We start from the raw sequence: 121,896 nt of genomic DNA on the forward strand, positions 1-121,896 counted from the left end.
GAGGAGACCCTTGACCATGCCCCAACCCACCCACCCCCGCTTCCCAAGCAGCATAATGCGCCCAGAGCTCCCAGGTCTGCCTTCAGCCATACACCTGGGCCCTGCCTGTGGGTGACTGTGGGGGACACAAGAGAATGGACAACAACAACACTCACTCGGGTGAAACACCCGAGCAAGCGTGTCACTCCCAAACGGCATGTGTGCACAGCACCTGAGTGTGCAGAGACCAACCGCCCTGCCTGTGCCGGACGACAGAACTCATCACACAGACGTCAGGGTCTGTCTGTTCCCTACACGGCGGCCCTTCTCCCAGATGGAGATGGTTCCCAGGTTGCCATAACCATGAGTACCCCTGGGGAGGTCAACCCCCTCCTGCAGGAAGTTGTCCAGGGTAGATCTTTGGGGTTTGAGATCTCATCTTCCTCTCTGGACTTGGAACTCCTCTTTGTCTCCCGGCAGCTCTGGGGACCTACGGCTTTTCCAGGGCCCAGCCCAGCCCTCATCTTCCGAGACGCAGCCTGGGAGGGTCAGAGGGCCCCCTGTGGCCACCCAGTCCCTCAGTGACCACAGCACAGCGTTCCTCTCACCGTGTTTATTGGTCCCAAGGGCAGCCCGTCTGCCAGGGGAGGCCAAGCGGGCTCATATCTTGCGGCTTCCAAAGACAGGGCGGTTCACATGCTCTGGGGAGGCCAGGAAGGCCTGGAGCTTGGGCCGGGTGCTGAGGCGGGCCACGTAGGCCGAGAGCAGGGGGAAGGAGTCCAGGCAGCCGGGGACCAGGACCTGGTGACTCAGCAGCAGGTCCAGCAGGTTGTAGTCTGCGAAGGAGATCTGCAGGACAGGGGGTGGGAGGGGGTTTGAATGGGGTCAAGACAGAGGGGGGCTACTGGGGCCAGAACTCTGGCTACTCCAGTGAACCAGTCATGGCCCTGCTCTGGTCTCGGTTTGCCCTTCTGAGAAATGGACCTACAATGGGCTGGACCCAGCACTCACCTGGTCGCCCACAATGAAGGCCTGGCCCCCTTGGCTCTGGGACAGCAGGGTCTCAAAAGGCTTCAGGTGTCCCGGCAGCTCCAAAACATACTGGGTCTTGTCTGCCTGTTGTGAAAGGGAGCGATGCCTGTGGCGGCCCGTGGCATGTCTGGCCCGGGCGGCCTCCCAGCCCCGGCCCTTAGTGCAAGCCCGGCCTGCTCACATGGCCGTGATGGATAATGTGGCTGCAGTGCCTGCGGAGGTCCTCCACACCGTCATTCACCATGTCCACCAGCGCTGCCTCTCGCTGGTCTTTGCCATAGAGCCCTGGATCAGCGGCCAGGCAGAGGGTCAGGTTCTGTCCAGGCTGATACCCCGCTGCTCCCCTCTCCCCCAGAAGCCTGCAGGCCTCAGGGCTGCAAAACCAGGTCCCCTGCGTTGGAGGGTCCTCTTTGCCCAACTCTGCTGCTCCCATCTCCACGAGCCCAAGGAACATACCCAGCAGAAGCCCACGCTTGTCTTTGAGACCACACCCTGGGTCCCTGGGAGTCGGAAATTCCCTGCCCACATCGCCCCAAGCCCTTCTTCCAGGTTGTCCCCCTGCAAGTGTGGGCCAAGCCTCTGATCATGCTTCCCTAGGCCAGAGGAGTGGCCGTTTGCGGGCCCTGGACGGAACTCGGCTCTGAAGACTGGTGTGTCCCTCTGAGTGCAGGAGAGCGTGGAGCGGGAGACGGGGAAGCGGGCCGCGGCTGGAGGCCTCTGTCCTCTCACCCTGGGGCTGCAGAAGTTAGGGTGGGCCTGGGCCTGGCTGATCCCACTGCTCTTCTGGCCTCCTGGGACACCCCCCCCCTTCCCCACCAAGATAGCCAATGAAGAGGCAGCCACCACCCTAAGCCACATTCCCGCCACCCTTGAAACAGGCCACAGGCCTGCTCACTGTGTGCATGGGTTTTCCAGATTCAGGTGAGGCCAGAGCAGGAAGAAATGGGCAGGCGGTCTACTCTGAAGCTCCTGGGCACACCCACAGTGGCTCTAGCCTACAGCAGCACGCACGTGGCGGCTGTTGACTGCCTCTGAGCTGTCATCCAGGAAACAGGCACAGTGAACCCATGTGGACTGGCTGGAGGGTAGCCAGACCTGTATGGCCCCTTCCCCGGGGGGACCGGCAGCCCCAGCCCTATAACCCAGAACCCTCCTAACCCAGGCCCTGCCCCTTCCTCTAGGGCCATGTGGCCTGCCCTCCAGCCACAGGACCGGTGGCAGCAACTCAGGCCCCAGGACATCTTGGCGCGACCCTTCAGGTGCTTTTCTGGACGGGGCTGCCTTCGACCTCAGGACTCACCAAAGGAGCGGCCCAGGTGTCGCAGGATGGCATTGGACTGGTACAGAGTGAGGTCTCCATCCTGGAATTTGGGGAGCTGCCCGTACAGCTGGGAGGGGGAAGGGCTCAGTGAGGGACGCTGAGCTCAGCTGCGCCGCACCCTCGTGCTACCCGGTAAAGGCCCCACCGCTGCCGCAGCACAGTCACTCACACAGGAGGCCTTGAGTGGGCCCTGCAACCAGGACTCCTTGGTCACCACCTCTTCCTTCCAGCTCTGGCCCTGGTCGGCCAGCAGCATGCGCATGGCCTCGCAGCGCCCTGGGGGAGGGGAGGATGGGGTGTGGGGATGGGCAGAGACCCCAGCCTCACAGCGCTCTGGGGAAGTCGGGAGTATGGGAACTGGACTCGGGGACAGGACAAACTCTAGCTTCCGAGCCTGCTGCGGAGCAGATGGACCGTGGAGAAAGGGTGGAGCCCCCCGCGTGTCTTGCGGGGGGCGGGGGACAGGACAGGGAGGCAGCCCCAGCCCACAGCGCCCCAGGAAGGGACCAGAGACGGATAGAGCGCACCGCCCTTGGCCCCAGAGAGGATGAGGCCCGGCCCGAGATCCCGGCCCCGCCCCCCGGGGGGTCCCGCCTCCGCCTCCGCCTCCGCCTCGGGCTGTTCAGACTGGGAGTCCTGCTGGGGCCCCTGTCTGTGCCCTTCGCCCTCCTCAAGGAACAGGGGCCGCACCTCGGGCCGGGAAGTAGACGATGGTGTAGGGCGGCACTAGGAGAGACACAGACAGGACGATGAAGGGGGACCCCCGCAGGCAGGCAGTCTGGGGGTCGGACTGCTAGGATAGGGGGTGGCTCAGCCGGCCCCTCCCGCCACCCGGTCCAGACCGTACTCACTGACGGCGGCGGAGTGCAAGTGCGGCAGGAAGTGGGGAGGACCCGCAGGCCTCATATTTAAGGTCCTGCTCCACCCCGCGCCCCACCCCAGGAATCCGCCAAGTCACCGAGCGGACTTTGATCTCGGTCGGGGCGAGGTGTGGGTGTGGTGAAGCAGGGCCGGAGGAGCCCACCTGCCCTCTGCAGGGGTGCACCCTGCCTGATGCGCAGTGGCTTTACAAGAGGCACCCACACTTAGCAGCACCCAGTCGCTACACCTGCTCACCGCCCCCGAACACACAGCATCCTCAGGGCCCCCAGAGGGCCGGGACTGAGCACCCCAGCACCAGCACACAGTAGGTGCTCCATAAATGCTTTTTGCTTGAATGGATGCTATTTCAATAAACACCCATTTCCGCATCCTCTCTCCTTGATAATAATAGCAAACCCTTAGGGACTGAGGGCTGCCTTGAGAACTTTACACATATTACAACCCTAAGACCTGGTCCTGTTCAGATCCCATTTTACAGAGGGTGGAACTGAAGCACAGAGCGACTTTCCCAAGGTCACACAGCTAGTAAACAGGTCTGGTTGGCTTCAGGGGCCTCACTTTTAACCCTCATTCTTTCTTCTGCAAGGCCTTGTAGTCTCCAAACCGTTTTTGGACTGAGTCGAAGTACTCTGTACTCTTCAAACACAGACCGAGCCTGGGGATACGGCGGATGGAAAGACAGACAGACTGGAATGAGCAGGACCTCCTGGACCTGGCAGGGCTGCGTCCTTCCAGGCAGAGCCCGTTCCCGTCTCCCTGCGGGCCCCTCTGCACCCACAGCCCTGTTCTCCTGGCTGCCCCTTCCTGGTACTGGGGCGGGGGGCAGGGGGCGGTCCTCCTTAGGAACTGGGACCTGACTGAGCCTGGCCCCTCTCAGCCTGGTTTTCCCGTCAGAGCCACGAGGAAAGAGGAAGGTGTCCAGGTGTAGAAGTATCCACCGCAGTCAAGGGAAAACACTAAACGCAGTTTATCAGGAACACTTCTTAGCCTCATTGGAGCCCACAGCTGCCTGGGGCTGGGAGGGGATGGGGGAGGTGGCCCAGGAGCCGGGATCTATCCCTGACTCACAGCTGGAGTAACATCTGCCCAGCACTTAGCAGCTTACAAAGAGCTTTTGTATAAATGGTTTCATGTCATCTCCATCACACCCTGAGAGGGAGGGAGGAAGGGAGGGAGTCCTGTTCCCATTATGCAGAAGAGGACCCCAAGGTTCAGAAAGTTTCCGCCACCTGCTCTGGCCTGGAGCACACACGCGCTCCTTTTGTGCACAAGCGTCACAGACCTGGGAGCGTGGGAGACACCCTACCATCCAGCAGGCCAGCCTCCTGCCAGCTCACACACCCTCCAGCCATCATGCTTGGGTCCCCTGGAGAAGCTGTCCCCCAGGCTGGCTTGACCCTCTGCTGTGGTGTTTCAGTGGCTGCTTTTACCCATAGCCCTCTGGCTCCACCGGCCCAGCCTGTGGTCTAGCTCTGTGGCCACCCTACGGCCTCCTCCTCTGGGGCCCAGAAGCACAGCTTGAGAAGCCAAATGGGGCAGGCACCTCCCTGTGTCCATCCCCCACCTCCAGTCCATGTGTATATCAGCACCTGTCTTTGGTGGGTTTTAAACTATATATAAGTGCTTTATTGCTACATAAAATTCACCCTTATAAAGGGTACATTCTGTGGTTTTTAGTATATTCAGTGCTGTACAATCATCACCACTAATTTCAGAACGTTTCCATCACCCCGAAAAGAAACCCTGTACCCATTAGCCATCACTCCTCATCCCTACTCCCCCATCCCTTGACAACCACTAACCTATTTTGTCACTATGGATTTGCCTCTTCTGGATATTTCATGTAAATGGAATCATACACTATGTGGCCTTTCGTGTCTGGCTGCTTTCACTTAGTAGAGTGTCTGCAAGCTTCATCTGTGTTGTAGCACGTGTCAGTACCTCATTCGTTTTTATGGCCAAATAATATTCCATCGGTTGGATATACACATTTTTCTTACCCATTTAAACATTGATGAACATTTGAATTGTTTCATTTTTTGACTATGAGTAACACTGCTATATACATTTGCGTACAAATTTTTGTGTGAACTGATGTTTTCAATTCCCTTGGGTAGATACCGAGGACTGAAGTTGCTGAGTCACATGGTAACTCATTTTGAGGAACTGCCAAACTCTTTTCCAAAGTGGCTGCACCATTTTATAAACCCAACAGCAGCATATGAAGGTTCCAACTTCTCCCCATCCTCACCAATTGTCATTGTCTGTCTTTTTTCACTTTAGCTATCCTAGTGAGCGTGAAGTGGTGTCTCAGTATGGATCTGTGTATGGTGCTTACCAGGTGCCAAGCCTGGGTTTGGCTTGTAGGGAACGGAGTAGAGAAGGAGACATCGTTTGCCATCAGAGGAATCACAGCTCAGCTCAGAGCAGGAGGAGATAAATAGACACATCTTTTTTTATTTTATTTTATTTATTTTAGAAATTCTTATTGGGCTTTGTTTTTATTTTTATTTTATTTTATTTTATTTTCATTATTATTTTTTGCAGTATGTGGGCCTCTCACTGTTGTGGCCTCTCCCGTTGCGGAGCACAGGCTCCGGACGCACAGGCTCAGCGGCCATGGCTCACGGGCCCAGCCGCTCCGCGGCATGTGGGATCTTCCCGGACCAGGGCACAAACCCGTGTCCCCTGCATCGGCAGGCGGACTCTCAACCACTGCACCACCAGGGAAGCCCTGTTTTTATTTTTATTTATTTGGCTGTGCTGTGCAGCATGTGGGATCTTAGTTTCCCGACCAGGGATCAAACCCGAGCCCCCTGCAGAGGGGAAGCGCAGAGTCTTAACCACTGGACCGCCAGGGAAGTCCCCACTTCCTGGGTGGATAGGTGAATAAAGAAAAAGTCTTTATTCACACATTAATTAGTGTGTCTCAGCAATGAGTGGGCTGGACATCATGAGAGACACTGAAATAGATAAGATATGGTCTCCACCCTAATGGACTCTTTGAATGAAGACTATGAAGACCTACACCAGCAGTCCATCCACCCAGCCATCTATCCACCTCCACCTATCTATCTGTCCATCCATACACCCATCTACCCGATCATTCAGCCATCCAACAACCAAACATTAGACCAGCAGTCCATCAAAACATCCACCTCTCGGGACTTCCCTGGTGGCGCAGTGGTTAAGCCTGCCAGTGCAGGGGACACAAGTTTGAGCCCTGGTCCGGGAAGATCCCACATGCCGCAGAGCAACTAAGCCCGTGCGCCGCAACTACTGAGCCTGCGCTCTAGAGCCCGCAAGCCACAACTGTTGAAGCCCACGTGCCACAACTACTGAAGCCCACATGCCTAGAGCCCATGCTCTGCAGCAAGAGAAGCCACTGCAAGAAGCCCGCACACTGCAACAAAGACTAGCCCCCGCTCACTGCAACTAGAGAAAGCCCGTGCGCAGCAATGAAGACTCAACGCAGCCATAAATAAATAAAAAAAATTTTTTTTAATGAACAAAAGGCATCCACCTCTCCATTTACTCACCTACTACTCATTTACCTACCGAATCATCCTCGACTTGTCTATCCATCCATCTTTTCATTCACCCGCCTATCCATCCAGCCAACTGTCCATCTGTCTATGCAACCGTTTAACCACTAGCCCATCACATCACCTACCTATCCTTCCATCCAGTCATCAACCCACCTGTCCATCCATTCATCCATCCGTCCATCCATCCATCTGTCCATCTGTCCATCCAGCTACTCAATCATCCATCCTTCCAAGCACCAACCATTTAAACACCAATCCGTCAAGTCATCCTCCCACCCATCCAACCACCCACCTATCCACCCAACCATCCATCCATTCATTTGTCCACCACTGATCCACCTGGTCATCCTGGACACTGGAGCTGGACACGAAGGCTTTGCTCCTTCACTGAAAATACTTCTACCCACTATACCCTGACCAGTTATAGTCCCCACTCCTTTGGCTTATACTTTGGGACACACATTTCTCAACACTTCCCACCTTCTTAGATGGTTATTTAGACGTGGAATCTTTCATCACATGTGACATCCACCATTTTTTGAACGCTTCTTATGTGCTGGGAACCTGCTAGGCCTTTTATCATTTAATTTTCACAAAGGCACCATGAGACAGATACTAGGTCCACCTCCACTTTCCAGATAAGGAAACTAAGGCTCAGAGAGGTGAAATACCTTGCCTAGGGTCACACAGCAAATGCATGGGGGAACCCAGGCCTGCAGGCCCTTTCTATGACCTTGCAGAAAACAGGAGCATTCATGTCTCTGAGGGATGTTTGTGGTGCTTCCGGGGATGCAGTGCACTCCTGGCCTCGGGGAGGAGATGTGACCCGGGGTGCAGAGGGGCTGCAGGATGCTGAAGCTGAGCCTCCAGATGATCAACGTGAATGGTCACAATGAGTCTTTCCCACCCCCGACCACCGGCCGGCGTCCACTCGCCTCTCAACCCTGGCCTTTCCTTAGGCCCTCAGACCTGCCCAGGGCTTTGTGGAGGATGTTCCCTCTGCCCGCATGGCCACCCCTTCTTCACGTGGTCACTCCCTTCATCCCCCTGACCTTGGCTCACAGGTCACTGCCTCAGCCCCCGGTCACCGCAGGGTCCCCACGCTCCTCCTCTGACTGCCTGTCGGGCCCTCCCCTGCCCTTGCTCCTCCACAGCCAGTCTGAGGCAGGGACTGGTTCCCAGCACCCGGGAAGGCACACAGCAGGGGCTTCACCAACATTTGCTGAAGACAGTCTCTGAAGTTTCCTCCAGCCTCTTGCCACCATCACCCTTTCCAGGGACTACCACCCCTGCCTCCCTCCTGAGGGCCTCCACCCACAGACCCTGCTGGATGCCGGCGCCCGGAACACTCCACGTTCACAGCTGATCCCTGCCGGGGATGCTGGCACTTGCCCAGGGCCAAGTTAAACATTGGTGAGCGATGCCTAGAAGGCCGCCCCATCCCCCCTTCTCCCCCAGGAAGCCTTCCTGATGCCTGGGTCTGTGCCCCCAAGCACTTGGAGGCTGTCTCTTGGTCCTTTTCTGAATTAGATGTGCCTGAGAGCAGGGCCTTCAGGGCAGACTGGGTCGTTCATGTGGCCCCAGCAGCCGGCCCGGGGCTGGATCCCGGCAGACCTCAGATGTTTGCAAAAGAAATACGTGAATGGATGGCCGTGAGTGGCCGAAAGAGGCCAGAGCCACCAGCTCAGGTGGCAGGTGGGATCTGGTTCCCTTGGACAAAGGTTGATGCGGGGGGCAGGTGAATAAATCATGAGGGGCCTGGAGCAGGGCCGGGGCAGGACGACTGACCTCATTCGGGGAGGTGAGGGGCAGGCAGCTGTGCGGTAAGTGGGCTGGGGCATAACAAGGGGGCACAAGAGGCCACTGCGGGCTGCCTGGCCTACGAGGTCGGCAGAAGCTAAGTGGGAGGTGCTGGCAGGAGGTGGGGAGGTGCAGAGGTACCCCGGGGCTCTGGGTGGGGAGAAGGGGGGAGGTCTGGGGCAGGGCTTGGGAGGGGTGGTCTTTCCAGAATCCAGGAGCCATCCTGGGAAGGGGGATGGTGGGGAGAACAGGACGGGCAAGGATGGACAGACAGAAAGACAGACCAGTGTGAGAAATTGTCTCACTCAACAGAGGGAGGGAAGTGACAGAGAAATGGGGCATGAGTGGGCAGAGAGACCCACAGAGACACAGCTGGACAGATTGTCAGCAGAGGGCAGGGGGTGGAGAGGGGAGGGCAAGTGAGACGGACAAAGAGAGACACCCACGGAGCAGAGGGGGCAGAGCGGGGCAGAGAACAACACAGAATCAGGGGTGGAAGAGGATGTGGGGAGACGCAGAGCCCATGAACCAGAGAGGCCGGTGTGATGCGGAGGGGCCCGGGGGGCGCAGTCTGTGGCCAGCATGAGGGCGGCAGCTCAGGGGAAGGCTAGGATTTCAGGGAGGGGCTGTGTGAGGGGCCTGGGGAGCTAGGAAAGACAGGAGCCTTGGAGGACCTGGGGGCCATCAGCCCGCGGAGCGAGGAACAGGGAGAAGAGTAGCAAGGGCCCTGTGGGGACCACGTCCACAGCTGCCCACTAAGCTGTCCTTCTGCAGGACCCTGGAGAGTGGAGTGGGGCAGTGCCCCGCAGCCGGCAGGAGGTGCCAAGCCCTTGTCTCCATGGCCTTTCCCCAGGGCCCGGCAGATGGCAGCCTCCCCACGGGGGACCCCAGCCCCTCCGAGGGCACTCCAGGGCCTAGCCGGGCCCCTGCCAGCCCAGCAGCCACCAGACGGCGGGCTCTCCTCCAGGAGCTGGAGACCCAGGTGCAGGCCGCCTATGGGCAGGTAAAGGGGGCCGGGCTATGGGGCCGTCCTCAACAGGGGGCCCATGAGGGAACAGTGGGGATGCCACACCCCAACCGGGGTCCGCTGGACCAACCCAGGGCTGAGCCCAGGGAGGGGACCTCGGACGTGCACAGTGACGGAGGGGTCAGCAGTCACTCAGCTGCCCAGAAGGGAGGCTGGCATCCCTCCCCCACCTCTGCCTTCACTGAGGCCCGCTTCCAGCCCACAGAGCCCAAAGTCAGCTGCCCTCGGCTCCTTGCCCAAGTACAAGGGGCAGGGGGCAGGTCCAGGCAGGTGTGCCGAGGGCAGGCTGGCTGGGTGGATGCTCTGAGGTGAGAGCAAGGGTCCGGCAGGGAGGGCCAGGGGCTTCCTGGGTCTGCTGTTCTGGGGAGAGATGACCCAGCCCGCTCTAGCACAGAAGCCACCTGGTTTCCTCCTCCCAGGTCCGGGCCCTGCTTCTGAAGACATTAAATCCCTCCTGATTAGAAGAGGTTAGGGGTGGTGGTGGAGGGAGAGGGTCCTGGAGAGGAGGCGTCTGGAAGACCCTGAGGAGTGAGCATGGGGAGGCTGTGCCTTCCAGGGGGGCCTAATGCCCCGAGTGGCCCCCCACACCAGCAGGGATGCTCAGAGATAATCCCAGATTAGGACCCAAACCCCTGTGCTCAGGGCTCCCCACCTGCCCACCCATGCCCGATCTCCCCCACAAAACCCTAGGAAAATCCCCTGCAGTGCTCCCAGACTCTCACTGGGAGCGGCTGGGGGCTGGTGGGAGCCCACAGCATCTGCTGAGGCCCAGCCCTGGGCTACCCCCGGGACTCCAGGCCTGGCATGGTTCAAGGGCCCATGGGAAACTGTGCCAAGCGGCCCCGACACCGGGGGCCTAAGGTAGGAGGGTCAAGGGGGAAAGCCAAGGCCAGGAGGCTGGCTGGACCCTGAAAGGCTCTGGTGGGGGGTGGGGCAGAGCCCTGTGTGAGGCTGAGCTGGGGTTACAGCGCAGCTGGGGCATAGAGGGCTGGGTTCCCACCACCCTAGCCTGAGATTTTCCCTGGCAGCCCCCAGACTCTGGCCCATCCTGGTCTTGGCTCCTGCAGGCCACTGGGCCTCCCCTGCCAAAGCTCGTCAGGCCCCGCAGCTGCCCACTCAACTGTCCCATCCCTGCTGCTACCCTTGCCGTCTGCTCGTCAGTCCTGGCCTGGGAGACTCAGCACACGAGCCCAGGGTCTCACCCTGCTATCGGCTCTCTGAGTGACCGTGGCCAAGTCTCTTGCCTTTTCTGGGCCTCGGTTTGCCCAACTGAACAGTGAGGGGGTGGACCCTTCCAGCCTAGAGTGTTGCTGACGGTGAGGGTCCACTGTTCTGTGCTGGGTTCTAACGACGGGAGAGGCTGGTGAGGGAGGGGGGAGAGGGGTCACTGTCCCAGCTCATGGCCGGCTCTGCTGCAGGACTGCTGGCAGTGGCCTGGCTCCCCGCCAAGGGGGTCCCGCCATGGCCTGGGCCCCAGCTCGGAGGAGCAGGGGAGCCCTGGGCCGGGTGTTCAGGGCCGCTACTCCGTGCTCAGTAGCCTGGTGGGGTCTGCCTGTGTCTTCCTGCGGCCCAGCATCGCCGCCACCCAGCTCGTATGTACGGTTACCACCTGCCTGCCGCCTGTGCCCATCTTCTCCTTGAGCGGAGGGAGAAGATTGAGTGGGGATCTCAGAGCAAAGCACACAGATCCAGGGGTGTAAGGGGCAGACAGGAGTGGAGAAACAGACATGGGATCAAACACAGGGGAGACCCAGGGAAACATGCCAGGAAAGAAAGAAGAGGAGGCAGAGAGCAATCCAGAGAAATGGCAGAGACAGCCACCAAGACGATGGTCAGGGAGGGGACAGGGCTCCCAGGAGAGGGACAGAGAGAACAAGAGAGACGTATGCTGACACTGAGGCCCCCATGGCCAAGCCCAGGGTTCTGGCCAACTCCAGATCCATCTCTGGCTAATGGAGCTCCGGCCCTAGAGGAGGGTGGGCACAGGGGACAGGGAAGAGGGGCCAGGTGCCCAGGCCCATCAACAGGAATGGTGGGAGGAATGGGTCGGAGCAGCGTCACTGCTGGCCCTGTGGCTGCATGTTGTAGGGGGCCCCAAAGGACAAGAAGGGAGGGATGCAGGTGCCTGGGGGGTCCAGGGAATTCTTAACCCCTCTGTGTCCCCTCAGGACCGGGAGCTGCGGCCAGAGGAGATTGAAGGTAAAGGGTTGGGGAAAGAACTAGAGTTTCCGGAGTGCGGGGCATTGGGTGGGGGTCTGAGCAGGCTCCAGGAGGAGCAAGAAGGCCGCGGGGGATCCGTGCGAGAATATGGGGACAAGACTGAGCAGGGAGGGGTTGAGAGAACCCCCAGCTGTCAGTTCCCTGGTCCCACTTGCCAGGTGGGTCACAGTCCCCTTTTTTTATTTGTTCATTCAGCGGACACTTCCTGGGTGCCCACTGTGTGCCTGGCCCAGTGCTGAGCACTGGGAAACGTGGCAAACTGGACAGATACGGCCTGTGTCCTCTGGAGTCAGACGTCAATAAGTCAGCTACAAGTACAAATGTTGCTAAGTGCTCTCACGGAAGTGAACAAATGGGCCAGAGGGGACTGAACTGAGAGGGAAGACCTCCTTGAGTAGGTGACTTAAGGACCAAAGAGGAGGGGAGTGTTCCAGAATGTGAGCTCCATGAGGTCGAGGATTTGTTTCTCCCTCTCCCTTCCTTCCTTCCTCTTTCCTTCCTTACTTCCTTTCTTTTTCATTCTTTTCTTTCGCTTTCTTTCTTTCTTTCTTCTTTCCTTCCTTCCTTCCTCCTTTCTTTCTTTCTTTCTTTCTTTCTTTCTTTCTTTCTTTCCTTTTTCTTTCCTTCTTTCTTTTTCTTTCTTCATTGCCATATTCCCAGTACCTAGAGCACAGCTTGGCACATAGCAGATGTTCCTTAAATATTTGCAGAATGAATTAAAGGAATAGCATGTACAAAGGCCCTGAGGCAGCAAAGAGAAATGGGTCTTTAGAAAGAGGAAATGATTGGACCAAGGGGAGAAGGTCCAATCCAGGATGGGGTCCAGGGGGACGTGGGGGAAGGACTGACTCTTCCCTGCCTGGCAGAGCTGCAGGCCGCCTTCCAGGAGTTTGACCGAGACCGGGACGGCTATATCGGCTGCCAGGAGCTGGGAGCCTGCATGCGGACACTGGGCTACATGCCCACGGAGATGGAGCTCATCGAGATTTCACAGCAAATCAGTATGTGCCTGAGACCTGCCCCACCCCCAGTTCTCCAGAGGCCATGCCCATGGCCAGGGCAGCTGGGCAGCCCAGGGAACAGAGGTGTCTACACAGGTTGGCCCCCAGAGCTCAGGACCTTGGTCATTCTCAAGGCAAGCTCTCTGCCTCCAGAGAATCTCACCATCCCCTAGGATGTGGGTGAGTCAAGGACCATCATGCCCACTTTCAGGATGAGGGCAGAACTCTTATTATCCCCATGAGGAGAAGGAAGTCAGTTCTTAGGGAAGCGTGGGTGCTTAGCAAAGGAAGTGGATGGAGCCAAGATCTGAATGCGGGCAGCCTACCCAGAACCCAGCTCTTTCTCTATGCTTCATTCCCAACAGAGGGAAAACAGGATTAAATAAGAATAGAAAGCCAAGGAAAATCAGTGTGTAGAAATTCTCCACACTGAGGCTCTGAAAGGTTAAGTGACTTGCTTAAGGTCACAAAGTTAGATCATTGGAGCCAGGACTTGAGCCCAACTGAACTCTTCAGAAAAATTAAGAAAAGCCCTCAGGAGACACAGATGACCCCGCCTGTGAGACCCAGAGGGAGGGAAAGGCCCATTTAGTGGGGCAGAGGAGAGGGACACAGGCCAGAAGGGGAGGACAAAAGGCAGAGGACGCCAGGGCTGGGCAGGGGTCTCTGATGGTCCCAGGTCTCTGATGGGCGTGGCCCCCAGGTGGCGGGAAGGTGGACTTTGACGACTTTGTGGAGCTGATGGGCCCCAAGGTGCTGGCGGAGACTGCGGACATGATTGGCGTCCGGGAGCTGCGGGACGCCTTCCGGGAGGTGGGGTCACCGGGGCTGGAGGGAGCGGGGCCTGCTTGTCTGCTGTGAGTGAGGGGCTGCGCGAATGAACGGTTTGGTCTGTGACCTGATGCCGCAACCAACGCCGCCACAGTTCGACACCAACGGGGACGGCTGCATCAGCTTGGGTGAACTCCGGGCGGCCCTGAAGGCCCTGCTGGGAGAGCGGCTCAGCCAACGGGAGGTGGACGAGATCCTCCATGACATTGACCTCAACGGGGACGGCCTGATCGACTTTGAAGGTACCGTCCACCGCTCACCAAGCTCAGCACCGCTCGCCCTGGGAGGGTTTTAACGGAGGAAGAGCCTTAATCCGTGTGTGCCAGGCGCTGTGCTAAGCATGCCTATGTCCTCTCTTAGGTAATCATCACAGAAACCCAGGAGGAAGGAACTCTTATTATCCCCATAAGCAGGAAAAGAAAGTCGGTTCTTAGGGAAGCGTGAGTGCTTAGCGAAAGAAGTGGATGGAGCCAAGATCTGAATGCGGGCAGCCTACCCAGAACCCAGCTCTTTCTCTATGCTTCGTTCCCAACAGAGGGAAAACAGGATTAAATAAGAATAGGAAGCCAAGGAAAATCAGTGTGTAGAAATTCTCCAAGTTAGGCCCCAAAGTGTTCCTGGCTTCCTAGCAGCCAAAGCAAAGAGGAAAATAGGTTCAGTTACAAGATTTGGTTTTTCTCCCTGTAAGACGAAGCCCCTCTTCCTGGCCTATTCCCTACCAGATTCAGGGGACTCCCTTGCACGCCCTGCCTTGACCACACCCCCTCCCACCTCAAGGCCAGTATATTAGCCTCACTCCTGGGGAGTCCAGAAAACATTGGCTTTGTCCTGGCAGAGTTTGTGCGAATGATGTCTCGCTGAGCCTGTACAGAAGCTGGAGGCAACAGACAGGACTTGGCACCAGAGCCACTGCCTGCCAGTGTGTTCCCGGAGCCCCCCGCCTCCAGCTGGGACCCTCATCCTCTTCTCCCTGCCCCCGCCTGTGTGCAATGCCCTTGCCTACCCTCACCTCCACCCCCACTCGTCCACCAAGCCCCCTTGCCCGTCTCTGTTTCTCTGACAATAAAGCATCTTTGAGCAGCTTTCACCACTCGTTCACCCTGCAGGTATTTAGCCCCCAAAAGTGAAGTTCCCTCGACTGTGAACTTTGGGTGGGTAGGGGCCCTCCCCGGATCCTGCACCCAGCTCAGAGCAAGTGTTGGGAAACGTCCCCAGATGAGTAAACCCAACCTGCTTCTCCCAGAGCTGGGTGCGCGGTGGCCCCTCATCCTGTGAAGGGCTCCTGCCAGACCCAGGATGACATGGGAGGAGCACGTGCCTGAGGGCTTTTCCCAAGCTCCATCCCATTTCCTCCTAGAGGGGTGCTGCTCGGTGCTCCCTCTGAGAAAGAACTTGCTGGTCGGCTGGGAGGGGTGAGTGAGCTGACAGGCCTCTTCAGGACACACCTCAGCTATGGGGCTGATGCCTCCCTCTTCCCGGGAGCCCCCAGCCACTGACCGAGCACATAGGTGGTCTCCGCTCCGAGCTCCCCTCCAGGTTAGCCGAGGTGTGGTCAGGTCAGCCTCGAATCAGAAGCTGTCTGCCCAATCCTGCTTCACCGTGCGTCCTCTTTTTTGCGTCCCTAACTTCAGCTTAGTGTCTGCCTCCTGGGGAGACCAAATGACACATCTCCTCACTCCAACCCTGCCACAGTCTTCGTAACCCCATGTGCCATATTGAGGAACCCCAGAGGCCGGGTGTCAGCGACTTGCTAGAGGTCACACAGCTCCACTGCCATCTCTCCCCTCCAGGCCATGCAGCGCGTGCTGCCCGATTTTTCTTCTTGAAATGCCATTTGCGTGTTGTCACACTCTATACAGAAAACGGCCATGATCCCTCATTGCCCCCAGGCTGATCTGGCCTCTTTACCTGGCACCAGAAGGTTCCGGGAGGATGAGGAACTGGCATACAGTCACACAGCTTAGGATGAAGCAGAGGTGGGACTTCACCCAGGCCTGGGGACTCTAAAATCACAGTACCAACCAGAGCAGGCTCAAGGTCACCCTCCCACGGGTGGCCCCAGCTTGTCAGGCCTTGTGCCTGGAGTAAGGGAGGGGGGATGGTTGGGGAGGATGACCTTAATTGGCTGCCATGTGTCTGCTGGCATCAGAAGTGCCCACAGTTCCCCCAAATCTCACACTTGCCCTCCCACCCCAGAAAGGCTGTTAGCTCAGAAGTTCCAAACAGACACAGCTGGAGCAGGCAGCAGGGCTGGGAGGAACAGGAAGCAGGCAGCGACTGTGCAAGCCAAGAGCCCCTTCCCTGCCTAAAGTGGGCACCTGACACCCAACTCCACTGACTGTTTCCAGCTGGAGCAGGCCAGAGCTACGGGGTCTTCTGGTTTTCCAAGAGAAGCTGTCAATTTTGATTTTTACCTTAAGTCCACTTTAAATAGTTGGAATACAATATACATTCAGTAACATGTACGAATGTAAAGCTCAGTGGATTTTTACATGTATATGTACCCGGGTAACCATCACCCAGATAAAGATATTACATCCACTTATTTTATTTTAGAGTAGTTCTAGGTTTACAGAATTATTTTGAAGATTGGACAGGGAGCTCCTAAATACCCCACATCGAGCTTCTCCTATGTGTTGGTCAAGGTTCTCCAGAGAAACAGAACCAATAGGAGGGGTGTGCGCGTGTGTGTGTGTGTGTGTGTGTGTGTGTGTGTGAAGATACTTATTGTAAGGAATTGGCTTGGGTAATTATGGGCACAGAGCAGTCCCCAGATCTGCATTCAGCAAGCTGGTGACACAGGAGACCTAGTGATACAGTTCCAGCCCAAGTCCGAAGGCCCAAGAACCAGAAAAATCAATGTTGTAAGTTCCAGCCTGAGAGCAGAAGAAGACTGATGACCCTGCTCAAAGGTCAGGCAGGCAAAATTCCCTCTCACTCAGCCTTTTTTTTTCCATTCAGTTCTTCAACCCAAATTGGGAAGAGCCATCTGCTTTACTTAGTCCACAGATTCAATGGATGTTAATCTCATCCAGATACACCTTCACAGACACACCCAGAATAATGTTTGACCAAAGGTCTGGGCACCCCATGACTCAGTCAGGTTGACACACAAAATTAACCATGACACTCTATTAACATCTTACGTCAGAATGGTACCTTTGTCACTGCTGATGAACTAATACTGGCACATTAACTGAAGTCCACATTTTATGCAGATTTTATCACTTTTTCCCTTGTTCTGTTCCAGAGTGCCATCCAGGACACCACGTTACATTAGGCATCACGTCTCCTTAGGCTTCTCTTGGTCATGATAGTTTTACAGAATTTCCTTGTTTTTTTAAGTTATCTTGACAGTTTTTAAAATTTTTTTTTATTTGTTTGTTTATTTATTTATGGCCGCATTAGGTCTTCGTTACTGCGCACGGGCTTTTTCTAGTTGCGGCGAGCGGGGGCTACTCTTCGATGCGGTGCGCGGGCTTCTCATTGCCATGGCTTCTCTTGTTGCAGAGCATGGGCTCTAGGTGCGCGGGCTTCAGTAGTTGTGGCACGCGGGCTCGGTAGTTGTGGCTCGCAGGCTCTAGAGAGTAGGCTCAGTAGTTGTGGCGCATGGCTTAGTTGCTCTGCGGCATGTGGGATCTTCCCGGACCAGGGCTCAAACTTGTGTCCCCTGCACTGGCAGATGGATTCTTAAGCACTGCACCACCAGGGATGTCCCTCTTGACAGTTTTGAGGAGGACCAGTCAGGTATTTTATAGAATGTCCCTAAATTGGGATTTTTCTGATGTTTTTCTCACGATTAGAATGGGGTTCTCATCCCAACATATGAAGGGTGCATACTATCAACATGACATCACTGATGATGCTGACCTTGATCACCTGGCTTAAGGTAGTGTTTGTCATGTTTCTGTACTGTAAAATTACTCTTTTTCTTTCTCCTGTTACATACTATACTCTGGAAGGAAGTCACTATACACAGCCCGCGCTTGGGGGGGTGGTGGAGCATTATAATTCACCTCATTAAGGGCTGAGTTTCTACATAAATTACTTGAAATTCTTCTGTCCAGGAAGTTTGTCTCTTCTCCATTTATTTATTTGTGCAATCATTTTTACATCAATATGGACTCATTTATTTTATACAAGTTATAATCTAGTACTATTTTTTTTATTTTCTTGCTCAAATTGCTCTACCTTTAGCCATTGGGAGCTCTTTCAGTTGGCTCCTGTGTCCCTCTGACATACCACCATTACTGTGGGTATTTGGGTTTGGGGGGTTTTATTTCATTTTAGCATTTTCTTACTTTCTGGCAATACTAGATGCTTCAGAATCATCTTGTATATTTCCTGCCCCAGTCTTAGAATCTGCCATTTCTCCAAGGAACCCTGCTTCATTTTATTGGAGAATGGTATTCGAAACCAAGATCTGGGTGCAAGCTTGCTTCTAGGCCCTCTCAGCTGATAGAGTGATGAGATATATATGTACACTAACCTGTGAACATAGAAATTTTAAAATATTTCTGTATGTAACCAACTGTATTTATATCAAGCTAAACATGAGTTCCTATTGATACCTCCAACTCTAATCCATTACCACATGGATCATTCTAGCCTCCTCCTCCTCCTCACTTATCTGTAACTTCTCATTCCAACAGTGAGAAATCACCCATTCTACACTGACATAATTTTTGATTCCAGGGTACACGTGTAGTGGTTTCCGAATTGTTAACCCACACCCCCATGGAAACCACGTCATCAACTAGGGTCCAGTGCTTATGTGCAGTGCTTTTTGTCTTTTTCTTACAGACACCACTCATTTTCAGACTAGCACCTTATTCCCCCACTCCCTTCACTGAAGCTGTTTCATACATTTGTGATACAGTTTGATTCTTTTGTCATATTCTGCATTCCATCTTGGGATCCCCTGACCTCCTAAATGATTTTTTAAATCATTAAAAAGTGTTTGTGGGCTTCCCTGGTGGCGCAGTGGTTGAGAGTCCGCTTGCCGATGCAGGGGATACGGGTTCGTGCCCCGGTCCGGGAGGATCCCACATGCCGCGGAGCGGCTGGGCCCGTGAGCCATGGCCGCTGAGCCTGCGCGTCCGGAGCCTGTGCTCCGCATCGGGAGAGGCCACAACAGTGAGAGGCCCGCGTACCACAAAAAAAAAAAAAAAAAAATTCGTGATTGAAGCTCACTCTTTGACAAATGCTTAACGTCTTGTATTTACCATAACAGTATCATACAGAACCATTTTACTGCCCTAAAAAAAATCCCCTATGCTTCACCTATCCAGTTTTACCCCTCACCAGCCCCTGGCAACCAGTACTTTGTTTGTACCTTCTGTATAAGTTTTCCTTTTCCAGGATGTCATACCATTGGAATCATACGGTATGTGGCTTTTTCAGATTGGCTTCTTTCACTTAGCAATATGCCTGTGTCTTTTCATGGCTAAACATTTCCTTTTATTGCTGAATAATAGTGCATTTTATGGAAACATCACAGTTTACTTGTCCATTCACCTATTGAATACCACCTCCTCTGGGAAAATTTCTGTGATGTCACAAGGAAGGCCCCTTACTCTAATTTCCAATGCGCCCTGTCCCAGTCTCCACATTGTCTTACTCTATTGTGTGGCTTTGCTTCCCTGTCTGCCTCTCCTTGAGACTAGGAGCTCCTTGAGGACAGAAGCCATGGCCAGTTCATTTCCATATCAGTGTCCAGCACAAGGCCTGAGATGGAGGATGGAGTCAGAAAATGTTTGTTGGGTGAATGAATAAATAAATGTCCTGGGGATGAGGAAAATCTACAGACCTGGGGGCATGATAGATATACAAGGCCAGGGAGGCTTTGAGAAGTAGCCTGGGAAAAAGGGTTAGTGTTTGGCGGACAGTCTAAGGTCTAGAGTTGTGAGGAATGAGATTTGAGGTGAGGGGTCTGGGTGGAGAAATGGATAGGAAAGAAGAGAATGAAACACTAAGCACTTTATGAATATTCATTTAATCCACACAACAACCCTAAGAGATAGTTATTATTAGCGTCCCCATTTTACAGACGGGGAAGCTGAGGCCTATTGAGGTAACTTGCCCAAGGGCAAATCGCTAGCTGAGGTGGTGTGACATTCGAACAGTCAGTCTGACTCCAGATGGTGCTGTAGTCCATGATCCAGGACGGCGCATAGTACAGGGCCTGGCATGCAGTTAAGTATTCAAGGTTAGCTGTTCCTGCTATTGTCATTATGAGGCACCGGCGTGGGGCCTTGGGTGGGTGGGAGGTGGGGTGCAGGTTGAGGGGTCTTTGAGGTCGCCCTTGGACCTTACACCAGCCTAGACCCGAGGTCCAGGCAATTGGGAGGAAGAGGCGCATCAACAGCGTTGGTAACGGACCCGTTGCCATGGGAACAAACGGAGGCCTCAGGAGGGCGCATGCGCCGATCGAGGACAGGTTGCTGAACCGGTGAAAGGTGACGTAAAAGCGCACGGGGTGGGGCGCAGGGTTGGGAACGTCAAAGCCCTGCGTCCTCTGGCACCCAGGGCTGAGGAGAGGCGCGCGCGCGCGCGCGCGCGGCGGCGGCGGCGGCGGCGGCGACAGTAGCCCAGCTGGACTGGGACCGGGCGGCGGGAAGCTGACGTACGAAGCAACGTGAGTGAGGAGCGAGGGCGGCACCCGAGCCCGGGAAGCCCGGCTCGGCGCGAACCGCGGCGGATCCGACCCAGGTCCAGGCTTCCGAGGCCCCGCCTCTCGGATTTTGGGACTAATCGGATTGAGAGCGCGCCGGCCTGGGCCGCGAACTCGCCAATTGCTGAGGGCGTCGGCCACCGCCCAATCCGAAGCAGACAGGTGCGAGGTCCGGAAGGCGGAGACCAATCAGCAGCGGTTGCGGCCTGTTGGGGCCGGTCTCGGCCAATGAGAAGGCCCGAGTGACATCTTCGCGCGCCAATCGGGAGTGAAGGAGCGTTCGTGCCCGCCCGCCCTTCCGGCCTGAGCTCTATTTACCAGGGGCGTGCTGCCGGCTTGCCAATCAGAGCGCAGCTGAGTGGCCAGGCAGCCAACCCGGGAGGAGCGGCCGGCCGGCGTCTGCCGCACCCAGGAGTTGGGGATGTCCTACAAACCCATCGCCCCCGCCCCCAGCAGCACCCCCGGCTCCAGCACCCCTGGGCCCGGCACCCCGGTCCCTACAGGTGAGGATCCAGCTCCACCCCTGCTTGCCTGCCCGGGAGGTCGAGGTCTCGAAGAGAAGACGGCAATACTGGGCCTGCCGCCTACCCTCGCTGAGCCTCAGTTCGCTGGCCTGTGAAGTGGGCGTGGTCACGTAAGGGCTTGTTGGTGAAGCGCAGGGGGAGGGGTTTGTCCTGAAGTTTAGCAGCCTGGAATGAAGCCCTTTGGAGGGAATCGGGCGAATCTGGTCCGGGGCTTGGAACGTCGGGGCGAGGCGTCCCTGCCCCGCGCTGACCTCTTACTGGCGCATGTTGCAGCCGGAAGTGTCCCATCGCCGTCGGGCTCGGTGCCAGGAGCCGCTGCCCCTTTCAGACCACTGTTTAACGACTTTGGACCGCCCTCCATGGGCTATGTGCAGGTGAGTGGAGCCGAGGGATTGCCTGTGGATGGGGACTGGGGGCCCCTTCTTGGCCTGAGCTCACCGCCCTGTTCTCTTTTGACATAGGCAATGAAACCACCTGGCGCCCAGGGCTCCCAGAGCACTTACACCGACCTGCTGTCGGTCATAGAGGAGATGGGCAAAGAGATCCGGCCCACCTATGCTGGCAGCAAGAGCGCCATGGAGCGCCTGAAGAGAGGTAAGTGAGGCCAGGCCCACCGCCCCTGCCCGGGAGACAAACACTGGACAGCCCTTCACTAGGTAGGGAAGGAAAGACATCTGGAGGCCACCTGAGCCAAGCCTAGACTAGGGCCAGGATCACTATCCAGAGAGGCGGGGTTTTTTGGTTTGTTTTTTGTGTTTTTTTTTGCCACGCCATGCAGCATGTGGGATCTTAGTTCCCCGACCAGAGATCGAACCCATGCCCCCTGCATTGGGAGCGTGGAGTCTTAACCACAGGACTACCAGGGAAGTCCCCCAGAGAGGCGTTTTCAATTGAATTGACACTGAGTTAATTTCCAGGGAAGGACCAGGGAGTTTGTATTTCAACAGGGCAAATTTGAGGATTAACCTCTGAACCCCTAATCTCATCCAGCCCCTCATTAGATTATAGTCCCTTGTACTGAAAGGAAAGGGGGTGGAGAGGGAGGGTGTTTTCCACTGGCGGGTGAACCTGGGACTGTGGAGGGTCGCTGAGATCCTGTATGTTACCTCCGCATCCACACCCCAGGCATCATCCATGCCCGGGCCCTAGTCAGAGAGTGCCTGGCAGAGACAGAGCGGAACGCCCGCACGTAACAGGACTCGACTCCGCCTCAGCATCTGGACCTTTCCTGGCCACTGCAGAGCACCTGCTTCTCCCTGGCCTTCACCCCGAGTTGCACTTCCCATCCTGGGCTTCCTGTCCTGTGTCCTTTGGTGGGTGCCCTCCAGGAACCAGTGGGCGGCTCTCCAGTCGGCAGCACTAACTGGAAACCCCCTAAAGAGTTAGCAGCGAGGTCACTGTGAATCCCACCCATGACCTGCCAACAGTGCTGATCCAACTGGAGCTTTCTCCTTTCTGTGGCCCCCACCACTCAGCACTTACCCAGGACTTCTCACCACTTTTCCCAGACCCCTTCTCCCCAGCAGGGCCTCAGAAGGCCTGTCGCCTCCCTGCCCTGTCTCCTGGGCCATGGCGACTCTTTTCTCAGTGTGTCTTTTGCTAAATATGCCCTTTTTGTATAAATAAAAGATAATTTGGAGTTGTTCTCTCAGCTCGTAGTTTTTCTGAGTCTGGTGCTTTTGCTAAGCCTGGATGGGCGGAAGGTGGGGTGCAGTGGGTGGGAGAGAGGCCCACGGAGCCTGGCTTTGCCTTGCCTCCACTGTCCATTGACCTTGAGTGGAACCCTGCCCTTCTCTGGCCCTCAGCCTTCCAGCTGTAAGTAGTGGAAAGGGTTGAGCTCCAGTAGCTGAGCGCCCTGCCCTCCTTCACGTGATGCCACCAGGGGGCAGCGCAGGGCCTTGGCTGCCTCCACAGCTGGAGGGCACTGTCTCCAGCCTGAGCCTAGAGGGTTCTTTCTCTGGACTAGCAGTGCCTAGCTGGTGGAAATGCCAGCTCACTTAAGCCACACCCTCACATGCCTTAATGCCCTAACATCCTAAGCTCGGAATCAGCCCTGGAGGCTCTGAATACACCCCATCTCTGAGTCCTCAGAGAGGAAAGAAAGGGAGCATTGCTGCTTCCCTCCCCACAGGACCTGAGAAACAGTCAAGGAGAGAGAACTGGTTTCCAACATGGGTGAGACCCAGCTCGGTGCTGCCATACACTGTCCCAGTGCCTCGTAGCTGACTGGGTGTGGTCCCAGGAGCCCAACCCTAGGCTGTCTCAGCCTTTGCACAGGACCTGTGGACCCAGAAGATATAGGTGGGGAAAGCCATGGGTCTCCATTCAGGGACTAGCGCAAAGATTTGGAGTGACTGCAGGCCTCTGCCTGTGTGTGTGGCAGAATGACCCTAGAGGTCTGGGGCACTGGAACCCCACCAGCTAGGTAGAGGCAAGTCAGAGACCAGCTTCTGGCTGCACTTTGGACGGCGAGGCATTTCCCCCACCCTGGGCTCCAGGATCCAAGGGCCTGGGAAGTTGGGAATGGGACTCTCATATTTCCATAGCACACAGGAGGGCTGGGCCAGGGTGGAGGTGGGAACCCAGAGTGCTTTGGGGATCCCAAAGAATACAGCGGGACTGAGAAGCGCCAGCCTTTGGAGAAGGGCGTCTTCTTCCCCCGCCGCCTAGGGGAAGGAAGAATGGGGCCGCCCTCCTCCGCCGCGGGCGGGGCTGCCCGGACCCGGCCCGGGTGGGGGGGAGGGCTGCCGGGCCCAGGAAGGGGGCGGGGCGGCCGCAGTGACGCGGCGGGCGACGGGGAGGGACAGCAGGGGCACCGGCGGGCAGACCTGGAGGAAGGTCGGGGCCATGGGCCCGCGCTTCGCCTCCAGAGGGTCCGGCCACCGCTGGAATCCGAGGCCGGGGCTCGGGGCGCTGGGGGCTCTGACCCGCTGCCCGTTCGCCCCCGCCCGTACCGGGTGAGGGGCGCCCGCCCTAAACTAGAGGTGAGCCGGGACGTTGGCGGGCGGGCCAAGAGCACGGCGGGGGACGGGGACGCCGGGGAAGTGGGAGACAACGGGGGCCTCTCGCCTGCTCAGTAGGTGCGAGGTGTAGGTAGGGGCTGCAGCGAAATCGGGGCGCACGTGGACGGAGGGGGGTCTCTCGGGGGGGGGGCCCGTGGGATACTTCTGCCTCAGCCCGAAGAGGGGTCAGCCCTCGGTAAGGATGATGGGGCGGTTGCGTAGACAAGTGCCGGGGGTCCAGATAGGATGCTGGGAAGGGGAGAGTTGGGGACTGGGCTGCCGGCCAGGGTGGGGGAAGGCAGGTCTAGGGGGCGGAGGTGTTAGTTATCTGGTCTTTGAAGGTAGGTTCGGGGGCGGGGGGTGGGGAACACTGACAGATGCTGAGAGGAGGGGTGCACGGGGCTGCTCCGCGTAGAGGCACCCCGGGGGACAAGGTTCTAAGTGGACGTCCAAGAGTGGGGGACACGGGACCGACTCGGGGAAAGGGATGCAGAGGGCGGGCCCCGAGGGGCCGGTTGTGGAAGGCGGGCCCGGAAGGAGGGGCCCGGAGGTTCCTGGGGGCGGGTCCCCGAGGGATGCCGTTCCGAGGGGCTTGGACGCGGACGCGGCCGAAGAGGCGAGGCTGGCCAGCCAGCCCGCCGGCCTGAGCCCGCGGCTCCGGGGGGCCAGCGTCAGCGCGTGGTTGCCGTGGCGATGGGCGGACGGGGGGCGGGGGCTGCGCGGAAAAGAGGTCAGCGCTCAGCCTCGCCGAGGCTCCCGGCCCCCCGCGGCGCTGGCTGCAGAGCTGGGCTCGCCTCTGCCTCCCCTGCGGCGAGCCCGGGCATGGGGTCGCCGGGCCCGAGCCCCTCGGCCCTCGCGCAGGGCTCGGGGCCGCGCGCCGCCGCCCCGCACTGACGGCCGCGCGGTGTCCTGCGCCAGCGGGAAAGGAGGCCGCGCACCGCCGGCCGAGCGCCTTCAGGATGCTCATCAAGGAGTACCACATTCTGCTGCCCATGAGCCTGGACGAGTACCAGGTGGCCCAGCTCTACATGATCCAGGTGAGGGCGGTGGGAAGTAGGCGACCAAGGCGCGGGGTGGGGGGAGGTATGCTTCATGTTGGGTATCCGCAGGAGCGCGCAGGCCGCAGCTGGGACCGGGGGCCGGGCCCAGCTCAATCCCCCTCCAGTCCCGCTCTGGGGCTTGGAAGGGCTCAGGCCAGAGGAGGAAAGAGAGCTTCCCCGGTCGGATGTGGGGGAGGGGTGGTGGTGGTTAAAGTCTGTGGGAAGAGCGGCAGGAGGGCCTAGTGGTGCCTCCCCACCCCAAGTGCCCAGCCCCTCCTGTGCGCTCAGCCCCCATCTGACCTCCTTTAATCCTCCTTAGAATGTGTAATCCTTTGGGAGTAAGCAAAGCAGCGCATGAGGATGCAAAAGAGCGGGAGGCAGAAAGTGGGGAGCGGTCCCAGGTGGTAGGGAAAGACTGGGAGGGGTTCCCAGAGGGTGAAGGACCTTGGCAGCCCCAGGCGGTCAGGGAGATGGGCCGAGGATCAGGCCCCAAATCTGTCATAGAGAGGAGCAGGCAGGGACCCCAGATGCTGAGGTCTGGGCTAAGAGGAAGGGGGTAGAGGTCTGGCCCTGGACGTCGGGAAGAATGGGCCAGAGCAGGCTCTCAGGGAGGGGAGAGGGTTGGCGCCCGTTCCAGACGTACTCCCCAGAAATGTGGGACCAGAGTCTGAGCAGGCAAGGGGGCTGGGATCTGGCGTCAGAGGGTTAAGTGGGCCAAGTTCAAACTCCAGAGCTATGTAAGGACGGGATCTGAGTGCTCTCCAACTATGAGGGGTGTGGCAGGAGCTGGTGTTGGGGTCCTAGAAAGGTGGGGGCCCCTTTTACTCTCCTGGATTCTTCCAGCCCACCCACCCTGGCCCCGTGCCGGCAGCACACGCAGCATGCGCCCACCTCAGGAGCTTACACTGGCTTCCCCTCTGCCTCAGAATAGTGCCCCCACCTCACACCTGCTCAGCACCCTCCCTTCCCCCAGGTCATCTTCAGATCAAGGTCATGTCTTCTCATTGAGGCCTTCCCTGACCATCCCATCAAAATTGCAACGCCCAGCCCTATCCCCCTTACCCTAGTCTGTGCTTTCTTTTTACCACAGCACTTAGCACCTTCTGATTTGCTTTTTTTGTTGTTTTCTGTCTGCTATCTGTCTCCCTCCACTGGAGTAAGTTGCACAGGGGCCTGCAGGGGTCTTTGTTCTGTTACATCAACAGATCCCAATTAACATACTCTGAAACAATGCCTGGAATAGAGCAGACAACAAATACTTGAATGACTGAATGAGTCCTGGCTTGCAGAACCCCATAGGGGACTGGACAGTGGCTGTAATCCTGACCCCAGGAGCTACAGGGGACCAGGGTCGGGTTTCAGAGAATTAGAACGGCTGGGACTAGGGCCTCAGAGCTGCACAGGGGACCAGGCCTAGCTTGGGATCCCATCCCAGGAGCTGATCTGGGGCTGAGCTGCCCGTTCTACTCTTGCCCTGGGCTGCAGAAAAAGAGCCGAGAAGAGTCAAGTGGTGAGGGCAGTGGCGTGGAGATCCTGGCCAACCGGCCCTACACGGATGGGCCCGGTGGCAGTGGGCAGTACACACACAAGGTGTACCACGTGGGCTCCCACATCCCAGGCTGGTTCCGGGCACTGCTGCCCAAGGCCGCCCTGCAGGTGGAGGAGGAATCCTGGAATGCCTATCCCTACACCCGCACCCGGTGAGTGGGTGGGGCAGGTCTGGGGCCAGGAGGGGAACAGCCCTGCTGGGCACAGCCATGACCCTCACCCCCACCCTCTGCCCAGGTACACCTGCCCCTTTGTGGAGAAATTCTCCATTGAAATAGAGACCTATTACCTGCCTGATGGGGGGCAGCAGCCGAATGTCTTCAACCTGAGTGGGGCTGAGCGGAGACAGCGCATCCTGGGTGAGGCCTGGAGCCAGCGAGGGGGACCGTGGAGTCCCTCTCAGGACACCTGCCACCTCAACAGGCGGCCTCTGACAAGTCCCAGGGTCTCTCCCGGTCTAGGCTTCCTGTGCATGAAAAGCTGCCCTCCCAATCCCGAGGTGGGGGAGGAATGGCAGGGGCCGGAGGGGGCTGGTGTTGCTCAGTGCTGCCGGAACCCCCCCAGATACCATCGACATCGTGCGGGACGCAGTGGCCCCAGGCGAGTACAAAGCGGAAGAAGACCCCCGGCTGTACCGCTCGGCCAAGACAGGCCGAGGACCGCTGGCTGATGACTGGGCACGCACAGCAGCCCAGACGGGGCCCCTCATGTGCGCCTATAAGCTGTGCAAGGTTGAGTTCCGCTACTGGGGCATGCAGGCCAAGATTGAGCAGTTCATCCACGATGTCGGTGAGCGCCCAGCCTCGGGAGGTTCTATGTACTCAGCATGCACCAGGCCGCGCGTTTGAGCCAGGGATGCTCCCAGTCTACTGGGGACACAGAAACATAAAGCCGTCATTTCCATTTGATGTGGTGGGCACTGAGGCAGAGGGGAGCCGCACAGCCTAGCTAAGGGCTGGGGGAGCCTAGCCTTGAGGTACGGGTGAGAGTCAGGCGGGCAAGAAGCTGACAACGTGATCTCTGAGGTTCACGCTGGTTCTGACATTCAGAGATGCTGCTTCTCATCCATTAAAATTCTAAGACTCTCCAGTGTCCTGTGGGTCAAGCGAGACTTAGAGACCTCAGGAGGGTCACCAGCTCTAACCTGTAACACGCTAAGGAGTGCAGGCCAAAGCTGCGACTCTGTCGTTCTCTCCGAGTCCCATCCTTTGGCCCTGGTATCCAGGAGGCCCTGTTTCATGCCCCCCCTAAAACTAAGCCCAGCACTCCTGTGGCTCAGCCCTGTCCCACCTCCCAGGTCTGAGGGTGGACTACCTGCAGGTAGAAGGATGGGGGTGTCCAGGGACCTGGGTTCCATTCCACCACGGACCCTCATGGAACCTCTCCTCCAGGGAGCTACTTCCTATCTTTGCGCCTTAATTTTCCCTTCTGTAAGTGAGGAAGAGGTTGGGCCAGATAGTAAAAAGCTAATATTGATCACCACATGCCCAATTCTCTGCTAATCACTTCCCATGCAAGATCTCCTTTAACACCCCCAACACCCCTCAAGGTAAGGACAATTATTATTCCCATTTTACAGATGAGGAAATTTAGCTCAGAGAGTAATACAGGCACCTTGTCTTAAATTTGGAAAAATACCAAAAAGCACAAATTAAAAAAGTGAAACTCACCCACATATAACCACTATTAAGATTCTGATGTATTTCCTTCCAGAAGTTTATAACAATAATTCAATCATTATGACTTTATTTCCTAGATATTGAAGTCTCTAACTTTATTCCTCTGCTTAGGATGAAAATATCCCAGAATGGGTATCATGTTTTGCTTCATTAAGTGCCAACACTTCCATTAACTCTTAACACCTTCATTACCCATCAACAATTTCATTAACTATCAACGCCTTAATTGTTAACTCTTCTGAAGAAGTCAGCAGGAAGCCAGCTGAAAGAAGCAAGAACAAACATTGCTCCCAGCTTCCCAGGGTGTCGGGGTGGGCTCAGCGCTCAGAGTTGGGGTGTCCAGAGGGATAAAAGGAGGCAGTGAGCAGGGAGGGAGGTGGGGCAGGAAGACAAATGCCCCAGTTTCCACTCCCGTCTCCCGGACAGTGCTCACCCTGCCCTACTTTGTGGCCCTGGGTGGGTGGTGTGCCCAGGGGAGCCATTACCTGAACTCATGGGCTGGGCATGTGGCTGCAGTGGCAGGGAAACTCAGGGCTGGGGCGTGTGGGTGGGGAGGGCATGGCTTTGATGCCTGGGTGCCTACAGGTCTGCGTCGGGTGATGCTGCGGGCCCACCGCCAGGCCTGGTGCTGGCAGGACGAGTGGACAGAGCTGAGCATGGCTGACATCCGGGCACTGGAGGAAGAGACCGCCCGCATGCTGGCACAGCGCATGGCCAAGTGCAACACAGGCAGTGAGGGGCCCGAGGCCCAGCCCCCCGGGAAGCCAAGCACTGAGGCCCGGGCTGGGGCCAGCCGTGCTGGCACCCCCGATGGGTCCGAGGTCCCCCCAGGCCCCGATGCCTCGCCCGATGCCAGCTTCGGCAAGCAGTGGTCCTCATCCTCCCGTTCCTCCTACTCGTCCCAGCATGGAGGTGAGGCTGAGGCACAGGGACGGGAGGGAGCAGCCCTCAGGCTGCACTCCCAGGCTGAGGCCAATGTGGCCCTGCAGGGGGCGTGTCTCCCCAGACTTTGTCCGAGTGGCGCATGCAGAACATCGCCCGAGACTCTGAGAACAGCTCTGAGGAGGAGTTCTTTGATGCCCACGGTCAGCACCCCAGACCTGCTGGGGGAGGGGGGGCCCCTGAGCAGCTCCCGCCAGCCCATGACGCAGCCCCTGCTCCCTTCAGAAGGTTTCTCGGACAGTGACGAGGTTTTCCCCAAGGAAATGACCAAGTGGAACTCCAATGACTTCATCGACGCCTTTGCCTGCCCCACGGAGGCAGAAGGGGCGCCAGGTAAAGATCCCGCATCCATTTGCCAGCCCCCAGCACTCCGTATGCGGTGGGGACTTGGAGAACAACTCATTCCTAAGTTTCATGGGGTCCTAAGATGAATGTCAGTCCAGAAAGGGTGCTCATTAAATACACAGACGAATAATGAGCAGATATGGGTGGATGGATGGATGTGTGGCGTGTATTCAGGGTTCAGACACAGCACAAAGAATGGAAGAATTCATTTGGAGTCCAGGAAGGCTTCATGTGGGAGGTGATGTCTAAGCTGGATTTTGAAGGATTGGACAAGCTCTGTCCAAAAGAACTTTCTGAGATGATGGAAATGTTCTAACCACTAGCCACATGTGGCTAGCAAGTACTTGAAATGTGGCGAATGGGACTGAGGAACTGAATTTTGTATTATATTTTAATTCATTTCCGTTTAAATAGGCACATGTGACTAGTGGCTACCATATTGGACAGGGCAGGATTAGAAGGAATTTTCCAGGCAAACAGGCCTTGTGCGGAGAAGCATGCCTGTCAGCAGCAGGACTGGCCATGTGCAAAACCGCAGAAACGTGAAATGACCTGGGAGGGTCGGGTGAGAGGAGAAGGTCAGAGGAAGATGGGGGGCGAGGGCGGGTGCTCAGGCAGACAGCAGAGCAGGGGTACCTGAAGTACCAGACGAGGGGATCCCCACAGACCCCTCAGTCCCCTTCACTGGCTTTCCCCATCCTGCAGACCCTGGAACCGAGTCCACCAAAGATATTGGGGATGGGGCCCGAGCACCCAGGGACCCGGAAGTGAGTATGGTTGGCCACCCCGCGTCTCATTCTGCCAACCCACCGGCCAGGCCACTGCTCTGACATCCCTGGCACCCCCCCCTGTGCCCCGCAGGGCCCGGATGGAGTGGGGGAACTGGGGGCGGAGACATGCGCAGTCCACGCCCTCTTCCTCATCCTGCACAGCGGCAACATCTTAGACTCAGGCCCTGGAGACACCAGCTCCAAGCAGGCGGATGTGCAGACGCTGAGCCTGGCCTTCGAGGCCATCACCCGCGTCCACTTCCCCGAGGCCCTGGGCCACGTGGCGCTGCGCCTGGTGCCCTGCCCACCCATCTGTGCCGCTGCCTATGCCCTTGTCTCCAAGTACTGGTCAGGGGTGGGAGGGTGGGGGACACACAGGGTCCCCAAGGTGTGGACAGCCACTTGGGGGCTCCTGGGACCGGAGAGGCCCCATGGGGGGAGGGGGAGGAGGCCAGGAAGCCAACCACCTGGGCTAGTCACCTACCCAGCTGGATTTCAGTTCAATGGCTCCATTACAAAGGCCTCTGGGATACTGATGGTCCCCACAAAGGCCCTCCAGTGCTAGGACTTGCCAACAGGTCAAGGGGACTTAGAGGGGGCAGTGGAGGGCCTGGAGGCCCCCCACCCATCCATTATACCCCCTCCTCCTACAGCCTGAGCCCCTACAGCCATGACGGTGACAGCCTGTCCCGCTCCCAGGACCACATTCCACTGGCTGCCCTGCCGCTGCTGGCCACCTCATCCTCCCGATACCAGGGCGCTGTGGCCACGGTCATTGCCCGCACTAACCAGGCCTACGCCGCCTTCTTGCGCTCGTCTGAGGGTGTCGGCTTCTGCGGGCAGGTCAGGAGTTAGGGATGTTCCCGGGGAACTTGCCGCGGGAGCCCCCCATCCTCCTGCCTCTGCTGCAGCCCCTCCTGATGGCGCGGCCCTCCCACCCAGGTGGTGCTGATAGGGGATGGCGTCGGTGGAATCCTGGGCTTTGACGCACTCTGCCACAGTGCCAGCGCGGGCACTGGGAGCCGCAGCAGCAGCCGCCGAGGAAGCACGGTCAGTGTGGCCGGACCCGCCTGCTCAGGAGGCAGGTGTCTCCCCGGCTCTAGTTCTCTGCCCCTGGAACATGACCTCTCTCCGGCCTGTCCCCTGCTGTCGCACTCCACCTCCTCTGGGGCTCTACTCTTTGTTTAAGTCCCTGCCCAACCCCTAAGCCTCTTTCCTCACTTCCAAATAAGTAGAAATCGACTGTCTCCAGTCCTAAGGCTCTTTCTGTCCCCTATTCCGTCTAGAACAATGAGCTGCTCTCCCCGGAGGTTGGCCCAGTGCGGGATCCCCTGGCAGATGGGGTGGAGGGACTGGGCCGGGCCAGCCCAGAGCCCTCAGTGCTGCCTGCCCAGCACACCCACAGCGACATGGCCAGTCCTGAGCCTGAGGGCTCTCAAAACAGGTGACATTCCTGCCCCATCAACCCCAAACTGGGCTTGTGCTGGGCTGCGGAAGCAGCAGCACTGAGCACTCTCCTCCCCCTCCCCCAGCCTGCAGACGGTCCCCCCAGCCACCTCCTCTGGGGAGCCCAGGCGGGCAAGCACAGCCTCCTGTCCACCCGCTGCCGCCTCTGAGGTTCCTGATGGTCTCACCAGTGCCACCCGCCTTGACTTCAAGGTCTCCGGCTTCTTCCTCTTTGGCTCCCCTCTGGGCCTGGTGCTGGCTCTGCGGAAAACCGTGATGCCCACGCTGGAGGGTGAGCCCTCAGGGTGGGGGTGGGCTTCACCTGCCCCTCCCCCATCTCCTCTTTGTTTCACCTGAAATGGGGGTGTTTATACCATTCCCCACTGTACAAATAAATGGCTTGGCTAGAGAGGGAAAACCTGAGGCCCAGAAAGAAGGGACTTGCCAAGGCCAAGTGTCCCAAAGTGCACCAGGAGGAACGCATACCCACAGATGTTCTTCATGAGAGGGGCTCCAACAGGCATGGGGAACGCTTCATCTTGAACATCAGCAAATCGAAGGCCCTGATCTCTTTTTAGCCGAGAGACCTGTCTCACTTTTAAGCAGGACCCTGGTGACCTCCCAGGGAGAAGAGCCTGGGAAGTGCTGGTTCAGGGTCACATAGCATGTCAGGGTGCTGCTTCCCACAACCCCTACCTCCCAGTATGCCCAGCTGAATCCCCTCCCCCCTTTATCTTCTGGGTACCAGTGGCCCAGATGCGGCCAGCCTGTGAGCAGATCTACAACCTCTTCCATGCGGCCGACCCCTGCGCCTCCCGCCTTGAGCCCCTGCTGGCCCCCAAGTTCCAGGCCATTGCCCCACTGGCTGTGCCGCGCTACCAGAAGTTCCCCCTGGGAGACGGCTCATCCCTGCTGCTGGGTATGCCGCCAACCAAAGTAAAGGGGAGAAAGAGGAGGGCACCAATAGTGAGGGATGGGTGTGGGCCCCCCTCTCCCAAGAAGACATGAGGTAGTTCCCACATCATCGGTACTCTCTCATGTCACCACTCCCAGGACCAGGGAGCCCTCCCCTGGCCCCTTGGGCAGTCTGGATCCCCAAGACCCTCTAACATTCTCTGCCCAGAGTTGGGGGCAGTGGTGACAACTGGGCTGAAGGGAGGAGGTGGTGACACTGAGAGCAGCCGCCCACCACCGGGGCGGGGAGAGGGGCTGCTGTGTCTGTGTGTAGGGATGCATTGTGTCTCTGCATGCACTTGTGTTCGTGTATTGGTTTGGGGTGTGTACTCGTGTTCATGCAAGTGAGTAGCCATTTGGCCCCATGAGACAAGTGGGCCTGGGTCCAGGTGGTGGCGGCAGTCATGCCGGCAGGAATGCAGCTGGCTGTTGGGGTGAGCTAACAGGAGAGGATGCCCCCACCCTTCACCTCCACCCAGATGTGGGGCAGTTCAGCCTCAGCCAAGACCCAACCAGGGAGGGCTGGCAGGGGAGATGGTGGAGGGATGGGGGCCGGGCTGTCCTGGAACCTTGGGTGGGAAGACAGGAGGGCGGCCTGGCCCAGCCCGCCACTGAGGTCGTCCGTCCACCCACAGCTGACACTCTGCAGACCCACTCAGGCCTCTTTCTGGAGGAGCTGGAGATGTTGGTGCCCTCAACACCCACCTCTGCCAGCGGTTCCTTCTGGAAGGGCAGTGAGCTAGGCAATGATCTGCCAGCCCAGCCAGCTGCCCCCAGCACCACCAGTGAGGTGGTTAAGAGTAAGTCAGGCAGCCACCCAGCCTGGGGAGGGAATACTTATTCCACCTTCAAAGCCCAGCTGAAACATCCTTGCCCCCAGCATTTGCTCTGGAATGAGGGTGCCCTAGCACCCAACTCCAGACCCAGCAGCGTTGGCAGAAAACAGGGAGGGAAGAGCATTAGGGGCCAGACGGGTGGGCGTGGGGTGGGAGACCACCCCTGACTCACTGCCCACCGTGGCCGTACAGTCCTGGAGCGCTGGTGGGGGACCAAGCGGATTGACTACTCACTGTACTGCCCTGAGGCGCTCACCGCCTTCCCCACCGTCTCGCTGCCCCACCTCTTCCACGCCAGCTACTGGGAGTCAGCGGATGTGGTGGCCTTCATCCTGCGCCAGGTGGGCCCAGGGATGCGGGGTGGGAGAGGGAACCGGACAATGATAGGGAGCCGTGGGCTGGGGGAGGGGCAGCCCCAGGCACCCTTCCCCCCTTCACGTGGCCTTGCTGGTCCGATTCTTCGCAGGTGATTGAGAAGGAGCAGCCACAGCTGACCGAGTGCGAGGAGCCATCCATCTACAGCCCGGCCTTCCCCAGGGAGAAGTGGCAGCGCAAACGCACCCAAGTCAAGATCCGGGTACGTGCCCTGCCCCTCGAGCCCTCAAGAGCGAGGCCCTGCCTACTCTCCCCAGGATCCCCGCCCCTCAAGACCTTCCGGGGTCCAATCCCGCCGCCTGGCCCTGGGTCCTGGGTCCTGGCCCCACCTCCTCGTGCCTCGGTCCCGCCCCTGGGTACCAACTGGTCTCCTCCCCTAACCATCCCCCCACCTCCTCATCCTCTGCACCCCATCCTGTCATGCCTCCGCCCCCTCGGAACCGCTCTCCACGCAGAGGCCCTCATGACCTCAGATCGGGGTCAGCAAAAGCGCCCACCCCTCGGGCCTCGCCCCTCTCTCGCAGCGACCCCGCCTCCTCCAGGCCGAGCACCCCAGTCTGAGTGCGGGTCCCCCTCACCAGCACCTCCCGCATCCCTGTCACCTCTTTGCTGCGGGCTCACGCCGTCTCCTCCCGCCAGAACGTCACTTCCAACCACCGGGCGAGTGACACGGTGGTGTGCGAGGGCCGCCCCCAGGTGCTGAACGGGCGCTTCATGTACGGGCCCCTGGACGTGGTCACGCTCACCGGAGAGAAGGTCAGGACACAGAGGCCTCAGTCCCGGGTAGACGGGCCGCCCTCGGGCCGCCCTCGCCCCAAGCGGGAGGTCCGGGTGCTGCCTCCTGTCCCACGGATAGCTCCCGGTCACACCAGGTTGAGCCCCCAACCCCGTCCACCCCCAACGACAGGCCCGCCTCGGCCCTCCTCCGCTCAGCGTCAGGGGGACCCTCTCGCCCCCTCTCCCTGCTAGGTGGACATCTACATCATGACGCAGCCGCTGTCAGGCAAGTGGATTCACTTTGGCACCGAGGTCACCAACAGCTCGGGCCGCCTCACCTTCCCGGTGCCCGTGGAGCGTGTGCTGGGTATCGGCGTTTACCCGGTGCGCATGGTGGTCAGGTGAGCGCGGGGCGGGCCGGCCCTCTGTGGGGCGGGGCTCCTCTGGGCCCCGCCCCTATGTCGCTCAAGCAGCCCTTGGGCCCTAGGGGCGACCACACGTACGCTGAGTGCTGCCTGACGGTCGTGGCCCGCAGCACCGAGGCCGTGGTATTCAGCATCGACGGCTCCTTCACCGCCAGCGTCTCCATCATGGGCAGCGACCCCAAGGTGCGCGCCGGCGCCGTGGACGTGGTCAGGTAGGAGCGGCCGCCCGGCTCACCGTGGTGACTGGTCTCCACCCCGGCGCGTGGAGCTGACCGCCGCCCCACCCTGCAGGCACTGGCAGGACGCGGGCTACCTGATCGTGTACGTAACGGGCCGGCCCGACATGCAGAAGCACCGCGTGGTGGCCTGGCTGTCACAGCACAACTTCCCCCACGGCGTAGTCTCCTTCTGCGATGGCCTCACCCACGACCCGCTGCGCCAGAAGGCGGTGTTTCTGCAGAGCCTGGTGCAGGAGGTGCGGCGACTGGGGAGGGTCCCGTCCCTGCCGTTGCCCCGGGAGGAGGCCCATCTGGTCTCACCCCCATCGGCCCCCGAACCTAACAGACCGCCAAGGCCCTCGTGGTCCGGGGCCCCTTGTCCTTGGGGCCAACTAAAGAGATAGGCCGGTCCCGACCCCAGCCGGACCTGGTGAGGTAGACCATATGGCCTCGACCCGAAACATTCCGAACCGGATGCCCACCAGACCCCACCCCCTGCCTCACGACTCTGCCCCCCGGGGCTGCTGATTGGCCTCTCTGGCCACAGGTGGAACTGAACATCGTGGCCGGCTACGGGTCCCCCAAAGACGTGGCCGTATATGCGGCACTGGGCCTACCCCCGGGCCAGACCTACATCGTGGGCCGCGCCGTGCGGAAGCTCCAGGCGCAGTGCCAGGTGAGGACCAAGTGAAGGTGGGGACTGCGAGCCAGCTGGGGAGTGGGAGCCTGGGTCTGGGCCAGAAGGACCACCCGTGTGTTAAGAAGCACCTAAGGGGGGCGGCTGGGAGAAGGATGCTGGCATCAGGGAACCTGGGCTCCTCCTAGGACAGGGGTCACAAGCAGCTTGGAGGTGCCAGGCAGGCCAGGATTGATAATATGCTCAAGACCTTGAGCACTGGTTCCACTTTGGCACGGTCCTGGCCATAGGCCTTGACCTTTCTGAGCCTCAATTTCTCGTCTGCAAAATGGAAATGATAAGATGGACCAGACCTCAACAGCTATCATGAAGAGCACGTGATTTACTGCATATCAGCATGCACGGGGCTGGGCACAAAGCAAGTGCTTGCTAAACGTTAGCTGCTGTTATTTCCCTCCAAAATCCCATTCTACAGATGAGGAAACTCAAGATGAGGCCCAGAGAGGGGCGGAGCCAGGAGTAAAGGTCCCCTGGCTCAGCCTGGGGTTGGTCAGGCTGTGCCAGGCCTATAATGCAGCCAGCACTGCCCAGGGTCCCTGGGGAGGACAGGTGAGGGCAGCGTGTGGGCCTGAGACCAGCCATCCCCTCATCCCTGCCCACCTCTGCCCCCAGTTCCTGTCAGATGGCTATGTGGCCCACTTGGGCCAACTGGAGGCCAGCTCCCACCCTCATGCCCCCGTGGGACCCTCGAGGGCTGCCCTGGCCAAGAGCAGCTATGGTGGGGCTGCCCCTGTGGACTTCCTCCGAAAACAGAGCCAGCTGCTTCGCTCGAGGGGCCCCAGCCAGGCAGAGCGGGAGGGCCCAGGGACGCCGCCCACCACCCTGGCGCGAGGCAAGGCCCGAAGCATCAGCCTCAAGCTAGACAGCGAAGAGTGAGGCCCAAACTGTGGCTGGACTTGGGTTATTTACTCACACACTTGAGAGGCCCAAGTGGCCGCATGTGGAAGACTGGGCCCCCAGCCCCACATCCTGCCTCTCTGTTTACCCTTCGATGTTAGCTCCCTTTCATGTTGGGGGACCCAGCCCTGTGGGGGGGGGGGAGGGAGCAGCAAGGGCCCAGAGGCTTTTCCAGTGTGTGTAAATCCATGAAAATAAACACCACCTGCATCCCACCTGATTGCCCACCTGCTTGGCATCACAGGGCGGCCCAGCCCCCAGTTTCCAGTTCAAGAGAGATGCTGAAGGGCAAAGAGGGGCCAGGATGTGCCCAGGGTCACGCAATGGGTCAGAGGACAGGGCCAGGATTGGGGCCTGGAGAGTCAGCCTAGCCCCGCCCTCCCCTCACTACCTGGGCTGGCCTTTCAGTTCCCAGGGGCCCACACTTGGCTTCTCACTGGAAGCTCTGCCTGCCTTAGCTGAGGCCATGGGATCAGAGGGGAGAGGGCTGCACTGGGATCCCACCTCACCCGGACACTAGGCCCCCTGGCTGGCACTTGCTTCGTCTCCCCCTTAAGACCGAAAGCTCCCAGGCACCTTAGCCCTGGCCAGCAAGAAACACTTCCTTTGTGACAGAGACCACCCTCACTTCTCTGTCAGGGACACGGAGGCCCAAAGAGATCTCAGAGTTGGTGAATGGGGACCTGGGATTAGAACCCCAATTCTTTGCCTCCCCAAACCACCCAAGGACCAGGAAATGAGGGGTGATGACCCCAGCTCTCCCAGTGGATCAGCTCGGCAGGCCCAGAGAGAGAGAGCGAGATAAATAAGGCCTTTATATACAGAGAAGCATGATACAGTGGGGGCGGGGGGGCTGCTAGCAGCAGCAGTGAGCTGGGCAGGGTGGCTGGGCCAGCAAGACCCTGTCAGTGGGAGAAGATGCCCCGGAAGCGGGCCCTGTCCTCCTCGTCCTTCTGCCGGATTCTTGCCTCGAGGGCCCGCAGCTCGCGGCTCACGACGGGCGCCAGGGCGGGGTCCAGCTCCAGCACCTTGGCAAAGTCAGCCTGGGCCTCCTGGGCGTTCCACACTGCCGCGTGCGCCTTGCCCCGCTTGAAGTAGGCCTTGACGTTGTCTGCAGGGGGTGCCAGTGGGCGGCAGGCACACAAGGGCATGAAGGGGGGGACCAGCCAGCTACTTAGCTTGACGTCTGGCACCAGGGGCCCATCGTGGGACGGAGGCCGTGAGGATGCCAACCCCACCCCGAAGCCCCATTCCTATCTCCCTGGCGCAGCAGGGCCCGTGGCCCTGCCTGGGTAGATGCTATTTGGTCGGGTTCCCGCGGGCCTTCAGAAGGGGGGTGCTACTGAAGGCCCGGTTTCGTGCCCCGGTGGCCCAGCGCCCGGTGCTCACCATCGTACTTATTGAGGATGGAGGAGCAGTGGTCCAGCACTTCGTAGTACTCTTGGGCCGCCAGCTTGCACTGGCAATAGTTGAGCAGCAGAGGTGTGATCTGCAGATCCAGCTGGATCCAGTCGGGGGACCCAGGCTGTTCCTGGGGGCGGGAGGCGGGAGAGGGCAAAGGACGCTGAAGCCTGGGCCCCCCGGCCCCGCCTCAGCCCCTCCGCTCACCCACTGCAGCCCCCAGGCGGCACCTTCATCTGAAGGTTCTTGAGGCAGGCGATGGCGTCGTAGTACTGGGCAGCAGCCTCCTTCACGCGGCCCTCGCGGTACAACCGGTTGCCCTCCTGGTGTATGACCGGCACTGCCTTTGCCTTCTCCTCATCCGTCATCGCCCACGGGTCCTGCTGGTACGTGCCAGGATTCTCCACCTGCCGGGGTGTAGGCCAAGTCAGGGCCCAGGGCCAGCCTCTGGGCTGGCTGGGCCTGGGACATTGGATACCGGAAACAGAATCACTTGTTCATTCACTGACCATTCAACAAACGTTTATGTAGCATCTCCTACGTGCCCAGCACTGTGCCGGGTTCTAGGAATAGAGCAGTGAACAAGATGGTGAAAATCCCTGCCCTTGCAGAGACCTGAAGGAGAGGGAGGACACTGCCCGGGGTCCCACAAAGGTGTCCTTGTACCTGCCCCCCCCAGGCCCAACCAACAGTCAGTGAGCCCACCAACTCTGGGCAGGCAGGTGGGACCGGTACCCGCTCTGAAGCTGGGCAGTGGGAGCTTGGCGAGGTGCCTGGGGCTTGGTGGCCCCTCACCTTAAGCATCTCGAGGTCGAAGATGAGAGGCTGGGGGTTCTGCTGCAGGGCGTCCAGATCGGCGTGGCCCAGGGAACTGTGCTCGTGCATCTGGGCGATGCCGCAGCAGTGCCGCTGGCCCTCCAGGGGGTCTTTGCCGGCTGCAATGTTGCGTAGACTCTTGGCCACCAGCGGGTACAGGACCACATGCTGCCGGAGGGTGAGTGGGCACCAATGGGCTGGCTGGTCACCGGCCCAAGAGGCCCAGCCCCCTGCCCCATCACCATCTGAGAAAGGACACTGAGGCCCAGAGAGGGGCAGGAACTGGCAGCAGAAACACAGGAGGGCGTTTCCCTCGGGACTCCTCCAGCCTCCCAGCCCTCCAGCCCGGTGCGGGCCGCAGCTCCTGCCACACTTTCGGGCCACCAAACCAAGGCAAGCACCTACCCCGCCAACCTCCACACAAACACACACTCCCGCTGTCAACCGGTCTCCCCTGTCCTTGCGAGCCCAGTGGAATTCTTACCTCTTCCCCTCTTCCTCCTGCCAGGCTTGCAGCCCACAAGCTGGGCTCCCCCCATCACTGGGGTCCCTCCACAGTCTGTTCCCAGCGTCTCTTCTGTGCTGCCCTATCCCCACCCCTTTCAGGGCGTATCTCCGAGGTGGGTTTAGGGCAGCAACCTCAAAACCCTCATGGGAGACCCTCAGGCATAGGGGACCTAGCTTTTTTTTTTTTTTTTTTTGGCCACAAGGCTTGTGGGATATTAGTTCCCCGACCAGGGATTGAACCCAGGGCCACGGCAGTGAAAGCACTGAGTCCTAACCTCTGGAGCGCCAGGGAATTCCTGGGGACCTAGCTTTTGACCTTTCACTAGGAACATCTGGGATGATGGGAGCCAGACCACCCCCACCCCAGTCTAACCAGCTCCTCTCACTGACCTTGCACAGGGCAGACTGCTCAGCTAACATTCATCCAGCCAGCAGATATGTTCTGAGTCTTGGCTCTGGGCTGGCCCACACTGCGCATTTTGAAGGTAAACAGGCCCAATCCCTGCCCTGAAGTAGCTTAGATGCAGACAGAGGACCAGATCCTGGCCATGCAGAGCATGAGGGGCTGGAGAACCCAGAGAAGGGGTTCAAGTCAACCACCAGTAGTCAGGGAAGGCTTCCTGGGGGTGGTGACCCAGGAATTCAGTTTGAAGTGGGAGGGAGGATCTTGGCCGAGAAAGGGATGGAAACACAGGGAGGTGAGTGGGAGGGAGACCCTGCAGGGCCATGTGAGCATCTATGGCTTACACTTTAGCTCGACAGTGACCAGTTGTGCGGGTCATTGCATTTGAGAGCCAGTCCCTGGCTGCAGTCCAGCTAAGGGAGAGGAAAAGGTGGAATAGGGGCCAGGACGCCAGTGTCCTGGTCGTGCGGTGCCCTGGAGGTAATTGGTGGTGGCCTAGCCATTGGGCGTGGCCAGACAGATGCAGGCAGGCACAGGGCATCAGGTACCTTGATGTCGCAGCAGAACTGGGAGATCTCGCCCTCCCGCATGGTGCACACAATGGTCTCCCACACGGGCAGCTTGAACTTCTTGCCGATGATGAGCTCCATGGGCTTGCCGCGCACCCGGCTGTCGTCCAGCACGGTGCCCTCCTCGTCACTGAGCAGAGTCCGGTAGTGGAACGTGGCCTGCGGGCCGCAAATGGGATCAGACAAGGGCACAGCCTTCCCCCATCCCCCAAGGACAAGCCCAGCTCGCAGCCTGCAGATGGCACAAGGGACAGGGCTCTCCCAGGGGTCACCGCCCAACCTTACACCTGGCTTTACCGCACCACCCAGGTGAGGATACTGTCACTGAGAGGGAAGGGGTCCAAATCACATGGCTAGTGGGTGGACGGGCTGCGACAGGAGCCCAAGCAGTCTGGCACTAATCATTCTTTCAACAAATATTTACTGAGCACCTACTACATGCCTGAGCTCTGTGCTAGGCCCAGCAGTGAACAAAACAGACAAAAGTCCCTGCCCCTGTGGAGCTCACATGGAACTTCTAGAGGAAAGAGATGGGCCTCAAAATGTGCTGTGTGAGGTCGAGCTAAGTGCTATGGATCAGAAAACAAAATGCAGCAGGGTAAGGCAGGGTGAGTTTAGGGGGCAGGAGTCTCTGAGAGGACAACATTTAAGCAGAGATCTGAGGATCTGAGGGAGCTCCCTGGCGGTCCAGTAGTTAGGACTCAGTGCTTTCACTGCCGGGACCCGGGTTCGATCCCTGGTCGGGAAACTAAGATCCCACAAGCTGTGCTGTGTGGCCAAAACCCCCCCAGAGATCTGAAGGGGGAAGCAAGCCAGGCAGCTGCTGGGGTAGGAAGGGGTGAGAACTTTCTAGGTCAAGAGAATAGCAGGTGCAAAAGCCTTGCAGAGGGACAGTGTGTGGTGTGCTCACAAAACGGGAAGCCAGTGTAGCAGAAGCAGAGTGAATACGGGTGGGGAGTTGTGCATCACGGGGTCACCAGGTCAGCAAGGCTGGACCCCACAGAGCCTGCAGGCAGTGGTGAGGGGTTTGTTTTTTTCACTCTGAGCTGGGAGCCAGCGGGTGGCTCCAAGCAGAGGAGGGACATGATGTGACGTGGGTTCTGCTGCTGCTGGGATGAGAACAGGCTGGAGCGGGGGGAGGACAGAAGCAGGAAGGTGGTTACTGCAATAACCCAGGAGAGAGACGATGGCGGCCTGGACCAGGGTGGTAGTGGCAGAAGTGGTGAGAAGTGGTCAGATCAGCGGTGTATTCTGAGGATCTTCTGTGGGAAGCGAGAGAACAGGAGGAGCCATGGAGACTGGGAGGTTTTGGCCTGAGCAACCAAAAGGCTGGAGGTGCCCTTAACTTAGATGGGAAGGCTTCGGGGGAGCAGGTGAAATTTGAGGTGCCAACAAGACATCCAGGTGGAGGTGGTGAGAAGGGAGCCGGATATCGACTTTAAAGGAGAGGGAAGGCTAGAGACAGACAGCTGGGAGTGGCCCAGGCATGGAGAGTTCTTTAAAAGAGATGAGCCTGGACGAGATCATCTCAGGGCGAGTGAAGAGAGAAGAGGTCTAAAGACGGAACCTTCCACAGGATATGGTTAGAGGAACCCACACTCTTTACCACCACACCTAGCCACTCCTCTGAGCTCTGTTTCCACATCAGTAAAATGGGGTCAACATTAGTACCTATCCCTCTTGTGAGAATGAAAGAAAATAAACTTGTGAAGCATTTAGCACGGTGCTCATGTGAGCCCTCAATCGATGCCGGTGACTGGTTTTTAAATTTACCTGTACCTGTTCCTTCAGGGTCATTGTTCTCAGATCTTCACTATTTTTACAGTGTCCTCTCCAGCTGGTGTCTGTTCCATCCAGGATCTCCCTTGCCAGGACCTTCTTCAAGGCCACCAACCCCCCAGCCCATAGGGGGATCCACCCACATCCACGTCCCTTCTTGCATCTTGGTATCACTGATCACTAGGGCTGTGCAGCTCTGCCTCAAATCACTCACACTGAGCGAGGCTAGGATCTTTACCTGCTGGATCTCGGCACAGTAGCTCTTACTTTTGGTGGCCCCAGTATGTTTTAAATGTTAAACTGTTGTAGTCATCAACAAGGTATGTCACTTCAGTTATTTTGGGGGCCAGGATCTTTACTCATTCGCTCAAGATGCGTGTCCTATGTGACTGCTGGGCACAGGGGCTGCCCCCAGGAAGCTCCTTACTCTACAGGCAAGTGGCAACAGGGAAAGGCCCTCCAGCAGGAGGGAACTGCATGAGCAGAAGCAGGTAAGCCTGGAGATGTACATTGTTTGGGGGAAGGGGCCGGAGAGGCTGGAGGTGGGGCCCTGGATGTGCAAAGGAGGAAGATGGGAGGCTCTTTATTTCCCAGCCCTTATCTGTCCCGAGCAATGCCACGAAGAGCACGCGGAAAGCTGCCAAAAGGATTCTGGTCTGGCAGACCCAACCTCTGGGCCTGTTTGTTCTCTCGGTTGGTGCGTCCCAGGGCCTCAATTTTCCCATCTAAGAAATGGGAGCTGGTCTGTGTTTTCAGAAGGCCCTTCGGTCTATAGATTTTGAGCCTTGCAAACCAAGGGCGCCTCCCAGAGCCCAGGTTTCCGGTTTAGGGTCTTCTCCAGCACTGGGTCTGTGCAAGCAATAGGGTCAACCCTCCCACCTCCCGCAACCTGTTTATTAATGACTGACGGCCTCCCCAACCAATGTGGCCACACGGCCAAGCCAGGGGGCGGGGCAGACGCATCCGAATTCACCCTCTACTTAAATCCAGGCCAATCAGCGTCGAGCTCGGCATGTGAGAGGTAGGGTCACCGACCACTGCTATGTGGGCATGCGCAATCTCTCGCCTACAGCCTCCTCCCGCCTCGCATGCGCACCGCGCCACGGACGGTTAAGGGAAGGGGATAAACACGAACCTTAGTTCCATCCTGAAAGTCAGGGAGCTCTCCTCGGCCCTCCTCTATCACACGCTTTTGGATCCCGTCCTCCCGGAGTCTTGCGATGATATCCGCCATCCTCCTTCCCCGCTGCTCTCTTTCGGCAACTTCCGGACTCGCTCGGCAGCTTCCGGACCTGCTTCGTCAACTTCGGCAACTTCCGAGCTGGCGCCATTTTGGCTAAGGGCAGACGCCGTAAAGGGCCTGAACGTGGAAACGGACAGTGATTGGTTCTCTGCGCTGCGGCTGAGCGCGCGGGTCTGACCAGGGGCGGGGCCTGAGACTGTCTAGGGGAGGTGAGAGAGGCGGGGCCAGAGTCGGCCGGGCGGGGCGGGGGCGTCCCTAGCAATTGTGTCATTGAACTGAAATAGACTGGGCCCTCCCAAGTGGCCGTGTGCCACTCTATTTTAAGTGGTAGGAGCAGTATAACGGCGTTACAGAACTAGGATGGAGCGGGGGCTGGGGGCCCGTCGGTAACGCCACCCCCTAAAACTACTATTTTTGTGTATTCCTTTCTGGGTTTTTTTCTTTTAGCATACCTAGCACAATAGTCGTGACTTTTGCATCCTGGATTTTTCTCTTTAAATATAAATAAATAAAGAAGTAAACCTAGGAGTAAGAAAGAGAGGAAGGAGGGTTTCTGTGTTCCTGTGGGAACCGTAAACTCCCCAAGAGACTGACAGTCCCTTGTGGGGTCCTGGCTGGATGTGTCACCATGGAATCCTCCGTGGTGTCTAGCACATAGTAGTTGCCCAGTGAGTATTAGGAAATATAGGAATGGTAGAAGTGAGGCACTTCGGGGGTAGTACAACATTTCTCTCCGCGTCTGGAAACTAGCTGTGAAGAATAGCTGTAAGAATTTTCTGCTCCCACTTTCGAGGTTTAGGTAACCGAATAAAGGGAATGTCTTGGGACCTGTGCACTGTCTTCATTCCATCCTCATAACTGCGAAGAATTATTGTCTGTCCCCTTTGTCCCACGTGCTAAGGGCTTCAGATATTTATGCTGGTTCATTTCCCCCCACCCAAAAGTCCCCTGAGAGAGGTGGAATCTCTGGGGTGAAAGGGAAACATGCTTTGTTTGTTTTTAGCTTTCTTTTTTTTTACCCACACAGGAAGTTTTTCAGGCGACTTCTGCCAAATTCTGAAGCAACAAGTAGTCTGTATCTTATACAGATTGCTCCAGAAAAAGGAAAAAGAGGGAAAGCCAACCAACATATTTTATGAGGCTATTTTAATCTAGATTCTGAACCAGATAACTATACCATAAGGCAAGAAAAATATACACCCATTTTACTAATAAATATAGATATGAAAAATCCTAAATGAATGTTCAGCTAATTAAATCCACTAGTATATATAAAAATACCTCAATATGCTAAATGAATGTCATTCACAAAAAGACAAATAGTACATGATCCCATTTATATGAGGTACCTGAAGTAGTCAGATTTATAGAGACAAAGTTGAATGATAGGTGAGTGGGGAGAGGGAGGGAAATGAAGAGTTGTTGTTTAATGGGTGTAGAATTTTAGTTTTGCAAGATAAAAAAGTCCTGGAGATTGGTTGTACAACAATGTGAATATAGTTTGGTTTTGGGGTGGGTTTTTTTTTGTTGTTGTTGTTTTTTTTGCCACGTGGCTTGTGGGATCTCAGTTCCCCAACCAGGGACTGAACCCAGGCCACGGCAGTGAGAGCCCGGAATCCTAACCACTAGGCCACCAGGGAATTCCCGTGAATATAGTTAACACTACTGAACTATGCACTTAAAAATGTTTAAGATAGTAAATTTTATATGTTATGTGTATTTAAGCACAATTAAAAATTTTAATTTTTTTCTAAAAAAATAAAAAGCATAAGATCAAGTAGGGCTCATTCCAAGAATTATGAATGGTTTAACGTTAGAAACAGCCATTACTGGACTTCCCTGGTGGTCCAGTGGTTAAAACTCCGGACTTCCAATGCAGGGGACATGGATTTGATTCCTGATCCAGGAACTAATATCCCACATGCCACACCACACGGCCAAAAAAGAAAGAAAGAAATGCCCATTACTGTAATTCATCACATCAGTGAATTAAAGGAGAAAACTCATATGATTATCTCAAAATATGCAGAAAAAGCATTTGATGAAGTTTGCTTTGAGGACTATTTATGATAAAAACTCACAGTTAGGAAAAAAGAGGAACTTTCTCAGGATGACACAAGCCATATGCAATTAAGTATGATGGAATAAGTATTCACATTCCCTTCAACATCAGGAACAAAGGAATGCTCTCTATAAATGATGCTGTTTAGCAAAGTATTAGAAGTCTTGACCAAAGCAATAAACCAAGAAAAAGACATGTGAGTGATTATATCTATATAGAAAATCCAATAGAATCTACAGACAATTTTAATAAATTAGAGAGTCAGCAATGTTACAGGGATATAAAATAAGCTACCCCAAATTAATAACACTCTTAATGCTAACAATAATCCACCACAAAATATAGAAAATAAGTTTCCATTCACAACAGCAATAAAAATCAGAAAGTATTTAGGAAATAAGAACACAGCCCAGGACTTCCCTGGTGGCACAGTGGTTAAGAATCCACCTGCCAATGCAGGGGGCACAGGTTTGAGCCCTGGTATGGGAAGATCCCACATGCCACGTAGCAACTAAGTCCGTGCGCCACAACTACTGAGCCCACACACCACAACTACTGAAGTCTGCTCACCTAGAGCCCATGCTCCGCAACAAGAGAAGCCACCGCAGTAACAGGCACGCGCACTGCAACAAAAAGCAGCCCGCCCCCACGCACCACAACTACAGAAAGCCTGCGCACAACAACAAAGACACAATGCAGCCAAAAGTAAATAAATAAATTAAATTAATAAATTTTAAAAGTTCCCAGTCTCAACAATCCTGGGCATATTTAAAAACCAAACCAAGGGGCTTCCCTGGTGGCGCAGTGGTTGAGAGTCTGCCTGCCGATGCAGGAGACACGGGTTTGTGCCCCGGTCCGTGAGGATCCCACATGCTGCAGTGTGGCTGGGCCCGTGAGCCATGGCCTCTGAGCCTGCGCGTCAGGAGCCTGTTCTCCACAGCGGGAGAGGCCACAACAGTGAGAGGCCCGCGTACCACAAAAACAAAAACAAAAACAAAACAACAACAAAAAAAACAAACCAAGGGCTTCCCTGGTGGCGCAGTGGTTGAGAGTCCGCCTGCCAATGCAGGGGACGCGGGCTCGTGCCCCGGTCCGGGAAGATCCCATATGCCATGGAGCGGCTGGGCCCGTGAGCTATGGCCACTGAGCCTGCGCATCCAGAGCCTGTGCTCCGCAACGGGAGAGGCCACAACAGTGAGAGGCCCGCATACCGCAAAAAAAAAAAAAAAAAAAAAAAAGACTCAAAGAGCACAAACCTGGTGGACTATATAAAAATGAAGATTGTTCTTGAACTAAGGGCACCTTAGGCAAATAAGGAGACAAAGACAAACAGGGGGGAGATATATGCAACAACAAAACCCAGCAGCAGGAAAAAGGTTAGAAACCCAATAGAAAAAGAATGGACAAAGGATAGGAACACACAATTCGCAGAAGAGGAACCACCGTGAACTGACAAGTGTATGAAGAGCTGTTCAAATTCTCCCACCGTCAGAGACCCCAGATGAAAACGAGGCACAATTTTAGATTCATCAGCCATTACAAAGCCGGAATACCGAGTGCCTAGGGAAAACTGGAACCTGCGTGGTGGGTGTACAAATTTGTACAGCCACTCAAGAGACCATCGACGGTACTTTGTGAAGTCAAGTGTGCATGTACCCTATGGCCTGGGAGTCCTACTTCAAGAGGGATTTTCCCACACTTCGTAAGGGGACGGTGTGAAGATGTTCATAACAGCAACTTATGTGTTAGGGGCATTGAGGCCAAGCTAAGTGTATATAATTGAGGGGTGTGGTGGATAATAAAAGGGCTAGACACTTAACACGGTATGCCACATGTAGCCTGTAGAAGCAAAAATGAGATGCAAGTTGGAACAGACAAGGGACACTAGAAGGAAAACCAGCAAAATCCAAATAGAATCTGGTTTAGTTAATAATAATGTGCGAATGTTAGTTTCTTAGTTTTAACAAATGTATCATGATTATTAAAAATGTGCATAGTAGAGGAAACTGGGCAAAGGATATATGAGAATTCTCCGTACTATCTTTGAATGATTTCTGTATATCTAAAATTATGCCAAAATAGTTTTTTTAATAAATTTATTTATTTATTTATTTATTTATTTATTTATTTTTCTTTTTGCGGTATGCGGGCCTCTCACTGTTGTGGCCTCTCCCGTTGCGGAGCACAGGCTCCGGATGCGCAGGCCCAGCGGCCATGGCTCACGGGCCCAGCCGCTCCGCGGCATATGGGATCCTCCCAGACCGGGGCACGAACCCGTATCCCCTGCATCGGCAGGCGGACTCTCAACCACTGCGCCACCAGGGAGGCCCTAAATTTATTTATTTATATTTTATTTTTGGCTGCATTAGGTCTTCGTTACTGCACGCAGACCTTCTCTAGTTGCGGCGAGTGGGGGCTACTCTTCATTGCGGTGTGCAGGTTTCTCATTGCGGTGGCTTCTCTTGTTGCAGAGCATGGGCTCTAGGCACACGGGCTTAGGTAGTTGTGGCATGCAGGCTCAGTAGTTGTGGCTCGCGGGTTTAGGTGCTCTGCGGCATGTGGGATCTTCCCAGGCCAGAGATCGAACCTGTGTTCCCTGCATTGGTAGGTGGATTCTTAACCACTGCATCACCAGGGAAGTCCAAAATAAAGTTTATTAGATGTAAAACAAACAAACAAACCAAAAAAAAAAAAAAAACGAGATGTGGGTGGCAAAGTGTTGAGTGTAAAAATGTAAATAGAATGAGTTTTATACATGATACCATGTTTGTAAATTGCAAACACATCCACATACGAGCCAATGCCATGTGGAGTAGGGGGCCAGACAGAATGCAAGGCAGCCGACTGAGCACACTGATGTGGGATCTGATGAAAGGGAGGAGGAAAACGGTGGAGAGGAGGGAAAATAAATTAACGTAACTCGAGGGGCCTTGTTCATAGTGATGATGTGTCATAAACTGAGAAGCAGGACTGACTCAGCTCTGTACACAAGGTCATAAAATGAAGTGGGTTGGGTGAGTGGAGGAGGACGAGCACCCCTAGAGCTAGGTGGACCTGAGTTCAAATCCCAGTTCTCACTTGAAAGCATTTGGGATTTGGGCGAAGTGCTCATTCATGTGGTCCACAAATATTTATTGAGGATCTACTTAGTGCCAACCACTGTTCTGGGCACAGTGGACACAGTAGTGAATAAGACAGTGTAAAATAAGGTAATTTCAGGTAAGCACTGTGTGATGTGAAACTGACTTTAGATTGCATAGTCAGGGACGGCTTCTCTGAGAGGTGACACTGGAGCAGGGACACCGATGATGAAAAGATCCCCCTGTGAAAGAGCAAGGTTAAGTGCTTTCCAGGCATAGAAAAAAGCACACACGTGCAAAGACCCTGAGATGGGAACGAGCTTGGCCTGTGTGGCTGAGTGAGATGAAAGAGGGGCAGAGAGGGACTTGATGCGATTGGGAGAGGTAGGCAGGGACCAGAGCTTTGCAGGCCTTAGTCAAGAGTTCACATATTATTCTAACCACAGTGGAAAACCAAGGGATGGTTTTATGCAGAGGAGTGACTTGGCAGCATACTTTAATTAAAAAAAAAAGTTTTATTTAAGACTAACACACAGAGGAAAAGGATCAGATGTTTTAAAAGACCACTTTGCCGTCTGCGTGGAGACAGAATTGGAGGAGAATGCAAGCCACAGAAGCTCTCTGAGCCTTTTTCCACATTTGCACGGTGGCGACAATCCCCCTCCCGTGCAGGGCCGTGGTGAGTAAGGGTGGGGAAACGGTCCCCAGGAGTCTCCTCATCACTCGAGGAGCGGGCTGGGATGCAGACGGCTCCAACTCGGCCTGAAAGGTTGGCGAGTAGCAGCCCCTCCAAGGCCCTTGTATAGACCCAGGGATTGCTTCCGAGAGAGGAACCCGCTGTCGCTCGCCGAGGCGGCCGCTGGGCGGCGCGGCGAGCCCAGCTCGGTCCGGACGAGAGAAGGCGCGGTCACTAGTCTGCTCGGCGCTCGGCATCTCTGGCCTGCTGAAGGCGGGCAGGGGCGGGGCCGTCATGTAAGGGCGGGGCCTCGGCCAGGGCGCCGGACCGTCGAGCAACCTAGACGACGGCACGGGGCGGGGGTCTGCGCGCGGGGGTGGGACCGGAGGGCGCGGATGCCGACGTTTCAGGGCGTCTGAGTGGGCCGGGGCCATGAGTGCCGCCCGGCCCCAGTTCAGCATCGATGATGCCTTCGAGCTGTCCCTGGAGGACGCGGGCCCTGGGCCCGAGTCCAGCGGGGTCGCCCGCTTCGGGCCGCTGCACTTCGAGCGCCGGGCCCGGTTCGAGGTGGCCGACGAGGACAAGCAGTCCCGGCTGCGCTACCAGGTGAACCGCCCGGCCCACCTCTCCCCCCGCCTGGGTCTGGGCAGACCCTAGGCCGGACCCTGGAGAACCCCAACTCGGGAGAATCTGACTAGAGGCCTCAGCCGGAGCGGGAGACCGCCCCCCGGAGGTGGCCACTGAGCCAAATCACTGCCCAGACCCTCTCAGCTCTGATTTCGGTCCCCAGCCACTACTGGAGAGCCCAGATCCCAGACCCGGCAGCTCGTCCCTCACCCCCAGCTGGAGATCCCAACCTGGAGTCCCCACCGATCCTGGGTACTGACCCTCCCTCCCCTTAGCACGCAGGGATGGGGAACTCTTCTGTACCTGAACCAGACTTTGTCCATATTCAGAAGGAGTACCCTGAGCCCCAGGCCAGATAATCCAACGGGAACCAGCACCCCCTCTTCTGTTCTAAGTCCCCACCCCATCCTTCCCTCCAGAGCTGGAGGTCCCCGCTCACATGATGAGTCCTTGCCCATGCCTTGGCTCCCACTAAGCTGGAAATCCCCCTTTCCCAGAAGACCTCCACCAACTCTAGAATCCTTTTCTTGGAAACCTGAACTAGATTCCTATGCCCCAAACCTGGAAACCATTGGCCTGCCCTTCCCTGGCACCGAAAATCCAGGGCCTCCACACTGGGCCCCTGAAAAACCATCCTGACAACTCCACCCTGATTCCCAACCTTGGGAGATCTCCTGGCCCTGGGAGCCCTCAACCAGCCCCTGCTGGCTCCTCCCTGCCAAAGCCCCCAGCACCCACCTCCTACCTGGGTTTCAGTTTCTGTGAATCATCAAACCTGTTCTACTGGGAAGGCCGGGGAAGGCCAAGGGAGCAGCTGTCAAGCGGCCAAACAGCTGTGTCCAGGCAAACAGCTGTGTGCGCTCGCTTTCTTCCTCTCCACCAGAGGGGAGGGAGGAAGGGCCTGAGCCCAGTAACCCTTCTGAGCCCTGTGTTCTGGAATAGAACCTGGAGAACGATGAGGATGGAGCCCAGGCCTCTCCGGAGCCGGATGGGGGAGCCAGCACCAGGTCAGGGCCAGGTGGGGACCCACCCCATACTCCTAGCCCCATGCTTCTGTCTCCCGACCCCAGGCCCCTGCTCAGTCCTCCACCTCACCCCACTCAGCCCTCTCACATCCTGTCCTACAAGAGACTCCTACACGGGGTCCCCTGCAGTGCACCCTACCCTAGTGCCAGCCTCACCCACCCACCCCACCAGGCTCTTTATCTTGCAGAAACCCTCAGCCTGGTCTGGCCCCTGTCTTCTCACAGGTCACTTGTCCTACAAGAATCCCCAGCTTTCCTCAATCCCCAGTCCTGCAGAAACCCCCATTCTGGAATTCCTCTTCACTCCATCCCTTCTCAGTTCCAGTCTCTGCACCATCCCCCAGGACGCCATCACGACTCCTGTCCCAAAGGGCCCCCTTGCTCACCTCCCCTTGCCCCCTCGCCGGGCCCATTTGTCCTGCAGGGATTCTGGCCGAACATCCATCCGCAGCTCCCAGTGGTCCTTTAGCACCATCGGCAGCAGCACTCAGCGCTCCTCCAACGCCTGCTGCAGGTGAGACCCTGCCCTGCGCCTGCCACCTGGGGCCCCTGCCGCAGTACAGGCAGCGCCGACCATTTCCCCTCTGCTCTCTGGGTGGGGGGTGGTGATGGGAGGGGGTGGGCCTCCTGTCACCTCTTTCACACCCCTCCTGCTCTGCTGCCATCCAGCTGGACTCAACACCCTTTGATCCAGAAGAACCACAGGGTAGTGCTGGCCTCCTTCCTGCTCCTCCTGCTGGGGCTGGGTGAGTGCCCCCGAGGGCCCCCTGCATACCCTGCCTACCCCCATGAGGGAGGTCCACCCTCCTTTCATTCGGGCTCTGCATCGCATCCCCCTTGGCACAGCTGAGCCTCCCAGTATCCTGAGGAGGCAGCTGGCTGCCGTGACCCCACCCCCATTTTACAGGTTAGGAAGCTGAGGCCTTGGGAGGGTCAGGTCCAGCCTCCTGGTCACATAGCCAAGAAATCACACATAGTTGAAAATGGAACCTGATTCCATGCTCCAAACATTCCCCGCCCCCCGCTTTTTTTTTAGCCTGTTTAATCCATCAGGGAACAGAGAGTAACAGCTACTGTTTATTCTCTGTCTACTTCGAGCCAGGTGCAGGGCAGGCTTATTTTCCTTCCTTACAGAGGTCACACAGCAAGTGAGAGGTAGGGCCACAACCCAGAACCTATATGTAGGGGCAGTGCTCAGGGATATGCCCAGCCCAGTGGCCAGGACTGCAGAGTGCCCTGCCAGCCCAATCCACAGGGCACCTGTCACTTCCCCTCCTCTGGAGTCTGAGAGCTAACAAGGACCTCTCTCCCACCCCCAAGGTACTCAAGATAGGGAAACTGAGGCCCAGAGCAGGCAGAAACCACAGCCAGCTGTTTTCTAACTCCCATGCTCCTCATTCTGTGGGGCTGAGGAGTCAGAGTCCCCAAAAGGGATCCAGGGTTGGGATCAAGGGGAGCCCTTAGGAAGGGCCCAACTGTGGCACCTGCCCCCCCTCCTCCAGGAAGGTCAGAGTCCCCTAGCTGGAAAGCTGAGCAGCATCCTTGCCTCAGCTCTGGGTGTCTGTGTGCAGGGGAGGGAGCTGCAGCTTCCCCAACACCTGCGAGTTGCACTGGCCACCTGCCTTATCTCAGTTCATCCTCAGCACCTGACAGGGCTTGCATTATTACTATCCCAGTTCAAAAGTAAGGACACAGACGCTGCAGAAGAGCCACAGCTGGGAAGTAGATGAGCTGGGATTTAAACCCACATCAGTGACGTTGCCAGGCCTGTGGGCCACCATAGCCCATAAAGGCCTTTTGCAGGAATTAGAAAAAGATGCCTCCTCTGAGTGGGCAGGGCCCACAGCCCTAAGCCAGGGTACAGGGAGTGCGTTTCAGCCCCCATTGTACCCTTTTTGAGGTGCTCTGTGCAGGGCACAAACCACACAACAGTCCATGGTGGCCCTTCAAGCCTCTGTGCTGTACGGCCCCCCATCTCCCCCCGCCATCCCATCCTCTAACTGGGGACCCAGGACTCTCTCTGCGTCTGAAAAACTGATCCGGCTGTGACCACTCCAGTTTCCCCAGTGCCCACTGTCCTTAGCCAAAGTCCACATCCCTCCCCAGGGCCTCCAGATCCTGCCAAACTCCTCAAGCCTGGACTCTTGCCTCTCCTGTCTCGCCAAAAACTGGAAGTTCCTAGAAAGCCCTGAGTTCCCTCCAGTCTCTGGGCCTTTGCCAGGCTGTTCCCTCCATCTGGAATACTCCTCTCCGTTTCTGCCTGTGCCATGCCCATAGCAAAGCCTCTGCAGTCAGATCACCTCCACCTTCTCAGTGCAGTCCTGGGCAAGTCACTTCCCCTCTCTGTGTCTCAGTTTCCTCTGCTGTGAAATGGGGATGGTAATACCTGTCTCAGTCAAGGTGGCAATTAAACAAGGCACTGCATGTAACACACTTAGCCCAGTGCCTGGCAGCAGCTGGTAGGTGGTCGCTAAAAGGTAACTTGCTGTCCCTGCTCAGCTTAGATGCTACTGCCTCCAAGAAGCCCTCCCTGATACCCCAGGCTCCCGAGCTGTCTGATCACCAGGGTTGTAGCTTGGAGGTTCTTGTTGCTTGCTCCACTAGGGAGGGGCCGTGGGGGCAGGGACGGACATTTCCCAGGGCCTGCCAGGTGCCCTGCTCTGAAAACACAGAGCTTGGTGAACTTCCCCTGGCGGTTCTCTGCCCAGCGGACCTTCAGCTTAGGTGGGGTACACCATTCCTCAGGCCTAAGCCATGTTGGGGGTTGCGGGTGGAGGTCCCCACCCTGCCGCCAGCTGCTGCCCCCTGCTCCTGCCCTCACCCTCGTGGCTCCATCTGTGTGCAGTGCTGATCCTGACCGGCGTGGGACTGGAGGTGGCCCCCTCGCCAGGTGAGCGCCCCCCTCCTACCTCCGCGGGCAGCGGTCACGCCCCTCGTGTGCCCAGAGGTCCTCGGCAAGCCCTTCCACCTCCCCCAGCGCTCAGCACCCTCCCGGCAGGAAACGGCCCCTTTTACCTCGGAGAGTGAGACTTGCCCAGGCAGTGACCCCGCAGTCCCGCCCGGGAGCCTCCCTGCCCTGACCCGGCCCCTCCTCCCCTGTCGTAGGTGTCTCCAGCGCCATCTTCTTCGTGCCCGGCTTCCTGTTGCTGGTCCCGGGAGGTGCGAGTAGGCGCCGGGCGGGGGCGGGGGTGGGGGCGGGCCCTGGGCGGGGCCCCGCCGCTGACAGACCCCGCCCTGCAGTCTACCACGTGACCTTCATCTACTGCGCGGTCAAGGGCCACCGGGGCTTCCAGTTCTTCTACCTGCCCTACTTCGAGAAGTGAGCAGGCGGCGGCGGACGGCGGGATCCATCGTCGGCGCCGAGAGGCCTCGCGCGGCCTCCTCGCGTCCCTAGGGGGCGCCCCTGGGGCCCGCGCCCCGCTTCGGTACCTTCATCTCAAGGAAAAAGACGCTGCGGGACCCTCGAGGCCCCAGTCCCCTCAGGAGTTTGCTCCGGAAGTTTGGGGCAGTGGGCCTCGGGCCACTACCTGGGCCTGGGAAAGTCGCCCCTTCCGTGCTCCGTGCCTTAACTTATTCTTGGGGGGCTGCTGGGTTGGTGGTGTTTTGTGCTAATAAAAGGGGTGCTTAATTCCAGACCACAATTGCTTTTTACTTCCCACTTTCCCTGACCAGCCCATGAGCTTGGCCACAGCCCCCTTTCGGAAAGGCTGAGAAAAGGACTGACCCTGGGGCTGAAGGGCTCTAGGACTGTCCATCTCCCCATGGTACACATGACAGTCCTCATGTGCCATGACTTGCCCAAGGTCACACAGCATGTCAGGGGCAGAGCTGGGCCTGGGGCTCTTCTTCCCTGCAAGCCTGGAGAAGACTCTCCCAGTCCTTAGCAGAGTCAGTCCTGCCCCTGTCTCCACTCAGAGAGGCAACATTGGTGCCTCCCCTGGCGGCCCTGGCCAAGGGCACTCAGATGACACAGGCCTGGGGCCTGGAGGCTGGTATCCTGGTTCCAGCCTGGCTCTGGGGCCCTGGGCTGCCACAGCCAGCTCCGAATGTGGGCCACCAGGACGCAGCAGCCCAGCCTCCTCCACCCACTGCCCTACTTCCCAGGCCCAGAGGTTGGGAGAAGTCGGGGTCAAAGGACATAGGAAGCAGGCCTGTGTAACAGAAAACCTCAGTGAGCAAAGACTCTTAGAACCACAGAACGTTGGAAACAGACCACTGCAGAATTTTGGAAGGTCCAAGCATCTCAGGATCTCAACAACCAGGAAACAGAATCTTTGAGAACCCTGAAATCTGAGGTCATAATAGCTACCATTTATCAGATTCTTAGAAGGCGCCAGGCACTTGACACAGGTTCTTTCTGGTCACCCTCCATAGAAACAGGCCCAGAGATACTGGCTTGGCCGAGGGCAGAGTGAGGAGCACAACCCAGGGCTTCTGTGACTCAGAGGGGGGTGGGGGTCAGCAAGCTGGCCTGGTCCCCAGCTGACCAACCGAGGGGCTGGCCGGATGAATGTGGGCCTCGGAGACCCTGTTCATATACTTCGTGTTTACAGTCTGCTGCCCCCAGTGAAACGCGAGTGCCATTAAGGCGTTTGGCCTCCACTGTACCTGCAGCGGCCAGGACGGTGCCTTTAGATTTCTGTGATTTTGTTGAAAGAATGAGCACCCAGACCCCTGCTCTCGCTCCTCATCTCCTGGCCCAGCCAGACTTCCCACCCTCAGCCACCAATCAAGGCACTTTTTGGGGAGTACCAGATGCAGGAACTCCTAAATGAGTGATTCTCAAATTAGCTGGGGGTAAAGGACCAGTTTTCATTTCTAATGCAACATGGACCAATACTTTTGTAAGGTAAAATGAAAACTAAAAAAGTGTGGGCTTCCCTGGTGGCGCAGTGGTTGAGAGTCCGCCTGCCGATGCAGGGGACACGGGTTCGTGCCCCGGTCCGGGAAGATCCCACATGCCGCGGAGCGGCTGGGCCCGTGAGCCATGGCCCCTGAGCCTGTGCATCCGGAGCCTGTGCTCCGCAATGGGAGAGGCCACAACAGTGAGAGGCCTGCGTACTGCAAAAACAAACACACAAAAAAACACAAAAACTAAAAAAGTGAAATAAAAAAACAAAGATACAGAATATAAGCCCACAGTTTGTATTATCAGATTAATCATAAAATTGCATTTCAATAGATAAAATCAGAACAAACATGGAAAGAAGAAAAATTATGAACACCATTCATTGAAAGTGGGCAAATTAGCAATTAACAGAGTTGCTACTACGCTCATAACTTTCTGTCACTTCACGATCTTAGCTAAACAGGAAGTGATCCCCAAAGTGGTGATTCTCCATATTATGAGACTATCTCAGGGGTCAGCAAGCTGTACCCCACAGGCCCAATATAGCCACCAAGCTAAGAATGGTTTTCACATTTTAGTAATGGTTGGGATAAAAGTCAAAGGATAATAAGCTTTTGTGACACAAAAAAGTTTATAAAATTCAAACTTTGATGTCAGTAAGTCAAGTTTAATTAAATTATTATATATCGCATTTCCAACACAGCCACACTCTGTATTGACTTTGGCTGCTCAGCCATACAAACGACTACAGCAGAGCAACAGAAACCATATGGTCCCCAAAGCCTAAAATCTTTACTGTCTGGCCCTTCACAGAAAAAGTTTGCCAACCCTTGGTCCATATGAACATGTTGACAGAACACTGAATCGCAACGTTTAAAGTTTTAATGTGACCAGTGTGCTTGATTTTTGCTGGTTAATTTATGTAATCCAAGTTGGATTGACAGCAACACCATCCTCAGGAAATGATGAATACCCAAATTCTAAATATGATTTATTTTTAGTTGGAAAAGGCATTAATAGTTGTACACAGATTAAGAACATTAGATTTCCTTAGTGAATTGTGACTCAATTTATCCCTGATGCTCTTTGCCCTATAGCCCATTTTGTCTGATATGTCTGTAGTTATACTAGCTTTCTTTTGGTTAATTTTCTCCTAGTAAGTCTTTTTCCAAGCCATCACTTTCAGCCCTTCAGTTGTCATTATGCTTTGAATGTGTCCTTTTTTTTTTTTTTTTTTTAGCTGTGTTTTGCTGTACGTGGGCTTTCTCTAGTTGCAACGGGCGGGGGCTACTCTTTGTTGTGGTGCGCAGGCTTCTCATTGCAGTGGCTTCTCTTGTTGTGGAGCACGGGCTCTAGGTGCGCGGGCTCAGTAGTTGAGGCATGCAGGCTCAGTAGTTGTGGCCCGCGGGCTCTAGAACGCAGGCTCAGTAGTTGTGGCACACAGTCTTAGTTGCTCCGTGGCATGTGGGATCTTCCCGGACCAGGGCTCGAACCCATGTCCCCTGCATCGGTAGGCAGATTCTTAACCACTGCGCCACCAGGGAAGTCCTAAATGTGTCTATGTGCACTTAGCTGTGGGGAAGAGCCTGGTATCTGCCTTTATATAGATAGATAGATAGATATAGATTTATTTTTTATTTATTTATTTATTGGCTGTATTGGGTCTTCGTTGCTGTGCACGGGCTTTTCTCTAGTTGCGGCGAGTGGGGGCTACTCTTCATTGCAGTGTGCAGGCTTCTCATTGCGGTGGCTTCCCTTGTTGCGGAGCACAGGCTCTACACGCACAGGCTTCAGTAGTTGTGGCACGTGGGCTCAGTAGTTGTGGCTCACGGGCTCTAGAGTGCAGGCTCAGTAGTTGCAGCACAAGGGCTTATTTGCTCCGCGGCATGTGGGAGCTTCCCAGACCAGGCCCCAAACCTGTGACCCCTGCATTGGCAGGCGGATTCTTAACCCCTGAGCCACCAGGGAAGCCCTGTTTTGTTTTGTTTTAAGGATTATTTCTACCTTGTGTTTTAATGTTTTCTGTAGATTTTGTTTTTCTTTGCTTTTTTTCCTCTTTCCCAGCCTCCTGCTAGCTTAATGAGGAATTCTTCACTTTCTCCCTTTTCCTCCTCTGTTGATTTGACTATCGAGAATGGAACATTCTATCTCTATTTCTGTTATATTAATGGTTACCCTTACATGATTAACAAAATCTAAAGTTAATCAATGAATCTGTCCTCCTCTAAGAAAAACAAGCATGTCTAGAGTATCCCTTCCCATCTTCCATTTTAGTTTTGTCTATTATTTTTTTTAGTCCCTCCTGGTTTTTAAAATCCCCCAAATTATTTTTTTTATAGTTAATGCTTCTTTAGATCTACCAATATGTTTACTGATTTCTCTCCTATTATTTAGTACATACTCTGCCTTCAATTTCCTTCGCACTGAAGCCATCCCTTCAACAAGAGTTTGTGGGTGGGGAACATTTCAGCCTTTGTTTGCTGAAAAAAGTTTATATTTCATCTTCATTCTTGAATAAGATGAGCTAAGTACAGGCTTCTCAGTTGGCAATTTTTTTCCCTCTGCACGTTGAACAATTTATTCCATTTTCCTCTTGCATCTGTTGTTGTCAATGAAAAAAGTCTTTGGAGAGTCTAATTGCTAATCCTTGGTAAGTAATCTGACTTCTCTCTCGAGCTGTTTACAAGATTTTCCTTTTGTATGCTGCAGTTTCACTGGCACGCATCTAGATATACATTTACTTTTTTAAAAAATTTTATTTATTTATTTATTTATTTTTGGCTGCGTTGGTCTTTGTTGCTGCGCGTGAGCTTTCTCTAGCTGTGGTGAGCGGGGGCTACTCTTCTTCATTGTGGTGTGCAGGCTTCTCTTTGCAGTGACTTCTCTTGTTGCGAAGCACGGGCTCTAGGCACGCGGGCTTCAGTAGTTTTGGCACACGGGCTTAGTTGCCCTGTGGTGTGTGGGATCTTCCCAGACCAGGAATCGAACCCAGTCCCCTGCATTGGCAGGCGGATTCTTAACCACTGCACCACCAGAGAAGTCCCTATACATTTACTTTTATATATCCTTCTCTGGCTCCAACGTGCTCCTTCAATCTGGTCTCTTGCCTTTGTGGAATTCTTTTTATTTATTTATTTATTTTGGGCTGTGTTGGGTCTTTGTTGCCGCGCGTGGACTTTCTCTAGTTGCGGAGAGCGGGGGCTACTCTTTGTTGTGGTTCGCGGGCTTCTCATCGTGGTGGCTTCTCTTGTTACGGGCACGGGCTCTAGGTGCGGGGGCTTCAGTAGTTGTGGCACGCAGGCTCAGTAGTTGTGGCATGCAGGCTCCAGAGCGCAGGCTCAGTAGTTGTGGTGCATGGGCTTAGTTGCTCCACAGCATGTGAGATCTTCCTGGACCAGGGATCGAACCCCTGTCCCCTGCATTGGCAGGCAGATTCTTAACCACTGTGCCACCAGGGAAGTCCCTCTTTGTGGAAGTCTTTATGGAAGTTTTTCAATCATCATCTCTTTAAATATTGCCTCATGCCTGTTCTCTACATTGTCTTCTTCTGAGATTCCTAATGACTTTTAACTACTCTTTAATATTTTCTGTCTTTCATTCCTCAATGCTACCTTATGGGTGATTTCTCATATATAGCTTCCAGTTCATTAATCTTTTCTTAAATTGTGTCCAATATGCTGTTTACTTTACCCCTTGATTTTTTTTCATTCCAATGGCTATATCCTCTATTTTTAGAAGTTCTTTTGGGTTATTTTTTTAAATCTTTGTGTTCTGTTTTCGTACCATCCTGTTACTGATAACGGTCTCCTTTCTTTTACCTCAGTTTTTTCTGTTTGTTTGTTTGTTTTTGCGTTTCCTTAATGGCCTCTTTTACATTGTTTTATGATTTACACTTTGGGTGCTGACTCTTCTGTTTACTGCATCTGCCTAGTCTCCCTCATGGTGATTTGTTTCCTTATGTGATTTGTAATTTTTTGTCATGAGTTCATCTTCAGAAGTGACAGGGTTGTTTGGGTTTGGGGTTTTTTTAAGTCCTATGTGCCCTGGGTTGAAAGAGTGCCTTTCTCAGCAGTTTTTTCCTATTTCTTCTGCTTTGCGCACCACAGAGATAGACGGCACTCCTGCTTGACATGCAGACCTGAGCTGCAGGATCACTGGGGTAACTTTTTCCACTCAAGGTCCTGAACATCCGTACCTCGTCACTTTCTCAGGCTGGTGGGTGGAGGTATATTTTGGTCGCCTTTTCAAGAACAGGGGAGCCCGCTGAGACGCTGGATCGTACTGACATCATGTCCTGCTCCCCAGCCTCTTACAGGTCTTTTGTCCCGCCTGGGTGTCAGAGCCCAGGCCCCTGAACCTCTCCCCCTCTGAAGCCCCCATGGCACCTGCTCCTTCCCACCACCCAGCTTTGGGTTCTCTCTTTGTCTTTGGTACCTGGGGTCATCCCTCTCTTTCACGTTCAGCTTTAAATAAAAACAAAACCCAAAACATTTCCACATATAAAGAGTGGGAGGGGGCTTCCCTGGTGGCGCAGTGGTTGAGAATCTGCCTGCCGATGTAGGGGACATGGGTTCGTGCCCCAGTCCGGGAAGATCCCATATGCCGCGGAGCGGCTGGGCCCGTGAGCCATGGCCGCTGAGCCTGCACGTCTGGAGCCTGTGCTCCGGTGTGGAGGTGTCCATCCACATTCACAATTCACCATGTTACCAGAACCAAGCCCTACACTGCCCCATCTTTGAATGCTGCCAGTGCCAGGGAGCTCCCTACCTCCCAAGGGGCTGGAGAGATTCAAATCTTGCTCACACCGGGGAATGATGGGTGGTTGAGGGCACGTTTCCTCCAGGCAGCTCGGGTGGAAGGGAGGTGAGGATGAGGGTGGGCAGGTGACATCACAAGCCAACTCTCCAGCCAGAGGTTATCAGGAGCAGAAGCCTGGGGCTGCTGGGTTTCTTTCATCCTGGGGCCTTGTAGGGAGGGTGTGCAGCATGAACCGTGCTGGTGTCTGAGGCCAGAGGGGCAACAGTCTCCCTCCTGGAGCCTCAGTGGGTAGAAAGCATCATCACAAACTCTGCGGGGGAGAAGGGGCAGGGATTGGGCCAGTCCAGGTCAGCCATGCCAGGAGGCACTGAGCTCAGTCTGGGAGCCGGAGGGATGGGCGTTTGTCTAGGTAGGAGACTCACCATCAAAGTCTACGGTGCCGTCCCCATTAAGGTCCACTTCTCGGAGCATCTCATCCAGCTCAGGACCCACCAGTGGCTCCCCCAGCAGAGCCGGTGCTGCCTGTCGCAGCTCTGCCACCGTGATTCGCCCATCCCTGTCCCTGTCAAACTGAGATTCCAGCAGGGCTCAGCCCTTCCCACCCAAAGCTGCCTCTGCCTGTACCCGCCTCCACCTTGCCACATCCTGTGCCTGGACGCCCACACCTTCGTCCGTCCACACACTCCTCCTCCTCCCAGGCTGAGGCCGTTAGCTCCCTGCCCCAGGAGGTCTCCCTGGGTGGACCCCCAGCTGGGAGAGAGCTAAACCCTCTCTGACCCCTCTCCAGCCCTAGTCCCACCAGCTGCAGGGCTCGGGGCCTCCAGAGGCTGAGGCTCTATTCTCCCCTGGCCTCCTGGGGGGAGGCCAGTAAGGATGCCGTCCAGCCACCCATCCACCGCCCATCTGGACGCTCCACACCTCGCGGAAGGCGATGCGCAGCTCCCGCAGCCCCAGCATGTGTGCCGTCTCCTCCCTCAGCTTCGGGCCCATCATCTCCACAAACTCCTCGAAGTCCACGCGGCCACCCACTGCGGACCCAGGCAAGAGGGTCACAGTGGTGAGGGCTGGGGTCCGAGGAAGGGTGTCACAAGGGCCAGCCCCTCCCCGGCTCTGCATCCAGGAAGGACACCAGTGTCCACGTCCCTGGGCGGGGGCAGGGCAAGGGGGGTAGGAGGCTACAGCTCGGGGCTCCGATGGGGGCAAAGTGCTCAGGTGCTCTCAGTGAAGCACTGGGTGTGGGGGAAAGAGACCAGGCTGTGGAACCAGACAGACCCCAGGTTCAAAGCCTCCTGGCTCTGCCACTGATGGTGTGGTCTTGGGTGACTTACTGAGCCTCCCTCCTCATCCGGGGACAGGGTGCTGATGGGGCTGGGGTTCATGGCTGCCAAGTGCCACAACCCCACGGGTGGCAGCAAAGACCCCTAAGAAGCATCCCCAGGTTGTCCTGGATTCTAAGGTGCCGTCAATCATAAAAAGCACCAATGGTCAACTAACAGGTTTGGGGAGAAGAAAGAAGCATGACACGAAAATATTCACGTCAATTGTAAATCACATCCCATTTTGGAAACTGTAAAGGAAAAGCAAATGCAAGAGTCCTGGGATGAAAGGAATCTGATATTTGACCAATCAGCTCATGATAATCACACAAGGGCAGCCCATCAGACATTTAATCGCAAGGAATGGCCAGGGTTCTGTCACGCTGGGCCTCACAGAACCTCAGGAGGCTCTCTTCAGTAGCCTCGGGAGGGTCAGAGAGAGAGAGACAGAGACAGCCCTGGTGGCTGGTACCAGCACGGACCACTTTACCTCAGTCAGAGACGGGGGTCCTCGACCTGAGCCCTAAGGGGCTCTCTTGGGTCACCCGGTGCCTTCCTTGTCACCCTCGACCCCTGTGCCCCGGGGGCCAGTGTCAAACTGTCCTGGAAACTGTCACCCCCTCACGCCACCGTCACCGGGGCCTCACCCCACAGCCGCCTCCCGCCACCTCTCCTTCCCCTGAACCACAAGGCCGGGAGAGGACCCCGGCTGCAAAGCCAGGTGGCTCGGGCACCCCGCCCCACCCCCAGGCAGGTGTGGTCAAGCACTGACTTCGCATCTTGACATGCTGGGAGACCTCGATGAGCTCCATCTCCGTGGGCATGTAGCCCAGTGTCCGCATGCACTCGCCCAGGTCCCGGTAGCCGATGTAACCATCGCGGTCCGTGTCAAACTCCTCGAAGGCAGCCTGAAGCTCTGCAGGGCAGGGAGGTCAGGCGCAGGCAGCCAGGCTCTGGGGCGCCTCCCACCCGCCGTTGCCAGCACGGGCCACTCACCATCCAGCTCCTCGGGGCCCAGCTCGCGGTCCTGCAGGGGCATAGTCCAGCATGTCCCTGGGGCCGGCCAGGGCTCTGGCCTCCCTTCCTCCTCCAGCCCCAGCCCACACTGGCCTGGGCAGGGCCCATCCCACAAGGGCAGGAGAAGGCAGCTGAAGTCCCACGGGCCCCAGGAGAAGAGATGAGCCCCTTCCTGCTCCTGGGGCCCCACGCCGCCACAGACCCCTGGGTTTGGGGTCTAGCTCTGCCCACTGCCCAGGCCACCCCCAAACTGCAGAAACTCTACCCTCTCAGCCCAGGCTCCTGAGTTTGGAGCAGAAACTGGAGGAGGCCTGAGTATAAGGGGCAGGGTGGGCTGAGCCTGAGCCCATGAGTCCCCAGCCTCACCCCCAGGCCCCTCAGCCCTGCCCCAGCCCCACCTGACCTTCCCAAAGATGCGGTTGAGCAGGGGCCCGTATGTCCTCTGAGCAGGATCGTGCCGGGAGGCAGGACGATGCCGGTGGGACTGGCGACGAGAGGCTGGCCCTTCCTGCCCGTCTCCAGTCCTGGAGGGGTTCTTGCTGCTCCCCAGGGCCTCGGGGCCCTGCGTGAGGGTCTGCTCCCCAGAGCTGCCAGTGCCCTTCCGGGACCCTCGGAGCCCCTTCGCCCTCTTGCTGCTCTTCCTCCTGGTCAGGGGGAGCCCCTCAGCACCACTACTGGAAGCCATGACGCCCACAGGGGGCTTCCGGGGTCCGGGGGGCGGGTCTGGGCCATGCTGCCCCCTCACCTGCTCTGTGGCCATGCGGAGAGGGGCGACAGGGCTCAGAGTGCAGCGCCAGCGTGCACCCCGGCCTCTCCGGACCCGTAAAGCTGCTTATGCACCCCCAGCCTGAGAGCTGATGGCCAGGGATCGGGCCCTGAGGGGGATTAGGGTAAGTGAGGCAGGCAGCCCAGGCCCTAATCCCAGCCCTCTGCCTGGGGGTGGCCAAGGCAGAGCCAGATGGGTCAGGGGAACCATCCTCAGCAGCACAGCATGCCAGGACATGTTGGCTGCAGTGAGCTTTGGACACCAGCTCTGAGGCTTATGAGCTGGGAGACCCAGCAAATTCACTTCTCTAAGCCTCAGTTGCCTCATCTATAAAACGGAGGCAATATTGCTGAAGCGTCAAAGACAGCCCAGTTGTATGAGATAGGCAGGATTTAGCTAAGAGAGGACACGGAGAGGCATCTCAAGTAGGAGGAAGAGTGTGGGCAAAGGCTGGGAGGTGGGAAAGGGGAGGATGAGTTGCCCACCGTGGCCCCCACGTGGGCGACATCCTGGCCGGAGCAGAGGGTATGTGAAATTCAGGAAGAGAGGCCAGACCAGAGAGGCCTTGAATCACAGATGATTGAGGGTGACCTCGGAGGAGGTGGACCCTGGGGGAACCCAGAGCCTGCCCTGAGCTGGAGGGGCCCAGGGCGAGGGGTTTCAGCCATCTGGCCCTGTCAGGAATAGGGGGGCCTGGCTGGTCACTTGGCCCTACTGGGCCGGGGTTAGGGTTTCCCGGCGAGCAGCCCCATGAATGATTGATGTCCTCCCAGCTTGGGTTTCACACCGGCCGCCTTAGTGCCGCCGGGCGCCATGCAGCAGGCCCCGGCGTGGGGCCGTGCGGACGGCCGGACCTCTGGGCAGGCAGGCAGGCACGCACTGCTCCTTCCAGCCAGCAGCCTGCACCTTACAGGTAAGCCAGGCCTCACCAGCTGGGCCCAAGGGGAGCCCAGGGCTCTGATCCAGTAGGGGCTGGAGCTTGCAGAGTGGGGTCTGCCTGAGTAAGGGCCCTGGAGGTGGGGAGACAAGCAGGCTAAAAGGTCAAGTGGCTGGAGCCATGGGCCACGTGGCAGGATCCAGTCTTTCCTGGACATCTAGTTTCTCCACCCTCAGAGGGAACCACCCTCCCCCATCTAGGGAGGGTGGGGTGAGGGCGGCGAGCCTCTTGGGACCCAGCCACCCTCATCCTCATCACATGGCTGAGTCCCCTGCCCCCTTTTCTATTTAGTAGCCCCAGGGGACAGGTGGGGGCCACTCTCTGCCCCAGACTCCCTGTCCACCCTTGGATTCCTATGGGCCCAGGGGCCCTGAGCCCTTCCTTCTTAGAATCTTTTTTCTTTTTTTGGCCGCACCACACGGCATGCGGAATCTTAGTTCCCCGACCAGGGATGGAACCCGTGGCCCCTGCAGTGGATTCTTAACCACTGGACCGCCAGGGGAGTCCGAATCTTAAACATTTGAACCCAGGATACTGGCTAAAAGGAGCCTGTGATGCTCTGACCAAGTGGGTTTTTTTGTTTTGTTTTGGTTTGTTTTTTGGGCCAAGCCACGCGGCTTGAGGGATCTTAATTCCCCAACCAGGGATGAAGACGGGGCCCATGGCAGTGAAAGTGCAGAGTCCTAACCACTGGACTGCCAGAGAATTCCCAGGTGGTTTTTAGACTGTGTTCCCTGGAGCCCTAAGAGCGCTCTCCCTCCGTTATCCTGAGCACACAGCTTTAGTTCACATAGGAGTTCTGCTACGATGTTTTAATTGAAATATAGTTGAAAGCCTCTGGTTTGGTCTGTTTGGACGCCGTGAGAATTCCGTGTAGCAGAATGTTTAGAGTCCTGGTGTCCACATTCCTACCTCTGCCCTTGGGCAAGTCACTGATCCTCTGAACCTTCCTCTCCTTACATGTAGAATGGATCGTATGAGGACTAGGTGAGGTCATCTGTTTAAAGTCCCTGGCAAAGGTCAACTACCCCAAAGGTGATGATGATGGCCCAGAGAGGGACAGCGACTTGCATGGAGATGCACAGCATCCTCTCTCTTCTTTTCAGTCATTCGTGCCTTCATTGATTCACCAGGCACCCACTCCACGTCCAGTGGGACACTGGGGACCTCAGATGGACACTGCTATGGAAGTCAACCTGGGTGCCGCTGGCCACGGGCCCCGCACAGAGCTCGATGATGAGGACTACCCCCAGGGTGGCTGGGACACGGTCTTCCTGGTGGCCCTGCTGCTCCTGGGGCTGCCAGCCAACGGGCTCATGGCGTGGCTGGCCGGCTCACAGGCCCGGCAGGGAGCGGGCACGCGGCTCGCCCTGCTCCTGCTCAGCCTGGCCCTCTCTGACTTTTTGTTCCTGGCGGCAGCAGCCTTCCAGATCCTGGAGATCCAGCATGGAGGGCACTGGCCACTGGGGACGGCCGCCTGTCGCTTCTACTACTTCCTGTGGGGCGTGTCCTACTCCTCCGGCCTCTTCCTGCTGACAGCCCTCAGCCTGGACCGCTGCCTGCTTGCGCTGTGCCCTCGCTGGTACCCTGGGCACCGCCCAGCCCGCCTGCCCCTCTGGGTCTGTGCCGGGGTCTGGGTGCTGGCCACCCTCTTCAGTGTGCCCTGGCTGGTCTTCCCCGAGGCCGCCGTCTGGTGGTACGACCTGGTCATCTGCCTGGACTTCTGGGACAGCGAGGAGCTGCCGCTGCGGATGCTCGAGATCCTGGGGGGCTTCCTGCCTTTCCTCCTGCTGCTCGTCTGCCACGTGCTCACCCAGGCTGCCACCTGCAGAACCTGCCACCGCCAGCCCGGCTCCACGGCCTGCCGAGGCTTTGCCCGCGTGGCCAAGACCATTCTGTCAGCCTATGTGGTCCTGAGGCTGCCCTACCAGCTGGCGCAGCTGCTGTACCTGGCCTTCCTGTGGGACATCTACCCCGGTTACCTGCTCTGGGAGGCCCTGGTCTACTCTGACTACCTGATCCTGCTCGACAGCTGCCTCAGCCCCTTCCTCTGCCTCCTGGCCAGCGCCGACCTCCGGGCCCTGCTGCGCGCCGTGCTCTCCTCCTTCGCAGCAGCTCTCTGTGAGGAGCGGCCGGGCAGCTTCACTCCGGCTGAGCCACAGACCCAAGCGGCCTCTGGGGATCAGACTCTACCAGGGCCAGTGGCTGAGGCCCAGCCACAGGTGAACCCCACAGCCCAGCCACTGTTGGAGTCCGTGGCCCAGCCACAGTCAGACTCTCTGGTCCAGCCTCAGCTGAACCCCAGGGCGCAGCCCCAGGAGAACCACGAGGCCCAGCGCCAGCTGGATGCTGGGGCCCAGCCACAGGCAAGCCCTGAGGCCCAGCCCCCTGGAGCCCCGGCCAGCTCAGCCCCCAGCCCCTGTGACGAAGCCTCCTCTGCCCCCTCCACGGATTCCACCCCAGAGGCCCCTGTGAACCCAGCCGAACCTGCTGCCTCTGAGGGAGAAAGCCCCAGCAGTGCCCCCCAGGAGGAGGTCCCGGGTGCAGGCCCCACGTGAGAGTCTGGGAAAGCCGGGGCCGCCAGGGCAGCAGAAATGCTGGGGAGACAGAGGAACCAGCCGGTCAGAGGACGGCTGCCATGGAGGAAGTCCTCATGGAAAACCCCAGCGAGTCCCTTGGCCTGGCAGACGGACTTGGGTGACGTGAGCACGAAGCAGCCAAAAGTCCCGGACAGTCTGTCGTGAGCGTCATGTCCCTGCCCGGATCCCAGCAAGCTCCTCCGTGCTTGGCCCACACACGGTGCTCCAACAGTCCCCTGAGCTACCACAGCTGATGGTACCCTGCCGGGCTCTGCCCTCCGATGCCCCCCAGACTCCACGGACAGTCTCCCCCTAGCCTCGGTCCTGCAGGAGAAAGACTGGCAGGGTGACTTCTCCCGGCTTGATCTGACCTCCCCTGATCCCTCCCTCCCTGCCCCCCTTCCTGTCCCAACCTGTAACCTGGATACGAGGAGCCGAAGAGGAAGTCCCTGCAGAGAAGGGAGCCATTCATCAGGAGTCCAGACTCTTAGGAGCCCACAAGCTGGCCTGGCCCGGCCAAGCCCTCTCTGCCAGCCCCCTGCACCCAACAGGCAGTGGGGCTGGGGCAGGATTTCCCTCAGCAAGGTGGTGGGCACAGAGGCGAGAGCTAGCAAGCCTGGATTCAAATCCGGCGCTGGGTGACTCTGGACAAGCTGATGCACCCTCAGAGCTCCTGTTTCATCTGGCATTGTGAGGATTAAGTGAGAAAGTGTGTGAGGTGCCTGGCAGGAAGTGGCACACAGTAGGGACTCAGTGAACAGGTGCTCTTCCTTCATGGACATCCAGGGATGTCCCTGCAGGGGCTGGGGATGGATTGGAGAAATTGCCACCTGGCCTGAGCATCTGGGATCCTGTGAACTTTGGGGGCAGATCATGGTGCCCATGACCAGCTCTGGGCTGCAGACACCCAGGTGGCCTGAGAGAGCATGGCCGGCCTCCATGCCTCGGGCAGCTGCAGGGGACTTCAAGGTCTGCTACGTTTAAGGGTTCGAGTGCTCACCTACCCATCCCCCACCATGGAGGAGGTACAGAGTGCGCAGCCTGAGCCCCTTCTATACACTCAGCCCAGATGCAGAGATGGGAATATGTCCAAGCAGAGAACTCTGGGGACCAGGGGCTCCAGAGAGAGCACAGGCTCCTTGGAGGTCACACGGTGTCTCTAGGGCAGAGCCAACCTGCTCCCTCTTAAGCTGCAGACACTGCTAGAAAAACTAGGAAGTGCTGAAGGTCTATTTTCAGACCCCCCACGCCACTTCCTTTTCATATCCATCACTCTCTACTGGCACTCACCCCACCCAATCCCCAGGGTTCCAAAATCATGAACCCTTTCCCCTTTCACCCCCCGCCCCCCCCATCCTTTCCCATTAGCTCAGCGTTGTGACCTTTAGAAGCTGAGAGATGCCCTTGCCAGTAGGTGTAAATGACAATGACATTTTACGTGCTACCCTTCCCAGGGGTGCTTGCTGTATAGGCAGACTGAAGTGGTGCAGTCTCTTTGCCTCAGTTTTCTCCTCTGTAAAATGGGGTGATAACATTCCCTTTGCAAGTGTGGCTGTTGTGATCATTAACCAAACCCGGGGATGGAAGCATGCTGGGTGGTGGTGTTGCTGATACCAGCAGCATAATCATAGCATTTCCTGCAATTGTGGGCACCAAGGCTGGTGGGAGAGATTTCTGGACAGGCACAAATTTGTTGAATTCATTCATTCAGCAAATATTTATTGAGCACTTGTTAGGTGCTTTTTCAGCCAGCCTTCATTTTGGGTGGGGTTAGCACATGGCCTCTAGTGCCCCTCAGAGGTTGTTTGAATCCTGGTTCTCCACAGCTCACCAACTGTGTGATCTTCAGCAAGGTTCTTGGCCTCTTTGAGACTCAGTCTCCTCATCTGTAAAATGGGGATCATAATAATGGTTCCATTTTCTAAGAGTGTTAATCCCTGTGAAGTGCTCGGATCCTTGCCTGGCACACAGTGCTTAATCATTGTTAGCCACTAATTCGATTATGCCAGTGGACAGCCCCAGGTCTCACTCAGACCTGGGACAGCACTGACCCCCCAGAGCCCACGTGGCAGCATCCTGCCCACCAGGGGTTGCCCCCCCCCCGCCCCACCGCACAGCCTCCTCCTCCACTTTCCAAATGCTTTCACACTCCCCACCCCATTGGACTGCACACTTCCTGAGGGCAGGGTCTGGACTGATGTCCCCCTTGCAGAGTGCCCCTCTTCCTTCTCCCAGGTAGGGATCCCGAAGCTGTTTCCCATGAGGCAGATCAGGGATTAAATCCTCGGTGCCAGCCACCTGCCTTCAACTCTCGTCCGTAATCCTAACCCCACCTCTTGGGGGACCTCCCTGGCGGTCCAGTGGTTAAAACTGTGCTTCTACTGCAGGGGGTGTGGGTTCCATCCCTGGGTGGGGGACTAAGATCCCACATGCCACGCGGTGTGTGGCCAAAAGAAAAAAAAGATGCTACTAACCCTACCTCTTGGAGAGTGGGCCAGCCCCACCTCCAAGGTCCCAGAAGGGAACCCCACTCATAATGGGTACTTGCCATCCAGGAGAAAGAGCAGTGCCATGAAGGGTTTTGTGAGATAAAGAGGAGTTCTCCTCCCGGCCCACAGGGGAGGGTTTTGTATCGGAGGAAACATGCACACCCAAGGCCAGAGGGGCTGAAGGGAGGGCTTACCCCCCACAGTCCACAGTCCCTCCCCTTACCCCTAACACACTCCATGGGGCTGGGCTCCTGTTGCCCTCTGGAAGATTCATCCCTTCTGCAGGTGAGAGACACACTTCCCTCTCCTTCATAGGCACCAGACATTGAGAGCTGTGAATATGAACATTTTTCAATTCCACATTCAGGGCTGCCATTCATTTATTCATTCAGTATACATTAATTGAACAAATACCGTATGCTAGGTCTTGTTCTAGGAACTGCGGGTATGGTGGGAAACAAGGCAAAGTGCAATCCTCAGTTTGCGGACGTCCTAGCGGGACAAGGCAGACAAAAAGCAAATACACAAATAATTGGGGAATTCCCTGGTGGTCCAGTGGTTAGGACTCTGAGCTGTCACTCCTGAGGGCACAGGTTCGATCCCTGGTTGGGGAACTGAGATCCCACAAGCTGTGCAGTGCGGCCAAAAATAAAAAATAAAGCAAATATACAAAATAATTATACAATATAACATAAGGTAGTGATTAAGAACGTACAGGAGGAACAAGTAAGGGCCAGAGAGTGATGGGTGAGGGGGATGGTCAGGGAGGGCCCCCAGAGGAGGTGAGATTTGAGCAGAGACCTGGAGGAAGTGAGGGATGGAGTCTTTTCAAGATCTGGGGGAAGCGCTTCCAGATGGAGGGAACAGGATGTGCCAAAGCCCTGGGGTGGGAAGGGAGGTGGTGTATTTCAGGGATAAGGAGGGTCAGTGTCACTGGGCCACATGTAGAGAGGATGAAAGAAGGTAACAGGTGGGGGAGGGGGCAGTGACGGTGGGTCATTGATGTGATGAAGGGCAAAGGGAGAGGGTTCAGGGTAGGGGATCTGGTGTGGGCTTTAGACAGACCCCTGGCTGTTGCCTGTGGGACACAACAGAGAGGGAAGCTTTGTGGCTGCACTTCCTCTTCCAAACCACCCACATTCTGGTCCTGGGCTGGAAGGATTGGCCTGTCCTATAGGGGTTATGGAGCAGTGGGAAAAGCAAGGACTTTGGAGTCAAACAGAATGCCAGATTGGAGGGGGCAGATTCTGCCTGTGGGACCTACAGGGACACCTAAGCCTGCCCGGGTGGGATGGGGATGAGGTAGATCCAGGAGGCCAGCCTGTCTCAGGAGCTGGCCAGGAGGAGGGAGACATCTATGGACAGACCTCCAGGCCTCGGTGGGAGATGGCTGAGGAAAGCAAGGAAGGTTTGAGGGTCTGGAAGTCATGGCCTTATTTCTCTTTTTAATAAGGAGGCCAGGCAGGACCCAAAGGTGTTCACCGGGGAGAATGAGAGGGCTGGGCCTTCCACTCGCCCCCTAAAACACCACTGTTTTATTTACATTGTACCAAGAGCACGTACCTTTGTAACTTGAGGCATGTGAATATATTGCCTGTCCGAGTAGATACTATATTTCAGAGTCGAGGTGGACTCGACCGGGAAGTATGCATTAAGGTGTGGGATAGGGAGGGCGGGCTCCACCCAACCCTGGCGACTCCTGAGGACGCCGACAGGAGGAGCAAGATGGGGAAGGGGTCCGGATCTGCCGCCAGGCTGCCGCACTACGGCCCCATCCCCATCCCGGACCCTGCCTCTGCCCCTGCCCCTTTGCCCCTGCCCCTGCCCCTTTGCCCCTGCCCCTGCCCCTTTGCCCCAGAAGGACCTGGGGGGCTGCGGGGCGGAGCTCTCTCAGGCCCCGCCCAGGCCCCGCCCCCGAGCCCCGTGAGGCCCCGGCCCCGCACTCCTCAGGCTCCAGCCTGCCAGGCAACAGCTCACAGCCTCCCGCCCCGCCCCTCCGCGCGTGACCTCGGCCCCGCCCCCTTGAGCCCCCGCCCCGCCCCCCGCCCCCCGCCCCTCTCTCCTCTGTCACTTCCTGATTCCCGCTTCCTGCTTCCCAGAGACTGGGATACGGAGCCGCCCGAGGTCAGTGCTACAGCCTCCCGGCGTCCCTGGTGAGCGCGACGGGCCGGGGCTGGGGGCGCAGGCGGGGGGTTGGGCGGGACTTCGGGGGCAGAGCCGCAGGGGGCTGGGGTGGGGGTTGCGAGTCCGAGGAGCCCTTCCCCTCCGCGGCGCCCCACCCTCAGTCCCAACTACCCCTGGCCGCTCAGCGTCTCCCCTGCCAGACCGGGATCCTTGAAGTTGGGCTCCTGCTTCACCTGGACCCCGCTCTGAGGGCGATCTGGGATGCTCTGTGGCTGGGAGCGGCGTCCCGACCCCCGCCCAGTCCTGCCAGGCCCCCTGGACCGGCTTGGGGCTCCCTGCACATTCCTGCAGGCACTGCACATTCCGTGGGACCCAGAACTGTGGCCTAGCGCGGACCCACAACGGATATCATTCCGGCCTCCTCTGTCTATCCTCCCCATCACCCTGCTTGCAAATCCTGGGCAGGAAGGAGCCTGCTGGGAACTGACTAGGACCCACCAAGGAGCTAAGCTTGCACTGACTCTGGCACCTCCCCCCTCCCCCACACGCATACCAGAGGCCGGGGAGAGGCCCTGGGTAGCGTCCAGCAGAGCCCCTCAGGACTCAGCAGTGGTTCTGCAGGAGGTCAATGCATTTCTGCCTTCAGATCCCCCCTTGGGGAGAGGCAGCCAGGTCAGCCCTATGACCCTATCCTGTAACTTGGGAAACCGAGAGCCAGGCAGGTTATCAGGCCCAGGCGCCCTGTTGCATCCTCCCCACTCCCTTTGTGCAGCCCCGGGAGGCTTGGGGGTTGTTGGGATGGGCAGAGGCTGACATATGCTTCTCCACCCTGCAGTCATGTTCCGCAAAGTGGTTCGGCAGAGCAAATTCCGACATGTATTCGGGCAGCCTGTCAAGAATGACCAGTGCTATGAGGACATTCGAGTGTCCCGTGTCACCTGGGACAGCACCTTCTGCGCCGTCAACCCCAAGTTCCTGGCAGTGATTGTGGAGGCCAGCGGTGGAGGCGCCTTCCTGGTGCTCCCCCTAAGCAAGGTGGGCCCCATCGGGGCTGGGAGGAGACTGGAGCCAGCTTGGTCGCATCTGCCAGGTCTCTCTGCTCCCTTCACAACCCATAATTTGCCCATCCCCACACTGCCGGGCAGGTGTCGTAATCCACATTTACTGCCTGGGAGGTGTTAGCACAGACAGGGAAAGTCTGTTTTTTATTGCCACGGAGTCAGGGTCAGAGGCAACAAACGTCTCCTGCTCACCTGGTGACACCTGTGAGGAAGAGGTGGGTTAGGAGGAGGCAGAGTGAGAGTCACATCTGGGCCACCTGTGGGCCAGGCCAACCGCGTCATCCCCCGTCCACAGAGGGGAGGGCTGAAGTTCTGGGAGGGATGGAGCCTGGGCATCTTGGGTCCCCCTTGACTGCCCCCCTCATGCCTGCAGACCGGCCGCATTGACAAGGCCTACCCGACAGTGTGCGGACACACAGGACCTGTCCTGGACATTGACTGGTGTCCCCACAATGACGAAGTCATCGCCAGCGGCTCGGAGGACTGCACGGTCATGGTGAGGCATGGGGCTGTGATGGGGCGGGGGTCGCAGATGTGGCTCAAGGCTCCTGGCAGTGGGGCTAAGCAGGGGCCTCAGCTGCCCTCCCCACCCCTCCGCAGGTGTGGCAGATCCCGGAGAACGGGCTGGTCTCCCCGCTGACAGAGCCGACGGTGGTGCTGGAGGGGCACACCAAGCGAGTGGGCATCATCACCTGGCACCCGACGGCCCGCAATGTGCTGCTCAGCGCAGGTCTGCACCGCCGCCCCCTCCCTGCCCCTCGATGCACACAGCTCCGCAGCATCCCACACCCGCTCCCGGGCCCATCGGACACCCAGGAAGGTTGAGGCCCACAGAGGTCGAGTGCCAGGTCGGGTCCCAGGAGGGTGGTCTGAGCTGATGGCCCCCCGCCCGGCAGGCTGTGACAACGTGGTGCTCATCTGGAACGTGGGCACGGCGGAGGAGCTGTACCGCCTGGACAGCCTGCACCCTGACCTCATCTACAACGTCAGCTGGAACCGCAACGGCAGTCTCTTTTGCACCGCGTGCAAGGACAAGAGCGTGCGCATCATTGACCCCCGCCGGGGGACTCTGGTGGCGGTACGTGGCCCTGGAGGGTGAGGATGGCCGCAGACTGACCGAGGGGCTCTCTTGGGGCTCCACACTGACCGCTCCATCTCCCCGGCAGGAGCGGGAGAAGGCTCACGAGGGGGCCCGGCCCATGCGGGCCATCTTCCTGGCAGACGGCAAGGTGTTCACCACGGGCTTCAGCCGCATGAGCGAGCGGCAGCTGGCGCTCTGGGACCCAGTGAGTAGCCCGGCCGGCCCGAGCAGGCGGCCTCAAGACGGGCTCCACCCTGGGCGAGGAGGGCGGAGGTCACCTGGAGAGGCCTGTCGTTCCCAGGCTCTCGGCCTGGCACCTGAGGCACCCAGGACCCAGAGCCCTGCCAGCCTCTCCTCTCCCTGCCCCCGGCTCTCTGGCCTCCCCCACCGCCTCCACCTGCCTCCGTGTCTGCCCACGGTGTTCTTGCCCCTGAAAGGCCCTTCCCTCCTTTGCTTGTCTGTTAACACTCAGCTGTCCTCCGAGGCCCAGTGCAGGGGTCCCCTTCTCCAGGAAGGCTTCCAGTCTTTCCTGTGAACTGCTCTGTCCCACAGGCTTAACCTTCTGTCTAGTGACCTCCAGGGGCCCCTCTGAGACAGCAGCTGGTGCTGCCCAGCACCCCTGGCTCCCGCGTGGTGGGGACTTTCTTAGTACTTGCTTGGTGGCCTGGGGGTAGTCTGAAGGCCTGGAGTAGGTGGGGAAAATGGGACCGTGGGAGTGGAGGGAGGGGAGCCAGGAGGGCCTGGCCGGGCTACACCGTGTGGGCAAAGGGTGGCCATGGTAGGGGCAGTGCCAGCTGGCTTGTGAGGCTAGCTGGGGCCAGTCCCAGTGAGGGGTTAGGACAGTGAGGGGAGAGGGCAGGTTCTGGCCTGGCCTGACTGCCCCTCAACCCATGTGCCAGGAAAACTTCGGGGAGCCCATGGCCCTGCAGGAGTTGGACTCTAGCAACGGGGCTCTGTTGCCCTTCTACGACCCTGACACCAGTGTGGTCTACGTCTGCGGCAAGGTAGGGCTGGTCAGGGCTGGTGGGGACAGGGAAGAGATAGGCAGGCCCGGGTGCTGACCCCTGCCCCCTCCCACCCTGCAGGGTGACTCCAGCATCCGGTACTTTGAGATCACAGACGAGCCCCCCTACATCCACTTCCTGAACACGTTCACCAGCAAAGAGCCCCAGAGGGGTATGGGCAGCATGCCCAAGAGGGGCTTGGAGGTCAGCAAGTGCGAGATTGCCCGGTAAGAAGGTGGATGTGGGGGGCTGCTCAGGAGCAGGGACCGGCCCAGAGGGGCCCCAGGGTCAGGGGTCAGCCCGGGGGAGGCGCCAGGGTAAGGACTGGAAGGGGAGGGCAGAGGGAGCTGGGAGAGCTGGTGGGGAGCAGGTTCCACCCATGGGTCCTCCCTCCCCGCCCTTTCCCAGGTTCTACAAACTGCACGAGCGCAAGTGTGAGCCCATTGTCATGACTGTGCCACGAAAGGTGAGGCCACCTGGTTCCCTGCCCACCCACTCCCTTTCTAGCAGACAGACCACACAGGGGTGACCAAGGTGAGGCTTGTGAATGGGACATGGCCGAGTGTGGGTGTAGTCAGTGGGCTGGATAGATGCCAGCGTGCCCAGCCAGGAGCAGGCAGGGATGAGACACAGGGTGAACTGAGGCCTCGCTCGGCATGAGCCACAGGAGACAGATACTGGGCAGCCTTGGAGGTCTCCCTGTAGGAGGCAAGGCAGGACCAACAGCATGGCTGGGGCAGAGCCTCCAGTGAGGGGTGGGTAGTCAGCCAGGCGAAGGCACAGGGGTGGGAATGGAAAGAGCAGCGGGGAGGCTGGCTGCAGTGGAGGCTCCCGTGAGGTGGGGATTCAGCCACATGTGGCTCGGCCTCAGAGCCCCAGCTGAGAGCCTTGAACGTGCTTCATTTCTCTCCAGCCAGCGTTTACTGAGGGCACAGGGTAGCATGTCAGGCACGTCCAGGGAGCAGAGCTGAGGACGAGCTCGATGGGGCCAGCCCCAGGAACTCACTGTCCACAGGGCACAGATGTGGCTCCTGGAGTCCCACAGAGCCACGTAGCTGGCCCCTGCTTGGGAAGGTGGGGGGGAATCTTCAGAGGGAGCTGTTGGTGGTGTCCAGAGGGAAGTGAAAGAACAGATTTGAGCTTTAGAAAGGTCACTAGGGGTCAGGCCATGGGAAGATTGGTTGACAGGGTGCAAGCCTGGAGGCCAGGAGAGTGTTGAGGAGGTGGCCAATCAGGGTCCAGACGAGGGGACCCTGCAGGTGGGCCCCAGCTGACCCAGACCTCCCTCCCGCCCAGTCGGACCTCTTCCAGGATGATCTGTACCCCGACACGGCTGGGCCTGAGGCGGCCCTGGAGGCAGAGGAGTGGGTGAGCGGGCGGGATGCCAACCCCATCCTCATCTCCCTGCGGGAAGCCTACGTGCCCAGCAAACAGCGGGACCTGAAGGTCAACCGGCGCAACGTGCTATCAGACAGCCGGCCCGCCGCGGCCCCTGGCTCCCCCCGTCCGGGGGCCTCCACGCCTGCTGCCTTCACCAGTGTTGCCGCCCCTGGCGGCAGCCTTGCCGGAGCCGGGGTAGGTGCCCCTCAGCTCAGGGTGGTGTTGGGAAGCCCAGGTGTTGCCCAGGTCTGCTGTGCCTGCCTGAACCACTCACTGCCCCTCTCTGGGCCTCAGGCCCCTCTGCCTGATAGTAGATTTGGGGAGGGCTGCAGCTCCGAAACCCCTGCCCCCGCTCATGTCCCCGCAGGAGGCTGGGAAGCTGGAGGAGGTGATGCAGGAGCTGCGAGCACTGAGAGCGCTGGTCAAGGAGCAGGGGGATCGCATCTGCCGCCTGGAGGAGCAGCTGGGCCGCATGGAAAATGGAGACGCCTAGACCTCGGGCCCAGTGGATGCCACTCCCCATTCACCTCCTCCTCCCACCCCTTTCTCACTCAGCCTCTGCTGGCAGGTCACACTGACTCCAGCTGGCTGCCCCTGCCCCGCTGAGGGTTTCTGGGGCAGGTTCAGGGACCAGTCCACACCCTGACCCATCCTGTGGGCCTAGGCTGGAGCCACCGCCTGGCTTTGGGCATTGTTACTGGGGAGGGTTTTTGTACCCAGGAGAGCTTCTACTCTGAGGCACCGTCTCCCCCACCCCCACCCAGCCCCCCTGCTCCCTCCCCTGAGGAAGCAGGAGGGATGGGCTCTATATTTTCATTCCAAATAAAATTCTCTTTCTAAAAGCCAGGTTTGCCCTTCTGCTTCAAGGGTGGGACTGGGAAAGGAAGTCTGGACCCCTGTGGGGGGACATAGGGTGCCCCCATGGATCGTAAATGTGGGGAAGGTCTGGGGGACCGTGAGCATCCCCCACCCCGCCCCCCATAGCCCCAGCCTGGCCCCGGGAGAGGCTGGTGAGGATCTGGTGTGGATCAGGGTGGTTCTGAGAGGCCCCGGGGTGGGGGGGGCGACGAGAGTCCTGTTGCAGGGAGGGCTGTGCCTGCCTGAACCACTCACTGCCCCTCTCTGGGCCTCAGAGACCTCAACACCCCGGGGTGTTGTGGGCAGGAAGCGGAAGCGCCGAGTTAACCCCAGGTGCGTCGAGAGCGCAAGCTCATTTCTCGCTCCACACGGCCAGGGCTGGAGGTGGGCGCCCGGCGCTGAGAGGCCAGCAGACCGATGGTGAGCGTGGAGCCTGCTGGGTCCTTGGGGTGGGGGCCACAGGAGGTCAGGGCTGGAATGTCTAGGCCCCAGGAGCTAAGGAAGGACCCCCCGCGGGCCCGGGGGCACGAGCAGCCAGGCAGGGGGCAGGGGCGAGAGACCCGGGATGAGCCCGGGGCAGAAGCTGGGCCTTCCTCTCACCTCACATCAGACCTGGGCCTCCCTCAGATTCAGGGGGTGGCCCCCCAGTGCCCCACTCCGTGCCCGACCCCCCTTCAAGACCCCCAGGTGGACTCTCACCTGCTCTGCTCGGGAGCTGGGACTCCACACAGCCTCTACTTGCATCCCTGGAGCCTGGGCAGACAGTGTGGGGTGGTGGAGAAGCCTTGCTCGCATCTCGGCACCCCTCCCCCCGCGCACCCCCCACCTGCCTTGTTCCGACCGCAGGCTTCCTCTGGCAGCTGCACCCGCCTCCCCCAGCCCCTGGCCCTGCGAGGCCCAAGGCTCCAGGGACGGAGAGTTGAACGGAAATGCTGCAGCTGGGGCAGTCCCCGTGGCTGGAAGGGAGGAAGAGGGGTCTCAGTGACCCCCATCCTGGGACCTGGCCAAATGGAGGCTACACAGTTGCCTTGGGCTCAGTCCCCCCCCCTTCCTGGGCCTCAGGAAGAGCCAGGTCCAACACTGGCCTTGCAGGTGCCTTCCTTCCCTTCCATCCCCTCCTCCCGGGGCAGAGTCTTTACAGATATTTCTTCTTTTTTTTTTTTTTTTTAGTTTATTTATTTTTGGCTGCTACTCTTCTTTGTGGTGCGCGGGCTCCTTATTGCGGTGGCTTCTGTTGTTGCGGAGCACAGGCTCTAGGTGCGTGGGCTTCAGTAGTTGTGGCGCACGGGCTTAGTTGCTCCACGGCGTGTGGGAATCTTCCCTGACCAGGGCTCGAACCCGCGTCCCCTGCATTGGCAGGCAGATTCTTAACTACTGCGCCACCAGGGAAGTCCCTACAGATATTTCTTGAGCGCCTAATCTGCACTAGGAATTGTTTAGGTGCTTAAGCCAAAAAGATCCCCATCTTCCTGGGGGGAAGATAAAAGAATAAGCATACTAGGGCTTCCCTGGTGGCACAGTGGTTGAGAGTCCGCCTGCTGATGCAGGGGACACGGGTTCGTGCTCTGGTCCGGGAAGATCCCACGTGCCGCGGAGCGGCTGGGCCCGTGAGCCATGGCCGCTGAGCCTGTATGTCCGGAGCCTGTGCTCCCCAACGGGAGGGGCCACAGCAGTGAGAGGCCTGTGTACTGTAAAAAAAAAAAAAAAGAATAAGCATACTAATCAGGCAGAGTTATCTCCTGTGTCGGGGAGCGGGTAGGAGGGTAAAGCAGGGCTGGGCTGCGGGGATGAATGTCAGGGTACTAATCCAGGCCAGCTTAGGCTGCACTGAGGTGCCTTGAGCCAGGGTGAGCAGGGAGCCATGTGGCTCTCTGGGGGGATGGAGCATTCCAGACAGAGGGGACAGCCAGTGCACAGGCCCCAGGCAGGAGCCGGCTTACATGGTGCAGTGGGAGAGAGGGAGGCGAGAGGGAGGAGGACGCATCGCTGGCGGACATCACAGAGCCAAGAGAGGCCTTACTGACGAGGACTTGGGCTTTTCTGCTTGACTGACCCCACCTTACCCAAGAGGCAACAAACCCCAGGCAGTGAGCCCCTTCCTGTCTCCCCCCAGGACCTGCCCTGCGTCCTAGGGCTCTGGACCCTGCTGGCCCTGCCAGGGGCCCTGGGCTCGGGCCGCGGCGCCGAGGACAGCCCGGGCTCCAGCTCCTCGGTCACTGTGGTCCTGCTGCTGCTGCTGCTGCTGCTGCTGGCCACCGGCCTGGCGCTGGCCTGGCGCCGCCTGAGCCGGGACTCGGGGGGCTACTACCACCCGGCCCGCCTGGGCGCCGCGCTGTGGGGCCACACTCGCCGCCTGCTCTGGGCCAGCCCGCCAGGCCGCTGGCTCCGGGCTGAGCTGGGGTCGCCAGATGAAGACCCGGAGCGGCAGGAGGACGAGCAGGACGTGGAAGATGACTACGACCTGGGTGGTGGCCAAGAGGAGCGTGAATCCCAGGAAGAAGGGCAGTGTGGACAGGGGCCCAGCCCACAGCAGGCCCCGGAGCCGGCCGAGGAAGCCTATGACGATGACACCAAAGGGGGCCTGGGCCTCAGCTCCCAGGGGCCGGTGGGCTCAAGGGGCAGTGCCGAGGCCCTGCTGAGTGACCTGCACGCCTTTGCTGGCAGCGCGGCCTGGGACGACAGCACTAGGGCAGCTGGGGGCCAGGGCCTCCATGTCACCGCACTGTAGGAGCCAGCCCTCATGCCACATCCCGGTCACCGTGCCTCTGCTTCCCGAGCTGCCACGGCTGGACACAGCCTGCCCTGGGCTCATGTCACCCACACCCCCTGCTTGGAGAGCCTCAGACAGTCACTCCCCACCACGAGTTCTAGTCCCCAGGTCTGTGTATCCCTGGCCCCTCCAGGAAGGCCATCCGTCCCCAGGGGGCACTGGGCAGCCATCTGAAATAAAACCCCTCTGGCCCCACCCACCGCCGTTCTGTGGTCCTATCACGGCCCCTCCCACCCCTTAGCAGGGACTCCTCCCGGCACGACCCCACCCGCCCCTGCCCCAGAAGTCCAAAGGAGAAGCCAGGTCAGTGCCATGATTGAATACTTTAATAATCCAAGGGCACAGTTCAACTGCGGGAGGTGAGGGGGGCAGCCCCCCTCGACTGGCAGCCTTGGTCTGCAGTCCTTCGTGTTCATGATTCAGGGGTACGGCCACCCCCAGCAGAGACACACTCACGCACACTCGCTCCTGTACCCCTAGGCACAGCCCTAGGTCTCTGGAACTGGCCCGGGGTCCCACTGCCCTCATCTCCACCCACCCTCTTAGCGCCCGGGGCGCCCACGGCCTTTCTTGGACTTCTTGGTCCCTGAGGGGGGTCGGATGGGGAGGGGGGCAGTGCTCGAGGGCGGCGGTGGTGGCCGCGGCGGCCGCGGCGGCAGCAGGAGAGGGGGTAGCGGGGGCTCCAGGGGCTCCGGTGGGCCGGGGCTGGGCCGGAATCCCTCAAAGGGTGAGAACTTCAGGGGGCTGCAGAGGAAACCGAGGCAGAGTCAGCATTTACTGGCACGGGGCCAGGATGCAGTCAAGTGCCCACCCAGGCGGCCCCTGCCATAGAAGTCCCCATGGTAGACGGAGAAACAGAGGCTGAGGCTGGTTCCGAGACGGCCAAGGCAGCCCTGGGGTTGACGGCAGAGCCAAAGCTAGAACGGCCCCCGCCCCGCGGTACCTGATGGGGGTCCTGGGGCTGCTGTTGAGGCGCCTGGGGGAGCGCAGCTTGGGCTGGAAGGAGAAGCCCTCCTTGATGCTGTCCAGGACGGAGGGCGCCACGTACGTGAAGCCCTAGGGGGCAGAGGCGGGGCCAGGCGATGCTCAGGGTCCACCACTCCTTGGCCACACCCCTGCCCGTGTCCCCGTAACCCTCAGGCCCCCAGACCTCACCAGGAAGGCCTGGTTGGCGCTCTCACTGAGGGCCGTGTCATCTGGACTGTCCACCGGCGTCTGCCTCGTGAAGTGGGAGTCAAACTGGCTCACGTCCTCCTCCGACTGCTGTGGGCACCCCGGGGGGAGAGTCAGGGGTGTCCAGGACAGGGGCCTCCACCCTCCCCCAGGCCAGTGGGACCTCCACTCACCAGGGAGGGCCGGTAAGGGGGGTCCACGCGGCGGGCCAGGAGGTCATCCCAATTAACGTGCCGGAAGAAGGGGTGCCTCTGTGGGCAGAGTGCCCCCAAACGTGCCAACATTTCACCCTCCGTGGCTCCCTCAGAAACACCCTCTGCTCTAGGGCCCTGCCCCCTGTACCCAGACACCCTTGGGGGCTCAGCCCTGCCCCCTCGTAATGGGCCCAGACCCACCTGAACATCAGCAGCGTCCCCGGGGCCACCCCCGATACGTTGGCTGGGATTCCGCTTCAGAAACTGCAGGACAAGGGCAGGGGGTGAGGGTCTCGGGCAGAGGTACCGATTGTTTCCGAGTGGCCCCAGGGGGTGGGGAAAGGTGAGAAAGGGGTCGTGGCTTGCGGTGGGGGCCCTGGAGTGTGGTCTCCACCTACTGACACCCTCAGGATTTCCAAGGGTTGGTCCCATGGCCCCTTCTCCACAAAGCCTTTGCTGGCATCACCCCAGGGCACATTTGTGGGGATCCAGCTCACAACCTGGACGGGGTGCCTAGCCTCCCACTGTGGTCCCCAGTGATGGACTTTTTGAGGAGAGCAGCTAGTGCATGGTGCAGGCTCGCTGATTAGGACTCGACTAGGGGTCTGTCCAAGGTCGGCAGCCGGTCTGCGTCAGAGCTGACATCTCACACCTCACAGCCAGGGCTCCTCATCCCAAAGGCATGTCGCACAGGTGGGGGAAGGGGAGTGGGGAGCTCCAGCAACCCTGGCCCAGGGAGACTCAGGAGCCCATGCAGGGCCTGGGAGAAGAGACGGGGGCCGGACCAAGGGCAAGAGGGAGCCCACCTTTTTGACGAGGTCCCGGGCATCTGGGGTGAGGTAGGGGGGCAGCTCCAGCTTCCCTCTGATGATCTTGTCCATGGTTTTCTTCCGGTTCTCTGCAGTGAAGGGTGGCTGGAGAAGGCAGAGGATGAGAGGAGCCTTGCGGGCCTCCCACTGGGCCCGCCCCCGCCCCGGGAGGGGGCCCTCCTCCCGCCCCCACACCCACCCTCCCGAGGAGGCTGGACTTGCCGATCCAGTGAGCATGTCGTACATCAGGGCCCCCAAGCTCCACCAGTCCACCGCCCGGTTGTGGCCACTGCGCACCAGAATCTCAGGGGCCCTGGGGGCCAGGTGGAACCATCAGTCAGGCCGAGCCCTGCCTGGCTGTCCTCCCGACCCCTGGGCCCAGCCGGCTGCCGCTTACATGTACTCGATGGTGCCGCAGAAGGTGTGGGTGACGGCACCCTCGTGAATCGACTCCTTGCAGAGGCCGAAGTCCGTCAGTTTGATGTGACCTGAGGAAGAATGTTAGGGCGGGTCGGTCAGGACCCCAGGCCACCCCACAGGGCTCAGCCCTCCCCACACATGCGCACCCTGGCTGTTGAGCATGATGTTCTCAGGTTTGAGATCCCGGTAGATGATGCCTTGGGAGTGGAGATGGCCCAGGGCCAGTGTGATCTCTGACAGGTAGAAACTGCAGAGACAGGACAGGGTGGAGGCAAGGTGGGGGTGTGCAGCCAGGCCCTGGTGGGGAGGGGTCCCTGGACCCCCTCAGGAGAGAGGCTGGAGGTAACACCCACCAGGCCGTGTCTTCCAGAAAGATGCCCTCTCGCTCCAGATGTGTGAAGAGCTCGCCGCCTGCGACACAAACATGTCAGCAGCTGTGTGCTGGGACCAAGGTCCTCTGCTCGCCGAGCCTTGGTTTCTTCTTGGGGAGAGTGGGGCTCGTAATTCCCGCCCTACCTGCCTCCCAGAGCTGCCGTGGGGACTCAATTCAATTCAGCAAACGTCTACCGACGCCTACTCGGTGCCTGGCCCTGTGCTGGGTGAAGCTGGGGACAGAGATGAAGAGCCCCAGCCACTGCCCGCAGGACGCTCAGTCTACGGGGGAGACAGACACGCACACAGCTGCTCCAGTGCCAGACTGGGGCAGCGGCCCTGAGAGCCCACCAAAAACCTCACAGAGGAGACAGGAGGACACAGTTAACCCCAGCGTGAGGGGACAGAGAAAGTCCCTGGCGGCGGTGAGACTTAAAGGGGGTGCAGAGATGGAGCGCAGGAAATGAAGCTCCCAGGGCTCATCGGGACAGATGGGGTCAGTAGGAAAAGCAGGCCCGGATCGCTTCATGGCGAGCAGGGGACACCAGGCCAAGGAGGCCAGGCTTGATCCGGGCAGTTGCAGGGAGCCATGGAATTCTGAGTAGGAGTGTTGGGGGCAATCCCGTGCTCTGAGACGATGACCCTGGAAGTTGGTGGAGGAGACACTAGGAAGAGGGTGAGCTGGAGGCTTTGAGGCCAGTTAAGAAACAACTGTGACGCCTCCCCTCCGCCCAAGAGAGTAGAGAGGATAGAGGACACTGCAGAGAATGAACCTTCTGGATTGGGATCTGACTGGATGCAGGGCACACAGGAGAGAGGACCAGGACGTGAAGGGCTACTAGAAATGGACAAAACAACCCTCTGGACATCTATACAAACTCCCACCATTCCCATCCACCCCCAACACCGGTGAGGGATACAAGAGGCACTGGACAGACGTTTGCTGAATGAATGAATGAATGAATGAATGGATGAATGAATGAACGGACAGAGGGATGGATGAGGTGGGGCCCCCCTGGCCATTCTACATACCACGTCTCTCCCAGCTCCCCCCAGAGCTCCCTGTGCTGGTTCCCTGGCCTTGCCCACGCCCCGATGGGCCCGCACTCATACCACTGAGGCACTCCAGGATGAGGTAGAGTTTGCCACCAGTCTGGAAGGCATAGGCCAGTTCCACAATGAAGGGGTGCTTCACTGACTCTAGAATGTTCCGCTCAGCCCGCGTGTGTGCCGTGTCCTTGGCGTTGCGCACAATTTTGGCCTGCAGAGGCAGGGATCGGTTAGAAGCTGGGCCCCCAGGACTCCCTCAGTCCCTCCAGCCATTACCCTTCAGCCATTCTCTATCACCCCATTGTATTTCTCCATAATTCTGCAGCTATCAGCAACCATCCTTTCCAGGGACTGGTTTATTCTAGTAGTGCCATGTTTCTCAACCTCCGCACTCATGACATTTGGGGCAGATAATTCTTTGCTGTGGGGGGCTGTCTTTTGCATTGTAAGACCTTTAGCAGAATCCCTGGGCTCGACCCACTGGATGCCTGTGGCAGCCCCTCTCTAGTCATGACTCAGAAATGTACACCGACATTGCCAACATTGCCAGACGTTGCCTGGGAGGCAATACTGCCCATGGTTGAGAATATACTGCAAAACAATATAATTGCTACTGACAGTAAACAAGCAAGTGCCCAAGATAGAGACCATCTCCTCCACCACGTTCACTGCTGTCTCCCAAAGGCCGCTGTAGTACATTGGGAATGGCAGCCACTGGGTGAGGCTCTGTCGGCTGAATGAATGACTCACCTTCCTCAGGACTTTCATGGCATATATTCTGCCCACATTGGTGCCCTGCACCTTTCGCACCTGGAACACCTGCAGGACAGGGGAGACAGGATCAACCTCCCTCTCCATATCCTATCTTCAAAAAGCCCTACCCTGAAGCTCTGGCACTGGGACCAAGAGGCCCACCCAAGAGTGGGGCGGTAAAGATTTCAAGTCCGATTCTAAGAGGATTTACAAGTCAAACTTTTTTTTCTTTTAACTTTTTGGCTGCCGGCACGTGTGATCTTAGTTCCCGGACCAGGGATCGAATCCCCGCCCCCAGCATTGGAAGCACTGGATCCCCACAGAAGTCTCTATAAGTCTAATTTGTTTTGAGACCCTTTGGTGCAGCAAGACTAAGCCTGTGAGGCCAGTGAGGAAGGAGGAGGGCCAGTACCTTGCCATAGTTCCCCTTGCCCAGCACGCGCAGCAGCTCGAAGCAGTGGGGCCCGATGCGCTCAGGGCCCGGGTTCACACTGCTCTCAGTCAGCTCCACCTCTTCATAGTGTCCCACAGGCCTGTGGACACAAGAAGTTAACGGGCTTAAGCTCCAGTGCTCCTCAGGTGCCCTTCCCCAGCCCATTCCCTCCTCCCCCAACACGACCCTCACTCACTCCAGGCCAGCCGCCCTCAACTCGGCAAGGGGACACACGTCCTGTGAGAAACCGAGGGGTAAGAGCCAAGGGAGGTGCCAGGCTCCCTCCCCCCAAGCTGGACTGCTTGGCCCAGGCGTGGAGAGGGTGAGGAATGGGAGCTGGCAGGCGATGGACCAGGACTGGGGAGGAGAGGCGAGGGCAGGAAAGGGAGACGCAGGGGAAGGGCTGGGGGCCTGCAAGACAGGTGGGGGTGAAGGTAGGGTCAGAGCCTAATAGTGGCTGGGATCTTGGACAGACCGGGGTCTGCAGGAGAAGAGCCCACTCTGGGGGCGGGGGGGGGGGGCGGGCGCACGAGCGATCCCACCGCCTGGATGATGGGATCGAGCCGGGATCGAGCCGCGCCCGGGCGGACCACTCACCGCGGGGCTTAACTCTGGCTCGCCCTCGCCCTCGCTGCCTTCCTCCGTCTCCAGGTCCAGGTCAAACACCGCCGCCATGCCTGCGCCGGCCCCGAGGGCCCCCAGGCGCTTACCTAGCAGCGCTCTGACTGACAGGCTGACCCGGGCCTTACGTCATCACTCCGCGACGGCGGCCTCGCGCGCCGATGACGCAAGAGGCTGCCCCTCCCGCGAGCTGGCGGCAAGAAAATTTGGCGTCCGTCACAAGGCATCTCGGGAATGGTAGTTCCTGAGTGCCGGGGTGCTAAAGCCCGCCGAACCTTCTTCCGCGGGCCCCTCAGTCTTCCCAGCACAGCTTCCTCCGGGGCGGCACAGGACAAGGGCCTCCTGGAAGCCGAGTATTTTGGTTCTGGGGCGACTTTGACTTTGGACGGGGCAGAGTCGAAGTGCATGCAGGTGTAAGTGTAAATGCAATTTCCAGCCCTGTTGGAGCCCTACGCTGCCAGGTTGTCTGGGTGGTGGCGAAAGGCCGGTCGAGTATATCTCTCTGTTCGCCTCTGAGAGGGAGCCGGCTGCTGCATCACGGTCTCTAACGTGCCTCCCGCTCGAGGACCCTCAAGTCAGCATTTACTGCTCCGTGCTCAGCTCACTGCTGGGCTTTGTTGCCAGATTCCTGTCGGAAAGGGTTTGGGTCTCACTGATCCACCCGTAATTATGGGCTTGTGCTGTGCGTCGGACACACGGACTTGTGTTCGGTGACACTACAATAATGAACACACCAAACCTAGTCCGTGAGTTTAGATTTGGGGATGGATTCTTGTTGGATGGGACTCTGAGAGTGTGAACTGGGCCAGACCAGGCCTTGGATGAGTTCTGATTTTTGGAAGCTGTCTGGGTGTGCATTCCAGTTGGACAGGGGAGGCTAGATATGAGCTCAAATGGACAGAATTCAGGGTCTCCAGGCTGGAGGAGGGTTATCTGGTTGGGTGTGGCCCTCGTTGTAATTCCACCCTCGGGTTTGGGTCCTGGTGGAGGTGCCCCCGGCAGGCCCCTCTCCAAAGGTCAACCCAGAGGCCTGGTCAGTGTGGCGGTTTATTCTTAGCTCTAGACGCTATGGATATCCCCTAACTACCTCTCCCTCGCCCTTCCCCGTCCCCTGTCTACCTGGGCTTGAGAAGTGTTGGCCAAGTCGCAAGAACCTATCCCAGACTCTGGACGTTTCACTAGTCCATAAGACTTTATTTGGAGAGGAACGCTTATGGAGCTGCCCACAGCTCCTGTGCAGCACAGAGGCAGAGTTCTTAAAGCAGCCTCCCCTGAATGAGGAAGGGAGTGTAGAGTCTCCTCTGCCAACGCAAGTGAGGTGTGCCTGAGGCCAAAGCACCAAAGCTTGGTGGATAAGGTGCATAGTGCACAGGAGGGGTGTTCACATGTCTCAGGGCCACATACAGGAGGTGAGTGGGGCCTGGAAGCTGAGTGGGCAGGTACAACTTAGTAAAAGCAGAAACCTGGACCTTGCATCTTGTCCCTCGACTCTTCATCCACTGTGGTATGACATCGAGGCAGTGGCCTTTCCTCTCTGAGCCTGTTTCCTTTTCTGTAGAATGGGGCAATAGTGTCTGCCTGGAGGGGAGATGGTTACTGCTGACCCCAGCTCACCTGCTTCTACTGCTCAGGCCAAATGAGGCAGGTGGGGCGCTGCCAAACATTGTCAGCAGGCTCCAGAACTATCTAGAATATGTTAAATGAGGGGGTGAGAGTAGGAGGACGAGGGATTTAGTCTCAGGTTTTCTTGGGATTTGTCCAAAGCCGGAGGCCAGGTTCTCTCCTGTAGGCAGCAGGAAGAGACAGACGTGGAGGGGTGGGAAGGATGGGCTGGGTTTGGGCCCACTCGAACTAACCTGGGGGCAGGGTGTGTGTGTGTGTGTGTGTGTGTGTGTGTGCAACTTCTGTTGCTTCTCCATGACTAGAGTCTTGGGAAGCTATGGGCTGGACTGGGGCCTTCGGGAGGGCAAGCAGCCCACCAGCTACTTCTTTTGTGGCCCCTCAAGTCCAGGAAGCCGTGGTGTCAAAATAGCCCTGCCGCTCTGGAACAGACCTGGGGCCTTGGAGAGGACCAGACCTCTCCAACGGTTGGGGCAGGGCCATGGGAAGAGAAGCAGGGAGAGCACCAGGGAGCAGAGGGCACCACCGCGTCCCCTCCAGCACTTTGCCCCCGCCCTCTGGCCCCAGCACTATTTGAAGTGGGACAAGAAGTAGGCAACGGGGTAGTGGGGCCCATCGATGCCCAGGCCCTGGCAGAGGCCCAACAGGCGGAGACGGGCCTCGGCCGGGCTGGACCCAGCACAGGCCACACTGCAGTAGGGCTCCTCGTATTCTCCAGGCACCAGGGTGTCCTCCAGCAGATTGAGACGCAGCAGGCCCTGGTCGTGAAGAGCCTGCAGGGTCTCGCGGCTGGCGGTGGAACTCAGCGCCTGCAGGTGCTGGGACACCAGGCACATGACACCCACCAGGTGGCCACGGGCGCGTGGGTGGGCAGGCAAGGCAGGCCGCAGGCCACAGGCCACCATAGTAGCGGCGAGCAGCAGGTCCACACCATAAAGCTCCAGGATCCAGTCTCGCAGGTAGAAGCCACCCATGCGGGGGTTGATCTCGATGAGCCGCGGACCAGCCCTAGTCAGCTTGAGCTCCACGTTGAAGACCCCATCCAGCAGCCCGCAGCCCAGGCAACAGCGGAAGGCTGCCTGTACCAGCTGCGCCTCCTGCTCCGGTGCCAGCCCAGTGGGCATGCAGGCCGCTGTCTCAGTGAAGCCAGGCAGCCGTGTGGGGCCATTGTCGGAGACGAAGGCAGCCAGCAGTCTCCCCCCAAACAACACCAGATCCACGTCGTGTTCGGTGCCCTCGATGAACTCCATCAGCAGCATGGCATTGCCCCAGCCCAGCCCGATGCCGGGGTAGTCGGCCTCGTCCTGCAGGTCTCGGGCGATCCGGGAAAAGTGCTCATGGCACTGCGATGCGTTCTCCACCAGCCGTACACCCACTGCGCCCGCCCCAAACTCCAGCTTCATGACGCCTGGCAGGGGCACCTGGCGGACAGCGCTGTCCACGTCGGCCTCGCTCTCCAGTGGGCAGCAGGGCACAGCATAGAGGGAGGGTGCGGGCCAGGGCGGGCCACGGCGGTACAGCAGGTGCAGCTGGGTGCGGCTCTTCTGCTTAGCCACGTGCATGGCGGCTGGCGGGTTGCAGGGCAGACCCAGCTTCTGGCAGAGCAAGGCCGTGAGCACCAGGCAGTCATCCCAGTAGGAAAAGCAGCCGTCTAGCTGCAGGCCGCGTGCCCGCAGCAGCTCCAGCAGCTCCCGTGCGTTCTCCTCATCGTTCTGGTGGTCTGTTATATTGAAGTGGATGAAGGTCTGCACCAGCTGGGACGCAAAGTGGTTGGGGTCCGACTCCACCAGGTGCAGCTGCAGAAACCACAGGGCGGCAACACACGGAGATCAGCTTGTGCTGGGCGCTGGGCAATAGGATGGGGCCTAGAACATGGTCCTGGCTCTCAGGGGAGACAGCTTCACCAGTGCCACACGCTCAAAACATAGTTGCTGATGACTAAGTAGAAGGTACAGAGGTGGGACACCTAATCCAGCCAAGAGGGTAGGGAAGGCAACCTAGAGGAGGCAGTGCTTAAGCTGGGAGCTCAGTAAGGTTTAGCCAGGGGAAAGGTGGCTGCAGGAGGAGGGGGTGTCATCTAGATGGGAGGGGTGGCAGAGAGGGCTGGTGGACTCTTTCCCACTGGCAGGATCAGTCTGGCCAGGGTTTGTAGGGAAACCACCAGGGTTAGGGCTTGGGACTGCTGGTCTGGTGTCCCTAGTGGCCTTTTACTCCTAGCAGGGACAAAGTTCAGCTAGGGGCGGGGAAAAGTTGAGACTCCTAACCCGGACGGGGCGACAGGCCCCACCCCTATGCTTGGGCTCCAGGCCCCCGGCCAGATCGCCGCGCTCAGACCCCGCCCCAAGGCCAACCCCGCCCCTGGCCCCGCTCCGGGCCCTGCCTCCACCACTCAGGCAGGAACTTTGAGCCCCGCCCCGCCCCACCCCGCCCCACCCCGCCCACCTTGATCCCGTAGTCGCGCGCCGCCTCCCACACGAACTTCTTGCTGAAACCGCCCGCGCCGAGCAGCAGCAGCTGTTTTCCCTCCATGAGGTAGCGCGCCGAGCGCCGCAGCATCGTCTCCACCAGCGGCGCGGCCGCCGCCTCCTCGTCCGCCAGCCCCGAGCGCGGCGCGGCCCACAGCCCTTCGAGCGCGCCGCACGCCTCCAGACACAGGCCTCCGTTCAGCTCCAGGGCCACGGGGGTCAGCGCGCGGCCGGCCACCGTCAGGGCGAAGTCCACCCCTGGGCCGGGCACGGGGCGCGGGCTCAGTGCGGGCCGCCTTCGGGCCTCGGGCCCCCCCTCCTCCCGTCCCCGTCCCGGGCGGCCCGCACTCACCGAGGAAGTCAGTGCGGACCTGGCGCCCGCCGCGCTGCTCAGCGCTCAGGCCGGCCTCCAGGGTCAGCACGGCGGCTAGCGCGGCCTCGGCCGCCGCCTTGACGCGCTGCCGCACGACTGCCACCTGCGAGGCCTCACCCAGGCCGCACTGGGCCAGCGCCGCCTCCAGCGTCCGTGGCAAGGAGCTCTGATGCCGCAGAGGCTGGTCCCCACGGCCCACGCTGCACACCACCTGGGCAAGGTGCGGCTCAGGGGGCTGGTCCAGGAGGAGTCCGCCCGGGACTATCCCCGGCCCCAGCACACCTTCCGCTATGTCACGATCCAGGCCACACCCCTAACTGGACATTCAAGTCCTGTCCTCCAATGTGACTTACACTGCACAAACCACCTTCCCTGCCACTGCTCATCTGGTCCCCCTGGGGGACCAGGCCCAGCTGGGGTCTCTGCTCCCTAAGGGCTCTAAGCATGCTTGTTCCTAGTCCCTACAGCCCTGGGAGCCTGTTTCACCCTGGTGGGCTTAGCCCTAGAGCTCCCTGAGGGCAAGGTTGAGTCTCTCCCTCTCAGCTTGGCCAAGAGCTGTGTACCTAGGAGGGTCCCTAAGCCTCCCTCCTAAAGGGCTCCAGGTCCGGAGGTTTGTCAGGGACCCTGGGTCAGCCTCTTCTGTGGGGAAGAGCTCTCTGGGAAGAGGTTTCAGCCCTGGGCCCTGGTACCCAGCATGGGGTACCAGGTAGGGCTCCGGATGTGGGAGGAGCACAGGAGCACAGGTTGGAGAAGAGGGAAAGTGTCCGACGGAGTCCTCCCAGAGGCAACCAAAATCCTCCGCCCCCGCACCCCAAGATTTTGTCCTCTCTCTGCCAGGGGCCCTCATCAACTCAGTGGAACTGGGCTGGGGTGTGGCAGCAGGGGCATGACCTGAACCTGAGCCATGCTCACCTTGCTTAGCAGGGGCTTGTCACCCTGTGTCCGACAGACCACAGCACAGATACGCAGAGCCAGCTCAGGGCCAGGCGGGGGGCTGCCTGGGGGAGGACGGTGAGGCCTGAGCACAGAGCAGCCAGGAGGCCGAGCCGAGTTCCACCTCTGGCTGGCACAGGTGGCTCTCACCTGGGAGGGGCAGCCGGGCAGGTGGGCATACAGCCTCCACAAGGACACTCTCCTCCTCCTCCAGTTTCTCCAGCAGTGCCAACACTGTGTCCACCACTGGGCCCAGCTCAGCTCGGGGATACAGACGCATCACCTGCCGCCCCCTCCAGCGCCAGCCACTGAGCTTCACGGCTACCTGCAACAGGCAGGGAAAGGGGGCCTCCTCACCACCCCACGTACCTGCAGGGTGGGGCGCTCATACCACAGGAGCTAATGAGTAAACTGAGGTAAGAAGGCAGGGGATTACCACAGAGATGGGGCAGTGGTAGGGCTCAAAGTTGGGGACTGCTTCCCAGCAGGACCCGGTAACCCTCCACGGGTCCCCTCCTGCTGGCCTCTGCACAACCTCGGGGGCAGAGCCTGTTACCTGCAGGGCATCACCCAGGGCCTCAGAGTGCAGAAAAGCCCCTACTTCCTCCTTCACCAGTGTCTCCTGGCCCTCTTTGCCATTCAGCTCCACCAGCCGTAGTCTCGGGCTGGCATCCCCTCCCCTCAGCAGTGCCGGCGGCTTGTAGGTGAAAGCCAGGGTAGCTGGTACAGCCACGTCACCCTGCCGAGCTAGCAATCGCCTCGTCAGCAGCCGGTCCTCCAGCAGCTGGGCCAGCTCGGCTGAGGCTCCTGTGGGGCAGGTCAGGTCGCGAGCGAGCTCAGCTGCCTCTCGACCCCGGCCAGGCCCCAGCCCCAGGCCCGCCAGGAAGTAGGTGGCGCGGCGAGGGGGGACAAAATCGTCCAGGAATGTCAGGCCCCCCGGGTGGAAGCTCACGGCCTTGGAGACAAGCAGGGCTGCCTCGCCCGGCTGCCCTGGCGCTGGCACCTTTGTCAGCCAAGCAGGGGACAGGCAAAGGAGCATGTTTCCTGTGGGCAGAGGGAGGAGGGTTGCTGGCCAGGGAAGGCTTAATGCCCCCACGCCCTCCACCTCCAACCTGGGCCCCTGGGTAGTCGGGGGCAGCTGCTCCCAGAACCACCCCCACTCGGAGTAGGGCAGCTGGCCCGGTGGAATGCAGGCAGTTGCCAGGGTTAGCGGGTATTTTGGGATGTGGCCGGGCCAGGGCAGGGCTGCCCTTTCTGTAGGAGGGGGTGGGGGAACTTGGGCACACACTCACCCGGGCTCTGGACCCCACCCTCCAGCAGCAGAGACAGAAAGGTGCTGGGGGATCCCAGAACGCACAAGGTCACCTCCGCCCCAGGACAGCCTTGAGGAAGAGAACATTGCCAAGCTCACCAGGGGCTCCCCTTGCTCTCTTTCCGCCCACCTTTCCCCACCCCCATAGCCCTGTCCTCACCCTTGGACCCCCAGGCCCTTCCTGGGTATCAGACGAGAAAAGTAAAGGGGACAGAGGAAGCTGGAGAGCAAAGGGGAAGCTGCCTGCCCACCTTGCCCTCTGAGGCTAGCTCCCTTCCCTCTGCAGCTGGCCCAGAAGGCACTGGAGGCTGGGTGACTGGAGACGTGGGTTCTAGCCTGAGCTCTGCCACTGACTTTCTGTGTGACCCTTGGTCCCTGTGTGGTGGGGGGAGGAGTCTCTGCACCTCAGTTTCCCAGTCTGTACAATGGGGCCCAGTCTGTGACGTTCACGCACTCTAGCTGTAAGCCCTCTGTCCACACAAAATCTTTTGTGGCTGCCTGATACATAAAACAGATAAAGCAGAGGAGGAGTCCTGGGTCCCAGCTGCTAGCTGCCTCCACAGCAGCTCCCAAGACACTTCTGTAGAAGCTTTGGCTCCACAGAACATGGATTGCAAATCCCAGGGCTGGATTTTCTGGGGGTGGGAGGGAAGCCTTGATCTCTGACTTTACTGGTGCCAGATGCCCTTTGAAATGCCTGTCTTCCGGAGGTTGACTGGCCTTGTCTCCCTGGCTTCAGACCAAGCCAGAGCCTAGGGGAAGGGGCCGACCTTGACAGAGATGGGAAGCAGGCTGGGCTGAGGGTGCCTCCCTCCTCCTAGGGGTGCCCTCTCCCCCCAGGGGTGCCCCCCTCCATGGAGCCCTCGGGCACCTGTGCGGGGCACCTGGCTGCGGTCTTGGGTCTCCGGAAGGCCAGCTTGCTGCAGACAGCTCTGTAGGAGACTGTAGTAGTAGACGGTCCAGGCCCGGGCCTCCGCCCCCTCGGGGGAGCCCTTGCAGTCCAGGGCCACGTCATGGCGCCAGGAACCATGGAAGCAGCCTGGGGGTGGCAGGCCAGAGCCCCCACCCCATGGGCCCTCCTCTTCTTCCAGGTCCTTGGAGCCCAGTGGGGAGTCACACTCAGGACCCAGCGGATCCAGGGACAGCTGGGGGAGGCAGAAGTGGTGGGTCTTGGGCAGGGTGGGCAAGGGGCATATTAAGTCACCCAAGGGTATAAGTCCCCCACTCTCCTAACCTTGGGCAGACACTGTCCTAGCAACAAAAGAGGACGGGTTGGGTTGGAGGACGAAGGCCTGTCACCAGGAACATGTAAGTGGGAGTGCTTTGTAAACTGTATGTGCGGTGCCCCAGCGGGTGGGCGCAGAAAGCAATGCGCTGCTGGCTGGACCACTGCCCCCTCATCCCACGCCCAGGTCTGCCCCAGCTTGGTTCAGAGGGGCAGAGGTATTTTGCCGGTTTTGTTTATCGAGGCAGCCCTGGGACCTAAAACAGCCCCTGGCACACTGTAGCTGCTCAAAGTTTGATGACTGAAGAATAAGTGAACGAATGAACCAAGCAGTCACTCTTGGGCTGCTCTCTTCTCTCTGGCCTCAGTGACCCGTGTACCATCGTGGAGTTCTGCTGAGACCTAAATATGTGGGTGAAGCTGGTCCACGGTCATCTCCAAGTAGGCTGGAGAATCTACCATACGCCCAGTCCTGGGCCAGGCATTAGTAAGGAAGAAGCTGGTGCCCTTCTTTTCAGATGTTCTGAGTCATGGAAATGCTCACTTTAGATGAAATCTTACACCCTGCCCCTCTCTGAGGCTGGCTGACTCCCAAATGAGGCTGCTCAGAATCTCACTGTGAACACACGTGCAGACACAGGTGTGGGCCTGTCCTCCGGGAGACAGGCTGGGCCTCCTTGGACAAGTCGTGAGGTTTCTTTGGGACTTGTGGGTGCCTGGTGCCTGCCCTGTCCCCCCCCCCCCGGGGTGCTGATGAAGCTTGGACCTAGAGAATCACCGTGGTCATTGCGAGACAGCAAACTGCAGGCAGCCGGGAGGGCAGAGTTCTGGGCCTCAGACCTGGCCTGGAATCCCGGTTCGCCGGTGCCAAATTCTGAGGTTTGGTGCCCTTTCTTAGGAGCTGAGTCCCCTAAGAGCCCAGAATGGGTTCACTGCTATGTTCCCAAACTTAGAATGGGGCAGGGCGCATGGTAATAATAAGTTGCAGGTTGAATGAATGCCAAAGGGGACCAAGAGTGCCCGCCTCCCAGAGCTGATGGGGGAGAGAGGCAGTGCCTGGCACACGGCAGCTGCTTGTCCCATGGCACACAGAGTGGGCGGTCAAGGGGTGTGTGCGCAGCTGGTCACGGGTCTGTCCGCACAGGCAGCCCCAGAGCTAGGCTTTTACGTGCCCGATGCCGCCCTCCGGGCCCTCCCTCTGATTAGGGTCTTGGGCTTTGGTGGGGAGGGACCAGAGGAGACTCACCATCTCACAGGTGGAGAGGCTGAGACACTGATGGAAGAGACTGACAGAGAGAGACAGAGGAGGGAGTCAGGGCGGCCGGATCTCTAGCGCAGAGCCCAGCCCCTAAGACTCTGGGGCAGAGAGGTGGCCGCGACCGCGCCGCTCTCCTGTCCCAGCCAGGAGGTGTCCAAGGCTGCCCCACCCCCACCCCAAGGAAGCAGAGGGATTTCTGACGCCCGGACCCCATGGGGCCCGCACCCCGAGCTCACACATCCCAAGCTGCGCGGGGCAGGGCCCGGGGGTCCTGGCTCTCAGCCCTTCCAGCGGGGGGCGCGCCGGGTCCCCGCGCGTGTATGCGCGCGCTTCTGGGAGGGGTGAGCAGGCGGTGTCGCGGGTCCCGCTGAGGGGCGCGGACGCTCAAGGTCCCGTCCCCGCGGCCCCTGCCCCGCAGCCCCCTCCCTGGCTCTCCCCGGGACGCGGGCAGCAGCCGGGGTACCTGGCGGGCGGCAGCGGCTCGGCGGGGCTCTGACGGGCTCGGCGGGCGGCGCGGACCCGGCGTGACTCGGCGGCGGCGGCACAGCGCCCGGCCGAGGCGGCGCCGCTTTATATAGAAGCGCCCGGGGCATGCCCAGTGCCAGGCGGGGCGGCGCGGGGCGAAGTGGCCCGGCCCCACCGTCCTCCAGCCGGGGGACCCGGCAAAACCTCTGCCACCCATCCTGAACCTGGGGTCCTGGGGTGGGCGGGCCCGACCCTGCCAGAGGCAAGGCGCCGGGGTGCCAGGGGGAGACAAACAGAGGGACAGGCAGAGGGACAGACAGGAGACACAGTAAGTCGAACAGAGGGCCAGGTTCTAACGGGTAGCGATCGTCAGAGAGGGTCACAGACTTAGGGGCCGCGGTAAAGAAAAGACAGAGGACAGAGGGGGATAAATAGAGAGAGACCCATAATGGAAGAGAGAGGGAAAGAGGGTAGAGGGGGAGGGGAAAGCTGGAGCCGGCAGAGACTGGTACCAGGGCTCGCCCTCAGGGCTGGGGTGGCCAGGAGAGCGGCTGGAGCACACAGTCTGGAGCCCTGACCTTGGATGGAGTCCTGAGCTCCCCAGCACCCTGGGCCGCAGCTGTCTGCCAAGGAGCACTGTGCTGTATGGCAGCAAGCACTCCCAGAAAGACCTTCTTGAACAGGGGTCCCTGTATATCTGCGGGGTCCCCTCCTCATCTCTCCCAGACCATCCAGAGTAATGACCACTAGGTAAGACGCCCCCCACAAGGGCAGTCCCAGTTCCCTGGGATACTCTCTGCCCTGCTGGGGGCCAAGAGGGAAGAGGGTGGCCAGGCTGGGAGTTCCAGTGGGTCTGAGCACAGCAAAGGAAGGGGCTTGTCTACACGATCTGCCCTGCCCATCAACACCCAGGTCAGCTGGACATCCATAGTTATACCCACAATCTCCCCAAAACGCACATCCTTACCCCCAGGTGCACCCATCCAAACACCCACAAAAGCACACCTCAAGAGACCTGGATCACAGCCACATATTCACCCCCAAAAACACACCCAGAGATTCATACCCTCGCAAGTGTTGTCGCACTAGGTGGATTCCCATCCTAGATCCAGCTGTGGGGCCTGGGCACCTCCCCTTCCTGGTCTGACTGAACCTCCCTCTCCTCCTGACTTAAATAAATGGGTCTAGTTACCATCTCATAGGACTGCGGTGAAGATTATCACAGCATCCTGAGCCCAGCACACGTAGGCTATTGCTGCAATTCTCCCACCTCACCCCGCAAACTCAGACCCTCTCTCCAGGGACACCCCCGACTGTTCCCTAGAGCCTCCTGGGCTGGGGGAGGGTACTGACGGCCCCGCAGCACTTGTGGAGGCAAAGGTGGCTGCTTTGGCCCCTTTCTACAACCGTACACAGAGCAGCCTGTGAGAAACCACCTTGTCTACCCGTGGAGGGGCTCAGAGAGGAGAAGTGACGTGCCTGGGGCCCCCCAGCCCAGCCCACGTTCCCCACACAGCTTTCCAGGGCTGCTCTGGGCTCCCCAGCACCAGATGCACACTCCACTCCTCCCTGTGGCCAGCCCCGGCTCCTGGAATGAGGTGCGGCCACCCAAGAAGATCCATCCCCTTGCTGAGGAGGTAGCCTCAGCTCCAGGGAGATCCATGGGAGGGAGCAGGGTTGGGGCATGGATGTCACAGAGAGCATGAGATCTGACACTTAACAAATATTAAAACCCCAAATCCAACAGGGTAAATTTTAAAGATCTTATCGGCTTTATCCAGCGGTTCATGAATCGGGCAGCATCCCGTCTAGCAGACAGAAAGGAGCTACAAGAAGTTGTGTAAAATGCAAGACTTTTATAGGCAGAAGGGAGCAGACACGAAGTTATACTTAGGCAAAAAAAATGGGTTGGTTATTGCAAGATCACTTTCTTTTAGGCAACAGCAGGCATCTATCAGGCAGATGAACTTGCTAGTGCTGGTCAGGCAATACCTGATTGACTGGTTTAAGATACAATTTCCAGGAGAGCTGAAACTGTAATCAAGTTAGCTCCGTTTGGTGACATGGGCTTAGCATCAGCAACTCCACCTTGGGCCTGTTGTCTTGTTTTTTGCTTTTTTTTTTTAACTCTTTAAAAAATTTTTTACTTATTTATTTATGTTGGCTGCACTGCCTTAGTTGTGGCATGCGGGATGTTCAGTTGCGGCATGTGGGATCTTTAGTTGCAGCATGTGGATTCTTAGTTGCAGCATGCATTCGGAATCTATTTCCCCAGCCAGGGATTGAACCCAGGCCCCTGCATTGGGAGCGCAGAGTCTTACTGGACCTCCAGGGAAGTCCCTGCTGTCTTGTTTTTAACACAAGCAGTGTAGCATCTGTGGACTCAGTTTTCTCATCCTCAAATGGGGATTATAGTGCATATTTTAGCCCAGGCTTGGCTGGACAGGGGGCACCTGGCAGAAGGTAGCAGTGCCAGCAAACGTTTTTTGACTTGTCCCAGGCACTGTACAGAGGGCTTTATGTGCCATATCTCACTTAACCCTGTTGGGTAGCAGTTATGAGTCTCTGCCTTTTGCAGATGAGGCAATGGAGGCTCAGAGAGATGATGTGATTTGCCCAAGGTCACACGGCTGGTGAGCGGCAGGGCTGGGGTCTTTCCTCTGCCAGTGTGTGCATACATGCACACAGAGCAGTGTGCCCACTCCCAGACTGCCCTGGCTGGGCACCGGATGTGATGGCGTTTGCCTTGTGGATGCAGGGAGGAAAATCAGGGTTGGGCAACTGCAGCTCAGCCCAGGGCCCTGGGACTTGGGGCAAGCAGGCTGACAGGGAAGTCTTGCTCTGTTTGTGCCAGGAGAGCCTGGAGGTCACCTGAGGCTGAGCTGAGCCAGGTAGGCGTGGGGTGACGAGAGGCAATCCCTGGGTGACTGCCCAGCTTGACTGAACAATAACCGTCATAAAAATGAGACAGGTAGAGTGCTCTTGGGACTAGGGTGGGAGCTGTTATTATCCTATTATCTGTAGGAGGAGACTGAGGTTCAGAGAGAGTGAGAAGGCCTTTCCCATGCAGGGACTTTGCAGGGAGTCCAAGCCTGGCCTCCGGACAGTGTGGGGATGGGGGGACTTATGGGGTGGGTAGCAGTCGAGATGGAGACCATGGCCCCGCACACGGGGGTCCATTTGCCCTTCCACTTATTTGCTTGACCCCCACTCCTGTCCCCTGGGCTGACCCAGGCCGATGGACATCGCTGGGTGCCATCCCAGCTTTGGTCCCCACAGGCTGAGTACTCTCAGATGCGTGCCTTGCCTTCTCTGAGCCCCTTTCCAGGCAGGTTTGTAGGGAGCCGGGGCTGCTAGGTTCACTGAGTGTGGCCCTGCAGGTTGCTCACTGCACAAAGGTACCCTGCTGAGTGGTCACTTCCCTTCTGTCCTGCAAGGGATGCATGTACCTGGGGGAGGGGCATCTTTTCCCAACTAGTGCACAGGAGCCATAGGGGGCTAGCGCAGCCCTGTGGGAACAGCGTGTGTAAAAAAGCGTCCCGACAAGGAGGCAGCTGGTCCTCTTTTGGTCTGACCCCTTGGCTCAGGCTTCCCAGATGGATGGTTGATAACGGGACCTGCAGAAGGACTGCCCAGAAAATGCTTCCCTCAGTAGACAAGGCAGTGACTCAGCCCCAGCTAGAGAGGCCCCTGCTGGAGGCCACCTGCCCCAGGGTCTATATCCAGGGGGAACGACTACCACGTGGCCTCTCCTCCAGACTCAGCAGCCCTGGTGCCAAGGCTGCTGCTTTCCTGCTCCTCTACCTTCCCAGCAGAAGAGCTGAGCGTACGGAGGGCAGGGAGTGTAGGGCAAATCCCATAAACTCCCTGCAGGTTCCCCCACCTACCTGCTCCCATGGAGAGTCCAGGAGACACCTGCCCTAAGCCTAAGGCGTGGTCTAGCTGGCTCTGCCCCCCACTGTGATCCTGGGCTGGGCGCTCAGCCTGGCCATCTCACCCTTCTCTAAAGAAGCTCTCAGTGCCACCTGCAGAGAGAGGGTGTGGGGGTCTGAGAAAGGGTCCGTGAACTGCAGGGGACTGTGTCATTAGTAAGCTCCAAGTACGCTAGTGGGGTGGGGAGGGGGGAGGGGGGAGGGAGGGCTCAGGAAGCTCTAACTCACAGGAGCCCAGCCCCTGGCCCACACTCAGAACCCAGGCTGGGGCGAGACTGGGGCAGTGGGAGAGAGAGCAGCCCCAGGATGGCAGAGGGAGGTGGGTGTCAGGTTCATGGCTCTTGATGCGGGGGTAGCGGTGACCCTTGGGTCTGCCCTAGGCAGCAAAGCTTTGGCCCAGTTGCCTCTCCTCCTGAGCCTTAGTTTCCCCCCAGGTAAACTTCAGCTCTGGGTCTGGACCTCCGTGAGTCCCTCCTTCAGGGAGTGGGATGGTCTGCCCAGGACCCAGGGCCTGGCCAGTCACACAGTCAGCGCCACAAGAGTATATGTGGACGGAGCGTGTTCCTGCAGCCGCGGCCCCGTCACTAGATCTGAGGGCGCCAACACTCCAGCTCAGCCACTGAGAAGGATGGATCAAACACTCCACCACTGCGACTTCCCTGGCGGCCCAGTGGTTAAGACTCCGCGCTTCCACTGCAGGGGGCTCAGGTTGGATCCCTGGTCAAGGAACTAAGATGCACAACGCGGCCAAAAAACATCCCACTCCACCATTTAAGCGGGACTGCGGACACTTTCTCCGGGTACTCCCCCTCCCCCTCCCCCCTTCAAGGGAGGGCACCCAAGGAAGCAGGGAGGCAGGGCACCCGGAATGGGCCCTGCAGGGACAGAAGCCTACGTCAGAACCAGCCCCGTTGTCCTGGAGACGGCTCCTGTCCCAGGCACCTCAGGCACCCACGGGGGCAATTAGCGAGTGTGGGAGGGGCTTCCACGGTGGCAGTCCCCAGGGGGTGCGGCTGGGGCTTAGGCAGGGGGCAAGGGCTGGCAGGCCCCTTCTCCTTCGTCCAGGCACACTAGGCCTTTGTTCTCAGCTGGCTCTCTCTGAGGACAGGACCAGGACCATGGGTGGGGGGCGGACTTGGCTTAAGAGTGCCCACAGCCCTGGGGGGCATCCTGAACCAGCAGGGAGAGGGAGCAGAAGAGGGGACAGGGTCCCACTTCTGGGCCCAGCATCCACTTGGGGAGCCCTCTTCCCCCAGGTACAGAAGCCTTCCCTGACCCCAAGAGGCTGGGCGCTGCAGCCTACCATTGGCTCCTGTTGCTGGTGAAGACCTTCCAGCAGCCAATAGGCAGCCTCGGTGAGCTCTGAGGAGCCGGGACTGGGCTAGGAGGGGCGGGGCTGTGAGGGGAGTGAGGGCCGGAGGGGAAGGAGCCGCTGGTCCGGGGTTGAGGCTGGAAGGCGTTCCATCTGACTGCATACGGGCTTCTGCTCAGACTTTATTCCAGGCCTCCCCAGGAGCCTTGGGGTCCCCTAAGCCTAGCCTGTGCCCCTAACCTCACCCTCCTTCAGCGCCAGCTCGATGCTTGCAAGGGCCCAGGCACCAGGACAGCACCATGGGCGGATGATGGGCCTGGGTCCCCAGAACCTCACTCTCTCACCTTCCTTCATCCTCGACCCTGACACAGTCCACGGGAAAGAAGCTGAGGCATCCATCCCGGCTGTGAAGTGCGGTGCCTACTTTGAGGCTGGCATCCACCGTTCAGGCAATTGGGGTTGGGGGACCCTGAGTCTCTGGTACCCTCAGAAGTGGAACCTTCAGAATCGGGTGTCCAGGGAGGAGGTGGAGCCTCGATGGGACCTGGCGGGGCTCTCGATATGGGGGGCCCTGGACCGAGTCAGCAGCCCATGGAAAGTCTTGCCTCGGGTCTGGGGCTTGCGCCGCGGCGGCCTGGGCTCCTCCGGGGGCTGCACCACGATGCGGGGCACCTCGGGCCTGGTGGCTCCCCGGGTTCCTGCCAGCTGCTGGGCCTCAAAGATGGCTTGGGCCCCAGGCAGGCGGGCCTGCGGCCTCGGGGGTGGCCCAGATGCTGACGCGGGCAGCTGGGCCAGCTGGGCCTTGATCTCCCGCTGCAAGTCCTGTTCGGACAGGGCCACGCTGTGCACCTGTGGGGAGAAGTTGATACTGAATCTGCCTGGCCTGGGGGAGGGCAGGAAGCGATGAGGTCCCTGTGGGGCGGGCAGGACACAGCCGCAGGAAGTGGCTGAGGGCTGAGGGGCTGACAGACAGAGACTAAAGGAGCCGCAGAAAGCCACTTGAGGCCTGGGGTTTCCACATTCTCTGCTGCTCAGAGGACAAGAACTGAGCCCCGGTTCTTACTCTGACTTCCCCCTCTGGGACTCAGTTTCCGCAACTATGCAGGGGGGCTGGGCCATTGCAGAGGGCAGGCAAGGGGCACCCACCTGGGGCATGAAGACCTCCTCCTGCAGCTGGGTGGGCGGGATGGCTCGAAGGGCACCGAGCGTCTCCAGGAGCCCCGGGCAGGCCAGGCGCTGTTCAGTGGTGCCCAGTGCCAGGCGTACCAGTGTCAGCCCCACGCGGAACAGCACCTTCACACCTGCAGGCCGGGGGCTCACTCAGTTGCGGGGCCAGCCCTGGGCTTCCTCAGTCTGCACCTGAACCTGCCCTCAGCCAGACTCCTTCCACCCTCCTGCAGCTCTGCTGCCGGGACCCAATGACTGAGAGCACGGTGGCAATCTGAGAGCTCTGGCCAGCATGTCTCAGTGGCCACAGACACTTCTGGGCAGAGCAGCCTGCCAGGAGCCAGGGGCTACCGGACGCCTCAAGCCAAGCCTTCTCATTCCGGGCCTCAGCTCCTCGTCCCTCCAAGGAAGGGCTGGGTGGTGACATGAAGGCCTTTCCAGCTCAGACCTGTGACCTTCTGATTCTAGAAAGATTCTAGCCATAACTCCTCACCTCTAAGCCAAGAGCATAGGACACATGTGCACACAAACACGCACACACGCACACACACACATGGGTGTGACCTTGGGCCTGTTCCTGGAGCCTCAGAATTCCTTCCTGGTAGCCTCAGGTCTTCTGAGAACAGCAGTCAGGGGACCAGTGAGGTCTGGTGACAACTGTGACTTGTAAAGGGACAGCAGCGACTACTAACGGTGTCACCGTTATGAAAGGGAGCCTGAGGCAGAGGGCAAGGGTAGCTCAGCCACCCTGAGGGGGGCCCTGCTCTGCCCCACCCTCGAGGTCTGCGTCTGCAGGGGAGGCCATGTAGACGGCAACTTGGACACCCGTGGCCAGAGCTCTAAGCCAGCCTGAAGCCAACTGGGCATACAGCAGGTGCTCAATAGATGTACTGATTGATTTCTACCATTTTTTTGGTCCAACCACCCAGCTCTTGGCCTGGCACCTCTCCCACGTCCGCACCCCCAAGTCAGTCGTCTGTAGCCTGGCCTCTCCGCCTCCACACCGGCCCTGCAAGTTTGCCTCTTCCATAGAGCAGCCGCGAGCACCTTTAAACAGCACTCTCGGGCCTCCCTGGTGGCGCAGTGGTTGAGAGTCCGCCTGCCCATGCAGGGGACACGGGTTCGTGACCCGGTCCGGGAAGATCCCACGTGCCGCGGAGCGGCTGGGCCCGTGAGCCATGGCCGCTGAGCCTGCGCGTCCGGAGCCTGTGCTCCGCAACGGGAGAGGCCACAACAGTGAGAGGCCCGCATACCGCAAAAAGAAAAAAAAAAAAAAAAAAAAAATAGCACTCTCCTCCTGCCACCCCCCTATACTCTGGCACATCCTTTGTTTTATTTTCTTCACAGAACTTATGACAATCTATAAATATCTTGTTAATTTAGTACCGTCACCTCCCATCCCCACCTCCACCAGAATGTAGGTCTCACTTACTCAAGTGGCCCTGGCTTCCAGAGCAGCGCTGGCCTCCGAGAGCGCTCACCAAGGGCCCGTGGGGCTCCATCGGCCATGCCCCCACCGTGCCCACCCAGTCCCTGATCTCTGCAGCTCCTGCCCTATCTACCTTGGGGAAGCGCCCCCCGCCTCCAGCCCTCCCCCAAGCAGATGGTGCCCTCCCTGTGGGGGTCTCACTGCTGGGGGTGGGGGCTATCATTAATTACATTGGTGATCCGTGGCCAAGGGCTGGGCCGTTTCCTCAGAGCCACAGGGCGCTGTCACCCTCAGCACACCCCAGCACCCAGACCCCAGGCCAGGACTGGCAGTGGCAGTGGGCAGAGCAGAGCTGGCACCCTCATCCCCTCTGCACACCAGGCACCCGAGGCTCCCGGCCCCAGTTCCCACGCTTGCCCCCACCCACCTGGCCAGCCACCCACTCACCCTCGCTAAGGAAAGCGTCCCAGACACGCAGCACCGTGGGGAAGGGCAAGGAGCGGGCGAAGAGGCACAGGAACCACTCGGGCAGGTAGAGCAGGGGCCCGACGCCCACCTGCTGCAGGTGCTTGTGCACACGCGGGAGCAGCCGCCGCAGCAGGGCCGCGAACACCTCAGCGTCCAGCCGTACAGCCTCCTGTGGCCACGTCCATCAGGCAGCTCCACTCCCGGTCCCCAGGTCCCCACCCAGTCCCCAGGCCCCTCCCCACCCCCCGCCCAGCCCCTCCCCCTGTGCCCTCTGGCCCCATCCCAGCCTCTCACCATATGGGGCCCGTAGTAGCCAGGGAGGTAAACCTCGCAGATCTGTACCAGGCACCAGAAGGCCTCCTGGGGGCGGGCACAGGCCTTGAGTGCCCACCGCAGAGGAGACCACGGAGGGGACCGCAGGGCAGGGGAAAAAACGGGCGCAGGGGAGGGTCTGGACACCATCTGGGGTGACTCTGGAGCCAGGAGCCTGGACTCAGTGCTGGGGCTGGTGGGGAGGGGCAGGTCTTACCAAAATGCTTCCCGTTGCCCAGATAGAGGCCTACCAAGGGGCATAGGGAGTTGGAAGTCACAGGGCTCAGGGTGTTGAATTTGAGGGTCACAGAGTAGGGGCTCACTGGTCAAGGCTAGGGAGGGTCCCAAAGTTCAAGTCTTGGGTTCTTGGGGTCACTGGGGTCAGGGATCATGGTCACAGGGTTCGAATCAGAAGTCATGAGGTCAAGGTAATAACATCCAGACTCCTAGATCATTGGGGCAAATGTCAGGGCTCAGGGTTCCATGTTCCTGCAGTCAAGGTCGTTGGGTTTGAAGGTCGCTGAGGTTGGTGGTCATGAGGCCCTGGGTCACTCACTAGGACAGGTTTGGGAAGAAGTCAAGGATCCCAGGTCCCTGAGGCCAGAGTTCCTGGAGATGGAGGGGTCATGGGTCCAGGGCACAGGATTGCTAAGTCCCTAGGTCACCAGCGTTGGGGGTCATGGATCACTGGGGTTAGGGGGTCAGGGTCTTGGGTCCCGTAGCAGGGTTGAGGGCACTCACCTCTGGGGGCAGATACATGAGCAGCACGGCAGCCACAGGGCCCTGGGCCTGGCAGTAGCCCTGTTCCGGCCGATATAGGGTGTAGGCCTTGAGTACCTGGAGGAGCCCCTGCTGCCTGTGCCAGAAGACCCCATTAGGGGCCAGTCCTCTGGGCATCCCTTCCCCACCCTCTGGCGGCCCTTGCCCAGGCCTCAGCCCCCCAAGGGCCTTGCTGGGTCCTCTGAGATGCAAAGATATAAAGCTGGGGCTGGGGGGGACTAGGCCAAAGCACCTGGGGGTTGTGGGGCTGGGGGTCCCTGGGCATCACTGGCCTCGTACCCGTGACCCTGGGGTGACACAAACATCTCATGCAGAGGGAACTGGCGGTGCAGGTCCCTGCCGATGGTCTCCACCCACTGTGGGTCCCCAGGGGCCTCAGCCAATTCCTATGGGTGGACAAAAAGGTGGATGTGAAGGCCCAGAGTGGTGAAGGGCCAAGGGAAGGGAGGTGGGACCCCTGCCATTTCCCTCACCTGATAAGTGTCACGGCTGTTCTGCTGACACACATGGGCCCCGCACAACAGGGGCCAGCACCGGGCCCGCAGGGCCGAGGGGATGCCTTTCCGGCACTGCATCTTTATCTGTGGGTGAGGCCAAGGGACCCCGTTAGGCCAGCCAAGCCAGCTTCCCCTGCTCCTGTCAGCAGGCCCCAAGCACAACCTGTCATCAGGCAAGAGCCACCTTGGGTAGCAGGGAGAAAAGGCAGGAGGTACTGGGACACGGGAGGGGTGAATTTTGCCAGGGCATGGGCCGAGGCAAAGGGCGCTGAGCCACAGAGGCCTGGGTGGGACCACTCTCCCCCTCACCTTCTTGTACCGCCGAGACATGGTTTTCTCCCAGTGTGAGGTCATCTCCACCCACTTCATCTCCCGCTGGCGGATAAGGTCTGCAGGAGGGTGACCTGGCCTGGGGACACATGGCACAGGTGTCCAGGCGCTGGGCAGCTGTTACCCAGAGCCGACATCTGCCACCCTTCATGCTACCTGGGTGAGCCTAACTCCTGGCCCTGGAGATCTCTGGGGTGGGGTGGGGACCTGTCACCTAGGAGTTGCCAGTGGTTGTCATGGGGACAGGAAAGGATGTGGCTCCGATGTGGGTGGAAGCAGGAGAGACTGAAGGGGGTGTGTAGGTGTGTGTTGAGGGAGGGGCTTGTTGATTGTCCCCGAGGATAGGGACACAGACAAGTCATCAGGGAAGTTCGGTAGACAGAGTCCTGGACTAGAAGCCAGGAGTTGTGAGTTTGATTCTCTCTCTGATCTGCTGTGTGACCCTCCTATCTGTTTCTGGACTTGTCTTCCTGTCTGTACATTGGGAATGCAGAGGCTTGATGGGGGAAGAAGTGTGGGTTCTGTGATCTGGATCTGGGATTCCCGGGCCAGATTAGAAGGGGAAGAATGTTGGGTCCCAGAGGTGGGTGGAAACCCTCAGAGACTGGGAGTAAAAGAGACATGCAGGGACCACCCCCCGCAGCCCTGCTAACCTTAGGATTCCATCTGGAACCCGAGAGGGGATGATACTGGCTGAGTCCCCAGACCCGCCCAGGACCCTCGAGGTTGGACCTCACTCTAGAATTCAGCCCTCAGATCCCACCCTTATTCCCAGCACCCCACCGCCCCACCCCATCCCTTCCCTACTTACCCTGGCTCTGCTGAGCTGCCCCCAATGAAGCCATAGCGGTCAGCCTGGCGATATGGGCCGGGCCCACTCAGCTCTGAGTCAGACCCCAAAGAGCTGGAGTCATCCTGCTCACCAGGCTGCACCAGGTCCTCCCCCAGGGCCTGGGCCATGGTGCTGCAGACCCCTGATGCCACAGGCTGCAAGATGTGGGGAAAGCCAATGTGAGAGGCGGCTCCTAGCCAGTCTGGGGCCTGGGCTCCTATCCAGCCAGGCCCCAGCCCCAGGACCCGACTGCGTGGTCAGAGGGAGCAGATTTCAGGGTATCTCTCCAAGCCCCTTCTGTCTCCTCTTCTCTTGTGGGGTGGGGGTGGAGCATGGGCCCAGAAGTGGCAGAAAGGCCAGGCCCCTGTCCCCTGAGCCCGGCTTACCTCCTTGCCGCACCTCACCTCCTCCTCTCACTTCCCCCTCAGCCACAGCTTCGGCAACCAGCCGGCGGGCCCCTCCTAAGTGCGTGGGGGGGGGTAGTTACCCCTTCCTGTCCCGGGCTCTTCCGGCCTGCCCCACGGGCCCTGGGCCATGGGCTCCTCCCACCATGCCGGTGGGCTGGGTGGGTGCAGGCTTGGGTTCCTGTGCTGGGTGTGCCAGGGCCTGCCAGAGGTAGAGAGGGCAGGCTGCCTCCAGATTTGAGGTCACTGGCATGTAAAACACTCGATTCAGGGTCCAACGGGTATCATGGTGTATTTAGTGTTTGCTCTTTACAAAGTAATACTTTCAACATGCTCACAAAGTAGCGTTACTATGCTACTCAAAAGGCAAGGATGAGACATTACAAAAAGTAATAATTTAGCATGCACCACAGGCAGTGTGGACCAAAATGAGCTCGGAGGTCAGCAACATGTGTCTGGATCTACCTAGCCAGTCGCCCGAGGGCCCCAGACTCAGGAGGTAGAGGTCCTCCGTGAATTTGAGGCTAACTCTTACTATCTCTGAGCCTCAGTTTCCTTTCCTGCACTTCAAGGGCTTAATCTACACTGTTTGGGGAGACCCAGTGAGTTACCAATGAGGTCACACCACCTTCCCCACCAGGACAGAAGTAGGAAGGACTGCTTAGCCCTTCCCTTGAAAGAGAAAAACAACTTCCACAGTACTTCCGACCGCACCTCCTCCGAACAGCGGAGGGTAACTCCTCAAGGGCGGAGCTAGGCTTGACCTCGCCCATGAAGCCCCGCCCACCGGGCAGGCTCCGCCCCAGACACACGAGTCAGTCCAAGTCCCGCCCCCCTGACCGAGGCCCCGCCTCCCGGGCCGCCGCGACCCCTGCGCCCGGCGTCCGGCGGAGGCGCTAGAGCGCTGGGGCAGCGGGCGGGGCGGGGCGGGGCGCGGCGGGGCGGGGCGCGGCGGGGCGGGGCAGGCGGCCTAGGAGGCGGGGCGGCGAGCCGGGGCGGGCGGAAGGAGCGCCAGGCCGGAAGGAGGCAGCGGGAGGCAGCGGGAGGGCGGGAGGCAGGAGCGGGCCCGGAGCTGCTGGGGCCAGAGCGGCGGCGCCGCCATGTCCGACAGCGAAAAGCTCAACCTGGACTCTATCATCGGACGCCTGCTGGAAGGTTGGCCGGGGCAGGGGAGGTGGGCGCCGGCCGCGCCCTGGTCCCCTGCCCGGCCCGGAAGTGGCGCGCGGGTCGACTTGCCCCTCCCAGGACCAGCTTAGACTGGGCGGGCACGGGCCGCGAGGTCCCGTGGCCGCAGGTGCCCCCCTTCCCAATCGCGGCGCCCCTGGGAGGTCTGGGGTTGCTCCCCTTGCCAGAGTAGGGCGGGGGCGCACGGGTTGGCCAGGGCTCTTGGGGTGAGAGAGAAATCCGAGAAGCCTAGCCCCCCCCAAGCAAGGGGTCCTGTGTTCTGAGGTTTTGGCAGGCCTCCGCGCACAGCAATCCCCTCTCGAGTGTCTTGAGGGTAGTTGGGGGTCTCGTCCCTTGAGGCTTGAGGCGGGGGTCCCAGGAGGCTCAGCAGCAACAGCTGCCTCTGGGCGAGGCGGGGCCCAGGAGGCCCAGGCGCCCCCCAGAAGTGCCTATGGGGCCACCCGTGTCACCCACCCTCTTCTTGCCTGAGGGTCCTGATGCCTCATTCCACTCCCAGTGCAGGGCTCGCGGCCTGGAAAGAATGTACAGCTGACAGAGAACGAGATCCGTGGTCTGTGCCTCAAATCCCGGGAGATTTTCCTGAGCCAGCCCATTCTTCTGGAGCTGGAGGCACCCCTCAAGATCTGCGGTGAGACCCCTGCCCAGGCCCCTTTGCTTCCTGAAAGTGGGTACCCCCCCCCCGCCCCCCAGCCAGAGTCCCTGGATCTCTCCTCCCTTGAGTCCAACCCTGGCCCTGGGTTCAAGTTTAGACTGCATCTAGTGCTGACGTGGTTCTCTGGGTCACAGGCGACATCCATGGCCAGTACTACGACCTTCTGCGGCTGTTCGAGTACGGCGGCTTCCCTCCAGAGAGCAATTACCTGTTTCTGGGGGACTACGTGGACAGGGGCAAGCAGTCTTTGGAGACCATCTGCTTGCTGCTGGCCTATAAGATCAAGTACCCCGAGAACTTCTTCCTGCTCCGTGGGAACCACGAGTGTGCCAGCATCAACCGCATCTACGGCTTCTACGATGAGTGTGAGTGGGCTGAGCCTCTGGGGCTGAGCAGGTCCTGAAGGGCTCTCCCGGCCATTCAGTGCGACCCTCGTGTCGACCTGGTGGCTGGGGTAGCAGTGTTTGACAAACACCTGCTAGACTGAGCTCCGTGAAGGCAGGGCCGGGCCAGTTCACATCTCTCCACCCTGCCCTCCTGGCATGGGTCCTGGCGCTCAGGAGGGACGTGGTGAATGGTTGCTGACTGAAGGGCTGCCAGCATTCTAATGCAGGGCCTTGCCTGCCGACACTCCCCTCCAGTGCATCCGTTACTTAAGCACTTAGGATGCCTGTCTGGACTGGACTCTGTTGGCCAGAAGCTGAGAGAGACCAGACCCAGTCTTGGCCTGGCTCTGCTCATGTGCAGGGGAGTGGGTGCCAACCCTGAGGTTGTTCCAGAACTGGAACTCTGGGGTTCCTGTGGACTCAGCTGCTTTAGAATTCCTCCTGGGAGGCAGTGGGGTGGGGGTTGGCGGGTGGGGGGCGGTTTCCCTTCTTGCCTTCCATTCTCTTCTCCCAGCTGTGTCCGAACACCACACAATGTGCCCTGGAAAGCCCAGAGACCCACACTGAGGGTGGGGCAGACAGGCCTTCTCGTGAGCCCTCTCTTTCCTCTGGGCAGGCAAGAGACGCTACAACATCAAACTATGGAAAACCTTCACCGATTGCTTCAACTGCCTGCCTATTGCTGCCATTGTGGATGAAAAGATCTTCTGCTGTCACGGGGGTGAGGGCGGCTCTGGGCCGCATGGCGAGGGAATGCTTGGGCAGGACGAGCCTGGCCACATCCCTGGGGGATTTGGGACAGAAGTGTTGGCTGGAAGGACACATTCTCAGCCACCTGGAACAGCTCTTCCTGGAGTCCTGGTTTGGATATCACTTCTTCCACAGAGTCCCCCCGCAACGCAGCGTTAGGCTGCACTCACTGTCATGTCGTGGCCTCGGCTTCTTGCGTGGAGTTTGCTTGTCTTTCTCCAGGGAGCACTGTGCTCCTTGAAGGGACAGGGACTTGAGAAGGCAGAAGGCGATGAGCTCTACCTGTCTAGGCTCCCAGGAATCCAGGAGAGGGCGGCGGGTTGGGGGAACAGAGGCTGATTGGCAAAGGCTTCCTAGAGAAGGGAGGGCCCTTGTTTTGAGGCTTGAGGAAGTGACCTGCCCCCGGTGCTCCCCAGGCCTGTCCCCGGACCTACAGTCCATGGAGCAGATCCGGCGTATCATGCGGCCTACAGACGTGCCAGACCAGGGCCTGCTGTGTGACCTGCTGTGGTCTGACCCTGACAAGGACGTGCAGGGCTGGGGCGAGAATGACCGTGGCGTCTCCTTTACCTTTGGAGCTGAGGTCGTGGCCAAGTTCCTGCACAAGCACGACCTGGATCTCATCTGCCGGGCACACCAGGTGGGCTGGCAGCTCTGGTCTGGGTGGCAGCGGGGGCCGCGCAGCAGCACCTGCTGAACTAACTGCCCCCACCCTCATCCAGGTGGTAGAAGATGGCTATGAGTTCTTTGCCAAGCGGCAGCTGGTGACACTCTTCTCAGCTCCTAACTACTGTGGCGAGTTTGACAACGCAGGCGCCATGATGAGCGTGGATGAGACGCTCATGTGCTCCTTCCAGGTGGGGGTGGAGATGGGGACGGAAGGGGCGGGGGGCCCATGGCTCAGCCCCATGAGCCTGACCCGCTTCCCTCTTTTAGATCCTCAAGCCCGCCGACAAGAACAAGGGGAAATATGGGCAGTTCAGCGGCCTGAACCCTGGAGGCCGGCCCATCACCCCACCCCGCAACTCCGCCAAAGCCAAGAAATAGCCTCCGTATGCCCGCCCTCTGCCCCAGATGGTGGATTGTACAGAAATCACGTGGCTCTGAGGGTTCGTGCCGGGCCCCCTAGGGCCGCCCATCACAGGGAACACAGAGCCTTGGTGTATTTTTCTTTTTTTTATGAATCAATAGCAGCGTCCAACCCCCCAGGGCTCCTTCCACCTGCACCTGCAGTGGCTGCAGGCAGGTTCCTGGGGCTGAGGCTGCAGCTCAGGGCAGAGCAGGGCCAGATTGTGGGTTCCCAGCCTTGCTTGGCCTCAGGGCTGGCAGCCGGATCCTGGGGCAACCCATCTGGTCTCTCGAATAAAGGTCAAAGCTGGATTCTCGCCATGGCGTCTGTCTCCCTTGTCCCAAAGGCCACGCCTGGCGACCCTTCTGCCTAGGGCCACTTGGGAGGCTTGCTGGGCACGGGGCCCCAGCCAGGGAAACACCAGCCACATGCTCAGGTCACAGGGGCCCTTGGAATTTCCAAGCCAGGGCCAGAGAGTTGGAAAAGCAAGCAAAACAGCGTGTGCCGGCCACAGGGGATCCCCGAGGTGTACCCAGGATCTGAGGGAGGGACAGGTCCTGATTGGCAGAGAAGGTGGATCAGCAGGGGCCAGCAGCCCCACCGAGATTTTTCTCCTAGGGAGGTGGGCTTAGAGAAGGCAGGCCCCCAACCCTGGCCACATGGTTGGATTAAGAGGTGAGGGACCTCCCAGCAGGTGGCAGCTCAGCACCAAGACTGGGAACAGACATGATCGACTGGGGGCTGAAGGGAGACCACGGGACCCAGGCCAGTCAGATAGCCGAGCAGGGCCTGGGGGAGGCGGCAGGACCAGCCAGCTGAGCCCCAGCACAGCCCACCTCTACCACCCACCCTGGAGGAGAGCTGGCCCCGCCCCTGGTTGGCGCTGGGAGATGGGGAGGCTGGGGCTTCCTCTGGTCCAGTCCTCCAAGGACTCCTCGGCTCAGCCTTCCCCCTCACTGTCTTCAGCCAGCACGGGGCTGGGGCCCTGGGGAGAGTGTGCAGGGGCCAGGATGGAGCCAAAGAACAGCGAGCGGAACTGGCGGGAAAACAGAGGAAGCCGAGTGAGCTCTGGAGGCTGCAGCCTCTGCCTCCCATCCCTGCCTCGGTCTCCAGCCAGCCGCTACCTTCTTGGGTGGGGGAGTCCCAGGCACTGTGCTGGGCTCGGTGTCATCTTCCTCCTCTGAGTGGGAGCCAGGGCTACAGTGGGGCTGGAGGCCAGGTGAAAGGGAGGCGGAGGGCAGTGTCCGTGAGCCCTCACTGCCCACGGTGGTTTCCATGGCGATCATGTATGAGTCAATGTCATCAAGGGCAAAGTCGTCCAGGTGGGGTGTGCTGTAAGCAGAGACGGCTTAGCAACGACAGGGAGAGAAGAGGGGGGACAGAGGCAGGGCCCCACCTTGGAGGGCTCAGCGGGGGGCTGCAAAAGCCCTGTGACCGTTGGTGACCTCTTGGTTTTATTACTTCCTGATTTGGTGGGAGGGGAGAGGACGCCTGGGGTTAAGTGGCTGCTTCCTGGAGGGGGTGGACCTGGAATCCTTTCATCAGAGTTGAGGTAGAGGCCTGAGGGAGGCATCTTGGGGGCCGGTTTAGCTCAGCTGGGGGAGGGGAGCAGCAAGTCCTGTAAGCTGGGTCACCTGGGGCCCAAGCCCGCACCTTCCCCGGGGACAGGAACTGGAGAGCACTGGGGCCCAGGGACATGCTGGGCGGAGGGCCAGGCCAAACTTCCTCTGCTTACACTACACTGGGCCCATCCTCCCCAACCCACCTGCCCTTTCAGCCACCGGCTTCCCCAGTCCCAGGCAGCCCCCGGCTTCCCGGCAGCCCTTTCCCTCCTTGGCCTGGGAGGAGGCTCGGAAGGGAGGCCTCAGCCAGAGAAGGAAGCCAGCCCGACCCTGGGGACGCTTCCCTGGGTCGGGGGAGTCTCTGAGTGCAGCTGCCCGGTAAGGTGGAGCCTGCAGGGCTGGAAGCTGTGAGCACTGCAGGGGCTGGGGCCCAACAGGAAGTGGGGGCAGGGGGAGGCGCAGACGCTGGAAGCAGCAGGCTCCCCAGGGTGCAGAGGTGGGGAGGAGAGGAGTGGGTGGGCAGCGCTCTCACCTGTGAGCCTGAAGCTGAGGCGCTGGCCGCTGGAGCTCCGGAGCACGCAGGTCCTGGGGGTGCGGGTCTGGCTCTGAGAGCGTGGCCAGGACAAAGTGGCCGCCTAGCAGAGAGTCCTTGATGGCAAAGATGGCTGGCCTGGGCAGGTGACGGGTCCAGGCAAGGTCAAGGCCCTTTGGCTCTTGGCATCCCAGAGCCCTCCCCTCCCTGTCCTGAGGCTGGGAGTTACCTGCCCGGGCCATCGAAGTAAATGCTGAGAGACAAGTTTGCTGACTCAGCGAAGCTCAGGAGCCCCTGGGAAGGGAGAGGCGGAGCAGTGAGGCCCGGGCGGGGCCGGGAGGAGCGAGCAGTGGGCCATGCGGCGAGCAAGTGGGGGGCAGCCTCACCCGGAATTCCTTAAGGCAGAAAGTGATGGCCACCCCTTCTTGGGCCTGCAGCTGCTGGAAATCCTCCCCGCCGATGCTCATCTCGGTCACCATGGCTTTGACGGTGCTGTCTATGGGGACAGCAACAGGAGGAAACCTGGGCCCTGCCCCATCCCAGCCCATCTCTGCCCCCTGCCCAGGCCACGTCTGGCTCCCTCACCTGCCTCCTCCTGGTAGCTACGCAGGATGACCCTGTGGCCACGGCCAATCCCCAGTGTCACTTCGGCCAGCGCAGGGGGGAAGGGCAGAACAGCCTCCCCCAGGACCCTGTGAAGAGGGCACAGCATCACCCCAAGACTCAGCCCCACCCAGTGGCTTCGCTCTCAGGACCTGAGGCGGGACGGTGACACACACCCATGTCCAAAGGGAACCAGGCCAGGCCTAGCATGCCCCCAGGGAGGACAGGAGCGGGACATGGTCCCTGCCCCGTCCAAGGCTCCCACGCTGTCGTGGGAGGAGAAGTCCACTTGCAAGAGACGGGGCAGACAAGAGCAGAGCCCACAGAAGACACCAGGAAGCACGGGCTGTTTGCGCTGAACCAAACCGGGCAGGCGGCACCTGGCCACCCAGGGGTGGGAGACCATCCCCACACTGTCTGCATAAATGCGGCCTTCAGAGAGAGCCCTCAGATCCTTGTCTAGAAAAGACACATGCCGACAAACAGTTACAGGTGAAATAACGTCTGGAATTTGCCTCAGAACACTTGGGACAGGAACTGGCGTCTGCTTTTATATGAATTTAAAATTGTCCATAAGAAAAAGAGAAACGGGCTTCCCTGGTGGCGCAGTGGTTAAGAATCCGCCTGCCAACACAGGGGACACGGGTTCAAGCCCTGGTCTGGGAAGATCCTACGTGCCACGGAGCAACTAAGTCCGTGCGCCACAACTACTGAGCCTGCGCTCTAGAGCCCGCGAGCCACAACTACTGAAGCCCGTGCGCCTACAGCCCGTGCTCCACAACAGGAGAAGCCACCGCAATGAGAAGCCCGCACACTGCAACGAAGAGTAGCCTCCGCTCACTGCAACTAGAGAAAGCCCGTGTGCAGCAGCGAAGACCCAACGCAGCCAAAAATAAATAAATTAATTAATTAATTAATTAAATTTAAAAAAAGAGAAACAATTGCTTTTTTTAAAGGTTTTTTTTGTATTATGTGTAACAGAGACAAAATTATTTAAGTCAATAAATTTTTAAGGAATTTCACATGTTCTGATTCTTTCCACTGCCAATCACCTTAGCTCCTCCAAACTCATAATCTTCAAGATAAAATAGCCTTTTCAGAAATAAGCTGTCATGTGAGTCAGCCCCTAATTCTCTTAGTTGGGCTTCTTTGATCTCCAATGGAATATGGACACACTTCAGAATTCCCCACCTGTAATTTCTAGGATCCAATTTCCTCAAGCGATTTACTTTAGGACCATGTTTAGGGTCAGGAGGTGGATCTGCCTGGTTCTGAATTTGACACCCTCTACAAATGTATTGGGTTCAAATCACATTCACTCCTAAGCCATCACACCCTAGAACAGTACAGATTGTTGGGATAGGCCAATACCTAAGATAAAAAAAGTCTGACTGTTTTTCCAACGATGTAGGTTTACAGAAAAAGCCCCATCAGGATAGATCTCAACACAACTGCTCTTTTTAAAAAAGAAAGAGAAAGAAAAATCCTCAAAATACAGACCACAGATTGATTCCCTCTTTCTCTACCCAAAGGGATCCTGGGCAGTGCTGTTTCAACAGAACTCAGAAAAACAGAAAGTCAGGACCCAAAGGGACCTTGAGGTTACCATGTCCTTCGGCTACCGAAAGAAAAGAAACACAAGACCTTGGGTTACTTGGATGCAAGTGGCATCCAGCGTGTGCGTGAGTGGGAGGGGAGCCACTCCTCTCTGCTCTTGTGTTCACCAGGGACCTTTGCATCTGCTGGAGTCTCCTGGGCCCTGCACAGCCCCTCTGATTCCCCAGAACAGCTCCATCTCTACAGCTGCTTTTTCAGGCAGCCCTCCTGGACCGTGACTTCCCCACCTAGCCTCCTTCCTTGGCCTCCTGCTGGGACCCCTCAAGGCTAGAGCCCAGCCAGGTAGGAAGAGAGGCTGCCCTTGAATGGGGATCATCCCAGAAGGATGACGAGGCCAGAGAAGGGTCATGAGTCCCTGAGCCACAAAAATTAAGGGACCTTCAAAGGTGTTTACGCCAGAGAAGACTTGAGGGCAGGCCAGAGACCCATTCTCTGACAGAGGAGTCAGAATGGGTCTGAGTGGTCAGAAAACCAAGTCAGACCTTTGAGGTGGAGAATGCAGACTCCAGAAGACAGTGAGGAACATGGAACAAGGGAGCACCCAGCCCCTCCTCACTCCAGCCTCTGCCCTTAAAGAGCCAGGCAAGGACCTGAAAGCAAACCGGGTTGGATAAACTCCTTGAGGTCTACAGAAACCCTGTAGGGAAAATGGAGGAGGCGCCTTCTTAAACTGACCCTTGAGGCCCAAAGAAGGAAGAGAGAAACCTATGCCTCAGCTTGCAACCAGGGGGCGTGCTCACCTTGCTGGGGCACGGAGCACATGGGGGCACACGGCTGGGTCGAAGACAGCCTGCAGGGACTCGCAGTCCTGGAAGGACAGGTTGTGAGTCTTCCTCACCCCTGGATGGGCAGACAGGGTCTCAGTGGGCCTCGCCAACCTCCACCCCACGCCGCAAGGACGGCCTGGCCAGCCAGCTGCTCACTCACCGTATTTGCAGTACAGCTGAACTACCAGGCGGCTGCTCCTGCCATTCAGGGAGATGCAGCATTTCTCCACGGTCTTCTCCAGCATCGCCAGCGAGCGGAAGACTGACAGGAATGACTAGGCGATGGAAACACATCAGCCGCGTGCTGCGCCTCCACCAGCCAGCTCTCACGTCCCCTTAGGCTCTGGCCCATCACGGGCTCAGCACGGTCACACCAGGAAAGGACCTCCCCCCTCACACAGACATTTACACCCTTCCAGGCCTTCGTTCATGCTGTTCCCCTTGTCTGGAATGCCTTGAAAGACCGGCTTACCTTTCAAGGACCAACTTGAATGTCATCACTCTCTGCAGGTCTCTGGCAGAATCAACTAACCTCTCCATATCTCCCATTACCCCCTGTGGATGTCCGTACTATGCCCCTGCGCTGCATTTTGCACTGGATTGCTCCTGCATCCATTCCTCTCTCCAGCTGGCACCTACTGTGTGCCTCAGAACAAACGCACCGTGGGAGAGGTTCCTGGGGGAGTGCACTGCCACTGCTGAGGGAGGGGCCTCACCTTCATCAGGATCTTACAGCGCAGCGGGTCCTGACCAGGGGTGGCTGCCTGGTACTGCTGGAAGAAGAGCGGGGCAAAGAGGAAGCAGGCATAGGCCGAGCGGGAGGAGTTCACGGTCCGGAGGGAGAGCTGGGCCAGGAAAAGCAGGGAGAGGGATGCAGTCACCAGCGATGTCAGGCCCAGCCCTCTGGCCGGCTTTTGCTCACACACTTGCCCTAATGTTCTCCACTTCCACCATCATCTGCTGAATCCCTCCCTCTCCTTCCAGTCAGCGGGTATCTTCTCCATGAAGCCTTCCGAGAGTGCCCCTCAGCACCGCCCCCGCAGCAAGGGCCCTACACAGCTTTCAGCGCCGACCCCACCCGCCCCCGGGCACTTCAGGGAGGGCAAATGCTCTCAATTCACACACTGGTCTGGGAAGATGACAGGGCTCAAGGTGACGTCCCAGCAACAGGGGAGGAAACTGTAACTCAGCTGACAAATCTGCCCACCGGCATCCTATCTGATGGGGGCGAGACTCGAGCCCAGGTTAGGGCTCCCTGTGGGAATCTCGCCCCCCCCAATACCGTGGCTCCTCACCCCGTCTTCCAGGGGCTCCAAGTAGAGTTCGTCCCCGATACGGGACAGGGAGTGGACGGCCTTGCCGAGAACTGCAAGGAGAAGAGGAGAAAAACACTGGTTTGCTGGCGCCTTGGGCCGTCCCATGTGCCCCCAGCTGGCCCCAGCTCACCCTTCACGTTGCTGCCCGTAACCAGACACTTCATGCTGCTCCCCGCGGCTGGGCTGTGACAGGCGGCGGGCCCCGGACTGTACGCCAGCTCGCTGCTCCCCTCCGGGTCTCCCCGGCCGCCGCGGATGCCCCGGTTCTCTTCCCGCGCACCGCCCCCGGCAGCCCAGCCCCCGCCTCCTCATTGGGCCACACGCCTGCACCTCCGTCACGTGAGAAAACGCTCGCCGGCTGCGCCGTCACGTGACAGAGTTCTGCCGGGGGCGGTCACGTGATCCGGGAGCGCCGCGCGCCTTCCGGGCTTGTCTCTTCGCGGGGTCCCGGGCCTTCTTCGGCCCTTCAGCGCCCCGGGTGAGCCGGGCCTGTCAGCGGGGCCCAGCCCCGAACGCAAGGCGCTCAAAGGGTGTCGGGGAGCGAATCCGGAGATGTGCGGGCGAGCCCGCCTGGGTCACTAATTTAGAACGGATTTTCTGGACGTCTGTCGGGGGTACGGGGTCGAAGGCAGACCGTCGCACCCAATCCGAGCCGGGGACACGCACAGAAGCAGCAACCACTGGCACTAAAAAGAAATTAAAGCACGTTGCGGCAGGATCCCGGGGTGGGAAGGCTTCGAGGATCCTGCGTTGATCCCGAAGAAAAGATTCTCCGGACAGAATGGGGTAGAAGGGTGTGGCTGGCAGGGGAAGGCGAGAGTAAAGGCTCCGCGGTGCATGGGGCTTTGCCCCCGTTGGGAGGGAAGTGGGTCTGTGAGAGGAGGGGTGAGCGCTGCCAAATGATGAGGGTCACTAACGGGAAGGGCTGGAAACGTTTTCTGAGGGTAGACGCATGCGTATGTGGCCCTTTGAAAAAACGACCAAGGGACTGTGCCAAAGGAGGGGTTTCATCGGCGGGCAGGTCTTCCCCTAGTCCTGGGCCTCGGTCCTCCGCTGCGTGAACTGGAAGGGAAGTCCTGGAGGGGCTCCCTGACCTCTAGTTCCCTGCAGCACCCAGTGTGCTTTGAAGGGCCTTGGGCACCACTGTGTTCCTTTAGGGCCCATTTGGACTTGCCTCTCTGGTACTGTCCCCAGTGAGGAGGCCATGTTTGTCTGTGGGCCCCTTGCCCTCCTGCTCCTGGCCTGCAGTTCTGGACCGCACTTTGTTTCTTCCTCTCCTTGCCCTCAGCTCCGCTCCCTCACCAAGTTTCCCTGGAGCACTGGGGGAGGTTATTCTTGCGTTTTAGGGGGGGTCCGTGTAAATGGTACTACCTCTACCCAGGCATTTAGGTCAGTAAACCTGGAGTCATCCTTGACCCCACGCTCTCCCGCACCCTACATACTACAAGCGTCCAGCAAGCCCTGACTGCTCTGCCTCTCAAACAGATGGCAACTTCGTCCTTCTCTCCCATGTCCACGGCCATCGTCCTGGCTCAGGCCACCATCATCTCTCACCCGAATGACTGTGGGAGCTCCCTGGGTGGTTCCCTGTCTCCTCCAGTCCACTCTCCAAGCAGCATCAATGTGACCTTCCTAAAATGTCACTTGGGTCACGCCTCTCCCTGGTGTAGACCCTGCAGTGGTTCCCAACTACTGTACTTGCCATCAAATCTAAACCCCTTGGGGATTCCCTGGCAGTCGGTGGTTAGGATATCGTGCTTTCACTGCTGAGGGCATGGGTTCAATCCCTGGCGGGGGAACTAAGATCCAGCAAGCCGTGAGTCCTGGCCGCCCCCCCCCCCAAATTCTAACCCCCTTACCCCAAACCTGCAGGAAGGAGCTGGCCCCACCCATCTCTCCACCTGTCTGTGGCCTTCCTGTGCAGCAGAACTGGCCCCATCAGTTCCCTGAACGAACCACATCCTTCTCCATCTTGGGATCTCTGTAAAGCTGTTCCCACCGCTTGGAATGCTCCTTCCCCTTCTCACATGCTGGTGCCTTCTCTTCCTAGGGCTCAGCTTCAGTTGCCCATCCTCAGATAGGCCTTCTCTGCTTCCCCCTCCACCCGCCACCCCCCACCCCGCATTGTCTAGCTAAGCCCTTGCTCTGGGTTATCCACAGCACTTATCCCAACTCAACATTATTTCATAGTGTCTACTTCTTTAATGCCCCTAGTTATGTCAGCCCCATGAGGGCAGGGACCTAGTCTGTTCTGTTTGTTACTGTATCCCTCTACCTCCCACAGGGCCTGGCCCTCAGCAGGTGATCAGTAAGTATGCGTTCAGTGAATAGGTGTGTGACCCAAGTGTACCTGAGTTGCCTCTAGTTCCCTCGTAGCACGTAGCATGGTGCTGTGATGAAAGGAACAAAACTTCCAACCTCTGCCCACAGTCCAACGCTTTCGTGGACAGTAGCTGTCCCCCCACATTCTGTGCAAACCCCTGCCCCCCAAGGAACCTAGCATTCGTTATTCTCTTCCTTACGTTCCTCCTTCTCTCTGGATCTCGCCCTCTCTCTTTTTATTCCAGTGAAAATCAGCAGAGCCTTCATGGCTTCTCCACCTCTTCCCCACAGCCATTGCCGGAGCAGCGCAGCTGGAACAGAAGATAGATGCCAAAGCTCCCTGGAAGGCAGGGAGGGGAAGGTGTGACTAATCACACACCCGTGTCTCTGCCCCTGACACCTATGGGACCAGTAGGGTCCTGAGGTCTTTGGAGCAAGGCCCCGGGGGAAGGGAGAGGGAGACATAAACGCTTTAGGACTTTCTTTTTTTAAAAATATTTATTTATTTGGTTGCACCAGGTCTTAGTTGCGGCAGGCGGGCTCCTTAGTTGAGGCATGTGAACTCTTAGTTGCGGCGTGCACGTGGGATCTAGTTCCCTGACCAGGGATTGAACCCGGACCCCCTGCATTAGGAGCGCGGAGTCTAATCCACGGCACCACCAGGGAATTCCCAACGCTTTAGGACTTTTTTTTTTTTTTTTTTTAGGACTTTTGATGAGTCTTTCTTCCACTGCACACACACACCTGCCAAAAGTTGGGAATCACCTGACCCTTCTGAAGGGTTCAGACACGAGAAAAGAGCCTAGAGCCAGGACTCAGGCGTCCTGGGTCTCTGGTCTGTGCTTCAACGCTGACTTGCTGTGTGACTTTGGGCGAGTCCCTCCTGTCTCTGCGGCTGTACAGTGTGGTTGTTGGCACGAGATACTCATTGAGGTCCCTTCCCACTGTGACGTGCTGTGGTCCCGAGGGGGCCCTTCGGCTTCCCTGAACCCCTCACCTAGCCACAGCTCTGGAGAGGAGCTGGAATTGGCAGGCCTGCTTCCCCCAGGCTGTGGGGCTGGAAGGGAGCTTTCCAATCGGAGGCCAAGCAGCCTCTCCAGGCTTGCAGTTGGCATAGCCAAAAAGGCCTTTCAGGTCCAGAAGGGAGAACACACAACGGGGGACGAGGACCTTGCAACTCTAGCCCTGCTACAGACTGCCTCAAGCTAGTCGAGGCCCTTCTTTGAGCCTGTTTCCTCCTTGATAAAATGAGGGGATTGGATGAGATGCTCTCTCAAGATCCTTTCAAACCCCACGTTCTTACAGTTTTTGCCATACCCCACGGTAGAGGTGGTCTCCGGCAAGTACACAAGTATGTGATTGTGTGGGAGTGTGTGTGTGTGTGTGATGAAAATCCCTGCCCTCGTGGGCTTCCACTCGACTGGAGAGAGACAAACCAGAGGGCCTGACTGTGCCAAAGCCTCTGGCAGAGCCTGCTGGGCTGCGCACACGGGAGACGGGATTTGCCTGGTGACTCTGAGGTTGCCGAGCGGGCAAGGGAGCTCTGAGCTGCTGGGGGCACTGAGCTGGCGGGGGCACTGAGCTGGCGGGGCTCTACTTGCCCACCTATCATGCCTTCGTGGCACACCAGGTGCCTCGAGCCCCCAGAGGCAAGCCCTGCCCGGGCCTTTCTTGTTCACTGGCATTTCTCCCAGCAACCAGAACAAGCCTGGCACATAGCAGTGGTTTAATAAACATAGGTCAGATGCCCCAAGAGTATAGGGTTCAGAGAGGTTACAAGACTTGAAGCCAGGGACTTCCATGGTGGTGAAGTGGTTAAGAATCCACCTGCCAGTGCAGGGGACACGGGTTCGAGCCCTGGTCTGGGAAGATCCCACATGCCGCGGAGCAACTAGGCCCGTGCGCCACAGCTACTGAGCCTGCGCTCTAGAGCCCATGCTCTGCAACAAGAGAAGCCACCCCAAGGAGAAGCCCGCGCATCGCAACCAGGAGTAGCCCCTGCTCGCCACAACTAGAGAAAGCCCGCGCGCAGCAACGAAGACCCAACACAGCCAAAAAAAAAAAGTTATTAAAAAAAAATAAAGCCCTTAGTTCACACGGTCAGTGTTGCTGTTACTGTCCTTGCTGTGTCCTAGCACCCCTATCTCTGGAGTGACCCCCTCGTGGTATTCTGGGGTCAGGACCGGGGACAAAATACATCATCAGCACGGACGAAGCCAGGGTGAATCCATACTAGAAACTGAGAGGGAAATCCCCCCACAGAAACATTACAGAGGAAAGTTCTGGAGGC

At 58.6% G+C, this 121,896-nt stretch overlaps 15 protein-coding genes and 1 long non-coding RNA gene across 29 annotated transcripts; 8 read left to right on the forward strand and 8 right to left on the reverse strand.

Moving 5' to 3' along the window:
- Window positions 1-577: 577 nt before the first annotated feature.
- On the reverse strand, window positions 578-3,052 carry LOC309807501 (glutathione S-transferase P-like). 2 transcript variants are annotated; one of them, XM_082627202.1, is made up of 6 exons: window positions 3,023-3,052; window positions 2,502-2,608; window positions 2,312-2,399; window positions 1,193-1,296; window positions 991-1,095; window positions 578-828 (listed from the first exon to the last, which is right to left on the reverse strand). In XM_082627202.1, the coding sequence occupies exons 2-6, from the start codon at window positions 2,592-2,594 to the stop codon at window positions 640-642; spliced, it is 579 nt and encodes a 192-aa protein (XP_082483328.1). In that variant the 5' UTR covers window positions 2,595-2,608; window positions 3,023-3,052; the 3' UTR covers window positions 578-639. The 2 variants fall into 2 exon arrangements, with proteins under 2 accessions (XP_082483328.1, XP_082483329.1); XM_082627203.1 differs by lacking the exon at window positions 1,193-1,296 and having other exon boundaries at window positions 991-1,091.
- A 6,348-nt stretch (window positions 3,053-9,400) lies between these two features.
- CABP2 (calcium binding protein 2) lies at window positions 9,401-14,502 on the forward strand (the record flags this gene model as incomplete). Of its 3 annotated transcripts, XM_082627388.1 has the most annotated exons (7): window positions 10,394-10,450; window positions 11,008-11,181; window positions 11,758-11,788; window positions 12,676-12,810; window positions 13,514-13,623; window positions 13,736-13,883; window positions 14,477-14,502. In XM_082627388.1, 7 exons carry the CDS (start codon window positions 10,394-10,396, stop codon window positions 14,500-14,502), a joined length of 681 nt encoding a protein of 226 aa, XP_082483514.1. The 3 variants fall into 3 exon arrangements, with proteins under 3 accessions (XP_082483515.1, XP_082483514.1, XP_082483516.1); XM_082627389.1 differs by lacking the exons at window positions 10,394-10,450; window positions 11,008-11,181 and adding an exon at window positions 9,401-9,565; XM_082627390.1 differs by lacking the exon at window positions 11,008-11,181.
- Window positions 14,503-20,142: 5,640 nt separating this feature from the next.
- On the forward strand, window positions 20,143-22,477 carry CDK2AP2 (cyclin dependent kinase 2 associated protein 2). Of its 3 annotated transcripts, none has more exons than XM_082627774.1 (4): window positions 20,143-20,817; window positions 21,112-21,212; window positions 21,300-21,432; window positions 21,964-22,477. In XM_082627774.1, exons 1-4 carry the CDS (start codon window positions 20,736-20,738, stop codon window positions 22,029-22,031), a joined length of 384 nt encoding a protein of 127 aa, XP_082483900.1. In that variant the 5' UTR covers window positions 20,143-20,735; the 3' UTR covers window positions 22,032-22,477. The 3 variants fall into 3 exon arrangements, with proteins under 3 accessions (XP_082483900.1, XP_082483902.1, XP_082483901.1); XM_082627776.1 differs by having other exon boundaries at window positions 20,814-20,948; XM_082627775.1 differs by lacking the exon at window positions 20,143-20,817 and adding an exon at window positions 20,843-20,934.
- Window positions 22,478-23,638: 1,161 nt separating this feature from the next.
- On the forward strand, window positions 23,639-36,944 carry PITPNM1 (phosphatidylinositol transfer protein membrane associated 1). 3 transcript variants are annotated; one of them, XM_082629575.1, is made up of 24 exons: window positions 23,639-23,822; window positions 24,759-24,877; window positions 26,366-26,580; window positions 26,666-26,787; window positions 26,993-27,217; window positions 28,693-29,019; window positions 29,097-29,192; window positions 29,275-29,382; window positions 30,100-30,161; window positions 30,256-30,506; window positions 30,818-31,007; window positions 31,107-31,214; window positions 31,451-31,608; window positions 31,697-31,902; window positions 32,359-32,529; window positions 33,200-33,364; window positions 33,593-33,741; window positions 33,867-33,977; window positions 34,415-34,531; window positions 34,745-34,893; window positions 34,980-35,129; window positions 35,209-35,392; window positions 35,683-35,811; window positions 36,445-36,944. In XM_082629575.1, exons 2-24 carry the CDS (start codon window positions 24,800-24,802, stop codon window positions 36,706-36,708), a joined length of 3,735 nt encoding a protein of 1,244 aa, XP_082485701.1. In that variant the 5' UTR covers window positions 23,639-23,822; window positions 24,759-24,799; the 3' UTR covers window positions 36,709-36,944. The 3 variants fall into 3 exon arrangements, with proteins under 3 accessions (XP_082485701.1, XP_082485703.1, XP_082485702.1); XM_082629577.1 differs by lacking the exon at window positions 36,445-36,944 and adding an exon at window positions 36,248-36,437; XM_082629576.1 differs by lacking the exon at window positions 33,200-33,364.
- A 581-nt stretch (window positions 36,945-37,525) lies between these two features.
- Window positions 37,526-43,496, reverse strand: AIP (AHR interacting HSP90 co-chaperone). Of its 2 annotated transcripts, none has more exons than XM_082626248.1 (6): window positions 43,340-43,483; window positions 40,405-40,584; window positions 38,926-39,114; window positions 38,361-38,537; window positions 38,119-38,260; window positions 37,526-37,840 (listed from the first exon to the last, which is right to left on the reverse strand). In XM_082626248.1, the coding sequence occupies exons 1-6, from the start codon at window positions 43,436-43,438 to the stop codon at window positions 37,635-37,637; spliced, it is 993 nt and encodes a 330-aa protein (XP_082482374.1). In that variant the 5' UTR covers window positions 43,439-43,483; the 3' UTR covers window positions 37,526-37,634. The 2 variants fall into 2 exon arrangements, with proteins under 2 accessions (XP_082482374.1, XP_082482375.1); XM_082626249.1 differs by having other exon boundaries at window positions 37,628-37,840; window positions 38,127-38,260; window positions 43,340-43,496.
- Window positions 43,497-49,572: 6,076 nt separating this feature from the next.
- TMEM134 (transmembrane protein 134) lies at window positions 49,573-54,552 on the forward strand. 2 transcript variants are annotated; one of them, XM_082629713.1, is made up of 7 exons: window positions 49,588-49,871; window positions 50,835-50,899; window positions 51,342-51,431; window positions 51,587-51,663; window positions 53,763-53,807; window positions 54,023-54,076; window positions 54,158-54,552. In XM_082629713.1, exons 1-7 carry the CDS (start codon window positions 49,698-49,700, stop codon window positions 54,238-54,240), a joined length of 588 nt encoding a protein of 195 aa, XP_082485839.1. In that variant the 5' UTR covers window positions 49,588-49,697; the 3' UTR covers window positions 54,241-54,552. The 2 variants fall into 2 exon arrangements, with proteins under 2 accessions (XP_082485840.1, XP_082485839.1); XM_082629714.1 differs by lacking the exons at window positions 53,763-53,807; window positions 54,023-54,076; window positions 54,158-54,552 and adding an exon at window positions 53,024-53,638 and having other exon boundaries at window positions 49,573-49,871.
- Window positions 54,553-60,805: 6,253 nt separating this feature from the next.
- On the reverse strand, window positions 60,806-63,617 carry LOC309807811 (calcium-binding protein 4; the record flags this gene model as incomplete). Its single annotated transcript, XM_082627757.1, has 6 exons — window positions 60,806-60,834; window positions 60,947-61,094; window positions 61,443-61,552; window positions 62,613-62,756; window positions 62,837-62,867; window positions 63,261-63,617. 6 exons carry the CDS (start codon window positions 63,615-63,617, stop codon window positions 60,806-60,808), a joined length of 819 nt encoding a protein of 272 aa, XP_082483883.1.
- Window positions 63,618-65,717: 2,100 nt separating this feature from the next.
- Window positions 65,718-67,118, forward strand: GPR152 (G protein-coupled receptor 152; the record flags this gene model as incomplete). Its single annotated transcript, XM_082627777.1, has 1 exon — window positions 65,718-67,118. The coding sequence occupies exon 1, from the start codon at window positions 65,733-65,735 to the stop codon at window positions 67,116-67,118; it is 1,386 nt and encodes a 461-aa protein (XP_082483903.1). The 5' UTR covers window positions 65,718-65,732.
- Window positions 67,119-68,887: 1,769 nt separating this feature from the next.
- Window positions 68,888-71,382, reverse strand: LOC309807138. The gene is made up of 4 exons (XR_014294520.1): window positions 71,192-71,382; window positions 70,043-70,120; window positions 69,852-69,960; window positions 68,888-69,025 (listed from the first exon to the last, which is right to left on the reverse strand). It is a non-coding gene; the product is annotated as an uncharacterized lncRNA (long non-coding RNA).
- Window positions 71,383-71,717: 335 nt separating this feature from the next.
- On the forward strand, window positions 71,718-77,120 carry CORO1B (coronin 1B). Its single transcript, XM_082626412.1, has 11 exons — window positions 71,718-71,781; window positions 72,588-72,787; window positions 73,187-73,309; window positions 73,414-73,543; window positions 73,710-73,891; window positions 73,980-74,099; window positions 74,794-74,898; window positions 74,980-75,125; window positions 75,307-75,364; window positions 76,195-76,473; window positions 76,646-77,120. Exons 2-11 carry the CDS (start codon window positions 72,590-72,592, stop codon window positions 76,769-76,771), a joined length of 1,467 nt encoding a protein of 488 aa, XP_082482538.1. The 5' UTR covers window positions 71,718-71,781; window positions 72,588-72,589; the 3' UTR covers window positions 76,772-77,120.
- A 367-nt stretch (window positions 77,121-77,487) lies between these two features.
- PTPRCAP (protein tyrosine phosphatase receptor type C associated protein) lies at window positions 77,488-80,092 on the forward strand. The gene is made up of 2 exons (XM_082626413.1): window positions 77,488-77,556; window positions 79,250-80,092. The coding sequence occupies exons 1-2, from the start codon at window positions 77,554-77,556 to the stop codon at window positions 79,862-79,864; spliced, it is 618 nt and encodes a 205-aa protein (XP_082482539.1). The 5' UTR covers window positions 77,488-77,553; the 3' UTR covers window positions 79,865-80,092.
- A 122-nt stretch (window positions 80,093-80,214) lies between these two features.
- Window positions 80,215-85,863, reverse strand: RPS6KB2 (ribosomal protein S6 kinase B2). Its single transcript, XM_082626640.1, has 15 exons — window positions 85,708-85,863; window positions 85,307-85,347; window positions 85,090-85,210; window positions 84,675-84,743; window positions 83,988-84,135; window positions 82,856-82,913; window positions 82,649-82,749; window positions 82,480-82,570; window positions 82,305-82,395; window positions 82,080-82,187; window positions 81,475-81,537; window positions 81,253-81,330; window positions 81,062-81,169; window positions 80,850-80,962; window positions 80,215-80,650 (listed from the first exon to the last, which is right to left on the reverse strand). The coding sequence occupies exons 1-15, from the start codon at window positions 85,783-85,785 to the stop codon at window positions 80,449-80,451; spliced, it is 1,470 nt and encodes a 489-aa protein (XP_082482766.1). The 5' UTR covers window positions 85,786-85,863; the 3' UTR covers window positions 80,215-80,448.
- A 1,117-nt stretch (window positions 85,864-86,980) lies between these two features.
- On the reverse strand, window positions 86,981-92,166 carry CARNS1 (carnosine synthase 1). Its single transcript, XM_082628778.1, has 6 exons — window positions 91,679-92,166; window positions 91,273-91,447; window positions 91,102-91,187; window positions 90,169-90,400; window positions 89,794-90,074; window positions 86,981-89,147 (listed from the first exon to the last, which is right to left on the reverse strand). The coding sequence occupies exons 1-6, from the start codon at window positions 92,159-92,161 to the stop codon at window positions 87,921-87,923; spliced, it is 2,484 nt and encodes an 827-aa protein (XP_082484904.1). The 5' UTR covers window positions 92,162-92,166; the 3' UTR covers window positions 86,981-87,920.
- An 8,241-nt stretch (window positions 92,167-100,407) lies between these two features.
- On the reverse strand, window positions 100,408-106,592 carry TBC1D10C (TBC1 domain family member 10C). 4 transcript variants are annotated; one of them, XM_082629718.1, is made up of 9 exons: window positions 106,421-106,592; window positions 105,589-105,688; window positions 105,256-105,363; window positions 105,062-105,168; window positions 104,744-104,858; window positions 103,985-104,050; window positions 103,670-103,859; window positions 101,773-101,927; window positions 100,408-101,475 (listed from the first exon to the last, which is right to left on the reverse strand). In XM_082629718.1, exons 1-9 carry the CDS (start codon window positions 106,567-106,569, stop codon window positions 101,128-101,130), a joined length of 1,338 nt encoding a protein of 445 aa, XP_082485844.1. In that variant the 5' UTR covers window positions 106,570-106,592; the 3' UTR covers window positions 100,408-101,127. The 4 variants fall into 4 exon arrangements, with proteins under 4 accessions (XP_082485844.1, XP_082485842.1, XP_082485841.1 ...); XM_082629716.1 differs by having other exon boundaries at window positions 103,985-104,195; window positions 104,744-104,854; window positions 106,421-106,581; XM_082629715.1 differs by having other exon boundaries at window positions 103,985-104,195; window positions 105,015-105,168; window positions 106,421-106,581.
- Window positions 106,593-107,853: 1,261 nt separating this feature from the next.
- On the forward strand, window positions 107,854-111,203 carry PPP1CA (protein phosphatase 1 catalytic subunit alpha). Its single transcript, XM_082627810.1, has 7 exons — window positions 107,854-108,000; window positions 108,527-108,658; window positions 108,817-109,047; window positions 109,685-109,789; window positions 110,235-110,458; window positions 110,541-110,675; window positions 110,755-111,203. Exons 1-7 carry the CDS (start codon window positions 107,946-107,948, stop codon window positions 110,863-110,865), a joined length of 993 nt encoding a protein of 330 aa, XP_082483936.1. The 5' UTR covers window positions 107,854-107,945; the 3' UTR covers window positions 110,866-111,203.
- RAD9A (RAD9 checkpoint clamp component A) lies at window positions 110,984-117,716 on the reverse strand. 2 transcript variants are annotated; one of them, XM_082627808.1, is made up of 11 exons: window positions 117,415-117,715; window positions 117,264-117,334; window positions 116,685-116,813; window positions 116,129-116,243; window positions 115,942-116,041; window positions 113,567-113,673; window positions 113,368-113,477; window positions 113,211-113,275; window positions 112,982-113,119; window positions 112,012-112,219; window positions 110,984-111,923 (listed from the first exon to the last, which is right to left on the reverse strand). In XM_082627808.1, the coding sequence occupies exons 1-11, from the start codon at window positions 117,446-117,448 to the stop codon at window positions 111,828-111,830; spliced, it is 1,173 nt and encodes a 390-aa protein (XP_082483934.1). In that variant the 5' UTR covers window positions 117,449-117,715; the 3' UTR covers window positions 110,984-111,827. The 2 variants fall into 2 exon arrangements, with proteins under 2 accessions (XP_082483934.1, XP_082483933.1); XM_082627807.1 differs by having other exon boundaries at window positions 117,264-117,716.
- Between the last annotated feature and the right edge of the window lie 4,180 nt (window positions 117,717-121,896).

The sequence above is a fragment of the Mesoplodon mirus genome, assembly GCF_964341445.2.
Source record: "Mesoplodon mirus genome assembly, chromosome: 7".
NCBI classification, from domain to species: Eukaryota; Metazoa; Chordata; class Mammalia; order Artiodactyla; family Ziphiidae; genus Mesoplodon; species Mesoplodon mirus.

Excerpts from the sequence above, each read along its gene's own strand:
- LOC309807501 (XM_082627202.1), bottom strand. The coding sequence starts at position 2,594 with ATGCGCATGCTGCTGGCCGACCAGGGCCAGAGCTGGAAGGAAGAGGTG. Across the intron at positions 1,096-1,192 it reads ACATTATCCATCACGGCCAT|GCAGACAAGACCCAGTATGT; the intron begins GTGAGCAGGCCG and ends CTTTCACAACAG. Across the intron at positions 829-990 it reads CCTTCATTGTGGGCGACCAG|ATCTCCTTCGCAGACTACAA; the intron begins GTGAGTGCTGGG and ends CCTGTCCTGCAG.
- CDK2AP2 (XM_082627774.1), top strand. The coding sequence starts at position 20,736 with ATGTCCTACAAACCCATCGCCCCCGCCCCCAGCAGCACCCCCGGCTCC. Across the intron at positions 20,818-21,111 it reads CGGCACCCCGGTCCCTACAG|CCGGAAGTGTCCCATCGCCG; the intron begins GTGAGGATCCAG and ends CGCATGTTGCAG. Across the intron at positions 21,433-21,963 it reads CATGGAGCGCCTGAAGAGAG|GCATCATCCATGCCCGGGCC; the intron begins GTAAGTGAGGCC and ends TCCACACCCCAG.
- PITPNM1 (XM_082629575.1), top strand. The coding sequence starts at position 24,800 with ATGCTCATCAAGGAGTACCACATTCTGCTGCCCATGAGCCTGGACGAG. Across the intron at positions 31,008-31,106 it reads GTGTCGGCTTCTGCGGGCAG|GTGGTGCTGATAGGGGATGG; the intron begins GTCAGGAGTTAG and ends CCTCCCACCCAG. Across the intron at positions 34,532-34,744 it reads TCACGCTCACCGGAGAGAAG|GTGGACATCTACATCATGAC; the intron begins GTCAGGACACAG and ends TCTCCCTGCTAG.
- AIP (XM_082626248.1), bottom strand. The coding sequence starts at position 43,438 with ATGGCGGATATCATCGCAAGACTCCGGGAGGACGGGATCCAAAAGCGT. Across the intron at positions 39,115-40,404 it reads AGTTCTGCTGCGACATCAAG|CATGTGGTCCTGTACCCGCT; the intron begins GTACCTGATGCC and ends ACCCTCCGGCAG. Across the intron at positions 37,841-38,118 it reads CATCCTCAATAAGTACGATG|ACAACGTCAAGGCCTACTTC; the intron begins GTGAGCACCGGG and ends CACCCCCTGCAG.
- TMEM134 (XM_082629713.1), top strand. The coding sequence starts at position 49,698 with ATGAGTGCCGCCCGGCCCCAGTTCAGCATCGATGATGCCTTCGAGCTG. Across the intron at positions 49,872-50,834 it reads AGTCCCGGCTGCGCTACCAG|AACCTGGAGAACGATGAGGA; the intron begins GTGAACCGCCCG and ends GTTCTGGAATAG. Across the intron at positions 51,432-51,586 it reads TCCTCCAACGCCTGCTGCAG|CTGGACTCAACACCCTTTGA; the intron begins GTGAGACCCTGC and ends GCTGCCATCCAG.
- CORO1B (XM_082626412.1), top strand. The coding sequence starts at position 72,590 with ATGTTCCGCAAAGTGGTTCGGCAGAGCAAATTCCGACATGTATTCGGG. Across the intron at positions 73,310-73,413 it reads CGGAGGACTGCACGGTCATG|GTGTGGCAGATCCCGGAGAA; the intron begins GTGAGGCATGGG and ends ACCCCTCCGCAG. Across the intron at positions 74,100-74,793 it reads AGCTGGCGCTCTGGGACCCA|GAAAACTTCGGGGAGCCCAT; the intron begins GTGAGTAGCCCG and ends CCCATGTGCCAG.
- RPS6KB2 (XM_082626640.1), bottom strand. The coding sequence starts at position 85,785 with ATGGCGGCGGTGTTTGACCTGGACCTGGAGACGGAGGAAGGCAGCGAG. Across the intron at positions 84,136-84,674 it reads CCATGAAAGTCCTGAGGAAG|GCCAAAATTGTGCGCAACGC; the intron begins GTGAGTCATTCA and ends CTGCCTCTGCAG. Across the intron at positions 82,914-83,987 it reads CATCCTGGAGTGCCTCAGTG|GCGGCGAGCTCTTCACACAT; the intron begins GTATGAGTGCGG and ends TTTGTGTCGCAG.
- CARNS1 (XM_082628778.1), bottom strand. The coding sequence starts at position 92,161 with ATGCTCCTTTGCCTGTCCCCTGCTTGGCTGACAAAGGTGCCAGCGCCA. Across the intron at positions 91,188-91,272 it reads TGCCCGGCTGCCCCTCCCAG|GCAGCCCCCCGCCTGGCCCT; the intron begins GTGAGAGCCACC and ends GTCCTCCCCCAG. Across the intron at positions 90,401-91,101 it reads ACAAGCCCCTGCTAAGCAAG|GTGGTGTGCAGCGTGGGCCG; the intron begins GTGAGCATGGCT and ends CACCTTGCCCAG.
- TBC1D10C (XM_082629715.1), bottom strand. The coding sequence starts at position 106,569 with ATGGCCCAGGCCCTGGGGGAGGACCTGGTGCAGCCTGGTGAGCAGGAT. Across the intron at positions 105,364-105,588 it reads TGTCTCGGCGGTACAAGAAG|ATAAAGATGCAGTGCCGGAA; the intron begins GTGAGGGGGAGA and ends CCTCACCCACAG. Across the intron at positions 101,476-101,772 it reads AGGAGGTCTTCATGCCCCAG|GTGCACAGCGTGGCCCTGTC; the intron begins GTGGGTGCCCCT and ends TTCTCCCCACAG.
- PPP1CA (XM_082627810.1), top strand. The coding sequence starts at position 107,946 with ATGTCCGACAGCGAAAAGCTCAACCTGGACTCTATCATCGGACGCCTG. Across the intron at positions 108,001-108,526 it reads CATCGGACGCCTGCTGGAAG|TGCAGGGCTCGCGGCCTGGA; the intron begins GTTGGCCGGGGC and ends TTCCACTCCCAG. Across the intron at positions 110,459-110,540 it reads TCATCTGCCGGGCACACCAG|GTGGTAGAAGATGGCTATGA; the intron begins GTGGGCTGGCAG and ends ACCCTCATCCAG.
- RAD9A (XM_082627807.1), bottom strand. The coding sequence starts at position 117,389 with ATGGGACGGCCCAAGGCGCCAGCAAACCAGTGTTTTTCTCCTCTTCTC. Across the intron at positions 116,814-117,263 it reads TGGAGCCCCTGGAAGACGGG|CTCTCCCTCCGGACCGTGAA; the intron begins GTGAGGAGCCAC and ends TTCCTGGCCCAG. Across the intron at positions 113,674-115,941 it reads GTGCTCCGTGCCCCAGCAAG|GGTCCTGGGGGAGGCTGTTC; the intron begins GTGAGCACGCCC and ends CCCTCTTCACAG.